This window comes from Pangasianodon hypophthalmus, chromosome 26, assembly GCF_027358585.1.
Source record: "Pangasianodon hypophthalmus isolate fPanHyp1 chromosome 26, fPanHyp1.pri, whole genome shotgun sequence".
NCBI lineage: Eukaryota > Metazoa > Chordata > Actinopteri > Siluriformes > Pangasiidae > Pangasianodon > Pangasianodon hypophthalmus.
This window is the reverse complement of record NC_069735.1, coordinates 5,882,915-6,006,313: the sequence shown is the minus strand read 5'-3', so window position 1 is coordinate 6,006,313 and position 123,399 is coordinate 5,882,915. Positions and strand designations below refer to the sequence as shown.

Sequence of the window (123,399 nt, the reverse complement as noted above, 5' to 3'; positions counted from 1 at the left end):
CTTCATTAGAAGGTTAAAGGAGTATTCCAATGTAATCTCTGTCCCCTGCATCTGTAACATGATTGCCACGAAACGTAGACTGGTGTTTGAGCTTCAGATTCTCTGGGTTTTTTTGTTTTTTTTTTACCTGGTTGTATTATCGGCAGATCAGGTTTTCACTAAAAGAAGTTTCATTTCAGAAACTCTTCACCAGCTCCATTTGAGGTTTAAGAGGCCAGATTATGTAGAGAGAGGCAGAAGAGGTGGAAAGAGGGAAAGTAAGAAGCAGGCCTATGGCTGGCTGAGCCAGGGAATGTTATCACCTCTGACCTTGGTGTGTTCTATCACAGAGACCCACCATAACAAAACACAAGGAATAAGAAATACACAAGGCAGACAGAATTCTAGATGGTCAAACCCACCAAAGATAAGTTTGCTACAAGTACAGACTCAAGATGAGCAAGTTATTTATATGTAGTTTTATCCAACTTTCCAACAATGGATCAATACAGTGAAAAGCAGTTCCAGTTACCTAGACTTTCCTGGAAGCTTTATGTTATCCATTTGCTGTGTGATGAGTGCTATCCCTTAAAGAATGAATTATACAAATTTAGAGCTTCATTTATAGATTTTGACTAAATATTTGGTGAAAATATTCTATAGAATTACATGTTGAACATAAAGGTTTATAGACAGAATTCAGCAACTGCCATTAGATTTGCATTATAGTAAGTGAATTTTGAGTAAGTCAGTTTTCTGTTCGTTTCTCAGTACAGGCAAAGGTGTCAAAGTCTCAAAGTTCCTGTCTGGTAATCATAAACACTAAAGATGCAGTAGACAGAAATTAGGTTGAAAAGAACTGGAGTGATATATAATGGTGTGAAATATGTCAACTGGCTATCAACAAGAAATCTAGCCAATGTTTTTTGACAGATAGATCTGGTGGCCAGCTAATTTGTCAAAAATGGCCAGTGAGATCACATGACACGACCCACCTCTGCATCTGTTAGGTTTTAAAGCTCTAGAGGAATGTCTCGTGTTGTGGCGTGTGTGTGTGTGTTTTTGTGTGTGTGCATGTACATCAGTGGGGTGTGTTACTGTATTGCATGTCTGGCCTTGTCTGGTCAGCTGGAGGTGTGTGTGCGAAAGTGAGAGTGTGTGTGCATGCAGGCGAAGTCGGTGGTCAGCACTTCGGTTGAACTGAGACAAAGGCCTTGTTGTGTGACTGTCAGCCTCTCAGCAACTGGTGCATCTGTCGTGTGGGGACAGGTGGCGGGATTTAAATGCCTGTGCAGTTGACAAGCTGCGATTCCACAATTATTTCAATCCATCCCACGTTTCCAACAGTATTGCTTGTTTTCTACAGCATAGAAAAACTCATTACTGTTTGTGTAAAAGTTAATCATTGTTGATATGTTCATATTTTTCTCTTTTGTTTTCTTTCTAATTGTATTGTGCTTTTGGGGTGTAAAGTTACTCTTAGTTTGTCTCAGTTTGAATTTAACACTAACTCTGCAAAAATGAAATCGCATCCCTTTTTCCCACTTTCATTTCACATTTTCATTTGTTCAATTTTACTGCTCAGAGCTCAATGTAGAAATATTGTTAAGGAGATAATCCAGACTGCTGCAGTCGCCACAATTTACACAATTTACAAGCCAAATATCTGCTAATATCACATGGTATAACACTGTCATATGTGGTTATTTGTGTTCAATTCAGGCATAACATGACAATTTCTGCTTGTGAATCGATTGCCTGGCTAACTTCAGAGTCGATGTGATTCCTTTGTAAATTTCCTCCACAGAGAAGGGATTGGCAACATTACATGATGAATCAAATCTTTTGAGGTTGGACTGCCAGCTGTTGTTTTTACTCAAACTTTAGACCACAAGCAAGTGTGTAAAGGGATACTTTGGTCCTGCCCTGAAGAAAAACACACTGCCTGCTGCATGTTGTTGAGCCAATGGAGATGTTTGACCCACAGCCCATGAAGACCAACAGTGTTAATGCCTTCACAATGCCAACACATTCTCAGCATTAATCTTTCTTTCCAAATACCTAACAAATGTTGAGCAATAATTTGAAATGTTCAATTAAAAATATGCAAAATATATAAAATTTCTTCCAGAAAGAAAACGTTCAAGGAAAATAATGGTTAATGGTTCTTCAGATTGCCTTATTGGCAGAAGCCTTATAAGTGCCTCCACAAACCATGTTGCAAAGATTCTTGAAACATGAATGGTTCCTACAAGAACCCTCAAAGATATCTAGCTTCATGAGAACAGATGGACAAGTTAATATGGACAGGTTTTATATTGTATTTCATTTCATCATAGCATAAACAAATGCAAAATCCATTTGGCTAGATTAATGCAGCTGGCAGTGCTTAAATTTGCCTACTTTGCCATTTGTAGTTACATTAGGCCAAATGTGCTTCCATGGCAACTTATCACAATTTTTGAGCCAAAAAGATTAAAAAAAATTTAAAAAAATATCCATCCAAGTAATACCAATTTCTACTCAAAATGCTTTGTTTAGAATGCTGCGTTATGAATGTATAAATCATAAAATTGGAATTTGTAACTACACTTTAACATCTGTGTGAAGCAGTGACCTCTGATGGACATGGACATGCTCAGTTTAGATATGATTAGTGCTAGGTTACTTAATAGGGTTGAAATACCGTGCTTCTTGTAGAATAGAGAGAGAGTAACATCTTTCACAACCTTATCTTTAGCACATGCTTTCAGTTTGGCTTTCACAAACAAAAGGACATTATACGGAGGTTGTGTTATATATGAAACATCCAGTTAAAAGACCTTTCATTCATTCAGCTTTATTAACTGCTGTATCCTGGTTGTGGTGGATCTGAAGCCCATCCCAGGAACACTGGATGCCAGGCAGGAGAATTCACCCCATGTGTGTATGCACATTCACACACTCATTCACTTGGGGCAATTTAGTGTAGCCAAACTGCCTGTATGTTTTTTGACAGTAGGAGAAAACCAGAGGACCAGGAGGAAATCCACATGAACATAGAGAGAACATGCAAAACTGCATACAGAGAGCAACCTGAGCTCAGGATTGAACCCAAGAGCTGTGAGGTGGCAATGCTACTCACTGCTCTACCTTGCCACCGGTTAGGAGGTCAGCAGGTCTAATATGTTAGTCTTTTCATCTTGCATGCATAAAGACCTATAACGATGCTACAAATGGCAAAAAGTATGTGGACACCTGACCATCACACCCATATGGGCTTTTTGAACATCCCATTCCAAATTTAGTCCCACTTCTGCTGTTATAATAAGGAGGGCTTTCCACAAACTAAATTTGTGGATGTGGATGTGGGGATTAGTGCACATACAGCCACAAGACTATTAGTGAAGTCAGGCACTGATGTTGGTGAGGAGGTCTGGGGTGCAGTCGGTGTTCCAGTTCATCACAAAGGTGTTCAGTGGGGTTGAAGTCAGGGCTCTGTTCAGGACACTCAAGTTCTTCCACTCTAACCTTGGAGCTGGCTTTGTGCACAGCGGCATTGTCATGCTGGAACAGGTTTGGGTCTCTTAGTTCCAGTGAAGGGAAATCGTAATTCTACAGCATACAAAGACATTCTATATGATTGTGTGCTTCTAACTTTGTGGCAAATGTTTGGGGAAGAACCACATATGAGTGTGATGGTCAGGTGTCCACAAACCTTTGGCTATATAATGTATAACGTAACATAAGACACACTCTCACACACACACACACTCATTAATAAAGCTGTTCTAAGGGAATCACTGCAAGGCTGAAGTAAGGTTATGCCTGGCGTCTCATGTATAAGAGACAGCAATGTTCTTGAAAATATTTAGAGGGCAGTTTCATGGAAAGTTCAGGATGAAACTGAGTGTCACTCTCCCTCCTGCCCTCACTCCTTCCTTCCTCCACGCCGAGTGGCAACGAGGGATGAGCGCAGACTTGTGGAAAACCAAAAGGGTCAAAAACCCAAAGCAATCCCCTGTACACATCTCACATATCCACACACATTAGGATCAGCCTAGTGTACACGTCATAATCTTACATCTTGGCCTGTTGTGACGGAACATGTGGACCCAGTTAACATGTCATTTATAAACCCAGGTCTCTGCTGTCTCTTAGTGTATTGACCCTTTTGGCTTGTCATACAGAGAGGGGTCTGAGCCTGCCAGAGTGCTGGGACAGGCTAGAGGAGAAAGCACAAGTCGTGCCTCGGATTAAAGGGACCTGTCTGGTGTATACACACACACACACCTGTTTGGAGAAAGGAAAACATTATAAACTCTCGGACAGACTCTGGTTATCCTACAAAGCTTCAAGAGCTCCTGTACTCCTCTGGCAACACACTTTTAAATCAGGATAAAATGAAGATTGCTGTTTTTCTGCCAGTACTTTTACAGCTGTTAATACAGAGTAAGTAGACTGACTTTTCACCCACCTGCTCTTCTTAAGGCTTTGACAATGGAATTAACTTGCAGGCTACTTAGGAAGAGGCTGATTGTGTAGCCTAGTCAGAAAAAAAAAAACATTCATGAAAGGATGCTTTTTCTTCTTTAAAATGCATTTCACATATTCACATGCAATTATATAAATAAGTTAATGTTAATGTTAATGTTTAAAGTTAAATAAAAAAGTAATATGTGAAAATGCATGGTTTCTTTTTTTCTGGAGAGTGTCTGTTTTTAAAGAGGGAGTTTTACATTCAGATATTCAAGGCTGGAAAAAATCATTCAGTAAACAAATAACAAGTAAATCATTCAATAACAAACAAATGCATAACCTTTAATTAGCCTACAGGAAAAGTTGAACTGTTCTGGGATGGGATCAGTTACGTATGTGACAATATCAGACTAACTATTATATGGATTACTGCACACGCAGTATGTGCTAATGCAGTGCTGATTTAAATATACAGACTGATTTTACAATACACAACACTGATTGATCCCCAACAGAACAGATATATATGTGCAGAATGAACAAAAATTTGTTGAACAGTGTGCATTGCTAAACAGGGAATAAATTAATGGCATTGAATTGATAGCCAGTAGCCAATCGTTGTACGGACATTACATTTACCATGTGAAGGATCATTTACACTGACTGTGCTTTTCCAACTGAAAAAAAAAACTCTCAGAAATAACAGGAAACAAAACAGTCCTATTAAACCAGTAAAGGCATCAAATCATTATTGCACTAGAATCACTACTGCAGTACGCGTTGGTAAAAGAGAACAGCACACATCTTTATATCATAGGAAGGAAGAACTAGAAAGCCAATTTGTAGTGCCAGAGGCAGTGTGAGGTATCAGAGTGTAATCAGAAAATAGTAATGGTGTCTGTATATGTGTGTTTTTGTAGAACATATCAGCTAAAGTTGAGTTTTAATTTACAATCCACAGGAAGTGTAACAGTAAAAACACTGAATGTGTTCATATGAGTGCATCTGGTCTGATACCCTGTAGATGTTTAGTCATATCCATGGTTTTATGTGTGGTTATGCAGTTATTAAGCTTAGCAAGTTCAACAGCAAAGTTTATGGTGTAGTTGACAATGCTTGCTTCTGCTTTGTGTCCAACTGTTTTTGTTGCTTCTGGAAATTGTTCGAGTTTCTCTGTTCTGTGAACTTAATATGCAAGTTATGATATAGAACACAAGTACACAAGGGAGTGCTTGTGCTTCTGCTCCTCAGATGATTCAGATGTATGTGACAAAGACAAACTGAGGGTGAACTATTAGCTGCTTGAGTGTGTGTCTGTGTGTGTGTGTGTGTGTGTAAAGGTGGGGCTCTCTGTACCAGAGCCACCCGTCCGAGCCAGCTGTTCCCTCTGACAAGTGCAGAATTACATGCACACAGAGAACCTTTGTTTTCTCTCTCTGTTGGTCTTTCTTACCACTTGCCAAATGACTTACATGAGAACATTTATAACTTGCCATGAAATGATTTCCCTGTGAGTAATGATGAACCAGCAGTAGTATGTATATTTATGGCATCTCTGACCTTAAGATACAGTAGAATACTGTATCAATAGAATACAATAGAATAAATATATTTAACATTTAACATTTAAATTTTGCCACAAAGACACATATATAAAACATTATTTAGGGTTGCATGGTGGTGTGCGGAGTAGTGTTGCCATCTTACAGGTCCATGATTGCTGGTTTGATCCTGATTTCGGGTTGCTCTCTGTGTGGAGTTTCTCTATGTTCTCATGTTTGTGTCCCAGAAAGATGCCAGGAGGTGGATAGGCTACAATAAATTGCCCCTAGATGTGAATGAGTGTGTGAATATGTGTGTGCATCATGCTCTGTGATGGACTGGCATCCCATCCAGAGTGTATTCCCACCTCTTGCCCAGTGGCTTTGGATGAAGCGTGACCCTGACGATAACACAATTATTAAATACGAATGAATGAATATTAATTTATTTAATTAAATAGAATTGTATATTTCCCTTTATATAGTGTTATAGCTTTAACTCTGTCCTTTATTGTAAGTTGATTTGAGCACTTTTTTTTCATGAGCTAGCATCTACTGTATGCTGGCTTTATAAATTTTTTAGTGTGTGTGTATGTGTGTGTGTGTGTGTGTGTGTGTGTGTGTGTGTGTGCTGGCTGTTGCAGGAATGTTAAGAGGAAGTATACACATGTCCCACTTATCCTCACCACCTTCTTATCTCCTTCTTTTGTTAAAGTGTCCGTGTGAATGGCCGCCATCCACCTGATTGCCTCGTACAATAGCTTTCTCTATTTCTTGCTTTCCTCCTCTAAGTATCGTCATATGTTCTGGCCAGGTTGTTACAATAGAGCTCAGAAGGAAAGTGAAATGATAAGATGCCTGCTGCAAGGCCATGTCAGACATAAAGCTGTGTTGATAAAATGCCCGACTTTGCTTCCAGGCTGTTTTGGGAGCTTCTCTTTGGGAAGGGAGTTTAGGCTTAGTGTGGAGTAAACCCGTCCTACCTACTGGTCCAAAATAATGGACAATTGTACAGGACATAAGGTTAATAAAACTGTGTTTTTAACGGAAACCACTCTGTATCTCAGAGGAGCAACTACACTGATACAGAGATAAGTTGGTGCAGTTATCTTATTTACCGTCCTTTGGTCCCTGTAAAGTGTATGTGCTGCTATAGTGGAACACTCACTCAGTAATGAAAGTTATAACACTTTATTGATTCCAAGGGGAAATTATTGTAGCCAATCCACCTACTGGCAAATTGTCCAGCCTGGCTTCATGTCAGGCTCCATCACAGCACCCTGTAGTTGATTATTTTCCAGTAACAGCACATCCTGAAGTGTTTTATTCCTCTTATATCACAGCAATTTGCCAACTCTAACAAGTTTTTATTTTCCTTATTAAAGAACATCAGCTAAACAAGTTAGTTCCTGTTATCACTTACATTGTAACAGCTGTCTCTTCATCTGTTCTAAAGATTTCTCTTCACAGAATCCCTGTGTAGATTGTTTCCATAGAAACACAGTAACATATTAGAACAAGCACATGAACAAGAACAAACATCTAGTTAACATCTGTCTCAAACATAACATCTGGTTTTGACAACAACAAGTGCTCCTCAATTGCCCAACCAATCTGAAGTGATCTTACTTCTTACTGTTGTGGTGAAAAGATCAGGAAAATGGAAGGAGATGGTCAGATTAGGGATGATGCCTAGAACTAACAAGGATTACGTTCACATCATTTAGGTCACTTCCTTCAAGAAATATTTGATGACCTTTAAAGTATTAAGTTCATAAATGTTGAATAAAAATTATTTTAAACAGTGCATCATATATGTTCATCCAAAACATTTCATAGTAATAAATAACATGTATTATTATGCTATTCCGTTTAGTTTAATAAATGTAGTGTATGTAAATAGAGTGATGAATTTGTTGCCTTCCTATTCTTGCCTTATTGAAAAAAAAATTCCTTCCAGCAGTGACACTGACATTTGTGCCTATTTGTCATCACTAATATGGAAGTGATACTGCAACCAGGAGCAGGAAATACCACCTGATACATGAATTTGAAGAGTGACACCGCCACAGAAGGTTAACCAGTGAAGGCTAGAAACAAACGGGGAGTGCTTACAGTTTCCTCACAGGAAGCTGCTATCTTGAAATAGACTGAGCTATGAATCAGAAAACCAGCAATCAGTGATTCTGTTTATCTTTTAATTTTTCCCATTTGATTAGATTTCCGATGTCCCTAAACAAGGCTCTTTTCCTCTAGGGTTAATTAGTTACTGTGACTCAGTGTGACACTAATGCAATGTTTTATAGTATGAGATTACACTCAGCTGCATATCTGCACCTTTTTTTTTTTTTTTTTTTTTTTTACCACATTACCCAGACTCACCTGCACTAGTTTCTTATATTATTATTTACACAAGTATTCAGCAACATATATTTGGTACTATTTTAGAAGCAACATTTTTATTCTCAATTCATTCTTACTCTTATACAGGCATGAGTGGAGAGTGAGCAGTCTGATATGAAGTTTGCGGGACAAAGAAAGACCATGTTCATTAACATGGGAGTGTATTGGACACAGTGCAGTGCTCACGTGGTGCTTCACAATGTGTTTACTGCATCTTTTGTATATTCTTTATACTTCTTTTTTTTTAAAAAAAAATTTTGGGATATAGAACCATGTAAGTCATTTAGAAAATATTACTAGCTGGCGCAACCAAAAATAACTGTGGGCGTGGGTGGGGTTAGTGCTTTAGGAGTGGGATTTAAAACTACAGACCTGTGCTAATAAATTGTGAAAAACAGGATAAACCAAAGTAGTCCTGAAGATTGTATGCCTGCAATTGCCTATAGAATATAGATTTCAATCCTTACCTGTATTTATAACTACCAAAGAGGCCAAAGTGTTGTATCTGGAAGATGAAACATTCATTTCAAGATAATAGTGTATATGAATATACTGTAAATTTGGCAAGCGAATGGTGAATGGTGGCTTGGTGTGATGAATGACCTACGAGCAGAAACAGGATGATGAACAATGGTTGTGATGCATAATCCAATCAGCAGGGAGGAAGGGCTGCACCTGTTTCCTGTTCCTGAAAGGAAGTCAGCTATGGACTCACTTTCAGGACAGCTAACCCGGTCACTGCTTGTTCATCATAGCACCCAGATTTGAATGGCAACTATTTATGTCCAATCTGGATATATTTTTGGTAGCCTCACTTTCTAGACAACAATATTGTATGGATAAGTAGAACACTAGGGGACTTCCATTTGAGGAAGAATTTCATATACAATGCTGTATTATTTCTTGAGAAACGGGGCAAATATGGTGTATTTAATGCTCTTCCCTTGTATATGGTGCTTGCAACCAATCAGTTTGTTTTGTCTCTCCTCAATTCTCATTGAAAAACTAAACATCAAACATAATTCTGAAGTTCATGGCTATATGTTTGGATTTAACTTGGGCACATACCCACAGGCTATACACTCTACTGCAGTAATTTAAGTGTGGTATAATGCAATATTTAAGCATACAATCTCTAAAAATGGATAAATCTAGATTCATTCAGGGTTCTGTAGATTCTTCTCATGGGGGAACCCTTAAAGATTTTTACGTAGAGACATACAGATTGTTTCATTGTCTGATTGGATTCTAAGTAGGGTGCCTTTCAAAAGCTATGAACTATTCAAAACCCCTTGATGAACCTTTTTTCCCCCATGTGTGTATGGTACAAAAAGGATGGTTTTAACTAGGTTTGGGTTTATTTCCAATGCTGATTATTCCAGTTCATGGCAATGTGAATAGTCTGAACACCTAACTTCATCAGTTATACTCAGTTACTCTCAAATAAAAATTTAACTTGTGTGCCAAAAGAAACCAACATGAATTGGGAAAGGAAGAACTGCTATTGATATGTGAATAAAACCTTGTTGATTTTTTTTATATTAGGTGTTCCTGTTGCTCCTGTCACAGTGACCACCTCCAGCCCCATAGTAAAAGTGGAGGAATACTCAGGTGAGTGAAGTTTGGTGAGAAATGAGACACAATGTAAGACACATCTCTTTCCAATCAGTTATTATTATTGATATTATTCTATATTTCTTCTCATATTTGGCATTCTCTTTTTCCATTTTAGAGGCCAAGCTTTCCTGTGAGTTTAAGACAGAGAAAGATCAAAGTCCTCGCATCGAGTGGAAGAAAAAGGATAAGGACACCTCCTTTGTCTACTTTCATGGCAACTTCACAGGTGAGTGGCCTATTTCTATCTAGAAAACAGCCTAATTACTGTTCATTGGCCAGACGCATCCAAATATACCATTAGGGCCAATTACTTGCAGGATAGTTTGAATTAGAGAAAACAATCTGAAAAATAATTTATATGTACATTTAATTTTCCATTATTTTGTTCTTTGTGACATACACTATAAACACCTGAGCATCACACCCATATGTCCATAATAGGCATTATTATGGAGTTGGTCCCCTTCTGCTGCTATCACAACCTCCACTCTTCTGGGAAAGCTTTCCACTAGATTTTGGAATGTGGTTGTGGGGATAGATGGATGGATGGATAAGATGGATGGATGGATGGATGTACCTTATTGATCCCCGAGGGGAAATTCAGCCACAAGAGCATTAGGAAATTCAGGCACTGATGTTAGCCAAGAAAGCCTGAACTGGAGCCTGAATTACAACTATGTGGCGACAGTTTGGGGATGGCCCACATATGGATGTGATGGTCAGATGTCTTTTGGCCATACAGTGTATAAACTTGAAATCATCATAGCTTTTATTTCACAGGACCTTTTGTGGGACGTGCAAAGATTGAAGGAGCAACAATAACATTACAGAAGGTGACACAGAAGGATGCTGGAGAATATCGCTGTGAGATCAGTGCTTCTGGTGACACAATCCAGCTGGGAGAGACCAATATCACTCTAAAAGTGTTGGGTAGGAGACTCCATTGTGTGATTGGTTTACTCTTTATTCACAAGTATATTTGCTTCACCGTTATTCACTAGCGTCTGTGGATTGCAAACTCTTAGAGATTTGTGTTATAATTCATACAAAGTTTGCATGTGGTCCTGTTGATTATTTGCTTTGCTCAATATGCTTTGCTTCCTCTGTCTCAGTACCTCCACACATCCCGACCTGTGAGATCCCGAGCTCTGCGCTGACAGGATCTGTAGTGGAGCTGCGCTGTAGGGACCAGTACAGTATTCCTCCGGCAAGCTACACCTGGTACAAAGACAAGAAGCCTGTCTTTCCACCGCGCCATACCAATGCCTCTTACTCTGTCAACAAGGAGACAGGCATTCTTGTGAGACCAAACATTATGTATACAATATTTAAAACACCAGTGCTTAAACATTACCTTTACAGGTGTTCAGTTAGAAGGATGGGGCAAACACACGCTTTCTCTGAGACATGTGAAGCCAACCTTCACATCTTTTCTAACTACTGCACATGCCAGCATAACACACTTGGAACTACTGCACAGGCTAGCATAACACACTTGGAGGAAAGCACTATCTATCCTGTTCTGCATACATAAGCTCACAGATTGGCTAGTGTATCTTTGATTAATGGAGGAGAGAAAACATGCCATCCTTCCCACCCAGACTTCATGGCCAATTTTGCTTTCTTGACAAAATTGCTTTCTTTCTTAACAATGATAGCACTATATTTACACCACAGATTAGGGAAATGGCATCAATCATCACTGTACCATTATAGTATTTATATAGTATTTATACAGTCAGGTCCAGAAGTATTTGAACAATGACAGAGTTTTTGTGATTTTGCCTTTATACACCACCACAATGGATTTGAAATAAAACAATCAAGATCTGATCGAAGTGTAGACTTTCAGCTTTATTTTAAGAGGTTCCACAAAAATATAGCATTTACCATTTAGGAATTACAGCCATTTTCAACAAAGTACCTCCATTTTCAGGGGCTCAAAGGTAATTGGACAATTGACTGACAAGAAGTTAATTGACCAGGTGCGGTCCATTCCCTCGTTACTTCAAGACAAATGAAGCAGATAAAAAGTCTGGAGTTGATATCAGGTATTGAGTTGGCATATGGCAGCTGTTCGACTGGAGCTACCGATATGAAGTCCAATGAGATCTCAATGCAAGTGAAGGAGGCCATCATTAGGCTGAAAAAACATCATAAATCTATAAGAGAGATAGCAAAAACCTTAGGTCTGGCCAAATCAACAGTTGGGTACATTCCTAAAAAGAAAGAAAGCACTGGTGAGCTCAACAACGTCGAAAGGTCTGGAAGACCATGGAAGACAACTAAAGTGGATCGCAGAATCCTTTCCTTGGTGAAGAAAAACTCCTTCACAACATCAACAGAAGTCAAGAATACTCTAGAGAAGGTAGGCGTATCATTGTCAAAATCTACAATCAAGAGACACCTTCATGAATGTAAATACAGAGGGTTTACAACAAGGTGCAAACCAGTGGTAACATTAAAGAACAGGAAAGCCAGATTAGATGTTGCCAGAAAACATCTAAAAAGCCTCCCATGTTCTGGAATAAGATTCTTTGGACTGATGAAACCAAGATTAACACTGGTGTTTATTGATGATGTGACTGCTGCAGAAGTAGCAAGATGAATTCTGAGGTGTATAGGGCTATACTCTCTGCTCACATTCAGCCAAATGCTACAAAACTGATAGGACGCCGCTTCACAGTGCAGGTGGATAATTACCCTAAACATACTGCGAAAGCAACTCAAGACTTTTTGAAGGCAAGGAAATGGAATATTCTTCAATGGCCAAGTCAGTCGCCTGATCTCAACCCAATAGAGCATGCTTTTCACTTACTGAAGACAAGACTGAAGGCAGAAAGACCTACAAACAAGCAGCAGCTGAAGGTGGCTGCAGTGAAGGCCTGGCAAAGCATCTCCAGGGAGGAAACTCAGAATTTGAGTTTTGAGAACATGGGCTCCAGACATCAGGCAGTCATTGACTGCAAAGAATTTTCATCCAAGTATTAAAATTATGGTTATATTTACAATTATGTCACTTTGTCCAAATACCTTTGAGCCCCTGAAAATGCAGGTACTTTGTTGAAAATGGTAAATGCCATATTTTTGTAGAACCTCTTAAAATAAAGCTGAAAGTCTACACTTCAATCACATCTTGATTGTTTTATTTCAAATCCATTGTGGTGGTGTATAAAGGCAAAATCACAAAAACTCATTGTCCAAATACTTCTGGACCTGACTGTATATAGTATTTATAGTATAGGAACTATAAAGCTCATATAGTAATGTTCCTCTGTGGTCACTCATTTTGCACAAAGGGACAATTCAGTTTTACTGTAAATGCAAGTCCTATACGTAATTAGATTGTGTCCCCTCCTCTTGTCACCTACATCTTAAAACCTGTTAAGAATTCTGAGTCCAGTTAAATCTCTGTTACAAAGTAAGCCTAAACAGACTTAGAGAGCCAGAGTGACAAATTGATTTTGACAGACAGGACTAATCTCACTAAATAAACACTGACATCTCGACTTGACCCTGACATTTCAACACGTGGACATAGACAAGCACCAAAACAGCCCTCAGTACAAATAGGGTGGAATATTCAGTATTTGTTATTAACATATTAATGTCCTCTCTTTTGAACAGACATTTCATACAGTTACCATAGCCGATGCAGGACTGTATCACTGTGAGGCCAACAATGGGGTTGGAAAGTCAAAGAGCTGTGTAGGAAATCACATGACAATTGGTGAGTGCATGCATCTGTGTGTGGAAGACCATCAGACATATCCAAATACATATCCCTTATGTTCCCCCACAAAGTTTTCAGCTTAGTTTACCATGAGTTATTTTTCAATGCTCTCTTTTCTCATCCCACTCTCTCAGATGATCTAAATGTTACAGGGATCATAGCTGGGATTGTAATTTTGTGCCTGATCATAACTTTATGCACTCTTGGGGTCTGTTATGCTCACCGACAAGGCTACTTTAACCGTAAGTTTACAAAAACTGATTTTTACTGCCCATGTATGTTATGTAGGTCATAGGGCTGCAAAATTAATTGACTTAAGTAAGTGATTACAGTTTTTGGCTTCTTCATACTATTAGCTAATTGACTGATGCTCTATGAATTGCCCTATGAATGTGTTTCAAATGTCTATTTAGCTGTTTTTGTATTTAGACTTAAATTTTGTTTAGTTTAAATGAGAGTAGGCGATATGGCAAAGATATTATCACAATATGATATGCAATATAATATATATGTATGATTTATGGTATACATTATGATATTTAATTCTGATGAGGTTTAGCTAACAAAGAGCTAACAGAAAAACTCTAAAAATATAATATAAATATTTTTAAGACAAACCAAAACTAAATATTGAGGTAAATCTCATTTGAAATGAAAATATTTTAACCTGTTTTCTGTTTTTCTTTCATTGTTGTGGCTTAATCTCAATCACAGGACACAGAGGAAGGTAAGAATACTAACTCACTTAATTGACAATCTGTTTTGTGTGTGTGTGTGTGTGTGTGTGTGTTTTACTGTGTACCAAACTAAAGACTTCAGACTTTATCTAACATCTAAAAATGGGTTTTTCAGGAGTTCATTCACGTGTGCAGTTCATTTCTTGCAAAATGAAGTATATTTATTTGCTAGAGCGTGGGGAATATCACGGAAATGTGACTGGCTAAACCTGGCTTAACTGTCCGTTTGAATAATGGCTTGTTAACAGCAGCATGAAGTGTGTTTGGCTTTCCATCTGCGAGGATTGTAGTATAGTATAGTATTTGCATGCAGCTGGTTAATCCCTCTGTTCATTTTTCCTCCCAAAGTCAATTACACACACTCATTGGCTGTAAACATTAGCATGATGCACAGTGTGCTGTTGCCCCCAACTGTTACCTCTGACCTGTTACCCACATGGCCCCTTATTGCAGGTCATTCTGGATCCAACAGTGTCATGGAGTGGCTCACATCAGCAGCCAGAACCTCAACAGATCAGAGGACATGTGAGTTAGACCTAGTGACTGATGAAAGAAATATTAAGAAATAGGAGCACTATAACAGCTGAAATGCCTGATTTGCGCCAAAGATAAAAGAGGATCATTAACAAGTACAGCATAATAAACCTGAATAAAAAAGCTCCATTTTGTCGACAAGCCAAAAACAAGCCATGGGGTTAGACTTTCATAGAAACACTGGCCAAGGACGGACAGCTAAGAAAATGAGACCAATGGAAACATCTAAGCCGCTAAAAACACCCAGGTTAATGTCTAGATCTACAGTGTTTTATATTTAGGACAATAGTGTTTTATTTATAAGCACAAAAGGGTTTGTTCTGGACGAATTTGCCAATTTCAGCATCTTGCCAATTTAGATACAATTAAAATACTGTTCACAGATTTATTGTTTTTAATTTAAGTGGTGTATTTTTTTCCCCATAGCCCCCATGCTGGTTATGGACCTCCTTCACAAAATGTGAGTATTAAGTGCTCCGAGCTATATTTTTACATTAAACGATGAAGGCACATGTTTAAAGGTTCAAAGCTGTCCAAACCTAAATGTATAAGTATTGCAAAATGTAAAATATTTTAACAGAAATTAGATGCCAGAACTTTATTTTTTCCTCTCACTTGCAAATTCATAACTATTAGCATGGAAATTTGTGTGTAGAGTCACGTTTGTTAATTATGTTAGGGTTGGGCTTAGAGTTCATGTCTTTTCTTACAACTTTATTTGCTTAAAATAAAACAATATCCAGCTAGCCTTGTTTGTTGGCATTTATACAGTTATTATGAGATGGTCATTTTTCATTAAACAGGGCTGCTGGCAGTTATCTGGTTACATATGTAACTCGTGCTGTGACTCTACATAGAAATTTAAAGGATTCTACAATTAGAGTAGTTTTAGTTTAGCTTTTAACTGAGTAAAAGTTTAAAATACCACCCATATTTTCACTTGAGTATAATTTTCCTGCACATTTTTTTCCCGCATATTTACAGATTACATCACTTGCATTATTTGTTAGTTGGCAATACTTTAAATTGTACTTTTGAACTTTCACAGGTTCAAGACTTCAAACACACACAGTCATTTATGCTGTAAGAAGCTTTAAACCTTCCTCAAATCGAAAACCCCCATGCAGCATTTACAGACCCTGGAACTGGACACTGGTGCTTAACTCTGTTACTGTGGATGTGAACGGGACAAAAAAACAGCCTTTTTTTCTTTCATGAACGACTGTTATGGGATATCTGTCCTCTAAAAGGACTTGGTGTATTAGTGCTGTGTGAAAATCACTGAAATGTATTAGACCACTGCCCTGCTGTGTTCTTTGTCCACTTCAGCCCTCTAGTGGATATAGTATGCACACAAACACGATCACAGCTGAAATGTGCGACACTTTGGAGTTTTTTTAAAGAGAGTGAGCCTCCCTAAAACATATTATAAAGCTCACGATAGTGCAGAATTTATGACTTGACGTTCCCTGTGCCTTGCTAAAGGAGCACCACTAGGATGCTAGATTCACTGGTTAGCAGTTTAACTTGCATGAAGAAACAACTTGGGCACTAGCCAAGAATTGAGCTTTCTAGAATGCATCCCATGAGTGAAACAATCTTTTATTGTATGTAATTAAGACTGTATTTGTATTTGGAACTGTGCCTTTTCATTTTAACTGTACAGTAACTGTTTTGGTTGAAATGCATGAATGATTTGCTGTATATTTTATCAGCATTAAAAGCTTTTTTTTTAATGAAAGTGTTAATGATGCTCCTTGTTATAGTATTAACAGTCTTTGCACAATAATATAATCATTTTTCTAATACAAAATTTCATCAGCTCTGCATATAAAGCGTTTCTGAAGCTACAGGAAGTCAACCTAGTCGATATTTAAAACAGCAAATGCTAAAACAGAACTTTTTTTTTTTTTTCATGGGGCCCTGAAGTTCAGAGAGGGAAGATGAGTTTCTTTTCCCCATTAAACTTCCTCACTACTCTCCTGTAGTAACAACCAGCAATGCGAACAGGTGTCATTAACGTCATGTCCATTTAAGGAATCCAGAAGTGGCTCATTCCTGGAAATTCCTGAAGTTGAGTTCTTTCCCACCTAATCTCTGTTCATTTCACAGTATGAAAAATTTGGAAATGCCAATCAGCCTACCACGCATGGTCTAGGGGAGGAAACCGGATTCCTGGAGGAAACCCCTGAAGCACAGGGAAAATACGCAAGCGCTGCACACACAGGCTGGAGGCAGGATTTGAGCCTCCAAACCCGGAGGTGTGAGGCCATCATAGGGAAATGTTGAAATTCTTGTTTGTGGTTATCAGACACATGCTACTGAAGCAGTAGATAGAGATGAGTTTTTTTCAATTTATTTAAAAAAACAAAACAAAACAAAAAAAAACTGGTGTAATCCTTTAATTTAATTGACTTAAATTAAGTCAGTGACAAAAACTGTTTAAAAATGAATCCTTTCGAGTCTATGACTTTAGAAGCTGTATAGGTTAAACCTGTATCACATCTCAAAAGGCTGAGTGCTATAGTACTGTACTGTAGTTATTTCACATATCATAATCTTATTTTTGATGAGGGCGTCTGACATTTTTTATCCAGTAGGAGAAGGACTTTATTATGATGGGTGGATAAAAAATTAAGAACATTCTACCCATTTTTCAACCAAGGGCTTTATTAAATAATTATTTTCATCACTCAGAATGACAGACATAAGCAGTTTTGAGCAGAGGGATGCTCACTTGGCCACCTCCTCCAGCTTGGGCTCTGTTGAATTAAAAAAACAGAACAAGGGTTTAGTGGACCGACATCACACAAGTAGACGCAAAATATAATTATTCATGGTGACATTATTAAACTACTGTGTTAAATCATAAGAGGTAAAATGAAATCAAGAGCCTACAATCCTGGTTTACAGAGTCAGCTAGAAATCCTTCTGGCTAAGCACACACAATTCAGGTGAAGATTAGAACATCTCAGAATGACCTCAGAGAGACTGTTTACTAATCATGATGTGAATAACTTCCTTTGCTTTACTTGACAGAAACATACTGAAGAGTAAAAATTTGATTTATTCATTCAAATAATTTCTTACTTTAAAGGCTAACTACATTAGGGTGTTTATAAAAAGCTATTAATGAATGAGAATTTTTACATTTGACTATACTATATTCATAACACACATAACATGTTATTTACCCACTGAAAGAAGCTACAGATGTGTGTTTTGGTCATTTTACAGCTCAAATACTCTACAGACAAAATGGGTGAATTCATTAATTCCCCAAACAATGACTTTATAAAGGCCAGTGTGATTCAGCCCTTAAAGGAAGCAAGTCATTTAGCTTGTTCTGTATAACGCAGCCTGTGTGGCTATAACTAGAGCAACTTTAATAAATGCTTTTTAAATCTGACACATGGGCACTGGCTTCACCCACACTAAGTTTGTTTTGTCTGGCTTAGAATCTGATGGATGGAGTGCTGTGTCTGTCCATCTCCCAAGGCAAACTATTGAGCACAAGACACAGTAGTTTAACTAGTTTGCAGTAATGGCAGTGAATGACCTAAATATTGAGAACCTTTTCTGTGGGAGAATCACAGTAGCACTCGGTTGGGTATATAGTGCACTAGATAGATTCTACAACCTAGTAGTGAACATATATAAGGGATATTTCTTAACTGCTAAACTTACAGATCATATATTTTTCATGGATCACATTTAGGACTGTTGGTTTGTTTTTATAAATATATTTATATTTATTTTTAATTTGTCCAAAGATATATATATATATATATATATATATATATATATATATATATATATATATATAAATATATTCCAAAGCCACCAGAAAAAACAACTGAGAGGAGAAGAAACTTTGGCAGACAGTAACTACACTACTGAGAAAAGAAAAAAAAAAAAAAAAAAAAAGAAATGTTTATGTTTTATTGAAGATCTTCACCCATATGTCCATACACTGTACTCTTGACACTCTCTTGCAAGAAGATATTTAGCACAAGTACTCTGTTACAGAATAGGTTATTTCTGTCAATGAGGGATCAGGGATTTGTTTCTGTAATCTGTTGTATCATGCTGTACTATCTGCTGGACATATGTTATAACTGTAATAATTTTCCACCAGATGCTGCAGCACAGTTCAATGTCACTATTTTCACTGCCGATTGAGCCATGCTGTACTTAAATATCAGGTGCGACTAAAATACTGCAGATCATCAAATGATCACACAGTTGCACAGACTGCAGTTTAGTGTCTCTGCCTGGAATTGCTATAGGAGTATTACTGCACCACCACGCTGCAGATCCAAAACTGACCTGTGAATTTGAATTCGGGGAATTTAGTCAGGTCACCTCCTCCATATAACCTTTGCAGTTTGTTAATCTCTTCTGTCATGTTCTTCTGGTAGCTGGGGCCAGCATCAACCACTCCGGCTGCGCTCCTATACAAGAAAGGAAAAGACAGATTTATCTCAAGGTCATGACTTGAAAATGACAAAAGAGCAGTGGCTCTCAACAACCTGGTCACTGATACTCACTTGCTCTTGACGTTGTACTCGCGGATTTTGTCCAGAAAGAGTTTCTGTACAGGGTCCAGATCTTTAGCCCTGTTAAAAAGGACAGCAGAGATGCCGATGTTCCTGCGCAGAGTCACACTCACAGCCGAGCGGAAGACTGAGGAGAGCTGAAAGAGCCGACGGAGTGCCATGCTGTCTCTGTACAAGAAAATCAAACACTTTAGTTATCGTGTAAATACTTGGACACATTTATTCTCAAGCAGCCTGTTCTTCCACCTGACAAGCTAGATTACTACAACTGCATCTGACCAGCTCGCTTTGAAACTCCAACAAAGTTTCATTCCACCCCTAAATCATATTTTAACACTCCCACAGATTAATGCTTCCTTCACATGCTACCCTGATTCTCCAAATTTCTCACTTTACAACTGTGGAACAAATGAACCTGATCTACTTTACTTATTTTCCTTACACAATGTTGTAAAAACCAAACAAACAAAAAACATAAAGCAATCAACTCTTAAGGCAGTATCTATAACATGTTGATTACTAAGCGCAGGTTTATATATATATATATATATATATATATATATATATATATATATATATATATATATATATACGTAAGCGCCACTATAATTGTCCTTTCCTGCGCCATGATGAAAGAGTAAAGGTTAGTAACAAAACGCAAACTCAGGGAACTAAACTGTTCTCAATTAACGTAATGACGTTTTTTTTTTACACAGGAAAACTCGGATTTACATTAAACCCAATCGCGCATGAACGCAGCATTAACACGCCACTGAAATGACTTTAGCTGTCACTCACTGTGATATGTGCTAATGTTAGTTAGCTAACTAGCTAGTCTCTTGCTATAACCCATTTTAACGGCACGCCAAATCTAAAAAATATATGCATTCATCCTAGTTAGAAACTTATAAACAAATATCTGCTTTCAAGAATAAGCGTAGGCACAAACTGACTACAGTTTAGCGCAAAGAAACCCGTTTATAATGAAGAACATCACAGTCACCTTGCAAGTTGCTTCCGTTCACAGGCAATGGCCGCCTCACCGACGCAGAGTATTGTGGGTATTTTTCTTCTTCTCCTTCTGCTTGGTATTTTTTCCCTACCCGTATTTAATAAATCTCACTTACGGTTAAGAGACGACTCTCTGATTCGTAAACTCCCTGTAAGGAAGAATGTACGTCCAATCATAACGAAGGAGGCGGGACTTTTCGAGCTGAATTCAGAGCAAGAGGCGGGGTTTGTTCCAAAATGAGTAGAAAATGTAAAGGAAGGGAAGGAGGGAGGCTCACTGGCGCCATCTACTGACAGCTACTCGACATGGACACGGAATTAGTCAAATGATGCCAGTGCGCACAGTTAGCTTTACTTTTTCTTTCTTTCTTTCTTTCTAATTAATTAATTTGAGCAGTTTCACTTATATGCATGTACAATAAGGTATTGTACATCAATTTAGTTTGAGATAAACAAAATCGAACTGAGTAGTAATGAGATAAAAATTACAACAAAAAATACACCCTCCCCAAAGAAGCCCTAAATAATATATAAAAACATCATCATATGAAGAAAACAAGTTAAATGTCAGTGCTTGTTAATTTATTTATGAATTCATTTATGAATTAAAAAAATAAAATGGTTAGAATTAATGTTATTAATTAGAAATTCTCCCTGTCACAGGTTAAGGAGAAGTTTACCTAGCTTTGGCAGTTTTATTCACAACTTCATTTATAGACCCTATGTGAGTGAAGAATTTTAGCTGATGGTAATTTTATAGTTAAATGGTAATTTATTGTATATTTTATTGTATTTATTGTATATATTACAGGTGTCTACTGTTTTGAGTTTGTCAGTGTTATTAGTCTTCTGTGTAAACTATGTAATATAACACCTCAAGCTACATCACTATTTAGCAAACTTAATGTAGCCAGCTAGCTAGCTATGTTATCTATACATGCATAATAATAATAATAATAATAATAATAATAATAATAATAATTGTAAGTTCTTATACATGTTATACATATTCCAGTGCTATGCACATCGCAGATATGTAGGCTTATTGGTTCATCCTTTAATTCTTTTCACAGATAAACTGTCAATCTGGTTGTCTTTACAAAGTTGCACAACCTGCTGTAAATAGTTTCACTGCTCCTTTTGCCCTGTGAAATTGTTCAAGCCAAGCAATCAGGTAAGGGTTCTGAAACGTTGCAATTAATCTTAAAAAGCTTTGGGTGCTTTGTCTGGCTTGGTTTTTAAATCACCTTCACTAAATACTATGATTATTGGTAAGTATAATCATATTATTGTAAAAATAATTTTCTGCTGGTGAAGATTGTCCAATAACAAAGTGGTGTGCAAGAAGCAATCTTTTCATTACTCTGGATTCCCTGCTCTGTACAACTGTTTAAAACTAACTGTTATCCAAGTCACTTGTTCAACACTTGAACCTGTACAAGGGAGGCTTCAGAATGGCTGGTAGGTTCTCTTACAGCATCTGGTCCATCCCCAACCCCATCTCATCCCTGAGTCCTATCCCCAACCCCATCTCATCCCTGAGTCCTATCCACAACCCCATCTCATCCCTGAGTCCTATCCCCAACCCCATCTCATCCCTGAGTCCTATCCCCAACCCCATCTCATCCCTGAGTCCTATCCCCAACCCCATCTCATCCCTGAGTCCTGTCCCCAACCCCATCTCATCCCTGAGTCCTGTCCCCAACCCCATCTCATCCCTGAGTCCTAGCCACAACCCCATTTCATCCACAACCCAACTGTAGAACCCTGGCATGTATGAATGGGGCTCCAAACAAACCAAATGGAAGGGTGACAAATTGGTGTAACCGAAGCAGAGTGTAAAAGACCATTTTCACACACATAAGTAGCCTGTTGGTAATAAGGCACAGGTGAGAATCTTCACACGTTACTTGCCGGTTCCCCAACCCCATCTCATCCCTGAATCTTATCCCTAACCCCATCTCATCCCTGAGTACTATCCATAACCCATCTCATCCCCGAATCCTATCCCCAATTAATTTAGAACATTCAGGTGGTTACTTAAACCAGTCTAGTCACTGTGACAGCTTCAAAACCTTTATTTGATCATTTCATCATATGTATATCTAATAGTATTTCTAAAAGTAGCTTTAATTTCTTATAGATGGAGGCAATCATAGAGAGGACTTTTGCTGTCCTACAGTGTGACAGGGCTTATTAAATATGTCATTTGTGTTGGAGGTCATGACTCCAGAGGTAAGAATATTCATCAAGTATTTAAAATGTTTTTTTAATTATTGATATTTTAACATCTATCCATCTCATTATATATTCTTTTTTAAGATCACTGTCCTACTTCTGAGGAAGCTGGAGGGCTTCAATAGATACTCATTTTTCTTGTAATCTAAAGATAACCAAAGTTGTTTTTTTGAGATCAGAACTTATTTTTCTTGTAATCTCAAGATAACAAAAGTTGTTTTTTCTGGATCACAACCTATTTTTCTTGTGATGTCAAGATAACAAAAGTTGTTTTCTGGAGATAACAAAAATTGTTTTCTCTGAGGAGTCTAAGTTTTGTGCCAGATTATAGTGCCCCATTCCTACAGCCATATCTCTCATACTACTTCATACTTCATCCTTCTCTTCCTCCTCTTTTTTATCCTGCTCTCCACCATCTCATCCTTCTGCATTATTGAAGCAAGCAGCCATTTGAGAAGCTGCTGCCTAATTCATTTCGGTTACTTTTACATCTTTAGGATTTTCTGTCAGCCCTCACTAGTGGATGGCTTATTACAAGTTTAGCAGTTTTTACTGCAGTAATTTTGTAGTGAATTGTGAAAATCAATCAAAATTTGATTGAAGTGTACACTTGCAACTTTAATTCAAGGGGTTTAACAAAAATATTGCCTTAACCATTTAGGAATTAGAACCATTTTTTTACATAGTTCCTCCATTTTCACCCAAAATAATTGGACAATTGACTGTTAAGCAGTTTCATGGCCAGGTGTGGCTGGGCTCCTCATTATTTCATGACAAATTAAGAAGATAAAAGGTCTGGAGTTGATTCCAAGTGTTGAATTTGCATTTTGTAGCTATTCATTGGCAGTCCATGCGGTCCAGAGAGATGTCGATTCAAGTGAAGGAGGCCATCATTAGGCTGGAAAAAACAAAACAAAACAGACCTATCAGAGAGATAGCAGAAACTTTAGGAGTGGCCAAATCAACAATTTGGTACATTCTTAAAAAGAAAGAATGCACTGGTGAGCTCAGCAACACCAAAAGGCCTGGAAGACCACGGAAGACAACTAAAGTGGATGATCGCAGAATTCTTTCCTTGGTGAAGTAACATCCTTCGCAAACATCTATCCAAGTCAAGAATACTCTGGAGAAGGTAGGCGTATCATTGTCAAAGTCTACAATCAAGAGACACCTACATGAATGTAAATACAGAGGGTTTACCTCAAGAAGCAAATGACTGGTAACATTCAAGAACAGAAAGGCCAGGATTAGACTTTGCTAGAAAACATCTAAAAAAAGCCTGGGACAAGATTCTTTGGACAGATGAAACCAAGATTAACCTATACCAGAATGATAGGAAGAGAAGAATATGGAGAAGGAAAAGAAGGTCTCATGATCCAAAGCATACCACATCATCTGTCAAACATGGTGGAGGAAGTGTTATGGAATGGATATGTATGATTGCCAGTGGAACTGGGTCACTGGTGTTTATTGATGATGCGACTGATGATAGAAGTATGAAAGGATGAATGGAAGGATGAATTCTGAAATATATGGAGATATACTTTCTGCTCAGATTTAGTCAAATGCTGCAAAAACCGATAGGATGGCGCTTCACAGTACAGATGGATAATGACCCAAAACATACCACAAAAGCAACCCAAAAGCTTCTTAAGGCAAAAAAATGAATATTCTTAAATGGCAGACCCAGTTGAGCATGCATTTCACTTACTGAAGACAAAACTTACTTCACTTACTGAAGGCAGAAAGGCCCACAAACAAGCAGCAACTGCAGGTGGGAATCAGGAGGAAAATCAGCATTTGTTGATGTCCATGGGTTCCAGACTATAGACATTCATTGACTGCAAAGGATTTGCATCCAAGTATTAAAAATAATCCTAATATTTATGATTGTTAGTTTGTCCAATTACTTTTGAGCCTGTGAAAATGGAGGGACTCTGTAAAAAACTGCTGTAATTCCTAAATGTTTAATGCAATATATTTGTTACTACTTGAATTAAAGCTGAAAGTCTACACTTCAATCACGTCTTGATTCATCTTTATTTCAGATCCATTTTGGTGGTATAGGGAGGCAAAATTATGAAAATTGTGTCTCACTGTCCAAATACTTATGGACCCGACGGTATATGCATAAAAATGCATGTGCAATCTTGTTTAAAGCCTCTTCAGTGCCGGGGTGTGTGCATACTCCCTTATCCTGCACAGACTGTTCAGTTTATCAGCATGAAATGTGACTGTTGCCATGCCAGCCTTCTTGACAGAAGACAAAGCCCACTCAAATAGCCACACGTCACCCATATTCAAATATCCATATACACCTGGCTGGGAATCTGGTGGCAGCTACAGCAACTATTCCACCTTTCAGCTGAATCAGAAAGACTTTTGTCAGGAGTCATGACAAGAGCACGTACTCACACTCTGAAGTGTGAAATGCGCAAGCAATGTTGAAGTGCGCAAGCAAGCTAAGGACATGGGCAGATGTACACTCTCTGTCTCTAAGAGCTGTCTGCCTGTCAGGCTGATGTATTCAGATAGTGGTTGCAATATCTAGCAACAGTCCTATGTTCCAGTATTTCATAAAAACTAAGTTGAAACTCCTACAGTAGGTCAAAAAAGGTCATGCTGTAGCAGATTCCATCTGTCTTATCAAAGGCATTGGCATTGCAGCATATTAATAAACCTATCATTCTATCTTCTTTTGCAGATGAGAATGCACGCAGGCCAGCACTATGATCATTGAGAGCTTTCAAGTGCTATCTTGGAATACAGATTAATATAATTATCTGAACACACACTCCACCTTGGTAAGTACTAGTAGATAAAAAAAAAAAAAAATTAGAAATTGCAACTACAAGGTGAACAACTTGTTTTAAGACAATAACACAACAGTAAAGCAATTCCAAAATCTCCAATTCCAAAAATTTTATTAATCAATTTAGACAAATAATGAACACACATCATAGGCAATATCATAGGCTATTTATAACATGACTTAATATTATCCCAGTTAAGTCCATTTCAGTTCCAGGTTGTAACACTACAAAATGTGCTAGACACTGTAAGTATCAAGGAATTCTATTTATTAACTTATGTGCAGCACTGTCATATTTACTGAACTGCTGAATCATTTTCAGTGTGTATGTTGTCTTTCAGCTCCCTTTGACACACACACAGAGAGAGAGAGAGAGAGAGAGAGAGAGACAGAGAGAGGGAGAGAATGAACACCACAAATAGGCATCAAATGTGCCATACTCATTCCTCCACACTCCCACTGCAGACTCCCGCTAAAGACCTAACATAGCACGATAGTTAAAAGACAGATTTCCTTTTTGAAACTGATTCAAACCCACGCCTGCCTTCAAAGTGTTCTGTTTATGTAAAATAAAATATTGAATTTTGCAACCTGAAATTGACTAATTGAATATGAGCTGAAATAACAACCTGAAGTTTTTCAATATTTGAAAACTGAATCATTAAATCTGAATTTGTGAACAATGAAAAAAAAAAAATTTGAATATACTTGATTTTTTGAAAACCTGAATTTTAAAATGTGAATTTGTGAAAACTGAAAAAAAAAAAGAATTGATCTGAATTTCAAGGAGGTTAATTCAAAATAAATAAATACAGATGTTTGGTTTTCAACCTAACATATTTCAATATTATGAAATTAACTGTTTAATTTTTTTAATTATTCAGCATTCTTTATATTAATATTTTTATATTAAACATTTTTTTTTTAAAATTCAAATCTTTTTCAGTTTTTTCTTCCATACAGGCTCACATTTAATTGGACAGTTGAAAACTGGAAACACATCACTCGGTCCGATTTCTGCAGTGACATGCAGAAAACAGAGGTTAAAAGATTTCGCTTTGTCATTATGGATTATTGTGTGCTGAATATTGTCCAAAAATTCAGTTTAATCCATTATAAATTAAATCTATAACACAATAAATTGTGCAAAATCTGAAGTGGTCTGAATATTTGACAAACCTGGTGATCATACCATAGTGCACACACTTACACACATAGCTATTTATTTTGGAATACATAATTTTGTTAAAAAAAAAAAGAAAAAAAAAAAAAGAATTTGTATTTCTATCCTGATATTTATTCGAATAAGAATAATTTGCTTCCCACCAGGGAAAGAAATTGCTGCTGTTATTTTTTTTTTTTCATTTTTTGTAGGTGTTCATTATGTAAAGGTCAGTGCAGTTTCAGTGGTTTTCTGAAACCAAATTTAGTTCTGCCCTTTTGAGTTTAGATTTTTCGTTTGGAAAGAAAGTGTCATACTAAACTTTTTGAAAAACAAGTTAAAATGTTATGTCTGGTCCTTAAACTACCAAACAGGGATCTCATTGAGGTGGCCAGACACAGCAACATTGTGTTTGAAAATGCACAAAATGATGTTACACCACATAGAAAATCTTGTATGTACATTCAAAACTTTATTTATGGAATACAGTGTATAAAGCATAGTGTTTCCAGTCAAAGCAAATGTTCCATACACTTACACAGAGGAAGAAACAGTCACACAGAAAGAAAATGAATCCTGCTTTCTGTATCTACAATGCAGTGTCACTGCATCCCTAATGCCTTCCTAAGCCTCAGTCAGAAAACTGCAACCACAATCACGTTATCTATTTAACCAACGATATCAGAGTTATATACATCTTTTTTTGTGATTACCCGGATAGCTCAAACGGATACAGAAAAAAAATCCCCAGAAAACATGACACTCACGAGAACAGTGAGTTTCAGTTGAACACATTCTGTTTGTTTAAAGACACTCACCACAGCAGTGCAGACGTTTTAATGCATGCTAGATGGGTAGAGTAGTTTGTGTCACATTCATCAGAAGAGCTGAGTGAGGGGTTTCAGACTGAGACGATTACTTCCAGTCCAAAGACCCATCACTTGAAAAAACAAATCTGCTCACTTTAATCCATAACCTGAAAATATTGCAGATATGATCTTAGCAAGTAGCCACTGCTCCAAGATCACTTTTTACATGAATTAACCTACTTGCCTTTTTAAATCAGGGAAATAAATGGTGTGGATATAAATGCACTGCTTTCCATTTCTACCAGTGTTCTTTTACTCTGGTTGCCAGATCTGCCCAATATCCTTCTGTGCAGCGATTCATACCCTAGTGAAAATAACTGGCTTGCATGGATCCAATCTAGCAACCTTTAATAAACTGCATCATAAAAAAACGACTAAAGCATAGCACAAGACAAGGACAGGAAAGAGATTGGACTGTCTATCCAAGAGACATAAAATAATTTCTTCTCATTTTTCTCATTTCCTTTCATCCTCCATGTCTTTCACTTGTTTCAGTGTAATCACACCCACTTCTGCACTGCAGCAGCCAAGTAAGAGATGAGACATGAGAGAAAAAAAGAAGCCTCTTTGGTTGCGAATGTGTTACAGGAAACTAGAGGCTGAAGGAAAGAAGGTTTTGTACTTCACGTGGGGTTGTACAAAAACACAAACTTCACTGGAGAGAACATACAAACACATACAGTGAATCCCTACCTCCCAAACCCTAAATACCCTAGATCCTGAAACCCCATTACAAAACACATCCAACCATGTGAATCCAAACGGAAACTGAAATTAAATAGCGTGGAAACAGAGAGAGAGAGAGAGAGAGGGAGAGAGAATAGATCTCCGAAATGCATAGGATGAAAACACATTAAGCTAGAAATATACACACTGATTTTTCCAGCCCCCAGTAGCTGGAGGAACTCAAAGTAAAAAATAAAGATAAACGATAAAGAAAATCACGGTTCTTGTAAATCATGTCTGTATAAAATCAAAGCAGAAAGCCAATTGGACTACTTCTGTTGCTCATTAGTGAAACTGAAGTCATGTTCATGAGAAGATAGTAAATGTTGAAACCCTGCTAAAATGACGATCTCTACGTGAGAAAGGACCCATTCAGACAACAGAGTTTTTCTTCATTTTTTTATCATGCACTAAATAGGTACAGCTATTTTTCTGCATTACGACAATACATTAGACGCAACGAAAGAAAAACTTCTCTTTATCCATGATTTTTCTTTTTTTCTTGAAAAAAATCTTAAAATTAAGTGTTCATTCAAGAGTACATTAGGGTTATCACTATAATCTTATCGTCATGATTTTAATCCTTTTTTTAATCCACCACAGCACAGCTGTCATCAAAGCACACAATGGGATAAGGACAGGAAGTGAAGAAGAAGGGAAAAAAAAACAAAAACAGGAATAGTGTCTTTAACAATAATCAGTTATATCCCAGTGTTCAGCAGTTAAAGTAGTGTGGGAATGGACAGTGTGGGGGACACACGCGCAAAATCCGTAAACTCAGATCTGAGATCAGGCAAGTTTCATTCTAATCAAGAAAAAATCCCAACACCTGGCCCTGAATCGGTGCTTAAGGGCGTCTTCACTACATGTATAAATTAAGAGGTTTGACCAGTTTATATGCATCTTTTTGACAAGTGACCAATCACAAGTGACTGTGCTTATGGCACCACGAGATATGTACTACGGGGAGTGAGTCCTTCCCTACACTGTCCAGAGTGGGGTAAAAAGGAAGGGGTTAGGGGTTAGGGGACTACAGCCTAGCACATAGATCATTAGTTCATCTGCTCAAAGAACTTATAGGTTGGATTCTCGTAGCCGTTCTGCTGCATCTTAGAAAGATGGCGCTCTTCTGGAGTGATGGCGGCATCCACCTGTAAGAAAAAAAGAAAAAAACGTGTTAAATAACAGTTCAAAGATGCAGCTGTGTGCATCTCTCATGGTCTGGGTGAAAAGGAAAAGCATGATACATGCACTATATACAAATATCCAACTGAATGTTTACACATCGTCCAAATCAACTCCAGAAATGTGAGAAAGGCCTGTGAGGTCACTTATTTCCTCAAGAACTAAGCAGGATGTAATGATATATGTTTAATAAGATCCATCACATACGTAAGGGGTAAAAGTGTTTTTTTTAATTAAGGACTGATTATTTTCCTATAACAGCATATCAAAGTGTTTTATTTTATCTTATACCACAGCAGTTTTCCGACACAGAATTTATTTGTTGCATGTCATACATTTAATCAGTTTATGGTTTCATGTGGAAAATCCTCAAAAAAGTACTTTATCGCAGTTATAAATGGCAACTCCCTCACCAACCTTTAAAAAAAAACAAAAAAAACAAACAAACAAACAAAAAAAACAAAAAAAACAAACAAACAAACAAAAAAAAAACAACCCTCGAAGTTAATGAGACAAAAACACAGTTCTGAAGATTTTCCTGTGTTGGACAGCTTTAATTTACAGTCTGACCTCTAGCTATTACAAAGCACTGATACTGGAGACTCCTTTTTAAGATACTAAATAAACGTCTCCTCACATAAAATGTAATCATATCAGTGATTACGGTTTTCAATCTGTTTATTTGGAGCATCCCTGTGCAAGTCATTACTATAAAAATTAAAACAATATGCAGTACTGGAGGACTTATGCAATGCTTGTGTGAAAACCCATGAGATGTCATACAAAGTTTTATGAAGTATATTACTTTGTCTTTCTTGCCACTGCAGGTTGACTGTTTTAGACTGTTGTGTCTGTAATCTTTTTAAATCTTATCTTGGAAGTTATTCTTTTATCTTTACATTCATGAAGTACTGAGAAATCTTAAAGTGTCCACCTTCCGTCTTGTGTTTTGGGAGGTGTATTTATTATGGAATTAAAATGTTTTTTCTACAGATCCTTCCCAAATTCCATTCATTCAGTTTCACACAGCAGTTAACATGTCAGAAGAACATATGAAAGGAAAAACAACACACAGATGTGAGGGCACAGGCACTGACCTCAATCACACCGTGGTGGATGGATGTGTACTGCTTCTTTCGCAGCATTACCAGGGTGATGACAATGACAGTCGCTATGACGACACCTCCTACCATCAGGCCAATAATAGCACCCTTGTTAGAGCTGACGTCTTCAGCGAAGAAAACCTAACGAGTAGGAGAGAACGGAGAAAGGAAAATGTTAAAAAAGAGGGTGGAAGTGACATTCCACCATCCACTGCTAGAGAGAATTCTGTTACTAGGGAGAATGCTCAAGAGAAGACACAGCAGCTGCCATCTCAGTGGGTCTGCGTTGCCATGCCAACTTGACCTGGTGGCATGGTAACAAGGATGAAGCTGCCCCTCTTATGGCACTAGTTTACATCCGATCACAGGAGAGCACAGGGCTGGTGTCCAGAAATGGTGATGTCAAGTGTGTGTACGTGTATTAAAGTGAGGGAATGGATGCAAAGAGGGTAACTGTACAAGTGTGAGCGTGTCAGTAGGCATGTGCGTTACACATACGTTTATACCTGTACCACGGAAGTTTGTAACTTCAGGAGCCCTTTGCTGTCTATGAATTGCAATTGCACGACCCCACCCTCTATGTAAGGAAATGGCCTTGTAAGATAAAGTGGATACTAAGCATCTCTGTTCGATTAGGGGTGATCTGGTGAATGGAAAAATAGATGCCTAAAACAAAACAACAAACCAAAATCCACTGCATGGCAATATTGTGAATCACCATTTTTCTATTCTTCAAGATACTGTATATGAATATTATGGGTCTATAAAAGAAATCTCCAAATTTACATTAACCTCTTATCTAGTTATCAGAATTATGAAGGTGCTTTTGGTCAGAAAGTTACAAATGTTGCCTGTAAATTTGTCCAATGACTTAAGACTTTTCTCCCTGATCTACCTTCTAAACCGGAACGTTCACAGATAACGCACAAAATGCCATCTACCCGACATTCTCCGCATGAATGGGATGCCTGGCTAGTGGCTGAATTTGGAAATGCCAATCATAACTGTATTATTGTGTGATACCACTGTTATTAAATCAAAGATTTTGGGATGTTCTTATTGTGAACATGTATACGTACCAGTTTCTGGTGGTGCACTTCATAAGCAGCGTTGTGCCTCTCCTCTGCCTCCATCCTCAGCTCAGGAACATCCTCAGGCTTCAGACCAGATACTGAAACCAAACAGAGCAAAGGAGAATGAAGGGTGTGTGAGAATTATAGGTGCAATTTTAACAATTTTATGTAAGATTAAATGTTGCACTTTAAAATTTCCACTTTAGAATTTCCTTTCAAATGAACTATAAAAACTTTAAGGAACCCAAAAGTGTATCATAATACTGTAGTAATGCTCACAGTAATATGCCTTTACATCATGTAAAGGTGTAGTTTGTCATTTTTTTTTTAAGGTGAAGGCTAGACACTAGAATTTATAATCAGATTACCAAATTACAAGCTCCTTTAATTTAAAATGAACATTTTCACTAGCCTATTGTATTAGATGCATTGTAGTAAATGTACCTGGGCGAGTAGGAAGCCCTCTGTCAGAGAAGGGACGTACATCAACAGGCTCAACTGCGGAGAGATGAAAGAGTTCATTGTGAGGGTAGATGGTCTATTAGTTATGGTGTGTTGTAAGTTCTCATGAATATAGAGTGTAAAAATAATACCTTTGTATTTCTGGAATGTAATACTAAATACACATCTCGATGAACATTAATTAACATTTAATTATTGCTTTTTCCCTTCTGTTCCTCTTTATATATATATTTTTGTATTATATTTAAATAAACAAACAAATGAAAAGTTTTTCTTTATGTGATTGCTGTTTTGCTGCTATACTGGAGAAGATTAAATTTATATATATACACACACACACACACACACACACACACACACACACACACACACACACACACACACACACACACACACACACACACACAAACACACACACATTCACTGTCTAATTTATTAGGAACACCTGTACATTCATGCAGTTATCTAACTAGCCAATCATGTGGCTGTGGATCACACTTTTCACCATTCTGATGTTTAATGTGAACATTAACTGAAGCTCTTGACCGGTATCCGCATGATTTTATGCCTTGTGCTGCTGCCACATGATTGGCTGTTTAGATATCTGCATGAATGTGCAGGTGTACAGGTGTTCCTAATAAAGTGGACAGAGAGTGTATATTTTGTATTGTAAAAAACATAAATCTCTATTACACTGCAGGTACAGTGTCAGCTGAGTGTGCTGTGCATGTGCTCTACATGTGCAAATGTTCACTCACATTCACTCACTGGCTTTTCAGTTTAGACATAAACACATCTAGGCTTCTTAAATAGAATCTTTAAAAGTTATGCCCTTGATGTTACATTAAGTTAGCTCCCTAAATATAACTATGGGAACATCATATTTTCCCATATATATGACCATATGAGTGTGTTTGTGTGTACCATGGTTCTGTGTGTTGGGCTGGTTGAAGCTTTCAGGATGAATGAAGCCCAGGTGCTCAGAGTCCTCAGAGGGCAGTAGGTCGAGCGGGGCGGTGCTGTCGGGCATCAGTGCGTCATTGCCGTAGCTCACTCTCACGTCGCTCTGCAGTGATGCTAACTGTGCTGACATCTCCTGCTGCTCACGCTGTAACAGTTCTGAGATAGAGTGAACCACAAAAAAAAAAAAAAAAAAAAAAAAAAAAAAAAAAAAAGAGAGAGATTAACAGCCTGAAACACTACGTTTACATGAAAAAAATCTTCAAATTAATTAATTCTGGCATGAAGGTGCAGTGGGTAGCCTTCATGGCTCTTATAGATTTTAGTCAGGCAGAACAGACATTAATAATGACATAGCCTAGATTTATATATTAAGGTCGAGAGCATATTACACTTGACTTGTGCTACAGGGTATTATCTATTGCTTTTTTAGAGTAACCTTGTAATAGGCAGTTGAGAGTCTCACAGTCTTCCAGTGTAGCACAGGAGTGTCCAATCTTATCCACAAATGGGTGCAGGTTTTCATTCCAATCAAGCAGGAGCCACACCTGATTCCACCTGTTTAATCAGTTGCTGTTGGCTTTCAGTAGACTCAGGTGTGGCTCCTGCTTGGTCGGAATGAAAACCTGCACCCACACAATGACCAGCCCTTTCCGGATAAGACTGGACACCCCTGGTCTAGCAGCTCATTTTTAGTGGTTTTAGAGTAACTTTGTTCAACTTTGTTTCGATACATCAGGTGTGTTTCCTGTGTGTGAGACAAAAACAGTAGCACTAACCAGGGCTGCCTACAGTTTCTGCATGGGAAACAAGGCCACCGTGGTACGCACATTTCCACTCCACTCCATAATCCCCGTTTCCATCCCCAATATTTGCAATATACATACTGTGTCTTACAACCGAAATGGTTCTGTACATCATAAACACACTACCTGCACTTTATTAGATTTAATTCTGATTATTTGCTATAGAACAAGATCTTGCCATGGAATATTTTTAAACTAGCCCAATCTGCCATCTCCAACTGTTCTGTCCACTCCTCCTTCCCCAAGCATGGGGCAGTTTGATTCCTGTCCCAATGGGCCTCTTTCAGCACTAGTTCCCATTTTTGAACTCTAAATGGGGTAATGAGCACTCCACCACGATTGTGCAACATCTAGAAAGGTGAACAAATCAGTGGCTTATATCTGTCAAACAGTAGATAAACAGAATTTAAGATTATGGAGTTGAGAACGAGAACTTTACGAACATTAACACTTGTTGATTGGCCCCTGCCTCATGAATGAGCCACCACGGTGAAAAGGGTTGCTTTTAGTGGATCTTGTCAGAGTGTAACAAGCAGTTAGCCAAGTCTTAAAATAAGAGTCTTGGTGAAATGTATTTCAAATGTCCATATTAAAGGCAAAGCAAGGAATATTTGTCTCCATCAACATTCAGCTTTGAAATATTCATTAGATGCCCATCTTATAAGCCATCAGTCAGACTGTTAACAAGATTTAAAGATCTTAAGCGGATGAAAAGCCACATAAACAACGGGAACCGAACCAATTTAGGGCATGAGAAAAATTTCAGAAAAGAAGCTGGTTTAAAAAGGAGCAAAGGATAAAATGTGGGAAAGCATAGTGAAAACACCCAAAAGGAAAGAAAAGCAAGAACAAAATTGAGGACAAGATAAGAGGTGAAGTAACATGAAGATCAGGGCCTGCTGCTCTAATTAAAAAGGGGCTTAAAGACTCACAGACTTGCTGATGCTTGTGACTACACTAGAGTGGATGCAGTGGAGAAGACAGACGTGGTGATGGGCAAAGAGAGCGAGTAAAAGAGAGAGAAATAGACTGTGACTGAATCAGGGACTCACAGATGGTCAAATGACGCACAAGGCACAAATAAACACCGTACACACACAGGAGGGCAAAAAGACACGTGGAGGACATGAACACACACAAGATGATGGAATATTACTACTACAGCACTGATGAATTCTAAAATCTGATTGGTTAGAAGGTGTTGATTAATTTTCTATAACAGCACAGCTCTGTCAACTGTGTCTTCTGTAAAACGGTTTATATTAATGAGCTTGTCATTTTTATAGTAACAGCTCATACACAGAAATTTGTATTACAAATGTTCCATATAATTTAAGGTTAAAGAAAAATAAACAAATGTAATACTGGATAATCATTGGTATGGTCAAGCTGCCTGTAAGGAAAGGTTTCAGCTCTTTGTAACTGTCAGTAAGTTTTCCATGACGGAGGACTTTGAGATTTCCTGTTTCTCAGTAACACGACAGACTGCATTCTTTCTTTGTCTTATTAACTTCAAGAGAGAGAAAAATGAGAAGCTGGTGATAGAATGATTTTATACAAAAAAGGAACTATTTTAAATGAAAAAAAAAAATTAAGCATTGGCAAGTCACTTTGTAATAAAGGAAAATGAGGACTAAAACAATTTGGAGCATGCTGTCACTGGAAAAAAATCCACCTTGGGGCAGTAACAGGAACTATTGTGGGCCACTTCGTGCGGGCCACATCACATCACCCCGTGCTAGATTATTTTACTATAATGGCACGCTCCATGATTTAAAAAAAAAAAAAAAACACTCACCGACTTGGTCCTGGATATCCTCCAAAACGCCTGGAACTTTGTACAGAAGCGCCAGAGACTGGTTCATCCTCTCCTCAATCACACGCAAGTGGGTCAACACCTGAGAACAAAAAGCCAGAGGTCCTGACGTCTGGAACTTTGATCCCTTTATCCCCTAAAGCGGATTTGAGTCTTACAAAAGACACATTCTTTTGCAGGAACAAATCCATTCATACGAACCATGTTGGATATTTTCCCCTCAGTATTGGATTTCGCCTTTGAAAATCAAGCCAGACTCAGTCTGTTATGAACTACTATTAACTACTAGGTGAACTGCACACATGCTTCATAGTCACCCATGAGCTGACTGAAGAATGAAGACAAATGTTCTTTTTTATATTTTTGACAAAGACAGCAACATTTCTGTTAAAAAAAGCTGTTAACCATTTCCAGTTTAATGGTTCACTGCACCACAGTAAGAACAATAAACTAGTACTAAGAAGGCAAAGCAAACCTAGTTATTCCTAAACCGCAATCCACTAATTGACATTTGAGATGTTGTTCACATCACTGTAGCAACCACAGCAAAGCAAACTTAACGAGCATCAAAGACTATTTTTCCAACCCGCTTTCTGGATGTCTGGATATTTGTCTGCATTTTCCTCAGGCTGGCATCTCAATTTTTATCAGTCGCAGTGGTGTAAAGTTAAGCAAACAGGTCGTTATTTGATACTCATAGAAGACACTTGTCAATATGCTTTATATAAAATGTAAGAGCAGTTTTCTGAGCTTAACTACAAATATCACAAGCAACTTTATTAAGGAATCTCATCGGACATTGTAGGCTTACAGGACACAATAAGGAAAGTGGAACTAGACGTCCAATTATAAAAGTTAATTTTTTTTTAAGCATGTCAACATTATCCTCCATTATCTTGTTATTAATGTTCAAACCTTGACAACACAACTTTTAGTGATAATATTATGTGCATTAGAATCACAGTAAAACATATTAATGAGGTACATACATAATGGGTACATAATAGTAATGGGTGCATTTCTATCTATAGCCAAGAATAAATTCTATGAAGCCAATTTTTGTGTCTTATACTGAGAATGAGGTCTGGTTGTGTACCTGAGGTCGAATCTGAGCGGCCTTCTTGGGGTCCACGACGCGCACATGCTCAAAGTGTTTCAGGGTGTGTTGCCTGTCCTTCTGCTCAGCACGCACATACTTCTTCAACAGACTGAACACATGACGTGGCTAAAGAGAGAATGAGAGAGAGAACAAGAAGTCATTCTTCTTGGTGGAAAATGTCAACCAAATGGCCAGCCATTACTCGTCAACCTGTCACTGCCTTAGGGATTAGCACTGAGAGCTGAATGGGGTAAGGGGAGCCATATGGCAAGTGTTATTGCTATTAATATGGATTAATATGTTAATGTGAACTTCCTGCATGTTGATGTGTGTTGATATGTTTGATCTTCTGAAAGGAATATGTTAGATACAGAACTATTTAGGATCGGTTAGCGTGCCCTTGAACATGTCAGTTTAAAACCTTTATATAATCCATGTAGAACAATAAATTAATTCAGCTGTGTTTCAGTGCTCAAGAAACTAACAAAAGGTCTATAAATGTCTCTTCACATTTACCTTCATTATCTATAAATGAGTGGGTATCTATAAATATATATGAATACGCAATTTCAAAATGTCCTTGATGTCCACCTGCCATCTCAGATAATTAGCCAGATAGATAACTGGTAGCAGTCTAGCTAACATTTGTCACAGGATAACATGAATCGGATTTCAGTATCTGAATTAACATTGCGTTTTCATATTTTTGTGTTTTATTGGCAGACCAACAGCAGCCAAAACTGTCAAAATGTACAATAACAATCTAAACTAACCAAAGAGAAGCTTTTATTTTTAATGTTCAGGGGAACTTTAAATGAGCTAGTCTGGACTTGGGCACAGAAATATTTATTGCCCTACATAAGAGGCAGCACTAGATTGAGTAAAACAGAATGCTGATGTAACTGGGTTTTACTATAATATCAGCAAATGCAGTATTGAACACTCAGATTAAAACACTTCTTTATGAATGTTTGCTTGTACCATTTCCGTAGTAGTAATACAGTCCCATTTCAACATGCTACGTGTACTATTATCACTATCTGAATACAGGGTCCCAGATGCAAGAGGTTGAGATTCATCTAATTCAATTTCTGCTCGATGCTTCTGTGTCAAATTTTAACTACAACAGGCTAGAAAATGAAAAATGAAAATTGGTTTCAGAGCAAGGCTGGAGGGAGGAGGAGAGACAGCGAATGTGTGTAAAGGAAGAGAGGTGTCAGAAAAGCGCTGGAGCAGAAAGACAGTAAATGGATGGAGGGAGAAAAGAACAGTGTCATATGGAGGGCACAGATGGTGAGAGGGTTATTACTGGGAGCTGGAAGTATGTGAAAGTGTGTGCATTTAATTTTGTGCATGTGATCTGCTTGTTTGTGCATTATTTATTTTGCATTTGTTTAGTCCTTATTGTATCTCTAGGCACACTAGGGACTAAGAGGCACATGCTATATGTTGCCAAAGTGAAATGTGAGACATATTCAAACACGCTGGGTGTGTCAGTGCGTGTGTGTGTACCCGTGGCTGGTCTGCCTGCAGGGCGCTCAGAAAATTCTCGAGTGCAAGGCGTCGGCGGTCATTGAGAAGGGCCTCCACGCGAGCCATATGAGTTTCCACTAGCTGCTGCCTCTCGCTGGCCGCCTCCTTCTCCAAAGCCTCCACCTTCTCCTGGAAGTGCTGTTTAGAAAGAAGTGAGAAGAATGGGGAGAATACAGGAGAAGGAGAGGAGAACAGTGGGAGGAAAGAAAAGGAGAGGAGATGTTTAGATATAAGGAGAGATTAAAAAAGGGGTCAAGAAACAAGATGAGAAGAGAGAGAAAAAGAAGGGTTTGGAAGCGGTGGAGAGAAGAGAGCCAAAACTTAAATGTGATCCAATTTTTAATACTCCAGAGGCAACATTTCCATTATACATGGTCCAGGTTGCCTTTAGTGGAAATTTCCATGTGATGAAAGCTCAGATGGGTGGAACTCACCTGGATGACTGCTTTCTTGTCAGCACGTGGCAGACTCTTAGACTGACGCTCAGCCTCCTCCCACTCTCTCATCACCTACACAACACAATGTAAATTTTAGTGCCTGTATTTGTTTTTCGATGGTTTTCACCATAGCATGTTCATCCAGACAGCTTCATGGAAAAGAGGACTTAAAGGGGCATTTGACACAGCATCTCATCCTTCTGATCCACTTTTCTGACCACCTCTGCACACTCATTCACACCCAGGGGCAATTTAGGGTCACCAACCGACCCACAGGCATGTTTGTAGGAGGTGGGACACCCCCATGGACATGGGGAGAACATGTGAAACTCCACACAGACAGGCCCTGGAGCTGTGAGGCAGCAACGCTATGCTGTTCCACCCATCTTTATTATCTTCACACATTTATATTTGCAATTAATTTTTCCCTTTAACATGTTTAATCTGTTGCTCAACAACTGCCAAGAGAAAATCCCTGTATGAGAAAACTTACTAAGAAAATCACTTCTGATGCAGAATAACAGTGTATAAACATTAAGAGATCAAGAAATAGAACTGATGCCAATAACATGGACGCGTTCGACGTCAAGTGGTAGAATCCCTTCTGAAATATTACCCTTAAATATTACCCTTAAAATATACTTCAAGCAAGAAGGAAGCAAATGAAGAAGAACTATTTCATACATTTGACCTTGCTGTGACCTTGACCCTGTTTGGACTAATTTCAAAATCTGATCAGTTCAACTGAATTTTCTACAATGATTATTCCATATAAATCCTATAAACATTCAACTAAACGTTAAAGAGAATCTCGGACAGACGCAAGGCTGGACAACCCGAAAACATGCCTCCACTTTCCCGTTATTTGTAAAACAACCATTATCTACCTGTCTGTCTGCTGTCTCTGTCTTTCTCTAGCTCTCTGACTCATTCTCTCTCTTCCTTTCTTGCCCTAGAGTATAAATTGAGCAGTCCTCTTGTAAGATATGGCATTACACATGATACTTTTTTCCACATGAAATACGTCCAGGTGTAAATACAAACTGCATATGCAACCAGTTTTTATCTTTACTGTATGCACACACGCGCACAAGCCAAGCTCACTCGCACGCGTCTGTAGTCATAAATTCATTCCCAAACGCATTAATCATGACTTAATCTTGGATCTAGGCATCTTTGCTGCAGGCTAGCACTTGTCAGTAATAGAGCTTCTCAGCAGTAAATATTTTATATATGAACAAATGAAATGATCTTGAATGAAATAAAATGTTATTAAAGTCTAAAGCAATCACTATTATCTTTCTCTCTGACCTGGGACATCCTCTCACGATGTTTGGCTTCCAGGCTCTCCTTGGCCTTCTGAAAGTGTGCGTGCTCGTTCTCATCTGCTGGCGTCTCCAGGTAGCGGTCTACTGCGTCCGGAGAGCTTGGAGAAGTGGTGGGCACTACAGATGGACAGAGAGAGGGAAGAAGTGGAAGAAATGGAGAGATGGCAGATAGTAGGGAAAAAAAGAAATGAACAATAAGATGATTAGCTAAAAGTAGACTAGAAGAGAGCTTGTTGCCATCAGCAACAACATATCACACGTCCAGCTGTAATCGTATTAGTCATTGAAAGGGACAGGTTAAAAAGAGGAAACAGGAAAATTAGTCTGAAAACAGCCCGAAAGTAATGAGAGATCCACCGCTTTGAAAAGCGAAACAGTAACGCGAAAAGCAAAAAAGCTGAAGTGACAACACTTTAATCACTTTTTTTTTTAAAAAAAGATAAATTATTAAATATTACAGCACTGAAGTCATCAACTATATCAGCAAGCTCAAATGTTTGCACCCACGTTGATATCCTTATGTATCCTGTTAATTTATATAAATGTGCCTCATTAACATGTCTAATGACTTACAATAATGAATACATATTTACTTTATTACGTCTTATTATGGCCTGAGAAGAATCCGATTCAAAGCATCAAGCAGTTTGTTGTGAGCTGTCACTTATCACTTAAAACAGCAAATAGTAACCTTTCACACAACAGGAGGAGGATATAAAAAGATACACAAACTTGCATTAACCTTAACTTATATTGGTGGCTTAATCATTTCAAAGTAAGGGCATGCAAAGGGTTTGCACTCAACCCCTGAGGAGGAGGAGATTATAAAGATAAAAGATACTTTCTCTCTTTAAATATTTTTGTCTTGGACACATGGCTGAGAAACCATTCATGGATTTTTCAGCCTGACAGGTTATATGTGGGAGAATAGCTCCCGACCTGGTAAAGGATACAGCTTGCTTGGGCACAAAAGTGAGCTGGATTACAGTTTTCACATAAACATACATAACTTTCCATCTTTAAAAAATATGTGTGTATATACACTCACTGAGCACTTTATTAGGAACACCTGTACAGATACTCATTCATGCAATTATCTAATCAGCCATTTGTGTGGCAGCAGTGCAATGCATAAAATCATGCAGATACGGGCCAGCAGACTAAGGTAATGTTCACAGCAACCATCAGAATGGGGTAAAAATGTGATCTCAGTGATTTTGACCGTGGCAATGATTGTTGGTGCCAGACGGGCTGGTTTGAGTATTTCTGTAACTGCTGATCTCCTGGGATTTTCATGCACAACAGTCTCTAGAGTTTACTCAGAACGGTGCAATTAAAAAAAAACATCCAGTGAGCAGCTGTTCTGTGGATGGAAACGCCTTGTTGATGAGAGAGGTCAGTGGAGAATGGCCAGACTTGTTTGAGCTAACAAAGGCTTCAGTAACTCAGATAACCACTCTGTACAACTGTGGTGAGCAGAAAAGCATATCAGGATGCGCAGCACGCCATACCTTGAGGCAAATGGGCTACAACAGCAGAAGACTACGTCAGCTTCCACTTCTGTCAGCCAAGAACAGAAAGCTGTGGCTGCAGTGGGCACAAGCTCACCAAAATGTTCAAAGTTCCTCAGTGGCCTTCCCAGTCACCAGATCTGAATCCAATAAAACACCTATGAGACGTGGTAGAACGGGAGATTCGCAACATGAAAGTGCACCTGAAAAATCTGCAGGAATCGCGTGATACAAAATCATAACAATATGGACCAGACTCTCACAGGAATGTTTCCAACATCTTGTGGAATCCATCATGGAATCCATTTTAAGAGCAAAGAGAGGCCCTACCCAGTATTAGTATAGTGTTCCTAATAAAGTGCTCGGTGTGTGTATTATCCACTGTAAATTTACTTGTTAGTAATTAACTGCATAATTTACTAAGTACTTCTGTGCCATGCACATATATTTCACTGGAATCTACATCACACAACTGAAAAATATCAAGTTTATTACTTTATACTGCTAAAGACAGAGTGAACAGCGGCAGCGGCACTACATGCTGATGTGCGACATGTTAATGGCAAAACCGGTGGCTCTGTTATGCTGTGGAAGTCATTTATTTACTTTTTCCTGGCATGATTTAGGTTCACTTAGAGGCACAAGTCACTGCAAAACAATACAAAGTTCTTCTGACTGATCACGTTTATCCTAGGATGAAACATTTCTATCATGACGGGTGTGGTCTCTCTGATCTCACGGGAGCTCACTGAATCATTCGTTGAGGAGGAAAATCAGCATCATAATACCAACTGAGGATATATCTTCTGGAAGAACGGTGTTCATCCCTAAAGTACGGTTCCAGAGAGGTGTAGAATCTACCCCAAGCAGCACTGAAGCTGTTCTGGTGGCCCAAAACCTTACTACACACTGCATTTTCCTTTAATTTGTCACCTGTCTGTAGGTTATAACATAATGCTACTCAAGTACCTACACAGTGCACTATATGATTAATAAAATTACTTTCGACATTCAGTCACGGAAAAAAAGGGACTGAAAACAGTAGTATATATCACAAAATATATGCATATTTTGTTTGTTGTTTATTTAATACAAAAAATATAACGTATAAAAATAAAGTATGAAATCAATTACATTTATTCAGATCCTTTTCACGATATCAGGTCAGACAGTTATATTAGGCACCTCAAATTAGACAATGGGATCTTAATCATTTGAATTTTTTTGCTCTTCAAACTGCAAATATTATGAAAATATAAACAGTATCCAAATTGGAATTTTACTTTCAGCCTGAACACATACAGGTCCAAGGCTTCTTGTTTTTGCATTAAAATACTGTATTAGGCATTTATAAAAACATTTGAAAAATAGAAATTATAACTCAAGCCTATGCACTGATCCCTGGAGAATTTCAGAAGTCTTTTCTAAACAGGATTTGGGGATTAAACCATATGGTGTAAACCATACAGTTTAAAGCTCACCTACTCCTGATCAATCCTCAATAACAGCTTCTGTGAATTTAACGTTCAGGTGGGCAATGAGTAACTGCTCAAAATTGCAATTGCAGAAACCAAACGTGCAAATACACACACTCACCAGCGAGCTTCAGCCCGTGTTAGACAGAGATCGGGCCAAGCATCTTTGTCATCGATTACACAAGCTGTGACTGAATGAGTGTGAAATATACAGTGATCGAAGTGCTAGTGTGTCATCTCAGATCCTTCGGGTGCACACAGTGGGAGGCCGGTATTGCGTGTGTGTGAGAAAGCAAGAAGGACATGGTGGTTGACATATGGTGCGTGGATGCCGACTCAGCGTGTGTGTGTGTGTGTGTGTGTGTGTTCAAGGAGCAATTCAAACTCCACACCACGGAAACAGTAAATACTACGAAGAAGACACACAGAAAGTTAGCAGAAGTGTGTGAGCGCGCAGTGCGAGGAGGATTAGCAAGGCGGACAGTGCGGTTACAGAGAGAGCTTGTGTGTCCATACACACTCGTGACTTACACACACCACTGCAGACAGATAGGCAGTATTCCTCCGACTCAAAGTTATTACGGTTGCCTCCGCAGCCCCCATAGATGAAGGGAGCGCAGCGACCCTCTTCCTTCACAAAATACCAGCGGGGCAACATGGCCCTGCATGGCCCAGTCTCTGCGTTCGCCCAACACACTTCTGAGAGAGCACACACACAACCAGTGGCTATCAATGTTTCATAGGATTCAACACTTTCGTTCCATTCTCATCCATTTTGATAAGTGTATGCAGACGTATACGCCACACACATGTGCTGACATGCATTGCATTTCTTACCTCGGACCACTTCTTCGACGGACTCAGTCGTGGTGGTTGTAGTGGTAGTCATGGCGATGCTAGTGCTCTGCTCGTTGTCATTGCGTTCATCAATCATCTCGTCATCTTCCTCCACCTCCTCCTCTTCCTCCTCCTCTTCTCCATCACCATCCTGGTCATTATCTAGACTCTCCTCTTCATCTTCAATGACTTCATCATCCTCAGCCACTGCAGGCTCCACCTCTACCTGCTGTGCTGGCTCCACCTCCCGAGTCATGCTACAAGTTGTATTGAAATTGTATTTATTTTAATATATTGAAAAGCGAAATATTTTTTAATGGGAAAGAAGTGTGTCTGAATGTACTGATGCACATTTCTGTATAATTGTGCATATTTGGACATAGAAAACAGAAACGGATCAGCAGTCAAATGTGAGTAAATCTGAGGCCAGGTTCTATGTGATTTATATTTGCAACAGATGCAAGAACATGGATATACAAAATGTCCTAGTGAGATTGAGCTACCTGCCTACAGTGTGTGTGAGGATGCATTTTTAATCACCATGGGAGCAAAAGGTCTACTGACAGAACAGAACAAACTAAATGTCGCCATAATGACAAGAAACAATGAATTATGCTACTGTAGGGATTTGGCCAGTCCACATTGAAAAAGAATTTTTATTTAAACAGAAATCTTTATTGAGCTGCAATAACACAGTGTGTGTGGGTCGAGTGTGTGGAAGCACCTGTTATCAGAATAGTCTGTCTCGGCTCCTCCCCACCAGACATCTGAATCGTCCTCCTCTGCATCTGCGTCATCCTTCTCCTGCTCCGTTTCCACTGGGCAGCACACAAACTCCACGCCACGGAAACGGTCGATGGCACATGGTAACAACATCCCATAATCGTGCAGGTTCATGGTATGATCGCTGCAAGACTAGAGAGAGGATGAAAAATGATAGAGAATAGTGGGTGCGACAGATTCAATAGCATTTAATTCGCTTTGAGATAATTTTAATTCATTCAAATGTTTACTACGGGAAGTGCAAATGCAGGCCTGCAGCAGCAAGAAGCTTGGATTTTATCTACCAAGGTTATGAGAATGATCACTGATTATTCATGGCACTGATCTAATAAGCGTAATTGGCTGATATTGTTTATTAGAGATGTTCAATAACGCTTACTGGGATAATTCACTGGAAATCCATTTAGAACAAGAGATGTGTGTCAGCGAGCTCTAATCTGTGTGAATGTGCATACAGCAAACAGGAAACTGAATTTCTGCCTCTGCTGACAGCATATTAAATGGGGCAGTCTGGGGAAAACCCAGAATTGTAATGAACTGGCATCTGATCTGGGGTGAATTCTGCCACATTGTGCCCAGTGTTACCGGGATAGGCGCCGGATCCAAGGTGACACTGACCAGGATAAAGGTCTTACAGAATGAATGAAAATGTAGTTCTGAAAAACTACAGTTTTTCCAAACCTGAAATACAGTTTCTCTTTTGGATGTATCGCAACCAAATGTAAAGTTTACAGCATTTTAAACTGTAGCTACCCCCAAAAGTGAAACTTTTCTGGTATCTGACTGCAAACTGAGCTGCCCATTTTGCTATGACATGTAGATATCCAACTACCTGATCAAAATGTGACATTGACTGCAAGAGGAAATCACACTGAGCAAGCAAAGTTTTAGGCTTCCTTAGACACATTGACTGTTTTTACCACTGCATTTGTTAAACTGGTTTCTTACACAACATGATCTTTGCCACACATTACATTTAATAAACCATCCACAACCTAGCAGAGAAGACAGCATAAAGTACTTAGAAGTAACACAGGGAAGTGACTTTTTAACAATTTGACAACTGTAAGCTAGCTATGATAAAACCAGCTATGTGTTAAGCCCTAAGCAAGTTCTTTAGCTCAGGGTCGGTTTGTGGGAGGTTATAGTTCACTCTCTATACAAGCAGTTCTGGGTTGGGAATATTGTGCCTGAGCTAATGCTAACTGCTAGGCCAATGTTAAAGTTAATCTGATAAAGGCAACTGCAGCCAAATTGACATGATCAAAATTCTATGATTGTTTTAGAAATAATGTTAAATTCTATACACATTACAATTTATATATTACAAAAATAATATGAATGATGAATGCTCAAAATAAACATCAGCATGCAGCTTGTTTGCAATGTATAAATTTAGAGAAATGGAATACATTCAGTGAATGTGAATGTCCTTACACCACATTTTCAAATTGATGTCAAAATGATTTAATGATTTAGTCTGCTACTTAGAACTGCTACTTAGAACTGCTACTTCCTTAAAATGAACTTGTACGCAGGACACTGTACCCCTAGCAAATATTAGCAAGATACTTTGTTTTTTCTATTACAGTTTTTATAACATTAAGGCTTTGAAAAGCTGCTGGTACGGGACATCCAGACCCTTCTGTATACTTGATGTGCTAAGCTCAACATGACGGTTCTATGTAGCTCAAATGAACTGGACAGTCCGTTTGTATGTTGAGTCCACTCACCTCTTTGGCCACAGTGTGCCAGTGCAGGTGACTCTCGCACATGTCCATCCGCTCCTGGTGCAGGAACTTGCACTTATCAGGAACCAGCAAAGCGTCACTCACAAATTCACCCACTGCACATCGAAACACAAGCACAAACAATAAACCCAAATACATACACACGCGCTACGCACACATGTTCTGTCCACTCCGTACCAGCGAATGTCTCACAGACACAAGAAATGACTTTTGATTTAACACCAGTACAACTGACTGTAGATTATTATCTACCACTTGCTAGCAATAAAAAGAATTATGGAAACAGACAAACAAAACTCTTTCTATGACTTGGATACTCCTGAGGGCGTGTGCGCACGGGTTTACAGTACAAAGCACAAATTTGTTGAATAGATTTATAAATATCACCATTTAGTTTTGTCTTTAGAACCAGTTATTATATTTAATAGTCATTAAATGTAATTGTAAGTTTGATTTATGAAACAGCAGAACAAATGCAAACACATGGACATATACACATGCACAGGGACACACAGACACATGGATACACAGAGACACGCTGAGACAGAGACACACGGACACGAGTACACACCGAGGCAGCGGTAAGGCACGACGACGTGCACGTGACTGCGGCACTGCTTCCGACCCTTCTTGCACCAGTTCTGGATGCTGACAGGCTGATTGGCTTCCACCACGTTTGTGATCTGCAGATCTGGGTAGACCTGAGGGAACAACATACCTTCAGAATCTTGGGGGCCAGGAAAATCACAACACAGACAGGAAATCACACAAAGTTCACTGCACATTTCATATGGTGAACATATTTCAACACTAATTACACCATCACTAATTACTCCATCACTCTACTCTGTCTAATATGTTTGACAATGTGTCTGGGTATCTTGTTTCCTTTAATCCAACATACCTGACTCATCAGCTATTTATCAAGCTTTATAAGCCGACTCAGGTGTGTCACCCAGTAATTGCATTGAAAACCACATCCCCACCCATCCTTATATCCTTTTTTTTTCCCCCTTAGGCTTTTGGATCACCACCCATTTCCACATTGTCATTTTTTAGTCCTTTGTAGCTTCCTTTATCTATGTTTTATTCCTGTCTCAATCTGTCTGTATGCTTTGGCTCTTACCTCTTGGCAGTACTGAAGGATGCCCTCCTTGGTGTTCACGCAGCTCTTGGTGCCTGAAGGGTCCGGCTCCCACTTGCCACTCTGGATGTTCATGTGCATATTGAGCTTCTCGCAAAACATGGCTACTTGTGGCTCGGCCAGTAAGCCTGGTCCTTCTTCTGATGGAACCTGAAACAAATTTTGACCAACATTAGAACATTTGTTCACAACACAACTAGGAAACGTAGAAACCCTAGGAGTTGCGTTTTTTACCGACAGTTTAGACTGGGTTATCCACCTATTTTGAAATAGGTTTCTTTTATTTGTACAGTTATGTTGCCATGAAACATATCACATATAGATATTATTTAATCTGACCCTCCCTAATTGCCATCAAAATTATCCATGTGTGTGGCCTTAGAATAATGTCCTACCTCATGTCCACACATGTCAATAGCTGGATTCATAGGTGAGTGGAAAGGAAAACAGTGGGAGTGTTCTGCATTACTCAGAGCACACCCAACTATCTGATAATGCTAAATTGCGTAACAGTGAGGAAAACTGGGACAAGCCGGATGAACATCACTGTTTACTCATGCTCCTGCACTCTACCCACCCATCTTATCACACAATCACATAGAATGCCAAACTGTTTTCCCTTCCTTCCTTAATCATCTGTAAAGGATGAACACAACACACTCAGAACATAGCAGTCGCCATTTGTGTTCGCTGGCCTAGATCCAGAATACACTGCGTTTTGTATGCAGCAATCCAGGCCTGCCCTGTGGCACTCAATTTGCCATCACCAAATCCCTGAGATGCATAAAGTCCTGCCAACAAACCCAGCTCCGTGGAAACAGGGTTGAAATGTGCTCTTGGCTCAATCAAACAGCAGTAAGGTTTGCTTAGAAGCTGACACAGACCACCTCTTGCAGGTTGTTTCCACCTGACATAATGTTCTCAATGTTCCGCTTCTATGCGAAACCTAGTGCTAATTCAATGAAATGTAATTCAGCCCAAGTGTAGGAAGCAAACCATAATATAATTCATGATATTACCTCTGGTACACGGAGGACAGCGCTGGAGTGCTGCAGAAATACGATGCACTCTGGATAGCTCATCCAAAAAAACACAAAACTGAAAGAAAAGAATCGATAACGCTACCTACAGTTCACATATTACTCCTGTTTTAAACTAGGCATGTGCACGCGTATCTGAATATCCAGTGTGAGGCTATTTATATACTGAAATCACTATTCAGGTAAATGTTATGTCCTAGTCCACATAAAGCCAGTGAGAAAAAGAAAAGACACGTCTAGCAGTATTTTGATGCAGGACGCAATACTCTTGTGGTGTACAATTTAGAGGTGCACACCGGCATTAAAAAAAGGCAATAGATATGATGCTTACCGGACAAAAGAGAGATACATTTCCAATAGTGGCATTGCACCTGCTTTGTGTTCTTCATGCTTGGTTGATTTCTGTGATTTCTATGTGCACTTGGAAAAGGTTTGCTTACATTTTCCCTTGCATTATTTAAGGGTAAAGAGTATTACCAGGTCATTCTCCAATCCCCCACCCCCCACCCTCTCTAGCAAAGAATTTTTTCCTTTTAGGTCTGTTTAATTCCGTGCAATTTATGTAAATGAGCAGCCATTTCTAACATTCAGTAAACCTCTCTAGTAAAGGGAAGGCTGGAAGGAAGACCAAGCCCCTCACTAAACCATGGCGCCGAGACAAGACGCTACGATATCGACATATACAATACAAGTACCTTCTTACAGATGGTGTACATATCATTAGAATTTCATTAGAATATGTTCACTAGCACTACAGGGGCTGCTCGGGTCTCTGTACATCAGCTGGATGGATTAGAAAAACACTGATGTGATTATAAAAGGAAGGAAAAGCCTGCCTTCAATAGGATTAATTCCTGTACCAGCTCTGTGCAAGCTGCTACCAGACTACAGAGGGCAGGACTGAGACAAACACACAGCTTTCTGTAAAACAGCTCAAGACTTTTCACCATCAAAGGTAGTTTTTAAAGGGCAACCACAGGTTACAAACCTAAACTCACATGGTCCTCACTGGGTCTAGCATTTCCATTTAGCTTAAATGTGCAACTCCTATGAGAGAATGTCTTTGTGAATGTGAATGTGACCAGAGTGAAAAGGAAGAACGCTGCTCAAAGACGGCATTGTAATGTAGAAGAAACAATGACGTAAGGGAAGGTGAAGATGGGAAGAGGGGAGTAAGGTAATGTTTTGTGCTACTTAATCATTTTAGAAGACTGAATGTGCTGGCAAGAGAACAACAGTTCTTTTGTTAAAAGTCTATGTTAGGAAAAGAGTGGACTTTGAGGACCATGTGATACAGTTTATAAACACACACACAGACACACACACAGAGCTACTTATTAGGATTTGGAAGCTGAAGTCCTTCAAGGTCATCCAAGACTACAGAGCTGGAAATCCTTTAGAGTTCACACACACAGACACACAGGCAGCATCAGGGATCCTGTAGGACCAAACAAATAAGGTTGCAGGAGCTGCTGTATCCTGCTCAGGGTCGCTGCGATTTAAATAAATTGTGTGTTTATATTTTGGGAAATACGATATGACAGACAGGTACAAACAAAATCACCAGGGGAACAGACGGGTGGAAATGAGCGGGAGTTGGTGGGATCGTTATTTTTAAGAACAGTCTGGCGCACACCTCTAAACACACCACTCCCAATTCCAGTATTTCAAACTAATGTACCAAGATACAACACCACAAGTGCCACTATAGACTTGCACCAATCAATAGTTTGAACCCAAAGAGACATTACTAGCACCTTTATGTGCTAATCTATAACTAATTACACTTGGTAAAGGTTCAGGAACAGTGCAAGTCGATACCTTGCACTTCGCACTGAGAAGCTGTACTTGAGGAAAGTAAATCTATACTTTAATCTCCAGTGAAGTGACTAAAGGATCGTCCAGTGAAGTGGAAATGATTCAAGTTAAGCTGCATTCTGCTGAAAATGCCTGGCTCCAAACTGTTGTGAATATGGTGAACGATTAACACATTTTTGTTTCTGATTCAGTTTTTATGAATTTTTATGGGTTCAGTGTTTAACCTGTAGGATTTAAAAGAAGCACAGTAGCTAGTTCTCCAAACCTCTGGAAAGATACCATTTCAGGGTATGGTTTCCTGACTCGATGAGCTAGTGCTCACATGAAAATGTGCTTAGCAGTTCTAGTATAAGACCGGCCTTACGAACTTTTATCACATTTCCAACTCATACTATAATTTAAATGACATTACATTTTTATATTATTTTAAATTTCCATTTGAATGACAGTTTTACTCTTTTATTAAAATCATATTTTTTTTCTTTCATATTTATTTCTGTTTTAGTCTTTTTTACTTCTATGAACAAGCTGAAAGGGTAAGTATTTTGTCTGATTTCTGAATGGGTGTGATGCAGGCTGGCAAGGCCCGACGTGTATTAGAATTGTTGTAGAGTTGCTGTATGTTAACACTTTAACTGCAATTTTATTCTAGCGGTTCTCAGGGGTTGGAATTTGAGCTTGAGAGTTGCTAGCAACCTTTGGCTCATAATCTAGTAGATATGATCATCTCTATATTAATGTTCATATTCAATATTCATTTGACCTGATTTATCAGGTTTCTCCTGTTTGTGTGTGTGTGTAATAGTCAGCCTTGCTGTTGTTGCTAACGCTATGCCTTTCTCAGTCTTTCCAGACCAATGCCTGATAAGCATTGCAGCGATTGCTATAAAGGGTAAACATTGAAGGTAATGAGTTTAACCTTAATTGTAGACCTAGATGCTATGTTATTATTCGAAACAAAGAGTATACCTTTGTATGAAATAGCCTTGCATTCAAAATATTCCCACATATCATACATACAGCATGTACTTACTTTCTGCCAGCCACCTTTTCTATTGATGTACTAAATCAAGCACAAGCCACACATAATAACACTGTCATGCAGCCAATCCTGTTTCTTACTGTGCTTCTCTACATTTCTCTATAAAGGAGGTGCGCCAAAAAAAAAAAAAAAATTATGGCTAACTTCTATCTACATTTGGTCCAGAACTACTACCAAAAGTTAAAACTCACTATATTTTAAGCACAAACTACAGTAAAAATGTATCTGTTCACTTATATTTCATTTAATATTCTATGTATTTTTACTTCAATGCATGAAAATGCTTTTGTACAACTCCAAGTTTTAGTTTTCAATAATGTACGCAACCTGACTCACACTCCATGCCATTTTTTTCCATTAACAAACAAGAAGAGGAGAAACAGTGCTGAGCTGGACAGAATGAGAGTAGACACGGGTAGCCACTGCTTCCTGTCTCCAAGATTCATTCTCAACCATCTGCTTACTTTCCTGCTAATTCCCTTTTCCCCTCTGGTTTATCACTGTGGAGGCAATCAGGCAGTTCTTGGTAGGCAAAGCTCTTGAGGTAATCAGATAAGGACTACAGGCCCAGGCCTGCCCAGTGATAGAGGGCTCTGAGAGCACAGGACTATGATGCTGGCACTGACACTTCTATCAGGAAAAATGGATGAAATTACAAAGATTTGCTCATTTATCCGTGCTGGAGGTTAAAAGGTGGTTGGCTTTTGACCAGTAACTGTGATGTGAGTGAACCAATAAACTGCAACGAAGTACAAGGCCTGAAAAAAATGTCCCCGTACAAATGAAGTGTAATTGTGATTCCATAAAAGGTTAACAATTGCGTATCTGAATAAACGAACACTGTGACAAGGTGCTTTGTCCAGAGACAAATGCTATTCTCATTACTACAAATTTGAGTTTTACAAATTGTTTTTAGATGTTGAGTCCACTTCAGAAGCTTCTCACACATTAATTTGATTTTCTGCCTCAATTGTTTGGATAAATTTCTTCTTTTATGACAATGATGAAAAATATATTTGAAAAAAAGAGCTTGAAATCATGGGTAATCAGGTTTAAGGTAATAATTAATAAGCCTAAAACTTCCTTGTTCAGAGTACAAAAACAAGACCATGAAGAGTCAATGCCTTCTAGTTAAATTTTTTCTAGTTTTAACCACAGCACATACCGAACTTACCTTCCAAGCATTCTGTGTATTCTAACAAGTCAAGGCATACTATGAAATAGGTAGAGGTTATTTTACCTGCGGCCCACAATGAAACACCACTCTTGACTTAGAATTCCTACTCAGGAGTAAGGAAGGTCTCCTCAGCTCCTAGTTCAGCACATGATGTCACATCAACACGGCTTCTCTCAGCATCAACAGTAAACAAAGCAGAATTTCTTTACTTTTACATATATACAAGTATTTGTTCTCTCTCAATCAACAAACAGACATATTGTACTGTTAAATATACACTATATGGTCAAAAGTTTGTGGACACCTGACCATCACAGCCATATGTGGTTCTTTCCCAAACTGCTGTCACAGAGTTGGAAGCACACAGTTGTCTAGAATGTCTTTGTATACTGTAGCATTACAATTTCCTTTCACTGGAACTACAGGGCCTAAACCCTGTTCCAGCATGACCATGCCCCTGTGCACAAAGCGAGGTCCATGAAGAGATGGTTTGCCAAGATTGGTGAAGAAGAACTTGAGTGTCCTGCACAGAGCCCTGACCTCAACCCCACTGAACACCTTTGGAATGAATTGGAACACTGACTGCAACCCAGGCCTCCCCAGAGCCACTCTCCGAAATCCAGTGGAAAGCCAACCTAGTGGCGGAGGATGTTAAAAAGAGCATATACCGTATGAGTGTGATGGTTAGGTGTCCACAAACCTTTGGCCATATAGTATATAACACTAACTACACAGTTCACTACCTGTACTTCTGAGGTAAGTCAAACACAGTATCAGTCCCTAAACACTGGCTCCATAGGAAAGCAACTCCAACCATCAACTTCTTTTAACGACAGATAGTAGAGATACCCACTACATTGAATAAATGGAGAAAATTAAACATCAGTTCAAAAACATGTATGATGCATTACTTAATGATGAAGCATTTGTCTCCACCCCACAAAACAGATTCACTATTTAGAAGCTGCTTGCATTAAAAGGACCGCTGCGTCCAGCTCACTACTAGAAGTGCAACTAATACATTTGCAGTGATCAGCGCTTTCTGTGATTGGCAAGAGGGACACGGGAGACATGCTGTCCGACCTCCCACGGGTTTGCGCCTGCCATTTGTTTATAAGTCACACCTAGCCAATTACAGTGGAGTACGGTGCTTCGGGTTTCAGAGTGCGACTTTTCCGTACTGCTGCATTCTGACTCATCTGTAATGCCTTTCCCGCACACAAAAGGCATTTGTACCTCATTCAGAAGGAAGTATAAGTCACTGGTATTTTGCAACAATTTGCAACATTTTGCAACAACTGACAAATAATGCATACAATAAAATCAACTGTTTCCTTTCTTTATTGAATGTATTTGATGTATTTTAACCCATTAAAAATATCGCCCACCTTGTAGCCATGGCCTCGGACACTGCTGAGACTACTGATCCACATTTTATTTTTACTGATCCACAGAGAATTTTATGGACCACTGTCTCACACATTGGTGACTGTTAGGGAGAGGGACACTTCCTCATCCACAAACATGATGAATATCCCTACTCCCTCCCCCATCTCCTGTGCTCATACATTTTATCACATTTGCAGGCTAAAGCCTTAGTGTGTAATCCCCTGCTACAGCTTCACAGTTAAACATGACCCGAGTCTTTGAACTTGAAAGCTGGTGGATTTACAGAATTAATCTGAGAGAATGGAAGATTGGACACTGAGAGTAAAGGAATACTAGTCGCAGTCCTTTCATTTTTCTGCAAGAAGACTTTTGGGTTTTATACAAGTATAGAAAATAAACTGTTAAAAAAGATAAAGAAACAGCAAGTAATGAATATCTCAGCTAGAAAAAAAAACAAATGGTGAACACAGACAGAGGGTTGGGTCTGTCTGAGGTAGATAATAAAAACACACTTGCAGTTCTGATAAGCCTTCTTTGTGTGTATGTATGTGTGTGTGCGCTAAATAATATCCGCTGCTGGTTGCCGCGACCGGATCCCCAGGGTGGGTGTGCAGTGCCGTGATTACAGGGTGATCGGTCTCTCGTTTCCTTTTCGTCCCACCTGCCAACATTCCACTCTGCGCTTCACCATTCCACCAACACACACCATGTGAACCAACATGACAAAGACAGTAAAGCTGTGAGCTGCCACAGACACTGCCTGTTGCCCCACCAACCCCCAACTAAATGTCATGTCAGTCCTGCACAATCAATCCATTGTCCCGCCCCTCACAGTCCCTTTTGGAAGAGGGGGTTTTGATGGCGTTTTATTGTGTTCTAGTGGTTGCCCATTTGCACTGATCTAAAGTCAGTTTAGCATTTTCTCTCTATAAGGTCTAAAAATCTGGGGTATTCCAGCTAGCCTTAAATCTGGATCAGGTGCAGTACTGTGCAAAAATCTTTGGAAATTCTGTAAAGCAAAGATACCCTTAAAAATGACTAAATGGAAAAAAAAAATAAATAAAAAAATAAATAAATCAAGTCACAGTTTGCCTTTGCATTTAAAGCTATAGAAATTCTCTTAGGTACACTGTTGTGCACTGTTATAAGAATATGGTGGCTGGTAAGTTGTTCCAGGCTTCTTGAAGAACTTGCAGTTCTTCTTTCTCTGAAGGTAAAACCCCAGAAATCCTGGAAGATGTATTTTTTTCCTCTTCTACAGACACAGTTATGCAGTAGGCTTAAAATAGCCATTCAAGGTAAAACATGGTTTTAAAATGGTGGGTGCAAAAAATGTGTGTTAATGTTTAAAAACTGAGAAAGGGAGACACAAGAGCAGAACCGTATCCTGTGATGTGTTAGCTACACTGTTATACAGGGAGGAAAAGGCCCGTTTGAAATTGCACTGGATTGCAGAATCTAGACAGTTGGAGTTTGTCTGGGATAATGCTTGAATCTGGCCTTCTGTTTATGAACATTTATTAGAGTAACTGCTCAGTTTGTACCAGCTCCAGCCACTATAACAAAGTTGCTCCCAGGTGCATTTTTATCATTGTGCTGTATGGTGCCTGGTACATTTTATCCCACATAATTTATTTTATCTTACTACACTATGCACATAATGAACAGATGTGCTGAACTAAAGATTACACAAAAATACAAACAGTGTGAAAAAATCCATGTTCATTTCTAACAAGCCGAGGACGGATAAGAGAAGATGGATCCTAGTACTGCAAGGCGAGATGTGGCACAGCAACAGTGACTATTTCCCAGAAATGCTACAGTGCCCGCTGTGTGACCGCCACGGTCACTGTGGTGAAACATAAGTCAGGCTATTTAGCGTTTCAGTACAGAGAGGTGGATGAAGGGAGACTCATTTACTTTGTCACTTAACTGCAAATGCTTTGAGCTGATTTTGAATTGTATGCTTTTAACCTGGAGCACTGCCATAACATACTAGCTTTTTTTTCCCCCAGCTATGGGAACACAGCACACATTGCATTGGCTAATTCTGCCAAGACTCTTATGAAATAGCTAAAGCATTTTCATCTTCTTGTTGTGTAGTGAAAAACATTGTGATAGCAACTACTCAAGTTAACTCAGTTATTTCCTGTAGCTGTAGCACTCTTGCTACTCTTTTATTCCAACCAAGCAGGAGCCACCCCTGATTCCACCATTTTAATCAGATGCTCTTGGCCTTCTGTTGACCATCAGGTGTGCCTGCTGTTCTGTTAGAATGAAAACCTGCAGTCACACCAACCAAATGTGGACAATAACGCATTTGACTAAAGCTTCTAACTCAGAATTTCTGACATCTGGCTAGTAAAACCAAAGAAAACAGACTCTCAACTCAGAATTCCTACTAGGAAAGTCGGGAAGATCTCCTAAACCCCTAGTTCAGCATATGATGTCATTTCAACATGGCTGCTCACACCATCAACAGTAAATAAAATATAATTTTACCACTTTAAATGAGTTCATAGTAGTATTTACTTTATAATCGATCAACACAGACATATTAGTTGGTTAAATCCAACACTGACCACACAGTTTGCTGTTTTGAGAATGCAAATACATCATAAGCTCATGATCACTAATGTTTCCCAGCTAGCTTGTTGCTAACAAATCACATCCTTTGATGAATGTGTCCATGTCTTTTCCTTACTTTGTAGCGTGAACATGTTGAGCTTGAAAATTACGTAATTCTGAGATCAGACTTCCTACTTCCGAGTTAAGTTGACGCAGCAGTAGATTGGACACCCCTGTGCTAGAATAATCCCAGCACGTAACACACACATGCACAAAGCAGAGAATGACTAACATCTTTTATCTTTGCACCACTGAGGGGTCAAACAAACAGAGGAACTTCCCTAGGCACAAAACAGGAAAGAGAAGCAGGAATAGCTTTGCAGGGGTAGCAAGTGGCCTCCACTCCACCCTTTCACAAGTGGTCTAAAATTAGGCACGCTTACAAGCTGGTGCTCTGAAATCATATAGAAAAAACATATCTTAAATCATACAGAATTACCGAAACTTAAAGTGACACATAGTTATAGCTTTATGGGAAAAACATCAACACAGAAAATTATATATTTATGTATATATATAAAACTTTATATCAATCTAGAATTAGATTTTGCACTGTCATATTCCCAAGGTGATGCATTGCAATAATCCTTACCAAACAATCCAAACAGGTTTGAGCAACTGAAATACCACACTTGGTTAATGTATCTGGCAAAGAGTGGAAAAAAACAGCAGCAGGAACATGAAAAGGCACATGAATATCATGCCGCACTCTCCATCACATCACTTCTACCCGAGGGAGCACTAATTATAGAGGTGGGCACCGAGGGATGGCCTGGGTGCTACAACAACCAGGCAATGCAGAGAAGGGAGGAGTCCGCACACAACCAAGGCTATTTACGACACAGAACCAAAACAGTGTAAATATGTAGGTTGTATGTTTGTGTATATCTATATTTATCTTGTCTATATATTCGGAAAGCCGGCCTACACTTACAGATATATAGTTACCATAAACCTATGATCAGAGCACAAGAAAACATCACCTCTTTTCATAGCATCCATTAAAGGCTTCATTGGTTATCTTGTAAAGAAGTAAAGGAATAAAGGCATAAACCTGATTTCATTCACATGAAATAGCCTATATGCGATGTAAAAAAAATCTGGAAAGCAATATGTTAATATGAGCTCTGATATCCAATGAGGTGTAACACTCAACATGTATTGCTACTACCTGTAGTCAGGTCATGGTGCCAAGGTTACTCCATCTGTGGCTTCCATGTGGAATAAGGCCCACTGGGGGCTTTTGAGCTCTGCACTAATCACACTTCCTGTTCACAGCTCACTGTGAAGGTCAAAGGTCATCTAACCCCAGAAGAAACATCTGTCACAATATGTCTGCACAGCTGATTGCACTTGGTTGCAGCACCGTTGCCAAGGCAGCAGGACCACAGGAGGACCTGCATTAGCCCTGGATCTTATTATCTACCCAATGAAACATCCAGCTGGAGGCTCCCAGGTTTTTCTCCAGGGCATCTAAATAGAGCCACACCTGCACCCGGCTACAGATCTAGCACTGATACAGACTAGGCATGTGCTGATGAAGGTTTAGCCTACATCATATAACTAACATTTTATCACAAAAATATAAATTTTTGTATCTTAATAACTGATCAGCATATAGTCAAGTCAAGTGGCTTTATTGTCATTTCAACCACATACACCTAGTTAGCACACGGTGAAATAAAACAACGTTCCTCCAGGACCATGGTGCTACATAAAAACAACACAGAACTACAAGAGACTACATATTTTTACATAAAGTGCACGTGCAGACATGTGTAGACAACACAACATTACTACATGTCTGCACATGCATTTTATGTAAAAATATGTAAAAACAGGACAATAGACACAGTAAGATACAGATAAAACAGTAAGATATAGATAAAAACAACTTAACTCTTTAAATGGGGTTAGATCTTACTAACTTACATACATACATATTTACTTGTATGTAATGAACAGTGAACCGAATTGATAACAAATATTTCAGACATTCAAATTTCACCAAGATGATGGACCCAACAAGATAGCCAATATCTTGGAAAAGCACAAAAGCTACTAGACAGTTTCCTCCAAATGTACGACAGAGCTAGGAAAAGGTGTACAGGATAATAATTATGGCATTGAATTAAACAATATATTAAATGATTATTGGTGCATTAGTGCAGACAGGATGAATCCTGGCCAGCTGGTCATAGCTATTATGCAGGAGGCCATGGCTCTGTTCTTCCCTCCAGACACAACATCCCTCACCTGCTGACAAGCCGTGCTGTAGCCAAACAAAGCTGCCTATTCAACACTGAGCTTTTTCAGTGACCAGCTTTGAATGCTTTCCATTCCACTGTAGGTAATGTGACCTTTTCAGAGCTACAGCACTGAATAACGCCGATGAACAGCAGTACACCAGAAGGGTAATTGAAAAGAAAACACATGAAGGGGAGCCAGATCAGACAGAACAAAGCCACGATTTGTTATCAAAAGCAAATGTAGGAATGACCATTTTTATGATGCATTCTAATGGTTGGCAACAAAAGTGTGCATCTGATGGTATACAAATTTTTCTATGATAAGGAATTGAAAACAATGACAATCAACAAGACAAGACTAAAGTAGTGAATTAAAGCCAGTAATTCAATAGTTGAAATATTATGATTTATGATTATGAAATATTTTTTTCATGATTTCTATAACCACACGTAACGATATTGCACCTTAGCAACAAAGGCATGCAGTCTGATTATAGCAAGCAGTCTGAATATCATTCTTATTATTATATAATAAATATTTCATAAATAAGAAACAATTACGTATCCCCAGGCCATATAAAAAATGGTAATGATGATGAGCTATCTAACAAGAAATGTACATCTAATTAACTATGGTTGTTCTATGAATGATTTTATAACAAAAGTGATTTAAGGGGAAGATCAATCAATCTAGCTAGCTGACCTTCAACACAACTCCCACTTTATTCATTATTGATATTGACTACGGCTTAGTGCTTTTAACGGTCTGATGTTATTGGGATATTACCCAACAGTCAGCATTAGGGATAAATTAGGCTAACATAGCCTACACCCCATATACCTACACATTGCCCCTATTACCCATGTACTGACGCCTAAGCTTGTTACTTGATTACAAGCACAATTAAATCACTACATTGTGTGCCTGACAAAGAGAAATGCAAAGATGCCCATTTCCATGAACAAAATACACACTTATCTATTTTCAAGGTCATGGAAACGTACATTTAATAAAAGCTGCGGATTCATTGATCGTGTACTCCGACTGTTTGCTCTGGTCCATTCTGTACAGGGTACATGGTTGGCAACATTGAGAAGAGCTCCATGAAAAGCCTGTTGTTTCACTCACCCTGATGGTGTTTGGATCTGTTGATGGTGTAGTGAGTCTACAATACAGCCAAGTGAATGTGAGTATCTACAGAAAAATATGGTTAAATTTGAGGCCAAAGACATGACCGAGCTTCTTGAGTCTTGGGGCCTTGTGTGTTAACAATACTAACAATATTAACAATACTATGTAACTGTCTGTGGCTTGTTACAGTCGAGAATTAGGCCTTGTGAAAGACCTTACACCTTGGGCGTAAATACTATTGTTCTCTTTCTCGGGGACTGACTGAATTCAAAGGCACAGCAGCTACTGCAGTTTGCTAAGAGCCGCCATCTTTGCTTCTGTATACTACATCCAACTATCCCAGTGCACGGTAAGCTGAGGGGGGTAACATGTTCCTCAGGAAATAGTCCTTATTCACAACATACAAGGACATGGCAAGCAGAAGAGTCAGTATTCCTTCTGAATTCCCTCACAGACCACAGAAACAGCAGTTTTCCACCTCACCCACTAACAGCACTGCTATTTATAAATGAAACCAGGGCGACTACTGCGCAATTGTTCAGACAGCAGCCTGAACGAGCAGCAACCCTAAAATAAACCCGGTTTCTGAAGGAAACACTGAGACAGATCATGCTGGAGGCTAGGACATTATTTCTACAACACGTTTCAGAGCAGCTCAGCTTGCTATGTATCATTATTTTCTGGAAAACCATTGTCCTAAGTGAAGTGTGGCTGTTTAATGTCAGCTTCCTCGACATTATTTTAATCATACAGTCATCTTCAGTTCACTGATTTAATTTCTCAAGGCTAAGCCCAGCTTCGATGTAATCAATAAAGCCCAGTCTGGGAAAAAGACCAAAAATACAGATTGAGTTTTATTGGCAGGAACGCCATCGGCTTGTTAGCTAGTAACCAATAATCTTCTTCTTTTCAGCACAGAAATATCTCAGAAATATCACCGCAATTTCCAAACATAATTTCCTGCAACACAGTTTATCATTTATTGCGCTTTTTCTTTGCAGTAATCTTTGTATTTCAGTAATCCCAGTGATTTACTGATGGCATCGAGGATACAGTTTAAAGACCATCCGTGTTGAAATAACACCCAGCGTTGTCACTGAGTTAACTAACCGCCCTACGTTGTGTTTTTGGGTTTAAGCTAGTAGTTGTTAATTTAAGACTATTATGGCTGTATACACTGTAACACACGACGCACCCATTTACAACAACACAGCCTTATTGGTATCGCGTGCTTACCTCCACCGCGAGAGCCGAGCTCGCGACCATCAGTAACAAGAAAAGCCGACGATCCCACATTCTCCTAAAGATCTTCCCGACGATTCTGAGACTCAGCGACCGTTTTCGCTTTAACTGTCAGTCAGCAGACGTGAGAGAGGTTTATCCGTGCTCTCAGCGGAAGCGTGTATAACAGCGAGACTGCACACAGCGTCACCTGACCGACCAAGGGGTAGGACTGGGAGTCGATCCCATAAAGAGTCGAATCTCCGATTCCGAACAGTAAGAATAGATATTCGGCACTAAAGCCCATGAGTCGATTCAGCGCCAGTGAACTCGATTCGGCTTAAATTCGCACACAGAGGAGGAGACTACCTCTCTCCACATCATCAACAGATAAAAAAAAAGAAGAAGAAAAAAAAAGCAGTCTTAGGCTAATAGTTTAGGCTATGAAAAATCTGACTTAAAATAGACCTATTGGAAACTGTGCTGAAAACTATAGATCTTAAGAAGTGGACATAAAAGTAAGAAAAATATTTAGTCTCCATTATCCAAATAAGTTGATTTATCTAGCTCTCAAAATGGAATTGTTAATTTATTTGGCGTTTGACAATGATTCTTAAATCACTGTAGAATTAGACTGTAACATTAGTACCAGTTTATTCAGACATGGGTCTAAAAGTTCATTGAGTTCATCGTCAGAGACACGCAGCCTGAATATACTGTGCAGAATCGACTCTGTGAGTCGGCTCCAGCGAGTCAGTTGATTCCGCAACCACTGGAATCCGAATCTGAATCAATTTTGGAATCGACTCCAAAATTTCTGGAATTTAACAGCCTGCCAAGAGAAAGCCTGTGTGTATGTGTGTGTGCGTGTGTGTGTGTGTGTGTGTGTGAGAGAGAGAGAATGTGTGTGTGATGGTTGGGGGGTGTTTTATGGGCCCTCGTTCCTCATAGGTGAGATTGACTTCACTCACCTCAATCTCTTTCAAAATCAATAGCCTACACGGAGATCATTCATGCTCCATAACTCACGCAGATCTCTCTCATTTTTTAGACAGAAGCTTCCTTGAACTGCTGGCACCCAGTTTTCCAGCCACTAATCGTGTTTGATTTAACGATTTTATGCCATAAAATGCATTTTACGCGGTGCAGCGACATGTCTCTGCAATGTGCGGTGAAGTCTTTGCTGGTATCTGCTGCCACTGTGTGGTGATCCATCAGAGAGCAGAGAGCACCAAAGATCTGGTCCAGTAAGCATGTTTTCTCTGGGGATTTTTGCTTTCGCTGCAAGAGAACAATTGATATGACAAGGTTATGTTCTCCTGGCTGGTAAATCCAGGTCTTTCTGGAACTAAATCCACTTATAAATCCACTTCAATTGCTTTTCATAGACCCAGATCTAATAGAGGCCCTTGCCAAATTGGATAGTTTCAGCTTTTTTAATCTTAGTTAAAAAGCTTGGTGGGCATTTTACAAAAAGTTGTAACTTCAAACTCAATCTTAGAAGTTCATTTGCTAGAGAGAGAGAAGCAGCCACTTTACTGCCAGGCATTGAAATGTGTGCATTTAAAAGTGTGAATGGATGTTTAATTAGCCACAGTACTGCAAATTCTCCCTTATATTGATTGTTAGACTGATGTTATATTTACAATCATTTAAAACATTAAATAAATAATTTTTATAAAAATACACATAATTTGTGTCAGTTATTTGCACCTCTGTTGGTATTTTGTGTGCCCCCTCTTTGCCAAGAAAACAACAGATTATGCTGGATGAGCTGGGAAAACATAGAAAGATATTCATACAAAATACTTCATCTCCCTACATGTTTTCACAGGATGGCCATTGAAAAAAAAATAATAAAAAAATAAATAAAAAGTCTATTCATTGGCCAATGAACATATGTATGCATTTGTGTCTACTTGTCATGCAAAAATATAGCCATGACCCAGTGTTAGCTTTCAGGGGTGATGCATATAAACCTGCTCAGAATAAAATTTTGTCTAAATACCCAAATTGTTTGGGACCTGATCATTTGCAGCATGAACTTACAGAACCTAGCTGTAACTGCAGTATAATGCCATAAGAAACACATGGAGCACACCTTGCTGGTTATGGAAATACTGCTGGAAGTTATGGAAGTACTGATGCATTCCTGTGTGGCTGCAGCGAGGAGTGAAATAAGCAGCAGTTATGGCTGCAGAGCCTGCTGGGAAGAAAGAAAGCTTCTTCTCTGCAGCTGCAGAAAGAGAAGACTGCTGATTAGTCTCATAGAAGAGAAGTGAATACTTTTACTGAATCAGAAAAATTAGAGAAGGCAATGGGCATGGCTGCTAGTGCAACAGAGCGATGAAATGCAGAGCTCAGGAAAAATTAGTAGCCAATTCATTTGCAAACTAAACATATAAACATGAGCTTTTGACTATTCTAATCTTTCACTATTTCCACAAAGTTGGATTGCAGAAATCACAATATTAGGTGGACTGAGTTAAGCAGGATACAGTGCAGGCCACACTGGTGCTGCAACACAACCTAAAACAATTAAAAACAGTTTGTGTCAGAATGGCATGATTCATCCAAGGGTGCTGAGTCATCCCAGTATTGAACCTGAAATACATAGTCACACTGGTAACCCCCACAAAGACAATGATCCATCCACAAAGGCATATCAGATGAAGAGTTTAAACATGAATGAGAATGCATGAAAAATACATTCTTTTCATGCAGTTTTAAAGGGTGTTTATTCTTTTTTCTTTAAATAATTTTACCTCACATGAAAGATTATATTTCTCTCATATGTTCAGTGTAAGATAAACAACAAAAAACTTTTTATTACCATGGGTGCCAATATTCCTGAAATCATTGTATGTTTATATGGCCCAATGAGTTTATCAAAAAGCGAATCTGTTTTCTATTCTCTTTATGAACACACCACTCAATTATTTACATTTTTCACATTTTGTTAATTTGGCTGATGCTTTCATCCAAAGAGACTTACATCTGAGACAAGATACAGCTGAGCAGATGAGGGTATCAGTAGCCCAAAACCTTAACCCCTGAGCCACCACGTCCCAGCAATCATTGTATTATATGGAATTTTATGGGCTTATACTCCTTTGACATCAGTATCATCTGGTTTCTATTCACACATGAAAGCACAAAGTCCTACAGGTGAACAATATGGATCATCATGAAATAGATACAACTTTTCAAGTCACAATCCCAAAATGGAGCATAGCTTTATCCATGACATTGCTTCTACATTTTGTGTCAAAGACTAATCCAAGTGTCCATAGACCACCAGCACATTCATTCAAATGTACACACAAACCATTAAAAAAAGCCAAAGTATACAAACACTGGGAATGATCCACATCCCCATTAATATAAATCATATTAGCAAAGTCAGGTCATTGGAACGCACAGAATGCAGACACGATATCCCCGAGTTATTTTTCTTCCTCACAATGTGCCAGATGCAACTTTTCATATTTTGTAACATTGTGGTTCTTTCCAATGCAGCTCTATATATCATAAGTAGCCTTTTCCAACCCACTTCTCAAGTGTGAGCATGAGGAAAGTTTATTTTTGATTGTAGCCGGGGTAAGGTGGGGGTGGGGAGTAGTTCGCTGTTCTGGGAGGCATTGGGGTATATGGAGGAGGCTGAAGATCTGGGGGATACATCTCATAGTCAAAGCTGTAGGGAGGTGGTGGCCCTGTGTGTGAAAGACAGCAAAAAATTAATAGGACAACATAAATGCCAGATAAACAGAAAAAAATAACAGGAAAAAACATCCATTTAAAGCAATATCAGTTCATCTTTAACAGCAGTGTTCCCTTGTGGAATAAGTAATTCAGTCCTGTAAAGAGTGTGATGAAGTGTGATGTTTTGATACCTGGATAGCCCTGAGTCACTGTGTTGATGTATGATGTGTTAAAGACGCCCACTCTCGCTCCACGGCCATTCTTCAAGCACATGCAAATGCACAAAAATATGGCTGCCACAGCTCCCATCAGAAAGACTACTCCAAACACGATGCCTGAAATAGCTGTGCCCCTAGAATTGTTAACAAAGGAGAAGAGGCATGTCACCACTGCATAATAAACAAACAAACATACAGTGAACAGAATTTAGAACATCTAGAACATTTAGAACAGATGACAGTGCTTTTTTTTTTCTCTTAGATTAGATGATATCATGGAAATGGGACATACAGACTTACAGGCATGGGAAAAAGAAAGTACGCCCTCCTTCAATTCTATGTTTTTATTTATCAGGGCCTAAATAACACTTGTTTGGTCTTCACTACCTTCTATGAAAAACAGATAACCTCAGGTGACAACAAAAAACACACCAGATTTCCATATGTAGTCAATTTCTCATTCAGAACAACATTCAGAAACCGGGTGGGAAAAAATAAATACACCCTTCCTACTTTCACAGTCATTAAGAGAATAATTAGCAGCCTGGTGTTACTAATGAAATGCACAAGCTTAATCAATAATCAAGAAGTGTGATCACCTCTATAAAAGCAGAACTTCTGGCAGTTTGGTGTTCTAGAGCACTCAGGTGTGTTTCTACATCATGCCAAGAAGAAAGGAGCCATGACCTCAGAGAAGCAATTATTGCTGGTCATCAGTCTGGGAAGGGTTATAAGACCATCTCATAATAATGTGGAATTCACCATTCTAGAGTGAGAAGTTTTGTTTACAAATGGAGAGCCTTCAAGACAGTTGCCAATCGTCCCAGGGATGAACCAAGAAGGCAAGAACCAAAACATAGAGTATCACCACAAACACCTTCAACCAAGTGTCAAGCATGGTGGTGGAGGGGTGATGATTTAGGCTTGTTTTGCAGCCACAGGACCTGGGAAACTTGCAGTCAGTGAGACAATGTTGAACTTCACTTTATACCAGAATATTCTCGAGACAAATGTGAGGCCATCTGTCCAGCAGCTTAAGCTGGGCCAAAACTGGGTTATGCAACTGGACAATGATCCCAAGCACACCAGCAAACTGACATCTGAATGGCTAAAGAAGAAAAATCAAGGTGTTGGAATGGCCAAGTCCAGACCTCAACCCCACTGAGATGCTGTGGTGGGAACATAAAAGAGCTGTGCATAAATGAATGTCATACATCAATACACTGAAACAATGTTATAAAGAAGAGGGGGCCAAAATTTCTCCAGAACGATGTAAGAGACTATTTTTCCTAAAGGTGGTGCTCCATGTCACTAAATTATAGTGTGTACTTATTTCTTTTTCCTCGCTGGTTTCTGAATGCTGAAAACCATACTGACTTCTTACATTCTCATTTTAAGTTTCAAAGTATTTGTTAAATATTTTGAATGGCACTTGAATGCCCAGTTGCTACACCAATCAATTGTGTTTTTGCTTATTTAATTTTTTAAAGACATCTAATCAAATTCACGTCAGTGTCAAACGAATCTGCCTACAACTGTGCTAATTGCTCTTAGCAGGTCTCTTCAAGGTACAAGCAAGACATGCATTAAAACTCTTCTCTCCCCTGACAACAGCTGAGTCACAGGCAGTGTTCAAAGACTAAAGACCTTCACCAAGCACTTGAATTACCACTTTGTTAATCTATTTATTTAAAAAAACATCCTTGGATTTTCTTTTCATACTGAACTAACCTCCCCATCAGGGTTTTTCCTTTTTCCTCTGATGGAACTCTGAAATTCATGTAAATATTCATAATGTCAATAATACAATTTGTAATGATTGTAAAATTGTTGTATTATTAGAAATGAATGTGAAATAGAAGCATTATATATACAGTGATCAGCCATAACATTAAAACCACTGAGAGGTGAAGTGAATAAAATTAATTATCTTGTTACAATGGCACCTGTCATGGGGTGGGATATATTAGGCAGCAAGCGAACAGTCAGTTCACAAAGTTGATGTGTTGGAAGCTGGAAAAATGGGCAAATGTAAGGATCTGAGTGACTTTGAAAAGGGCTAAATTGGGTCCGAGCATCTCCAAAATGGCAGGTCTCGTGGGGTGTTCCCAGTATGCAGTGGTTAGTACCTACCAAAAGTGGTCCAAGGAAGGACAACTAGTGAACTGGCGACAGGGTCATGGGCGTCCAAGACTCACTGATGCACGTGGGGAGTGAAGGCAAGCCCGCCTTGTCCGATCCCACAGAAGAGCTACTGTAGCAAAAACTGCTGAAAAAGTTAATGCCGGCTATGATAGAAAGGTGTCAGAACACACAGTGCATCGCAGCTTGCTGCGTATGGGGATGTGTTGCAGCAGACTGGACAGAGTGCCCATGCTGACCTCTGTCCACTGCCAAAAGTGCCTACAATGGGCACAAGAGAATCACAACTGGACCATGGAGCAATGGAAGAAGGTGGCCTGGTCTGATGAATCACGTTTTCTTTTACACCATGTGGACAGCTGGGTGCGTGTGCATTGCTTACCTGGGGAAGAGATGGTACCAGGATGCACTATGGGAAGAAGGCAAGCCAGCAGAGGCAGTGTGATCCTGATGGCAGATTGGGTGACACATACCACTTACCAAAACATTGTTGCAGACCAGGTACACCCCTTCACGGCAACGGTATTTCCTAATGGCAGTGACCTCTTTCAGGAGGATAATGCTCCCTGCCACACTGCAAAAATTGTTTAGGAATGGTTTGAGGAACATGACATCTCAATCTGATCGAGCATCTGTGGGATGTGCTGGATAAACAAGTCCGATCCATGGGGACCCCATCTCGCAACTTATAGGACTTGAAGGATCTGCTGCTAAAGTCTTGATACCACAGCACACCTTCAGAGGTCTTGTGGTGTCCAAGCCTCGATGAGTCAGAGCTGTTTTGGGGGGACCTACACAATATTAGGCAGGTAGTTTTAATGTTATGGCTGTTTGGTGTGCGTGTGCATACTGTACTGTGTATATAAAACCACATGTAGAATATAACTGAATAAATATAATAAAAATAAAATGTTCTCATTTATATTTTGCTTTTGTAAGTTCACTGGAGTGTTTAGGAAATCTTAACAGCTCATCCATAAATTCCTGTTTCAATGGAGCATAAATAAGAGTTGATATAGAGGCCAAATTCATAAACATGGGAAATATTAGAGAATACACAAAAGAAATGAGACAAAAGTCTGCTGAGCTTCATAAATAAAGTAAATGGCTACAGAAAATAGCTACACACCTGAAAATACACATATTCACTGTTCATGATCATGGCTAGGGATTTGCAGAACAAAATATTTGGATGGCACATCAGAGGAAAGCATTTTCTTTCATCTAACCACAAATGTAAGTGTCTGGAGTTTGCAAGAGTTTGTAATGGAACCCTTCACTGGAACCAGGTTCTATGGTCAGATAAGACAAAAATAGAGCTTTGTTGCAACAAACAATCAAGGTGGGTTTAGAGTAAAGAGAAGGATAGTTATACAGGAAAGAACCTAATCCCCACTGTTAAATATCTGTGATGTTGTGGAGCTGTTTTTCCTCCAAAAGACCTTGTTAGGAGACATGGCATCATGGACTCCATGAAATACCAGGACATTTCAAAGGAAAATCTGTCTGCCTCTAAGCTACAACTGACTCATGGATTGATTGCAGTGAGGTTGCACAAAGTACTAAACGCAAGGGTGCCAATAAGAGCGACACACAGTTTTGTTTAAAAATGCATTTTATGAGATTTTTTAAAAAATAAATTTGCTTCAAATAATGGTTTCATTTCTTTCACACAGTCAGATCCATAAGTATTTGGACAGTGATGCAGTTTTCATAGTTTTGCCTCTGTACACCACCACAGTCGATTGGTGATGAAATGAAGCAGTCAAGACGTGTCTGAAGTGTAGACTTTCAGCTTTAATTCAAGAGGTTTAACAAAAAATATTGCATTAACCGTTTAGGAATTACAGGCATTTTCTTTACATAGTCCCTCCATTTTCACAGGCTCAAAAATAATTGGACAAACTAACATTATCATAAATGTTAGGATTATTTTTAATACTTGGATGCAAATCCTTTGCAGTCAATGACTGCGTGAAGTCTGGAACCCATGGACACCACCAAATGCTTCCTCCACTGAGATGCTTTGCCAGGCCTTTACTGCAGCCACCTTCAGTTGCTGCTTGTTTGTGGGTCTTTCTGCCTTTACTTTTGTCTTCAGTAAGTGAAAAGCATGCTCTATTGGGTTGAGGTCATCAGACATTTAAGAACATTCCATTTCTAAGCTCTTGCCAAATGCAAATTCAACACTTGGAATCAACTCCAGACCTTTTATCTCCTTAATTTTTCATGAAATAAGTAGGAAACAGGCCACACCTGGCCATGAAAATGCTTATCAGTCAATTGTTCAATTACTTTTGAGCCTGTGAAAAATGGCAGTACTTTGTAAAAATGTCTGTAATTCCTAAACGGTTAATGCAATATTTTTGTTAAACTCCTTGAATTAAAGCTGAAAGTCTACACTTCAATCACATATTGATTGCTTCATTTCAAATCCATTGTGGTGGTGTTCAGAGCCAAAATTACAAAAATTGTGTCACTGTCCAAATATTTATGGACCTGTCTCTATATTCAGAGTGAGATTAAGCTAATTAACCAAAAAGATTTTGTGCTGATATTTAATAAAATGGCTCATTCCATGAACATGCAGTAACCAACCTAATATTACAGCTGATTCCTAGCTAGTCCAGGCAAACAAGCCATTATACCCATTATTGCTAAAAACAATAATTAATTTAAAAAAAAAAAAAAACATTTATGCTGCCTTTGCATTTCTTTTTTCTCAACCATCAGTGCATTATTCTATGGGAAACATCCTGCCCACCTTTAAAAAGCACGGACATCTTTTTCACTGCCACAGTGAAGCACTTCCAAAGTTGAAAAAGTTTAACTTTTTTGAAAAGCACAGAGTGACTCAGAAGCAAGTTAAACTAATCATTACTGTAAAGGAAACCTTATTATTGATAATAATAAATCTAATCTAGATAGCAAGCTAGGCTATTTTGTTAGCCAATACTAGATGGACTAGTAAACTCTGGTCCAGAGTTTTTCCAGAGGTTTTCTGGGAGAAAAAAATAAAATAAAAAAATGCCCAAGTGTGAAAGCACCCTTAGTCTAAAGGAAGCAGCTTGCCTGAGCTTTGGCTTGGGAGACAGGAAATTAAGATTTAGACTAGACTTAGATAAGTTGTACATTGCCATAGTTGAAGTGGAACCGGTCTGTGACATCGGAGATTAATGAATGTCCCGAAATGAACTAAATTGGTTATCTCCAGTTACACTGCAACATTAACATACTGACCTTGAAATACCTTTGACTGAACATCGCATTAGGATTTTTTTTTCAACTGGCACTGTCCTACTTGCTGTTTTTCCCCCTCAAATGATCAGGAGATAAAAAGTGTGAGCATTCCATCCGCCTTGCAGTCACTTTCCTTAGGATTATAGTACATGTGCCAGTGGTTGAGGAAAAAACATCCACTGTGAAAGCAGCTTTACCAAGTGTGCCAATAATTCTGGAGCTGATTGTATGGGTTGTCAGTTTCAGTTAGTGAAATATTGTCTTGTAACCTGACAAACGTAATGAAACATCAGCGACTTTTATCTGGGTTGTTCTACTCCCAAGTCAATCAGGGCTTTTGTAAAGTCAGACACAGCCACCCAAGATGAAATTTATTTGCTGCTTGAAAGGGATGAATCCTTCATTATTGTGTACAAGAGGCCTAGTCAACACTGTTCTGTCACAGGAATGATGGAGCACTTTTCAAAAAAGGTAGAGATGAGGACAGGATAGAAAAAAAAACATGCTTAACACACCTGACCAAACATGTCTAATGTGGTGCACAGAGAACTTCTGCCCATATACTGTAACACTCACTGGCCTGGAATTAAGTGTACGGAGATCCACAGACTTTGTGAAAGAGCTTTCAGTGTATGATCTGCCTTTCTGACTCTAATCATTTCATTGATTATTCATACACCCTTACATAAATACTGTTAATGCCACTGCACTGTAGTTATTAGAGAAAATACAAACCCTTCAAGGATAGTGAAGGGTTCCTGTTCTACTTGTTACCCTTTCTGCTATGAAAACATTCTGTTGTATGGTTCATGCATAGAACATTTAATGGTTCTCCCTGCTATAAAAAAGTTAAAGATATTCTGAAAGTCTTTTGAAGCACCATGTACATACTTGGCTACAGAGCAAAAGAGAAATCCTTATAGACAGTTTGTTGTAGTAAAGAGCTAGTCAGGAATTTTTATTGTCTCAGAGCACTGAACATCAATGAGGTTTCAGATACATGAGCAAGACAATTAAAAAAACAGCTGCTAGTAAAGGTCAAAGTTCAACCTAATGGCAACAGCAGGACAGAGTGAAAATGGCAGGGGAGACGGGTGTCTCTGGTTATGCGCATTTCACAGGGTACTTACGAGAGTACATCCCCCACGTAGGCGTAGTATGAGCAGCAGAAAGGAGGCACTCCATCGCAGCAGTACTCAACACAGCCACTGCACTGAGCCTCTCCATGGCCTGTAATTGCATATAAACACAAAGATAAATACCAGTATGCCCACAAATAACCATAACCTAGGCAACCAAAAGGAAATCCTTTAATCCACAGAAATAAACTCAGCATTGTGGGTACAGTGCATTTTTTTCTTATTTGCGATCAAAAATGTGCCCACATGGTCATGACTGAAATTTCTGTCAATGAGGGAACATTTTGTAACAAAGATTAAAGGTTAAAGTAATAAACACTGCAGTCACTTTCAGTAAAGACAAAAAGACTTTACTTGAAGTAACAGTTAGTACAAAGTTACAGAAATAAAAAGCAAAATACTGTAGTTTGAAGCTGATTTCTTAATTCTTGAAATCCAATGACCAAGTCAGTTTGCATTTTACTCCACGTTAAGTGAACTGTTAAATAACTGACGACTGGACAGCAGTTGTACAGATTGCGTTAAATATGTCGAGGTATTTACATAATTTATGTATTTACATTACAAGAATCTACAGTTTTCTTGCCTGTTACAGATGTTCAGCTTCGGTTCTGAGTTGCACTGAAGGAGCCAGCAATATTCTAAACACAACCCTGCTATACTTATTCACCCCCCCTCTCCCCTCTCCTGCTGAGCTTGCATGTGCTGTGCACTAACTAGTCTGGTCCTGCAGCCATTGTGCTCCTTGCTTTAATCTCTCCTTCCTTTTTTCATACTTAGACGGAGTTGCTGCTTTAAATACTGTTTTGCTAATCAGAGCTTTGTTTTTTTTTCTTGGAGCAGATAACTTAGGCTGTTCATTTACACTTGTTATGGTGTAATGGTGGTGTCTTTTGGTATAATCCAATTAATGACACTTCTGGCATTAAATGTGCTGGATGGTTGTTATATTAACACTTACAAGGTCTTTTGCCAGATGCACAGTTTGGTAAGACTGGACTAACAATGAGCACCCATATGGTTTGCATTCATTTCAATGAGTTGATAGCTCACTTAGGCTTGGCTTGGCATTTCCAACCATGTACATGGAGACATGCCACCCGGCAAAGTTTTAACACACTTGGCTCTAAGATTCTGAGTGAAGGTTCATAATTAGCTGGATCAGCACTGTTAGATTAGGAATAGAAAAAGATCTCCTGGAGCTTTTCTGGAGATCTCTAGGATTTTGCTGAAATTAACATAGGTGCTTAAAACATTGCTAACGTCTTGGCCCCAACATGGTCTCACACAGTCTTAAATTTGGAGTATTTCCCAAATTGTATGAAATATAAAGCTTACAATGGTGAAAGTTAGGATGGAATAGCATTTGCACTGTCTTTCGACTTGATTGATATGAGATCAGACAAATTAGGTGTGTTTACAAATTTCTCTTGAGATCATGTGTCTCCACCCATATAAACAAACACGTTTGCTGACATGTCTAAACGCTGTTGACTAAATAATCAGAAGTGATGCCACAGGCGTAATGATCCCCTAAAAAGAAAACTGCAAACCCTCCACTGAGCCTTGTGGAGATGGCGCCAGTTTACATGTGGAACCCCCCCTTCAGTTTAACGTGTGTGGTTGATATGTGTGCGTGCGTGTGGTTGATATGTGTGTGTGGTTGATGATGTGTGTGCACCACCGTGTGTGGTCCCCAGGAGGTCCTGCTCATTCCTCCGGGTCCTGTCGGCCAACAGGATCAGGACAAAAGGGCCTATAGAGCTTCAGGCACCTTTTTAAATGTTACCACCCAGAGTAACCCCCCACCCCTGTGATTGTGTAGTGTGAATAGGGGTTTAGCAATGTGCTGGCATTACAGACTTCTAATGGATGCTTCATTGAGCTATTAACGATGGAAGAGTTTGCAATCTCAATCAGGGTATCAAGTTTAGGATTACAGCACCAGAAGTTATTCTTCTCAGTAAGCTGTATGACAGATTAAACAACATACATCAGTATATAATGTAGAAATCCTGCAAAAACATGTCTGCATGTATCAGATTGTGGAGCAGCAATGATCACAATGCTTTTGCTGTTTGTTGGAAAAGTTTTCGAAGGACACACTTTAAAGAACACACTCTTAAAGATTCCCCTGACTGCTGTGTATATGCAGCCACACTGCAGAATCAGTCTCTGAATGAAATGAGGCTTACCGGCAAAAAGGCACAGGAGCAGCGACTCCCTTAAGAGTTTCCATCCCGCCTGTGAACTCGTCCTGGGGCTTTCCATCCTTTTATAGCTTTTCCCCCAGTCGGATGGGGAATTGCAGCACACTTATCCCAACACCGCACATAAAACAGCAAGACGAGTCAGTGTTTACTAAACATGTCTGTACAGAAATCTAAGTTCAGGTGTACAGAAAGAGACAACACGATCCGAGCTTGATGGTCACTGAATGAGTAATAAATGAAGATCGGATCCAGAAGGCTTTTAAACCGAGGCCCACGTGTTCCTGCTCCACTAAAAGTGTCCCATGACTTCTTCCTCTTTGTTTTCTTGCCTCCTTCCTTTTTTTTTTTTTTTTTTTTTGCAGGGCTCTCAGCTCCCTCCCCTCCCCTCCCCTGCCCTGCCCTGCCCTCCCCCTGTGGCTGAAATGACTCTTTCCTCGTGGAGAAAGTCAGGCAGGATGTTCCTGTGAGAGAGCGGCCAGGTCACGGATTCCCGACAAAACACCATGTGCGCCTCTGAAGTCACGACGCACAGCTCCACCATCAAAGAAAACACAAATAAATGCGCAATTACGCCTGTTGAGGGAACACTGAATAACCTCACGATCATTCCGGGAACATGATACATTCACGTCGTGTTTACAGCACAGATGACCAAGTCACTCTTGTGTCTCATAAGTCTAGGCTCTATTCACAATTATCTCGTCATTCACTGAAGACACAAGAAACAAATGGTTTATAATCTACTTCTTGATAACTAGCTTTGTCTACTGCTTAGGATGAATTAAGATATAATGGGAGTATTTGAATTTCACTTTGTCTAAGCTTTCTTGCTTTTAATAATAAAAATTAAAGCTGCAAACAGCATTTTCGGGGGCCAAGCACCCAGACTCGGGGAGCCGCACATCCACAGACGCGCTACAATTGTTGCATAAGCAATCACAGGAAAGCAGAGCCATAACTATAGACAAAGGGATTCAAGAATGATTTGCAGTTTTACACATTTGCAAATCCTTTATGGGAGAACAGTTTTGAATATCAGAGTTCCTTTGATAACTTTTGTTTAGACAGGCCTCAAGATGATGTGAGGCAAATTTGGTGAAGATTGGACAAAACAAAAATGGCACTTAGATGTAAGCATTTTCGGCATGTTATTATAACTTTTGACCAATAAGTGGCGCTGTCATGAAATTTGTTGCATAGCCTCAGGGCATGGTCCTGAAGATGCCTACCAAGATTTGTGTCAGTGTGCAAGGTCGTTGCTGAGGTACAGCCTCAGTTCCTGCTTGGTGGCTTCGCCGTCAGATTTGTTGGCACATTACGGGCAAACTGTTTGGTATATCAATATTCTTTTTTTAACTGTTGTCCAGGTTGGTCTGAAGATGTTACAGGAGAACAGTTTTGAATATCAAAATTCCTTTGATAACTTTTGTTCAGACAGGTGTCAAGATGATGTGAACCAAATTTGGTGAAGATTGGACAAAATTTGGAGGAGGAGTAGCAGCAAAAATAGCAGTTAGATGTAAGCATTTTAAGCATGTTATTGTAACTTTGATATTGTAAAGTTGCGCTGTCATGAAATTTGTTGCATAGACTTAGGGCATGAAGCTCCATACCATGTTTTGTGTCAGTGCACAAAGTCGTTGCTGAGACACAGCCTCACTTCCTGATTGGCAGCTTTGCTGTCAGATTCGTTGTCCCATTATGGGCAAACCATTTGGAATATTCAAAATATTATTGATACAGTTTGTGAGGCTTTCTCGGACGATGACGTATGACAAATTTGGTGTTGATTGGAAATATTTGTAGGAGGAGTAGCGAAAAAAAACAGTTTTTGACAAAATCCAAGATGGTCAACTTGAAGTACACTTAAATTTCAGATGTTGGTGTGTGTTCACTTCAGCATACCCCAGGGAATTATGCAAAAAGGAACTGTGAATTTAGGACAAACTCTTCAAATGGCATAAGGGAAAAAAAGAAAGTTGTTACAGTTTTGGCCACAAAACTTCTTGGGTACATTCACGGCATGGTTCTGAAGATACTTATCAAGTATCACATTGATGCATTGCCGAGATACACATTCACATCCTGTTTTTGCATTTTCCAGCATGTTACAGCAGAACGGTTTTTGAATATCAAAATTCCTTTGATAAATTTTGTTCAGACAGGTGTCAAGATGATGTGTGCCAAATTTGGTGAAGATTGCACAAAATGTGGAGGAAGAGTAGCAAAAATGGCAGTTAGATGTAAGCATTTTAAGCATATTATTTCCAGTAGGAAATTTGTTGCATAGACTCAGATGCCTACCAAGTTGTGTGTCAGGGCACAAAATTGTTGCTGAGATACAGCTTCCCTTCCTGTTTGTCACCTTCGCTGTCAGATTCATTGGCCCATTATGGGCAAACCATTTGGCATATTCAAGATTTTATCGATAAAGTTTGTGAGGCTCTCTCTGATGATGACGTATGCCAAATTTGGTGATGTTTAGATAAAATTCGTAGGAGGAGTGGTGAAAAAACCTTTGGCTGGCTTTTAAATTTTGGACACACGATTCAAAAGTTATGACCATAAAGGTACTTCCAAATTAGGCCCAAATTTGACCCGATGGCGGCACTAGAGCTTTGTCAGCACTTGGCCCAAATTTGGTCAGCTCCCTAATATTCTTTAGACCCTCCCCATTCAGTGTGCCAAATTTCACAACTTTTTACTGGACAGTTCTATGGGCTGCCATAGACACCCTAGCCAGAAGAAGAAGAAAAGGTAGAATAACACTAGGGTGCCTACGCACCTTTGGTGCTTGGCCCCCTAAAAAAAGCCACCACAAGTTTATATACACCGATAAGCCATGACATTAAAACCAACTGCCTAATATTGTGTAAATCCCCTTTGTGCCACCAAAACAGCTCTGACCTGTTGAGGCATGGACTCCACAAGACCTCTGAAGGTGTGCTGTGGTATCTGGCAACAAGATGTTAGCAGCAGATCCTTTAAGTCCTGTAAGTTGAGGTGTGTCCTCCATGGATCAGACTTGTTTGTCCAGCACATCCCACAGATGCTCAATTGGATTGAGATCTGGGGATTTGGGAAGTCAATACCTTGAACTCTTTGTCATGTTCCTCAAATCATTCATGTACAATTTTTTGCATTGTGGCAGGGTGCATTATCCTGCTGAAAAAGGCCACTGCCATAATTAAACACCATTGCCATGAAGGGGTGTACTTGGTCTGCAACAATGTTTAGGTAGGTGGTATGTATCCACAAAGTAATATCCACATGAATGCCAGGACCAAAGGTTTCCCAGCAGAACATTGCCCAGAGCATCACACTCCCTGTTTTGGAGATGCTCTGACCCAGTCATTTAGCCACAGTTACAGCTTTAAAAGTTACCTATTTGTAGCATGCTTATTCATGGCACCGCTTAATCAAATTTCAGTAACAGGATTTGAAAGAAAAAAAAAAATCTCCAAATTCATTCATTCATCTTCAGTAACTGGTTTATTCTGGATCTGGAGCCAATCCTGGGAATACTGGGTGCAAGGCCAAAAAACACTGACATCAATCTCTAATTGTTTTTTCCCCGTACAGTATACTAACTGAGAGTCTCTCTCTCTCTACTCCCCCACCCAACAGGTTACTTTTAAGACTTTTAAGACAGTCTTAGCCTGATCTATGCTGTCCTAAATTGCCTACACTTGCCACTTTATTATGTACACTGAATATAGAACACCTATAATGTCCTATAGTCACTCAGTGATCATTTTATTAGGTATGTCCACTAAATATGTGCATTTTATAAGTATAGCTACAATTACTAACAGCCCCCCTCAACCCTGTTTGTCAATGAAAAGAGACCGCAATAACCAGGTACTCTTTCACTGGTGGACATCAGCATTGCTCTGTTACGTTCATCTCACATTTACAGGGTTACCCTTGTAATTGAAAATGGCCAATTACAGTCAGATCTGGATTGCAGCCACTGTGTCTCACTATTTATTTCAGTTATATCAACCATGTAATTTTGCTTATAAAGTGTCTGGGAAAATTACACCAGCATTGTAGTGCGGGAAAAAAAAAGATCAGACTGTAACCACTAACTCACTACACTGACATGTGTCGTATTGCCCCCTTGTGGACACAATGTGCCAAATAACGTGTCAAATACAAACAGGATAGAGATACGAACTCTAGGCCGTGTTATACTATGTCTAAGTCAAATTCACATTAGGCCATTAATACCACACAGTGCTTCATATTTATGAGTATTTTTAGAATTTCTGCAACCTAGAATGTGTAGCATATTGTGGTTAAACCCAAAAGTGATGCAGTCAGCTGCCAGAGAAAGCCTTTAAGGAGAAATGCTTTAGCCTTAAAACAGGAACATGACTTCAATTTAAATAGCAGCACAACTAGCTTAAAGTCGCTAGTATCGTGTCAGCCACTTAGGATTTAAAAAGTTTTAAAAAGTTTTTTTTAAATGTATTAATTTGTTAATAACAAATAAATTAGCCAAGTATCAAGCTTAACTGTTGTTAGTTGTCGGTTTCCATTTGCCCTTTTACAATACATTGTATATTAGCTAAGTATATTAGCTAAGTCCTCTTGTTGTTTACAAACTGTGTACTATCTGCTGCTTTTGCATGCAGTTTATAGCTATTAATATGAAATGTATACAGTAAGTTTGAAAAAAATTCAGACCCCTTCACTTTTTGCACATCTTATTGTATTATAGATTTAATTTAAAATTTAAATGTACTTTTTGGTCATTAATCTACATACATTAATCCACAATGACAAAGCAAAAGCATGTTTTAAAATCTTTTTGCAAATTTATTACAAATAAAAAAACCCTGAAATATCTGATTTAGCTAAGTATTCATTGGGTAAGGCACTCCAAATTTGCACTCAGGCATGTCCTGTTTACTTGACTATCTTGAGATGTCTCTAAAAATCGACTGGGCAAATTCATTTGACTGGACATGATTTAGAAAGTTTTGGCAATTCACAGTGTATATCAGACAAAAAACTAAGCCAGAAAGTCCATTAACCTCTCCAGAAAGTCAGAAAGTCTGAAGACCTCTGTGATCAAATTGTGGCAAGACACAGATCTCAGCATGGGTATAAAACAATTTCTAAAGAGTTGGATGTTCTCAGGAGCACAGTGAGCACCATTATTGTGAAATGGATTAATTTTGGGACCACCAAGACTGAAAACTCAGCCAAACTCTGTAACTGGGCTAGAAGGGCCTTGGTCAGGGAGGTAGCCAAGCATCCACTGGTTGCTTTAACAGAGTTTCAGACATCCTCTGCAGAGATGTGAGAACCTGCTGGAATGACAACCCTCTCAGAAATACTCCATCAATCCTGTCTTTATGGTAGAGTGGTTAGATGGAAGCCACTCCTGGGTAAAAGGAATTTGCCAGATCATTAAAGGACTCTGAGAGCATGAGAAAAAGGTTCTCTGGTCTAATCAGACAAAACTTTATATCTTTTGGCTAAAGTCTACAAGTCCTACATCTTATGAAAACCAGCTGCTGCTCATCAACTGGCCAATAACATCTCTACAATGAAGCATGGTGTTGAGGGAAAATAAATGCAACCAAATACAGAGAACTCCTATAGAAAACTTGCTCCAGTGTGTCCACAACCTCAGAATGGGTCAAAGGTTCAAATTTCTGCAAGACAATGACCCAAAGCATACAGCCAAAACAATGCTGGAGTGGCTTTGGGATAAGTCTCTGAATGTCCTTGAGTGGCCCAGCCACTTGATCTCTGGAGAGACCTGAAGAGAGCAGGTCACAAATGTTCCCCATCCAATCTGATTGAGCTTGAGAGGATCTGCCAGGAATAATGGGAGAAATTGCCATAGCAATAACAAAACCTTATAATAGCAAATAGGAAATATAGCAAAAACCTTAGGTGTGGCCAAATCAACAGTTGGATACATTCTTAAAAAGAAAGAAAACACTGGTGAGCTCAACAACATCGAAAGGCCTGGAAGACCACGGAAGACAACTAAAGTGGATGATCGCAGAATCCTTTCCTTCACAACATCAACAGAAGTCAAGAATACTCAAGGATATCATTGTCAAAATCTACAATCGAGAGACGCCTTCATGAAAATACAGAGGTTTTACGACAAGGTGCAAACCACTGGTAACATTCAAGAACAGGAAAGCCAGATTAGACTTTGCCAGAAAACATCTAAAAAAGCCTCCCATGTTCTGGAATAAGATTCTTTGGACTGATGAAACCAAGATTAACTTGTACCAGAATGATGGGAAGAGAAAAGTATGGCGAAAGAAAGGAACAGCTCATGATCCGAAGTATAACACATCATGTGTCAAACATGGTGGAGGCAGTGTTATGGCTTGGGCATGTATGACTGCCAATGGAATGGGCTCACTGGTGTTTATTGATGATGTGACTGCTGACAGAAGTAGCAAGATGAATTCTGAGGTGTATAGGGCTATACTCTCTGCTCACATTCAGCCAAATGCTACAAAACTGATAGGACGCCGCTTCACAGTGCAGGTGGATAATGACCCTAAACATACTGCGAAAGCAACTCAAGACTTTTTGAAGGCAAAGAAATGGAATAGTCTTCAATGGCCAAGTCACTCGCCTGATCTCAACCCAATAGAGCATGCTTTTGACCTACTGAAGACAAGAGTGAAGGCAGAAAGACCTACAAACAAGCAGCAGCTGAAGGTGGCTGCAGTGAAGGCCTGGCAAAGCATCTCCAGGGAGGAAACTCAGAATTTGAGTTTTGAGAACATGGGCTTCAGACGTCAGGCAGTCATTGACTGCAAAGGATTTTCATCCAAGTATTAAAATTATGGTTATATTTACAATTATGTCACTTTGTCCAAATACCTTTGAGCCCCTGAAAATGGAGGTACTTTGTTGAAAATGGCTGTAATGGTAAATGCCATATTTTTGTGGAACCTCTTCAAATAAAGCTGAAAGTCTACACTTCAATCACATCTTGATTGTTTTATTTCAAATCCATTGTAGTGGTGTATAAAGGCAAAATCACAAAAACTCTGTCACTGTCCAAATACTTCCGGACCTGATTGTATATATATATATATATATATATATATATATATATATATGTTACAATTTATGTAATATACTGTATGTGTTTTATAGAGATTATCAGGGTGTGGTTAATGAGGAGCATTGTATGCACGGTATTTGACTCCTGTAAGCGTAGACCACAGCACAGTGTGTATTGAAACATTGACTGTGTTAGGGTTAGCTGTAATTACTGCCAAAGCTGCCTCTACAAGATACTGAATAAAGGGTCTGAATACTTATCTAAGTGAGAATTTCTAAAAATCTTCCTGTCACTTTGTCATCATTGGTTATTGTGTGTATATTAATGGCAAAAAAGACAAAATTTTAAAAACTCTTTCCGAGTCTGAATACTTTCCGGTGGGCAACATGGTAGTGGCTAAAAAGTGAAGCTAAAAATGTCCCAGACAACCTCTGGCTGCAGTAGCCTACAAATGTTAAACCACATCCATATTAATGAACTAGTGAGTAACAAACTAACACTCTAAGTTACACCTCCATTACTTTTTTCAGTAGCTCCCTCAACATCACTCACTATATATATATATATATATATATATATATATATATATATATATATATGTATGCATGTATATATATTTACAATATATGTAATATACTGTATGTATTTTATACAGATTATCTATAGCTTATGCTTATTTATATTATGGTTAATGAGCACTGTATTTGACTCCTGTAAGCACAGACCACAGCACAGTGTACATTGAGACATTGTCTGTGTTGATAATTTTGAGTGTTGATATATACTGGCCACTTTAATAGGAACACCTGTACCCCTGTTCATTCATGCAATTATCCAATCATATAACAGCAGTGCAATGCATAAAATTGTGCAGGTCAAGAGATTTGGTTAGTGTTCATCAGAATGGGGAAGAAATGTGATCTCAGTAACTGTGAATGTAGCATGGTTATTGGTGCCAGATGGGCTGGTTTAAGTATTTCAGAAACTGCTGATCTCCTGGGATTTTAACACACAACCGTCTCTAGAGTTTACATAGAATGGTGTGAAAAACAACAACAACAATTTTTGTATTTATTATTTACAACATACTGTATGCTCTACATGTTCGCTCTATGCATTTTCTCAACCACTGTGTCATGTTTTTTTTCCAATTTTGCTCAACATATTCCCATTGGTTCCTGACTTTTTGGACACCCTATAGATGAATAATCAACCCCATACTGGTGTGATGTGGCATATGTGAAGCTTTATGATAGCATGCCCCTGTGTTTTATTCCTCTTATAATATGTGATTTTCTAGCATTTCAACAGTTCTTTGCTCACCAGCCTCTGTGTTTCTTTCTTGAAGTTAATAATACAAAAAACGCAGCTTGTCAAGAACTCAGGAAGCACAAAGTCCTCTGTCCTAAAGACTCTCCTGTGAAGGAAAATGTACTGACTGTTACAAAGTGCTGACACTTGAGACTCCTTCCATAAATGTTAAACAAACATCTCCTCATAGAAAGCTTCATATCAACAATTATACACTTTTCTTTATTAAACAACGGCATTTAAAAAAATCATTTATTATTTAAATTAGTTTTTTCTATAGAAACAATAATGTTAGAACAAGAGCATTAAAATAAAACCATGATTTCTGTTACTGTTACCACCCTGAAGTAGATTATTTTCCTATACCAGAATGTACTGTTATGCCACAGTCATTTGCCGATGACAACAATTTTGTATTTTTTAAAGAATGACACATCATTTTTATCTGTTTATAGTTTAATATATAGTATATAATATACACAGTATATATAGATACAGTTCTGTTTATGTTATCAATGTTGTGGAATGTCCACAAAAGTTGCTTCCTGTTATTAATTTGGATAAAAGCATCAGCTGAATAAATATAATAAATGTAATAAATGAAAATGTGTCATTAGTCATATTTGTTGTGCCGTGTATGACAAAATTACTTATATTCTCAAGCCTTTAGAGATCTATAGAGCAAAGACTGTCCCTATTATTCCAAACCCCATTTAAACCCATAATAACACACACACAAATGATTTTGATTCACAAGTCAATGTGATACTTTATTCATAAACCTAAGACCATATATAATACTGTATAAATACTCCAATATAATCTACATCCTTCTGTTATTTCAATAATAATAACAAATAAAAATACAATAATAATAATAAAAAAGCCACAAGATTATATTTAACAGGCTGTACAAAAATAAATAATGTTTGGAGATTCTGTACAAAAAGATGACACCTTCTCGGAAGGCACGAGAGACTTACTTATGAAGTAGTAGCAGGAGAGAAGTCCCTCACCCTCCATATATGCCTTCTAACATGCGCACACACACACACACACACACAAAATCACTCCGATACAGAAACCATGTTCTTTGGCATTTCTCCACTCTATCGTTGTTAGTTAGTGATAGGGTATGCTTTGAAAACTTGCAAATACATCAACCTGTATACTAACTGTGTAGCTATAGTTATAAATACATACATAAAACCTGCTGTGTATTATAGCAGCTTGTGTGTCTTGGTGATCTGAGATGTTGAATGGGGTTCAACAAGGGTTTAGTACAGTCTCGCTTACTGAATCACTGCTTCTTTCTGTCCCAGCCAAATACTAATAGCTTCCATATATATTCATATCTAATTACCTTTTGTTTATTCTATGGATGCTCTCATATATTTTTCTCTCATATAGCAACTATCTGTCCAGTCCAGCTCAGACAGACAGTACAAATACATACACTAGAGTTTTTCATAGTCATTCACTCTAAAAACACACTCACACTTAATGACCTATATGCATGTCATTAGCACCTAAAGCAGCCGAGGTGTCCTTATAGTTTTTTTTTTATACTCTTCCTCTATCCCAGCTTTTCAGACAGGTACACAGTATGCCAGCTTTGTGTCCTGCACCCAGTGTTGGAGGAGTGGGAGCTGTAGTGCTGGTTCAAGGTTAATTGCAGTCACTGTCATAGGGGGCTCTTTGGATCCCAAACCTGCATTGCTCTGCTTCAGACAATGAAGAGCAGAATTTACAGTCAGAGTTTGCCTCTAGACCTAGCCAGTCTTAACAGGCACTCTGGATGCATATGTCCAGCAAGGGTCGTGGCCGATCTTTTGCGTGACAGCTGTCATGGGGCATAACATGGCCGTCGTGATCCACACAGTGCAGTTGACGCTTCTGGAAGCCTCGGCCACAGGTTTTAGAACAGGCTGACCACTCACCCACCACCCAGGATGGGCAGGCATGTGTAGTACAGGGACGAGAGGAGGAAGGACGCAGCTCTTCGGGACAATCTTGTGATGGTCGACCCTGGGCGTCCAGACAGAGGACGTCCCTCTTCTGTGTACCTTCACCACAGGTCTGTGAGCAGGGTCCCCATTCACGTAGTGTCCACTCTGCACCTCTGATGGCATTGATGGAATGTCTGTTTGTGGAAGCAGGACGCGGGGCAAAGTAGCTGTACTTGACACGGGGCCGAGGGGAGTCACCTACAGACAGTACCTGGATAGTCAGTGGCTCTGAAAGAGGAGCAAAGCTGCGGAGGCGCTCAAGGGAAGCTGAGGAACCGCTGTAGCGTAGAAGTGCCCCTTTAAGAAAAATGTCAGTCTCCAAAGTTGTAAGCTTGTAGTCACCATTTAATAGGTAGGTGCCATCTTGCCGGCGAACAGCCAGGTAGCTGTTGTCATGTCGACGGCCTCCAGTGGATCGCTGCTTGACATCGAGGTGGGTGGCACCTGCAGGGATTGTCACAACATCCTGATAGCCAGGTCTGAAAGCAGAAAACATACAGGTCATCTTCGGAGCTTGAGGTTTGGTAAGTAAACAAGGAAACTTATTTATAATTGTTTGCTTACCTTGCATACTCCAAGGATCCAGACACTTTCTTGCAAGTGGATCCGTCCCCTCCACAAACACCACATTTATCAAACTGTTTATTTGAGCCAATCACACGGTCACATCCAGCCTTGACGCACTGACCTTGAACACAAACAGAGGTGGAGTCGGGGGTGCAGGGAGTTCCATCCTCCACCTGAGTGCAGCAGAGAGTCAAGAATTATGTCTTGTTTCTGACCTTAATTTACAATCATGAATTATTTTTATATACATAATAATTGCATAATTGTGATTATCTACTAAGCATTCACACATACCTTTGGCTTGAGGATAAAGAAGTAGCCTGTTCCCTTTGCTCTGCAAACCAGCTTACAGCGGTCCTTGGGTGATACGCCAGCATACTTTGGTACCCATTCAATACCCTCGCCTGAGCCAAATGTCACATGGGAGGAAATGTCGTTGTGGGCCAGACACTGCTCTTCACGGAAAGTTAAACCTGGACAGAGGATCAAAAGATAATGTAAGCTACAGACTAGATACACAAACCATGATCAGTCATGTCACATTTTTGAATTATGACTCTTACCATTGCTGTCAGGGCAGTCTTCTGTATTGCAAGATCGGTACTGAACTCTTTTACCCTCACAGTATTTGCCTCCGTTCTTGGGCATAGGGTTGTCACATTCCCTAAAAGAGTACTGCACACCACCACCACAGGTACGTGAACACTCTCCCCAAGGTCCCCAAGTTCCCCATCCACCACTGACTGGGATCTGTGAACACCAGAGGGAGAAACTGTTAGACATCTAACTGTCATCTTGTTTCTAATGCAAACACTGCACCAAATGGTGCTTACCTGATAACTGGCTGCTTCGCTACTGCTCAAACACTGGCCTGCCATACAGTAGCTGTCATGCCCACATGGCGTTCCATCAGCCCATGGAAAATTCTTGGTTTGGCACACCAGAAGACCATTTACAGAAGTGACAGTGCACCAGAGAGCTGCACAGGTGGTGCTCAGGTCAGGGCAATGCTGTGACTCCTCGCCAAATGTGAGACGGCACTGATGGTCAGCATCGTACACTGAACCTGGCAGGGCTTGTGGTAATTGCTGAGGCTTCTGTGGCTTGTCGAGCAGACAGTGACCATGGCCATTATCCAGGAAGGTTGTGATCATCAGTGCACTGCATGGAGACCAGGGCTGCAACTGGTCCAGGTTGGAAAGAGTAGACGCCATCATGTGGGAGCCCCAACTGTCACCATTGATGTTGGCACACTGCTTCACATCATCATGGGGCATGTTGAAAACATGACCTACAGGACAGAGAAATCAGCTATATAAGATTTTGAATGTTTTATAGAATAATTTTGTACCTTTCTGTCGTGATTGTTTCATAGGCAGGAGACATTAAGAAGACATCTTACCCAGCTCATGAGAAACAGTGAAAGCTGACTGCAGTCCATCATCCTCAATGATGGAGCAACTTCGTTCAGGATCACACACTGTGCCAACATCAGCCATTCCTAATGTGTCACAAGAGTGAGCACCACATAGGTCCTAAAGAAGGGAGATTGAGAAATAAGAAAACAAGCCATTTTAGCATCTAATTTCAGAATTTCATTTATTACTTTATTGGTAATTTATTGGTTTGTTTCTTTCTTTATTAATTAATTTTTTTAAACTGTACACTGGATTCTTACTTGTCTAGTGAACAGGATGGCGGTGTCATAATGTTCTGGGTGACGGTCACTGGGAGGGTTGTGCTGTTTTTGCCACTGGCAGAAGTTCCTCAACGTGAGGGCAGCATTAGGGGAGACGTCTGGTCCCTGTTCTTCGTCATATATCACCATAAGTTTTACCACAGATAGTGTGATAGAGTTATGAATAGTTGGGTGGCGGTAAAGGCGAGAAGCTACTGCCATTATGGTTAGCAGGTAAGGCTTCAGTCCAGCTCCGTGGAACTCTGCCATTGACTGATCTGCCACAATCATGATTTCCATATATCGTGGGGTAGACACAAAACGACGGGCCCGGTGATGTGCTGAAACAAGGACAGGATATGGATATTTGTCATTGAAAAGACGCTACTTGTTTGACTGATAAATGACAATTTATCAGTTTATCAATTTTTCCCAGAGGCTTCAATTTCCTAAAGATAAATAGTAGTTTATTCTACTATTCTACTATAAATTGGACCATGTGTCTATGAAGCAAGAGAAGCAGACTGCATAGTGCCTGTTATTATGGCTCACTTTCAACTAAACCTACGTAATAAGTGACACTGACGTCTTTAACAGAAATTGACGCCATCCGCAGTCGTCCCGGGGGAAATGTCTGCGGAGGCTGACCTGCGCAACATGCGCTATCAGGACGCGAGTTTCCACGTTTCACCAGCCCAGACCCTCCCGCCTTCTTCCACTCCCTCCTACGCAATCACTGAGCACTACCCACCCTCCCATTTTCTCTCCCTCTTCTAGTTAGCCCTACCCTCACTTGCAGCATGCTGGCTTCGTTCCCTTAACCGCCTAACTACTAGTATTTTAATGCACCCTGTACAGGCTATAAGGTGACGCTCTGAAGAAAACCAGTAATGATGCGTCAATGGCAGCCTAAATGCCTAACTTCATACAATTCATTAGTTAGAAGTAAGCTATTTATTCACACGATATAGAGTATTAAATGTTAATGGGAACAATATTTGAAGTTTGAAAGATGTTAAACCATACCTTGGGAGTCAGCTGGAGTTGAGGGGAGCTCTTTATCTGATTTCGTCTCATGGTGCTCAGGGACTTTCTCCTCGTCCTCTCTGACACCGCACTTGGAGCCACCGACCTCGCCATGGAACCGCCTATTTCTCCGGCGAATGATGTGCATGTCCCCGCTTGAAAACGTGCTTTCGCCAGTGGCATTCGCGGGCTGAATGAAATACTCTTCACCACCATAGCTGAAGCCACCCCTCAGTCCATGGCAGACGTTCAGAGCGACCGCAGAGTTCTTCTCTCCGTTCACAGTTCCCGTGTAAAAGCAGCGCGCCTCCCCCGAGCTGTCAAACCCCCGCTGGCCCTCCGGTTTCCCCACCACATGGAATACAAACCCAGGCGCCAGGAAAGTCTGATCCGGCTCCAGCTCCAGCACCATCTGCTTCCCAAAGACGTCCAACCGATAGAAAAGCTTCTCTGATTCTTTCTCCTGAGCCTCTGAACTTAGAGGCGACTCCTTTTTGCTCGTGTAGGAGTTGAGCTGAACTGGTAGCAGTGTAGTTTCCTCCCATGCGCTCTGCGCCGCGGTAGCGCACAGAGCAGCAAATAAACTCAGCGCAACACGCACAAAAAACATCATAATCCTTCAAGAAAGACGATCAGGCTTTTATTTGTTGTTGCTGTTCTTCAAAAACTGACAAAGTCCAGGTGCGTGGATCACGTAAACTGAATTTCACAGAAACTTCTAACCTATTAAAGCTAAGATCTAAATAATAAAAAAAAATCCAGTGCAAACTCTATATGAGTACCAATGTAAAAATAAATATAGCAAATGTTGCGCCCGGTGAGTTTTTTTTTTTTTTTTTGAACTAAATTGCAGATTAGTTCCTATGCAGCCTTTCAGAGGAAAGCTTCTTCTCTCCCGGACGTAATCAGCTGTCTGGCCTGGGACAGTGTCCTCCCCTGTCTCTCCTTTTCTCTTAGGCTCGTGCAGATCCCGGCTGGCTATATATGCTCCCAACAGGACCACCCCTTTCCTGGAGCCCTTTTGATCTGGCGGCTACGAAATCTCGTGCGCAACCAAACGCAGCAGAGACCTGGCGCTCGGCCACAATAATTAATCACAGTAGAGTAGGACCATGCTGGCCTAGAACACTCTCCCGCTTCCCACACACACTCCCAATCCCCCCCGCCCCCCCCTTTTTTGCGTATTAAGTCTCTGGGATCTGATCATTTATTCCATATTTCTATTTTATACTATATCTTTTTAAACATCAGGCTACCACTTGTAAGATATAAGATATAAAATAAGATTTTTGTATAGGACAGTAAATGGGAAATTAAGTTAAACAGGCATTGGCAGGGCAGTGCAGGCAGACAGCTGAGCCAGGTCTCTGTTCCCTCACTGCGTGCACACTGGCCGGGTGGAACACAGGGGTCGGCACTTTAGACGGCGAGAGCACAGCTTCCAAGCTGTTAAGGTGGAGTCGTTTTGCTGAACTCTGCTAATGAGCCCCTCTTTCTTCGCTTCCTCCTCCTCCTTCTTCTCCTCCTCCGTGCTGAACTGCTGAAACCACCTTTCCCAAATCACTTCAGCGACTTTAAGTACAATTTAGCCGTGATAAACTGTCTCATCTCTTCTTCATTAGGAAACAGACGCCATAATAGAGCTAATTGAATTAAGTAAATAAATGGGGTCTGTTTGGGGACCGTGAAGTGACGGCACTGGATGGTGAAAACAGTGGAACAGTCAAGAACAAAATGTCTTAAAGGGAGTACATTTAGATAGCGATCAAAAGTGTCGAAATGTGCTCAGTGCGGTTGAGTGCAGGAACACACCGTGCCTTAGACCTCTCAGGGAAGCCCACCTCACTCATCTCTTCCAGCTGATGATAGTTATATGAGAGAACGTTATTAACCTGCCATACCAAAGCCATAAACACAATGACACTGTGTACTCATAAGCTTCAGGCAAGAAAGCTGTTTCCTTGCTCATGTGGAAGAAAGAGTTTCTAATACGTGTGTGTGTGTGTGTGTGTGTGAAAGCAAATCGACCTCTTAACAGCTCTCCCTGGATTGCTCAACAGCTTTGACAATGTCTGGTCCACCTTAAATGCAGCAGGTCCGTGGAGTTAGTTTGCTGTTATATACAACTTGCCCACCAGATGGCACTCAGTGATCCTGCAATACTGTGTCCTATCAGGGACGTGGCATTGGTGCCCTTGTATGAAACAAACATTATATAGAGACTAGATATTAACTTAACAGCAATGCACACATTTTAAAATATTTCATTAAAAAGAAGTGTTGTACATTTAAAATGTAAAACTGTTCCTATATATAAAATACCATTATTATACCCTTTTATCTTTAGTATTTTGCTTTCTCTTTAAACCCCCTTCAAGGGTCCTGGGACATTTAAGGGCTCTTAGTTTCCTAAAAGGGCTCTGTGAGGAACCGTTTCTGATATATGGCATTAGGCTACTGTTCAGAAGATCACGAGTTTAAATTCCAGCATCATCACGCTGCCACTGCTGGGCCACTGAGCAGGCCCTAAACCCTTAAGTGCTCAGCTGTATCCTGTCTCAACTGTAAGTCGCTTTGGATAAAAGCATCAGCCAAATGAGGTAAATATAACATTTATTTATTTATATGTAAACACTGACTTGTTGGACTACATTTAATGGTTCCACCTAGAGGGACAACTAAAGAACCCTTAAGAGTTGGAGATTTAACCTTTATTTCTAAGAATGTATGTATGTTTGTGTATAATAAGTTAGCAACGAGTGGAAAATTCCAGGTTAGAACTTGTACACAGTCCTGAGTCCCAATAAAGGTCAGCCAATGCTCCCATTTTAGATTGTTTAGGTAATTTATAAGAAATGGCATATTTAATTATTTTTTTGTAAATTAGCCAATTTTGATGACTGCAATGGGGCCACAAGCACAGCTACTCAGCATCAGATATCCACAAGATGGCACTACCACTTCACATATGTTTCTGTGGTGTTTCACTGTGTTCACTCTTCATTATGGAGCGTTTGGCACAACACCATGCACAATTTGTGTGCTTAAATTTGTGTAGGAAGAAATAATGTTGGCAATGCATTTAGAGTCGATGAATACACCTATTCTGTGAACAGGAAAAAGTTTATTCCTGTACAGTGTTTATACAACACATATGAGAAGAACCGACAGCAGTTTTACACAAATGCTTTCTAACCTTGAAAGTAGGTAGAGCTGAATGTAGAACTTGTTGTGGAACTGTCATTAATGTGCAATGCCTTTTAATTAACCTAGCCAAAGTAATGACTAATAGGTCCTCAGTTTAAGTCAGTACTTACATTCACAATTACATCAAATCATTTGCCAGAAGTTCAGGGTTAAGGGCCTTGCTCAACATCCCAACAGTGGTTCTCTTCAATCCCAACATTAATTCACATTATAATGAACTTTGTGACTTTAAAACAACAGTTTCAAGTGCCCTCTTTTCCCAGCTGGCCCTACCCACAACATAGCCAGGTCTGTAACCGTCTGCAGACTGAGGATTGGATGTTTGCATACATTACATTAGTTATATCCATATATTAAAAGATGCACCAGCAGCGAGGTGTGAGATGGTCTCCTCTTATATGTGTCCCTCCTGATACAGTTTTCAACATTAGCTTTGCACATTACAGTTTTTGCACTATTTCTGTCAAGCAGATACGGCTATCCTTTCTGTTTAAATGATGGCTGTGTGTCAACTGGTGTATGATTCCATTGAATGGTGTGATTAGAGTACTACTAATTTTCAGATGATACAGAAAAACACCACAACACTACTTAAATTCAAAGCAAAAACCATAGATATTTTAGGGCATTTTAGATTAAATTAGTTCTGGGTCAGGACAATGACGCAAGGTACTGTCAAAGTAATTTGCCCTTTTCATTCAGTACAAAACATGTTTGTGTTCGATCTGAGGTGATACGACCCTACAAACTCAAGCTCGAGTTTATTTCTGAGTTGAGATTCCTGAGTTGCCTTTTAATGAAAAGGGACATAAATTATCTCTGGCTGGGGTCAGAGCTTATTTCTATGCTGGAATAATGAACACAAAGGCCTGAAGTGAAGAAACTATCCAGAGCCACAGTTTTCTTTGAAAGTATCTTTGTCCTCAAATTCACATAAACTAAAAGTTGTTGATGCATATTTTTCCATTTATTATAAAAAGGTCATTTTACAACAGTTATACAGTAAATAACTGATAGACCTACCGTGCCATCCAGAAGTATTTGGTACCCTTCATAAAATGAACACAAATGACTGCAGAAAATAAACACTACACACAATAATACAAATTTTCCACTAAGTCAACAGGTGAAACTTTTTGTCTTTGTTTTAACAAAAATAATTCTCATTAAAACTATTTTTGATATTTTGAATGTTGATTATGGTGCTAAATGGCGGTTATTAACTTAACCAGATGTCATTAGAACTACAATTGGCACAGATGAGCGCAAAATCAAAATTGTTTGTCATGCACACGATCAGCAACAAAAAGAAACAAAAGGGACTGCATACAGGGAAAATCACCTGGTACCCCACTGTAAAATATGGAGGTGGATCAGTGATGCTTTGGGGCCGTTTTGTGGCTGGTGGTTCAGGGGCTCTTTGATGACATCATGAATTCTTCTGAGTACCAAGATATTTCAAGCCAAAATTTGGATGCCAGAAGGTACAGACTTGGCCATAGGGAGCAACAAGATGATGAGCTAAACATATACCCAAATCAACCCAGAAATGGATAAAGAAACAAAAAAAAAATCAAATTTTTGCATCTCTGTGTCTGAATTTCTTCCTACTGAAAATTGAAGAGAAGACCACAAACATAAATATAAATGATTGGAAATTAAATGTTCTTAAATGGCCGAATCAGTCACCTGACCTCAACCCAACTGAGCTGCTTTTCACTTATTGAAGACAAATCCGAAGGCAGAATGACCCACAAACAAGCAGCAACTGAAGATGGCTGCAGTAAAGACCTGGCAAATCATCTCAAGGGAGGAAACTCAGCATTTGGTGATGTCCATGGGGTCCAGACTTCAGGTAGTCATTGACTGCAAAGGATTTACCTCCAAGTAATAAAAATAATCCTAATATTTATGATTATGTTAGTTTGTCCCATTACTTTTGAGCCTGTGAAAATGGAGGAACTCTGTAAAAAATGGCTGTAATTCCTAAACGGTTAATGCAATATTTTTGTTAAACCCCTTGAATTAAAGCTGAAAGTCTACGCTTAAGTCACATCTTGACTGCTTCATTTCAAATCCACTGTGGTGGTGTACAGAGGCAAAATTACCAAAACTGTGTCACTGTCCCAATATTTATGGACCTGACTATATATATATATATATATATATATATATATATATATATATATATATGTGTGTGTGTGTGTGTGTGTGTGTGTGTGTGTATAATTGTATATAGAAGTTAAGTTCTAAGTTCTTTTTCATGAAGAGTGTGTGGGCAGTGTATAATCTAAACACTATGAGGCATGGGAAGCTTATGAACAGTCATGATGCTGAGAATAGAAGAAAAGCAGTAGAATAAAACGCCATAGAACTGAATTTACTCTTTATTGTACTTCAGTTGTCTCAGCTGGCGTAAACTGTGTGAAATATGGATGTAATTATACAATAGTTACAAATTCCAGCTGGCTGAGTTCAACAGGGGCGTCTACATCCAGAGCAGTTTTTTTTTGTTGAATGGAGTGGAATAAAACTGACTGATGTTGACCAGCAAAGTAAGAAAATACTGAAGTTATGAGATTCTGTCATATCACATCGATTTGATAGAAGAAAATAACTGTTAACATTTTGTAAATGACAATTTGTAATTGACAAAATTTGTCTTTTTAAAAAATATACTCTCTATTGCGTTCTTACATTGGTTGTGCAACATCACACAAATGTGATTCTATATAGTATATGATTGTGCAAGGTAAAAGGAATTTTAGAAAGCCGAGAAAGAACAAATTAAATATATAGATTTTATATACATATTATGAAGATGACTTGAAAACAAACAAAAACATTCTTAAAAAGGAAATAGTCTGCTTAGTCATATATTCATATTCCTTGTCAAATACAAAAAAATAACAATAAATAAATTCATCAAGTTTTTTACATACCAGTTACACACATAATAAATTATGATTTCAGTGCTGTGTTTTTGTCATTCAGCAAAGACATTTTCCCATGGCAATGATCTGACAGTACTGCATACATAAAAAAACAGAGCTAAAATCTCAGGGCCTCAGAGTTTGAAGTCAATTGAAGTTTCAGCTTGAGTGAACAAGTGTCTGGCATGACCTGAATTTTAAACAATTTCAAAACAATTCCACTTTGTGTTCTTAATATGAATGCAATTGAAAGCATAGCAAACAATAATGTGAAATATATGTTACACATTAACAATTTGCAATTATCTTTTTAAGTATTCCCCACTTAACTGTGCTATTGTCAGACAAACTCAACTAGATTATACATTAACAACATGACGACATTTAATTTTCTGTAAATTAATTTGAATAACTTAATATTCAAGGCTAAAGGAATACAAAGGCACCATCAGGTTTAAAACCCTAATCTCTCAGTTACAAGGCAAGCATGTCATCACTGTAAAAGCTGTTGCTAACACTCAGTTTCACTTAAAAATGACCAAGCAAATTGTTAGCTTAGTTTAAAGTATTGTCTACTCTTTTTTGAATTAGTAATATTTTAACTTTGTAGGATTAAAATTGTGTGTATTGGTTAGCTAGTTGCACCAAGTTGAAGACTATGACTTGGTGTCAGTCTAATATGCTTTAAAGATAATTGCCTAATATTCAGTATACGTGTATTTGTATCAGCCAGTATGAAGAGAATAGAATGCTAATGTTAATATTAATCAATTAATACATTTGTCTCCATGATTGGTTTCATGAACACCTAATGAATAGATATTACAGTAGGAATGATTTTGTTCTGGTTTTTTCTGTAGGCTGCCTAAATACAGACGGGTGACAAAGTAATGGAAAATGGTGGCTCTGTTATGCAGCTGCATTTGCTGGCAAGGTTTGTGTCCACTGCAAATCAATACAAAGTTCTTCTGATTTATCACCTTTATCCTATGATGAAACATTTCTATCCTATTGAGAGCAGTCTCTTCCCAGGGCATGTCCTCCTCATCCACAGGGCATATTTTTTGAGTATGAAAATATGGCCTTCACAGTCACCACAACTTGACTCAACTGCACACCCATAAGAGAATTTGGACCAATGCGTTAAACAGCGCTCTCCCCCATCATCATTAAAACACTAACTGAAGGAATAACATTTGGGAAAACTGTGTTCATTTGTAGAATCAATGCCATGGTGCACAGAAGCTGTTCAGGTGGTTTGTGGTGGCCCAGCACCTTAATTTGTTGTTTTTGCCTTTGTCACCTGTGTGTATTTAGTTGACGCAACTATCATCTGCCTGTAGTTGAATTGTGCATTCAAAAATGTGTCCAGATTAAAAAGAACAGTATTTTCAAGTTGGTTGAACTGACTATTTGAAATAAACGTAATAAACTTCATTTTTATGCTAAGTTTACATTTTGATATTAAGCTTTATTTACTATTTGTCAGGATAATCTTTAGAGTGTATTTTTGTGTCTTGTATGTGCTTTGTTAACACAGATCACGTGTCTAAGAAATGGTGTAAGAAATGGTTTTGCCTCTTTAGTATGAATGCATGCTATTTTTAACATCATACACGTCCACCATTATTGCTTTAAAAGTTTATGCATGTTCTAATGGAAAATGTGTTAAATTAACACTTGTTCAGGAAACGTATAATTTTGTTTTCAGTCCATTCCTTTTTCAGCAGGAATCCAGGGCACATTTTAAAAAAACATTGGCAGCCATTAACCAAAGAATTAGCACTAAGACATAGATGAGCTCACATTGTCATAAATGTGACAGAGTGCTCTTATAGTTTTTCAAATATGGTGGTACGTACATTAATCAAGTGAGAATGTACTGGAACATGGTGTACATCCAGAAACCTTTGGGCATGTTTCCAAAAGTTTCCAGTCAGTCCATAGCCAGAGTAGTCTTTAGTACAGTCCAATCATGCATAAATAGCTCAGACTCCATTAACTTGCATTTCTTTATGATGAACTCAGGATTAATTTCTACTGACTTCTCTGGGTTGCAGTTTAAATTTGATGTAGTTAATGAGCTGAAATGCACTGAACCCCATAGAGGGATGGCTGGACAAAAGGATTGTGGTTGGCATAAGATGAGTGGCTACATAATGTTGACTCTTCAGTGATTCCAGGCAGCAGATGAAGTGACTGCATTAGAGGCCAGGGCAGGAACTCCTTGTCCAGGGTCATAATGCTAGAAAAATTCAGTTTCACAATGACGAAGTTCAGGCATGAAAAAGCATTTGAAACTGTTCTGCTGTATAAGACACTATGTGCTCCAGTTTGTCTGTCTGTCTCTTTTCGAGACCTTTCACTGCAGACCCGTAAGAAGAAGCATGCATCCATGTGCACAAGTTTTCCCAATTACATTTCCATCAGGAGTTCTCAGCACTTTTTAATCAGACAGTGTTTAAAGGCTGAGGGTCTGTCCCCTAGAGGACATCCCTTAGCTAGTTTTCCCTGTGGGTCCTTGCACTGGACTGTACGACTTTGCCAGCCTGTGTCACAAGTCCTGGAACAGGTCATCCATGAACCTGTCACCCATCGTGGCCCAGGTAGGGTTGCTGACGGAGGTTCTGTTGTGGGCACAACCTTTGTGGTCATGGTTAAGACCTCATCAGAGGACAATGCTGCAGGTGTGGCAGAAAACACCAAGGTTGTCCGAGGTGGAAGCGGTGTTTTGCGAGGCACAAAGAAGCTGTAACGTATGTCTAGAGGCTTCTTTGGGTCAGTTGCTAGTACCTGCACTACAAGGCTCTCTCGGAGAGCCCCAGGCCCTGTGGTGTGAAGACCCTCATCATGTTGGCTCCAGCCACTGTAATTAAGCATGGTGCCATTCAGAGGGATTATTGTCTCTGAGGTGGAGATCATGAACTTGCCATTGAGAAGGTACTCGCCACTGGGCCGACGCAGGGCTAGGTAGGCAGAAAGCTGAGCCTGACCTTTTGTCTTGTACTGACGGACCTTCATGTGAGTTGAGCCCTCTGGGATCTTCACAACGTCCGTATAGCCCTTACTGCACATAGGAGGAGAGGAAGAGAGAAGATGGAAAGATATAAGATAAATACAAAACTGAGACATTTAATGGAGACATATATAAAATATGCTTGTAAATGACATAAAAGTCCCATAAATACTCTGACCACATCTGCTCACTCCTGTTTGACTCAGGTGGTCCATTCCAGATATAAACTGATATTGTAAGCAATTAAAACACAGTTGCTCTTTTGAAGGGACATAAGAAACAGACCAACTCATTTAATTAGCAACATTTGGGCTACTTGCTTTTAGGTCATATAGGAATTTGGGAAAATTAGGACAGGCATGGAAACAGAAAAATAGGAATTCCAATGGTGGTTAATCTTGTAGTGTGTAAGGCACCAAAAAGAGGGTAGGTTGTGGTCTCGTCTTTCTGGAAAAACACAAAATTGGAGCTGCTAATCATTAGGTTTGGGTCACACATGATATTGATCTCTCTTTGTCCTGCAGCTTTCATTTCTGACTGTCAGCTCCCACTTGCATAAGAGAATGTCTCATGCTTGCAACTCTTTTAGATTTCTTGCCAATATGCTTTAAATCCAGTGCTAATATCAGATTAAAGAGTCTAACTGCTAACTTTACTGTCAACTCTACTGAGAGGTCTTTTAGCAATGCAGCGCCAGTGATTCAATTTTCTACCATGTTATTTAGGTGACTTACAACAGAAAGTCAAACATTCTTTAGATGTTTATTCAAAATGAAGTACATTTGAAATCTTGAAAACATCAAGCATTTTTAAAATGTTTTCAAGCAATTGAACAAAGCCTGTAACTATGTGCTCTAAATAAAATCAGATGTAGCAAGTTCCTAGTTAGTATTTCTAGCATCTGACCATGGATTGTTCCATTGTCTGGTGTAAGAAAAGTCTTATAAACAAACAACAAAAAAGAGGCTGAACTGAACCGCATTAAAAATAGTTTACCATTAATGATGTGCTTCTGTCTGTGCACTGCTATGTTCGTGTGATGTCATATTTCAGCCGGTGAAGTCAGGATTGTTGATTTTTGCCTAACCTTGCCTGAACAGCTGGAACTCCGAAATAGAGTGCCATTCCATTACACTTTTCCAAGTAGGAGGTTAGGTATTTTGACTTTCCGTCTGGAAAGTCATCTGGAATACTCTCAAGTGTGTGCAGTTTGAGACTTAACAGTCTCTGCTTATTATTCAATTATTTATCTTAAAACACATTTTTTGGTATGTACTATGAATTATTCAGTATTTCCAGTTAATCTTATAGGATAGCTTATGTAGTTAAACAAGTGAGAAATATATGTCTGGACTGCACTGTGGAGGGGTTAAAAATTAGGCTATCCTTATATAGAAATACTAGCAACAGAAAATATCTCTTTACATCTACATTTAGCTTAATTCTTTGCCACAAAGAACACAGAGTGTTTTCCTACCTCTTCTTGGTGAAGTTGCCAGCCACTCTTATGCAGCCTGTGCCGTCACCACCGCAGATGCCACATTTGTCATAATGCAGCTTGGATCCTATTATTCCATCACAGCCAGTGCGCACACACTTCCCTTTCACACACACTGAGCTGCTGTAGGGCCTACACTCCGTCCCATCTATCACCTAAGAAAAAACATGTTTGTATGAATACCAAAACCCTGAACTGATCCTTTTGCCATTGGTGTTATCTTGATTCTTTTTAACTACTCTCTTCAACAGAAAAGTTTGATGAGCATTCTATTTTAATATTTAAAAATTGTATTTTATTTTAGTTTATAGCTGGTATGAGTATTTCAGAATCTGCTGATCACCTTGGCTACAGTTGACATAGGCTACAGTAGAGGCTACAGTTGGCATAGGTTCACTGAAACTGAACAGTTGATGATTGGAAAAAGACCAGGAGATGTTTTTCCAATCTTCAACTGTCCAGATTAGGTGAGCCTGTGCCCACTGTAGCCTCAGATTCCTGTTCCTGTCAATGTGGTCTTCTGCTGTTGTAGCTTTTCTGCTCACCATGATTATAAAGAGCGATTATTTGAGTTACCACAGCATTTCTGTCAGCTCAGACCATTCTGATTATAGTTGATAACGAAAATGTCTAATATCAACTGTAAGACAAATCTGGGCTTATTGTCATTTACAGTCTTACAGTAACTTTTGTGTAGTGTATATTTTATATACAGTATATTTCATATTAAATTGTGTTGAACTTACCCTTTGTGAGAACACTACATAGTAGCCTGTGCCTTTGGCCCTACAGGTTAACTTGCACATGTCCTTTGGCAGCACGCCAGCATACTTGGGCACCCACTCGACAAAGGTCTTCACTCCTTTAGGGTCTGTCTGAGGCCCATTCCTTGCCTCACACTGTTCCTGTCTAAAATTCTTATCTAATTTAAAGCAAAAAGCCACAGTAGAGAGTGAGTGTCTATATACAAGGATAGGAATATATGTGAGTTTGACCAGACTTTGACTTTTTTAACAAAAACTGCAGCTTTTATTTAAAAAAAAAAGCTAAAAGAGCCAAAAGGTTTCATTTTGGTTACTGAGGTTAAGGTTAGGGATAGATTTAGGTGTTTAATATTAATGCAGCTAATTTATGTGTAAATAACTGCATTAATAAATATGTCAATGGAAGTTCCTCACAAGACTAGTAAAACGAACATGTGTGTATAATTGGGTGGTAGAGCTATGTATATACTTGTATTTAAACTGCATATGGCAACACTTAGATGATGTCTCATTGCATGTATTCATGAACCATCTTGGAGAAATGTGCTTCAGCGTATGTGTGTACTGTATATATGTGTGTGTGTAAGTGTTGGCTCTCACTTCGCATGGGGCATGGAGTGACGTTACAGGACCTGTAGATGGCTCTCTTTCCTGTGCAGTAGCGTCCATTGTTGCGAGGAGGGGGGTTGTTGCACAGACGCTGTGTGAACTGCACTCCGCCTCCGCATGTCCGAGAGCACGCACCCCACGGCCCCCAGGAACTCCAGCTACCGTGGTTAGAGGCCTAAGAGGAGATAAAATCAGAAGGAAAGTGAGTTATTAAGAGTTATTAAGAGTATGTGGGCAAGTGTAGCAGAAAGTTAGGACTTAAGAGGTTAAGTTCTTTGTTAGTGACCATAAGGATGGCAGTTAAAATCCCAGGACGAGAGTGCAAATACAAGTGGGGAGAGCCCAAATAGTCCTCTTCATGTGGTGCCCATAAATCACACATGAAATCCTGATCTTGAATGCAATTTATAACAAATTGGTTCAAGATACTGCAACAAGAATTCATTAAGTCCTTGAAAGTCATCTGAAACTTTGGAGAACCTATTGGGTTATTGACAATGACTGGGAAAAGCAAAACTGAATTGTACTATGACATTAAATTTTTGTTTGCTGCCATTATGGAGAATATAAAATAAAAAAACAAAACAGCTAACCAATGCTTCAAGGCATCTGTATCTGTAGGGCTTGAGAGACACTAAAGTACATTTTTCTTGAAATTGCTTAATGTCAAAAGAATTCAGCTACAGAAATAAGTAAGTTAAGAGTCTCAGAGAGATGTTTCATGCAAGAATGTGTGCACACCCATTCTCATTACTAATAAACATGCATGAAGCCAACAACAGTGCAAAAAGTGTCTTAACTGAGTTATGGCACACTACAAACACTGGACACTGTGAAGAAGCAATGCACATTGAAGACAAATTTACCAGAGGAAAAGAGGGGAAGTATGTATGTGTGAGCCCTAATGGAACACACCAGACCCACATTTTCCTGATTCCTTAGTACAAACAAATAGACATGAGGAAATACTCTCAAAGGGGACATTCTTCTTTTAAAGAAAATGAGTCTCTGTGACACTTAATAACCTACAAGACAAAAATACCCAAGCAGCCTGGAGAAGGGCAGACAGTGCATAAAATTCCTCAAGTCCTGCAGGATTAATCTGCTTGATATTATCCCGGCTACCTTAGGCTAGAAAAATGCCTCATGACCACATCACTACAAATTTATGCACAATAACCAAAGGACATAAAGTATGGGTAGTCATTTGGTACTCGTAACTTATTCAACAAACTTCTTTGACCCCATTCAGTTTCTCTTATTTTATGTCAGTGGAAGATTCTTCTCTTATCTCTGTCTTCCATCATAGCAACAAACTACTGCATCAGAGATATGCCCTCTCTTGCCAAGTCAAAAACATTTGGCACTTCCCACTTCAACCTTCTTCTCATGTTCCTGCTTCTCATATTTTCATGTTGAGAAGGCCCACACACCTTCATGGCTCATTTGACCTGCTTTTCTGCTAACACTTTTCCTAAAGACATCTCCAGTTCATCTGTCTTTCAGCTTTTTGTCACTAGTTCCACCCCATCTTTCCTCACTTTGAATTCCTCTCAGTCTTTGACCATGCAATGTCTCGTTTAGGGTGTACTTTGTTTCAGCAAGCCTGCTTCACTTTCCCTCTGACATTCTGTCTGTCTTTTTCTCACATTCCAGCCCAAGTTCATGCTGGGAAACCTCTCTATCCACCCAGTGCCTCCTGGAGAGCTGTTCCACATTATTTTAACACATCTAACCATATATTTTCCTCTAGTGCTCTTCCACTCTGTGATCACAATATATCATGCTTAGCCTGTCAACACAGAATTCCTAAAACACCCATATGCCTTAAATAAACTCTGCTGAATTTAAACACTGGTAATTTTATAGTATTAAAAACTGTCTTCCCCAGTGTACCATACTCTTCCCCCAAACCCACCGAATAATGCCTCTTGCGTGTCTTGTCCACACACTTCCCATGCAGGCATATCCTGCCCTTGCCACACTGTGTGCCCTCTGCCGCTGGCAGTTTCTTGGTTAGACACACCATCTGGCCCTTCCTGATTACAGCGCACCACAGACGAGCACACACGTCCATGCCTGGGCACACCGTGTACTCGGGCCCGAAGGCTAGCTGGCACTGCCGCACTGCGTCATAGCTCTGACCAGGAAGTTCCTCAGGACCGAGCAAAGGATTATGTGGCATATCCAGCAAACACTCCGCTGCAGTGGAAGAGAGAAGGATTGAGCAGTCAGCAAAATCATGCGCTAGTTTAAAGTGCTTAAATTATGTTTTTTACGTCAGATCACACAGAACACTATAAACTTTGGTTTATCTCTGACGTTGCATTTAGGAGAACTAATGTGTCCACGGAAAGTTTTGTGGTTGTGGAACCCATTTAAAAAAATCCACATTTTAATGAAAACATGGCTTTATGTTAATATGTTTTTACTTTATATGTCTATCAATAGAACCGTGATGAAGAGTCACACCATTTCCATCATCAAAGAAGTCAGTGATGGTGGCCGAGGTGCAGCGGCTCCAGGGTTTGGAGGCGTCAATGGAGGTCAGGATAGATGACATGAGTCTCTTGTCTTCTGTGGAGCCAAACCTCTCCTCACAGAACTTTGAATCATCATGAGACAAGCCTAAAAGGTGCCCTGAAAACATTCATACACATTAGATTGTTAGAGAGTGACTTGTGAGTAATTTGTGGGTTAGAGCACTGATCCCAAACTTGGAATGTAGGATAAAGTTAAATACAATAAACACTTAATTAACAAGTCCTCAGAGTCAACACAGTTGAATATTTGTAGTCAGAGACCTATTTATTTGAGGTCTAGAGATACGTTATGTATTCAGAATTATGAAGCGTTATCATGTCATAATTTGGATTCGGATAAAACATCATCTTTCCCAGTCCATGAATTTGCTATGAAAACAGAGCAAACACACAAACAGATTTTAACTGCTGTGTGTTCTTTCCCTCTTCAGTTCTAATCACATCTACAACAAGGTTCTGTAGTTCAACTGAACAGTTTAATCTTGTTTCTAATTTGACCTAATTAAATTCATCATCAAGACCTGTGTTTGCTGAATCTTGAGTTTTAAAGCAGGGAAAATATTATTATAGTGTGATGTGCTGTTTCTGAAAACGCATACAGAAATGCTTTATGGTGTTTGGTTCATACCAATTTCATGTGCGACAGTGAAAGCAGCATGCAGGCCATCATCTTCTATCACAGCGCAGCTCCTCTCTGGAGAACACACTGTGCCCACATCGGCCATGCCCAGTGTATCACACGAGTGATGTCCGCACAGGTCCTAAAGAGAGCACACGCGTGCATGACTCAAGTTTAGCTGAGAACTTCACTGGGCCTTTTACTGTCAAACACATTCTAATGAACACACACAAACATATACACACTGCAATTGTACACACATAACTCTTTTAATGAAAAGGCTCTGGGCTGCAATAATAGCAAGAGGAAACTATTGTAAATTGCACCAACTGGTTTGCTTCAGTGATAAGAGGTGGTGGTGGCTGAACAGTTAAGGCTCTGGGTTACTGATCAGAAGCACTGCCAAGCTGCCACTGTTGGGCCCTTGAGCAAGGCCCTTAACTACGTCTGCAACAGCGATGCTGTATCATGGCTGACCCTGCTCTCTGACCCCAGCTTCCTAGCAAGCTGGGATATGCAAAAATATTACTGTATTTCATTGGCTCTGTACTTGTACTCTGCACAATGACAATAAGGTTGAATCTAATTTAAGATGGTGGTTAAGCTGGTGCCTATCCATGCCCACTGATAATTTTGTGTCTTGCTCACTACTTCTTTTTCACAATGATCTATCCACCATGTGTTTTGTTCTGGTAGCTGATTGATCTAGCTTCTCTTCCTATGTCACATGCAATTACACCTTCAGGGCTGATTATTGTTCAGCAAGGCAGAGATCAATAAGGTGATCAACTCACCACGCGCTCCGATTCACATCTCAATATGAATACACACATACAAACGTACATGGCTGCCAATAGGATTTTATAGTGCCTCTTGAACTTTATATATCTAGACAAAATAACCCAAAATATTGAAGTGGGGAAGCTTCAATATAGTTTGAAAAAATATTTACCAAAAAAAAAAAAAAAACACAAAAAACCCATAAATATAGTGATTACATAAGCAGTCACCCCTATATATATATATATATAGTGCAGAGTGTAGAGAAGTTTTTTCCTCCTTAGGCAGTTATTACTCCTGTAGCAACAACTAGCAATGCAAACAGAAATGTTATTAATGTTATGTCTTGCCACATGAAAGGAGAACCCTTCATTCTTATGGTACAAAGGTGTTTATTGGTTTGCTTGGTGTATAGTTGATTGCCTCTCTTGCAGGAGAAACTGCTATGGTGATGCACAAAGAATGATGAGTCCAAAAAACTCCTTTAAGGCCACTGATTTAAGTGGATTTGTTGAATCCAGTATGGATGGCTATAATATAATATAACATAATATAGTATAATATAATATAATACAATATAATATAATATAAAGAAGAGGGCTATAATTTCTATTAGAGAGATCATTTCATTTATAAAGTGAATTTTATTTATCTAAACAGTCATCATTTTTTGCATAACTACATTGCAGTTACTCCCTGGAACTATCTGTACTTTAGGTGACCCTGCTCACTGCTCCATGGGCCCAGTGGAAGATAACGCATTTGAATGCAGAGAATTTTCCGTGAATAATCCTATGAAAACCTCAGGGGTGGGCCCTGTGTTTTTTGCAAACATACATCAATCTCTACAAGATCTATATGATATAAATGCATCATGGAGATGAAATACCACATACCCCTATTCTGTAATAACAGACTAATTATGCCCAGAAACTCGCTGAGCCTCTTCGAGTGCATATTTACCCATTTACTCATGCTAAAAGGAGACAAACCACACTTTGTTCCAGCATTTGACACACAAGTTTATGTAAACACATACACACAAACAAGTCACTTCCCCCCACACCCAAACCACATTAGAGAAAGGTGCTCTTAAATGCAAGTTCTCTGAAGACCAAGTACGTTTACTAGACCATCTGAGTCTAAAAATCCTGAGGTTTCAGTGATTACATCAGTGGACTGCAGGTGTGTTGTGTATTTTGTAGAGGCCAGTGTGAGGACAGTGTTGACTGCCCTAAAGGCTAGGTCTGGGTGGAGCATTGCATGTGGTTGTGTATTACATTCTGTATGATCTCTGAGATGGCATGTCCCTGCACTACTATAGTTAAGCATGCATAACTGTGAAGTGGCTATACAATAATAGTACAAAAATATACAAAAATATAGATATGTATGAAAAGTTTCACTTTTAACTATGCCACATTATTTGATCTTAATATTGTTATTCCTGATATGTGATTGAAAGGACTAATCTTTATGCTATTCCACATTTTCTTTTCCTCCCTCCTCATGGGCTCCCTCATCCAATATCTATCTAACCCTTTTCTGTTTTTTTTCCTGACACACCCTCTCTCAAATATCCGTTTTATTTTTTTAATTCTTTATCCCCTGCAACTGACCCCTTTACTGCCGTTTTGTTGATTTTGAACATGGATCTTTCACAGACCCATGAGAGAAGGGCACAGACAGACATAAACAGAGCTGGAGACAGAGAGAGACATGGCACAAGATGGAGACGAAAATACGGGAGAAAGAGGCAAATACACAGACAGTGATTTGAGGAATTCCCTTGGCTACACGCCAAGGGAAAAGGGAGGCCAAAAGGAAATGAAAATTTCTGAAATATTCAGGGAAAACAATATTGGCAGCGACAACAGAGAGGAACATATGTGAGGCGACAATCAAAACAGAAGCTGTGGATTGTGGTCCAGTGATTGGACAGTCTGGCCAATCAAACATTAAGCCATGACAGTGATGGCCTGTCAGTTACAGAAGCATAGTGGCGCAAGAGAGAAATGCCAATCAAAGTAGGATTCAAGACAAAAATGGATGATGGATAGGAATTATAGTGACGACAACAGTTTACAGTTGAGTTTGGAATATCTGATGTCTCTCTCTATCTCACAAATGCACTACCACAACTTACGGCACCATTGCACACTCGGTTAGCCCTCACACTTGGCATTCATTCAGAGCAAACATGTTGAGGAGAGCCAGGAAGAGTGGTATTTAGGTGGAGAGAACTCTGGATATTTGATGCTAGGTGTGACCACACCGCAAGATTCTGTCAGCTGTTTCTGATTTGTTGTTCTTCTAAGGATGGGTGAAAACAGCTCCGCTTCCTCTTTGCTTAGTTCCACACTCAGCTGTCTTGCTCCTTACAAGCATGTATTTGATGTTTTTGTCCCATTTGTAGGAGATGAGTAATGATGATGATCTCTCAACCTCTAATGATGAGGTTCTCTCATCTTCATTATCATCATTAAAAAAACTGCAGACCAGCAGCTGGGGCTTCGTACTGTACGTTCCCAATGAACATGGTTACTGTGTATATATTCAATGATGAATAAAGTTATCTTCAGATGAATAAACAAAAAGGCTCCCTCCCATAATGTCAACAAAAATTTATGAGCAATTCCAGATCCATGGTGGTCAAAGACAAACTTCTTGACATATTGAGTTTCTCAAAAGTTCCCGGAACGAATCCAGCAGTGTTGCTTCCTGACTCTGGCACACAGCCCAAAGCTTTTTGCCATGCCGCCAGCATCATGGTTCAACATAGTCCATCCCAAATTTGTTTGAGGTTTTCAGCATGCTGTCAACTTCCAGTACAGGGAGAGAAATATAGGATGTGTGAAATACCAGACCCTGCTACAAACATTAGCGAAGAAACTCACAGGAAAATATGCCTCCCATTTTGTTAGTGTTATACATCTACACAAACAACTAAGACTTACAATGAGAAAAATCACTGTACAATGAGAAAAATCTTTTCTTCTGACTGCTGGTCACACTCCATGACTCTCGATGCCACTGTGAAAATCATATCACAAAGGTGTTCACTGGACGATACTTCACGACACTGTGTGCACTCTGTAATACTATCCAAAGTAAAATGATGATGCCACTAGTCACCTCAGTGTGACAGTGTTGAAAAACAGGCAGTGCTCAGTTAGCACAGTTTTATGTGCTGAAACTTCAGAAGGAAAGAAATGGTCCAAAGCATGAAGACACAGAAGACACCATTGCCACTTTTCAGTTACTGCTGCTTCCATTACCTGGGTGTTTTTATGATCTTTTTTTTCTCTCTAAATACTAGCTTGCTGTTGGATTTAATCTTGGGAAACAAGCCAGTCACTGTCTGTGTGCAGCGTACAGCACATAAATATGGTTAGTGAGCAACCACACAATGCTGACGACAGCAAAAACTTAACTGGCGGTTCTAACTAGGCTTCTGATACATACAGCAGATTGTGACACTGTCCACACTGCACAATAGGCTTGTGAGATATTGATTTTTTCCCTGTTCACGATTTACCTTGCAATAAACTGTTCATCATCCAGAACTGACAGCCTAAACTGATAGTACTCTTCTTAAACAATTTCAGGTTTAAGAAGAGTATGGGAGGACATAATAATATAAATTTTGTAGACAGAAACTGCTTGCCAGCAGTGGCAATCACAAAAACTCTGCTGGCTGGTGTATTTTTAGGTGATTCTGCAGTAACGCATAGTACACTTTTCATATAATTATTTTGTCAACTCGGACACACTTTTTCAATTCCATCCACACATTTTCTATGTTGAACACCTGCAGACTTCACTCTAACTTTTTCATGCTGGTCTTGGAGTAGGGGCGTATTCCTTGCACGGCAGCCTTTCAGGTCAATGGTGGATGTACATATTTTGGTATCTGAGGCCTCCAACTCCTTCACCAGTACGTTTATTGTTGTTTTGGGATTCAGTTTAACCTTTCAGTCCAAAGTTCGGTCATCCCAGGGAGTTAATTTTTGCCTCCTTTCTGAATGACACAGTGTCTGTGTGGGCTTAGGATTTTCATATTTGCATACAATAGTTTGTATACATGTTTGTGGTACCTTCAGGAAATTGCTCCTAAGAAGGCCCTTTTTTTTGAGAATTTTTTTTTCTGAGTTTCTGGCTGATTTGCGGATTATTTTATATAAAGGGATAAAATCTTAAATACAACCACAGGTGCACTCCCAATTAACCAATCAGAAGATTCTAAATGTTATTACCTCAATTTCTGTAATCTTCCATATTGTTTATAGGGAAAGTCAACTTGGTGTATGTAAACATTTGACCTTATGGGAATTCTGATATAGTGAATTAAAGCTGAAATAAATCTGTCTGTAATCGATTGTTTAAAAATCGCCTCTGTAAACAAAGTAGTAAAGTAGAAAAGTATGGTAACATGAAATGTAAGTAGTTGCGAAAAACTTACTTTGAATCTCTTTTGCCTAGGTGTATGTAAATGTGTGGTCTCAAATGTAGATATGTAATTGAGGATAACTAGCCAGTGGGTGGGAATTAGCAAATGACTAAACTGGAAGAAAATGGGGTTTAAAAAACCCTATTAGTACGCACACTTGATAAATGAGACCCCAGTACATTTTCAGTTTCTCCTTGACACCAGGCTTGAAACTGAAACTGAATCAAATGGCATTCAAGTTGACTCAGAGACTACTTTGTTGAGGACACAACTGAATACCAAATCTTTTCTGGCACACAGTCCCTCAGAAGCTGCTCTTTGCATCCCATTCTTGTCCAGTCCCCTCCACAGGCTGACAGTCGAGGCATTGTCCTCTCTCTCTCCTGCAGTGTCAGAATGCTCGTCGATTCGTCTCCTGCATGACATAATATCTCATAATGCCTCTCAATGTGCCTCTTGTTCTGGCCTCCTCTGTCATCCTTGCATGCTTGAGCTCACACAGGAGCTGAAAGAGGGGCAAAGGGATTCTGAGAAATGTGTGTTGGTGTGGGGAGGAGGCTTGTTTTGTTGTTCTGCCTACTCTTTGAGCACCAAAACATGACTCAAAAAAGCCAGTGCCTAATTCGCTTGAAATTCTCCTTACTAAAATTAATGATGTAGTGCGGACAGTTAGAAAATGGAATGCATTTTGTGAAGTGCACACTGGTAAGATCTGTACCATGTCCACACTGGATTCTTTAGGAGGGTTTGTTCTGCTCTTCACTATGCACTGCGTTGAGCTTTGAGATATAATGGCTTTACATTTATTAATTTAGCAGATGCTTCAATCTAACATGTCTTACAACTGAGCTGAGTAGCTGAGAAAGAGCCAAATACTGCCAGTGGGATGGGCCAGGATTTGAACTCTCAACCTTCTGCTCAGTAGCCCAGAGACTTAACTATCTCACAGCTTAAGTGGCTCTTACTCTACCAAGTGAGCCAGCCAGGCTTTATACGTTTGGGTAATTACAGTCACTGCATATGTACTTGGACATTGTGCAACTTGAGGAAGTGAAGCATGATAACTCTGTGAGTCCATTTCACACACTCAACACTGTGGGTTGGTACCTCCTCCCCTTGGGTTTTTGCATGCTCTTTTTTGCCTGCTGTTCCCTGTTGTCATGGCAGAGACAACCACAATAACCACACCCACAGACGCTGCTCCACCAGGTGTGTAAGCACCACTCAGCCAGAGAAATGCACTGGCACCGATTTGCTCTACACCAGTCCAGCACTCTGTGGCACTGCCAAGAGAAAGCAGGCTGTCAGTGGAATATGGCATTAGTGAGCCCTGCCAAGGGGAAGCAACATCAACCTAGTGCCAAATGAAAGCACCTCAGAGCTGATTCCATTGAGAATCCCAATGCCAAGAGAATCATAACTAAGTGTGGGATCTGTTCCCTACTGAACAGGACCTCACATGATTCACATATGCTGAGAGTTTGGTTAGGCAAAGGACATAGCACTTGCAAGGAGGGATGAAAGCAAGCTTACCACATGAGAGGGGGTGATAGAGGCACAAAACATTGTACTTTGCTGTGGGTTTGATTTGGGGGGGTGGGGGGTGGGAGGGGTCTTGTGTTTAGACAAGGGAGGTCTCTGAGAGCTCAAAATCCATAAGGAAAGTAGAAGGCATGAGAGCTATTTGAAGTTAAGAAATATTTCCACATAAAACAATTATTTGAATGCTGACTAGTGTACATTTTTTAACTCACACACACTGTACACCTGCCAGGGGTGCTAAGATATGGACACCAAATATTTTGAAAATGGGACTGGGTACTAAGCTTTCCTAAGCACATGATTTATACACCTTTTCCTCAAAGCAGCTTATGAAGTAAAATCTAGTCATTTTCCTGGTATAATCCCCCCTCAAATTAGTATATTCTCTGTGAACTACATGGTTTTGGTGATAACGAATGTCTGGATTGGCATGACTCTTTCAAGTGTGTGTGTGTGTGTGTGTGTGTGTGTCTGTGTCTGTGTAATTCTACGTGTGATGAGAGATGCTTGTGTCTTGTATGAGGTTGTATGTAGGCCTTAGAAATCATTCACACAGACCCAAAGTACGCTTTTTATATATGGTCTGTTCCATATATCAAGAGTTACACAGGCTATATAATTACAAATTATGTTTTGTCTGCCTCATTTGCAGAGCTGTGGAGAGAGCTAAGGGTCTGTGAATCACCGGTACACAATGAAAAAGGGCTCATAAGAACAAGAACAGCACACAAAAGACATTTTTGCAGAGTTTTGAAATGATGAAATGCCTTGTTGTTTCTTATGAATGTTATTTGTTGTTCATCCATCACGGAATAATCAAGCATTCTATGGTAGTTTGTTTGAAATGAAATTGAGTATGTTTCAACTTTGGAAAGCAAAAAACCTTAGACATCAAGTATTTCCTGGATCTGTACAAACATGACTGAATCAAAACATTTGCACGTGGAACTCTGAACATTCTGTGTCTGTACTCCCCCAACACACACACACACACACACACACACACTCTTACTTTTCGAAGGGTGACTGATTCTATCCATGGTCACAGATGTCTTTTTCTTTTTACCTGCCTGGTGAAGAGAATGGCCGCGTCGTGATGGTGCTGATGGTCATCGTCCAGGGGGTTCTGCTGGTTCTGCCACTTGCAGAAGCTCTTGAGCGTTGCAGCAGCGTTCTTGGACACATCGAGACCTTTCTCGTTCTCTGCCAACACCGTGACCTTCACCACGGAGAGGCGGATAGGGTTCTCGATACTGGCGTGGCCGTACAGCCGCGATGCGATAGACGCCAGTGTCAGCAGGTAGTGCTGTAAATCGTTGCCGTACTTCTTAGCCATGGACGCGTCTGCCACCAGCAGCAGCTCCACGTGCCGCGCGCGTGACACCGATCTTTTGCGGCGCATCTTTGCATTTTGCGATTGCGCGAAATCAACCCAAAACCTCCTACCGTGCACCTCGTAATCGTCACGCCTTAACACCCCGTCCGCTTTACCTGTCCTTCGGCGCTTCCACGCTCTTCCATCGCGCCTTCTCCGTTCACGCGTTCCGCAGCTTTCGTGTTCCGTCACGGCCTCGAAGCTGAAGCTCTCCCAGGTGTAATAGTGCAGCGTGCGCTCTGCGTCGTTCTCGTGCTCTTTGGCGTGCGCGATGGGTTTGATTTTGTAGCGGTCATGGTTCACGGCGAAAAATCCATTTAGTCCTCCCCTGCACATGTTGAACACCGCCAACGATTCCGGATTGGAGTCCACAGTTCCCCGATATAAGCAGCCGCGAGGCAGCATTCCCGCTCCCCGTAGCGTCGCACTGTACGGAGAGCTAAAGTGAGGCGACAGCACCGATTCGTCCCGCTCCAGGTCAAGCTGAAACCGCTGATCGTCCAAATAGAGGAGGTAGCCCACTCTCCCGCCTCCGTGGTAGAGCCGGTCGATGGCGCGCACGAAGCCGCCGGTCTTCCGTACAGGTGCGAAGCCCGACCCATTGACAGGTGGCGAGAGACTCGCGGAGTCCGGAAGAGCATCGGCCATGCGCGGCAACGAGAAGCACAGCAAAACAATCTTCAGCGACGCGACGCCGCCGGGGAAAGAGCAAAGTGCGACAGTCATTGTCTCTCAGAAAGAGAGGATCACAGCTCACATCCACACACTAACACGCATAAACAGGCTTAACTTGACTTAGGGATGGAATTTAGCAAAATGTAAACAACCGCTCCGTGATGTGGATGCGCATCTTCTTCATGCATCCGCACAAAAGTAGGAAGAGGCGGAAAAAGAGCAGGGCATAGAAAAGCTGAAGGCAAAACAGAGCCGGGACGAAGAGTGCGCGAGAAGTGAAGCTAAACATGAACAACCGTAAAGTTTTCCTCTTTAAAAGCGCGCGCGCGCACGCACGCGCGCACACAGAGAGAGAGAGAGAGAGAGAGAGAGAGAGAGAGAGAGAGACAAAGTCCTGCCCCCTTAGCGCTGAACTCTTCAGTACACCTCCTTCCTCACAGCACTCGTTTTGGCATCGTCCAAAATACCCACGCTACCCTACTAAACAGTATGTAAATACCGTGTCTAGTATGTCTGGTTCGACATATCATTTAGTGCGCCTGTAAGCAGTTTTGCACGCAGCCGCTCTCTCTCGACTCGCGCTCTAGTGTCTCCTGGAATCAAAGTCAAGTGCTAACTGTCTGGACCAAGTCTGTCTGGCGCCGAGACACAAACAGCAGGAGGTTAATGTTCACGCAGAGGCAAATAATTGGTGCTAGAAGACCTGAAAAAGTTAGGCTGAAAAGTTGCTCATGTCCACTGTCGTGTTTAGCAAAAACAAAATGCTGATTTGGCTTAACACATTGTTTTTTGTTTGCGTTCAGCTGAAAAGAAGTGCATACAAATTCAGAAAAAGAATACCAAATAGGCCTACTCCAGAGGACCAGCTGCCAGATTGCTCCTTCCCAATTCTGGCTTTAATAATAAACTTGAAAAATAACCAACTTGAACTATAATTTTGCCAAATTATAGCTAGTATACAAAGTCATTTTTACAGCTCAGTTTGATTAAAGATTGTACTTTGGTTAGGTGTGAAAAGCCACATGTAGCCTTCTGATGGGGCATTTTGTACTCGGGTATGAGGCTGTGAATACAGTATCACAAACGTTTGTGAACAATATAACCCAAAAAGCACACAGCAGAAGAAAAACTTGGAGTATTCAGTTGGACACAAATGAGAATGGGAAGAATGAATTCAACACACTGTTTTGAATCAACACATCAACACACAGAGTTAATACCCCCCCCCACACACACACACACACACACACACTCACACACACATATTTAGTGCTTTGTGATGGACATGTAAGAGGGGCTGAATGCTTGTTTACAGTACCTCAAGCTACCATCATCGCAAGCCTTTTGTACCAGAGCCAAGTGGTGCAGTCCACTCTTCATAAGTGCCTCCCTTTATCAAAGTGGAAGTGCCCACTTCAGCTCAGTACTCTACAATTATTACAGTGAATCAGCTGACAGTGAACAATGGCCCTATCCTGTTGTTCTTGTTATTGATAGACTCTGTTATAGGGCATCTCCACTGTCTCTTTCTCTCCTTCACAGTGAAGACCTTTTGGCCTTAAGTGTCCATATACCTTTATATCCTGTGGTGAGGGAAATCGATGAAGAGAAACAGAATGACAAAGACTAACTTTGTCCGGGTGATATCTGTCAGCTGACCTCTGTTAAGTGATGATTGCCAATGCGATCCTTTAATTTGTCTTTAGGTATTAGCAATTCATAACTGTGCAGTAACAGCAAGCAGCAAAAATGATTATGCTGAAACCAGAGGAACTGATCTGTTTACTGCCCTTGATGTGTTTCCAGTTTGTGTGAGATTTTTAGGTGTGGAGAAAGGGTATGCCTTCAAAAAGAGATGAAAGATAGTTGGAACCATACACAGAAGCTGGAATTCTACAGCTTGTGTGTGTCACACTGTTAATGCAGTTTGATAACAAACATGAGTGAAAGAAGCTATCTAAAAAGCTGGAGCAAAGCACATGGCATGTGGACAAAGACATGTGCATACACATACACACTCATGCCATGCACTGGCACACACTGGCCAAGTGCCCAAAATATATACACACACACACACACACACACAGGAACACACACTTTACATGGCAGATAAACTCTGATATGGTCCAATACCGAACACCAGTAAAATTAGAGAACTACATATAATCCAGATCCTATGAGAGAAAGGCACCAGGGAGCCATATGGACATTGTCCAGCCTCTCTCTCTCTCCCTCTCTCTTTCTCTCTCTCTCTCTCACACAGTATTATGGCTCATTCTAAATATAGCGCACTATAGTGCATTATAAAAAAAACGTGCATATGGACATGCACGCTAGGACATGTGCCAAAAGAGCACACATGCTGTATACACGGACACTTAGTGTGAGTACATCCAATAGCACTAACCAAAAGTGGAGCAAATTACATAACTGGAGAGTTGATCCGCAAAGCTAATGCTCACCAAGTACATCCTTACAGCTGCATGACCATCACACACACACACATGCACACACACATACACACGCACACGCAGTTAAAAAGCTAAGGAATATTAGTGTCAACAAATAATTTTTTGTGTGTACATGTTTGACTTTCACCTTTTTAGTGATATATTGTCTTCCACCATTCTATTTCTGTCTCTCACACTCAGCTTCATACAATGTTTTTAAACCTGCATGAATGTATTTTATTTGTCATCTTTTGCTATACTTTATGGCCAAAAGTAAGTGGACACCTGACCATTACACCCTATAAACTATATGGCCAAAAGTATGTGGACACCTTATCAACACATCCATATATGGGGCTTCCCCACACTGTTGTTTTAAAGCACAGAAATGTCTAGAATGTTTTGTATGCTGTAGATTTAAGATTTCCCTTCACTGGAATTAAGGGGCCTAAACTTGTTCCAACATGACAATGCCCCTGTTCACAAAGCAAGCTCCATGAAGACATGGTTTACCAAATATAGTGTGGAAGAACTTGTGTGGTATGATGCTCAGGTTTCCACAAACTTTTGGCTATATAGTGTGTGTTACATGATACTGGTGAGATAGGGTAAACTTTAGGGCACATGCTCAATAAGGACTCATTTTGTGGGGGGGCAGTAGCAGTGATATTTGGCAGGAGGCCTAAAATCTAATATCTATCAATAACAGCAACAGAGAAACTATTAGGGTTGAGCAATGCATTATAGAAAAAGATCTCAACAATGGCATAATTATGAATTATGTGGGTCTGACTATTACACTCACCAGCACACACACACACACACACACACACACACACCCTCAAAAATACTTAAAGAGAGATAGCCAGCTGCTCTCATGATGTCTGTCACAAGGTCTGTAGTGCTCTAAGTGCATGTTGTGTTTTCTCGAAATACCATACAAGATAAACTGGACTAGTCACCCAGGACTACACTTCTCAACTCACACAAACTTTGTCAAGTTTGACTTTGTCAAGTCAAATCATGCACACCTGTCTCCAGTTACACCCATCACTATATAAAGGACTCACGAACACACACTCAGTGTGAAGTAATGCTTATTGTGCCACTAGCTGAACTTACCAAGCCATGTATTCTGTGTTTTGATATTCTGATTGATTACTATGAGTCATCAAACAATGGCAGGATAACTGTAGACTAAAGCTCCCACAGGGTTTAAGGAAATTATTTCAACATGCCAATGAGATATGAACTAACAAGACATAGAAACTGCCAAACCTGATTGAAGGAGCAGCAACTGTAAATATTTAGAAGTCTTCAGAGCAAGCTGGAAGATGTAACAACCAGCTGAGTTAATGCTTTTGCAGATTATATGGCCACCTAGATAGACTAAAAGCTGTCTCTCTTTGTCTAAAGCACTGGAAGGAAGGACAGAAGTAGTGGGTGAAAGACAATGGTAGAAGGATGATGAATGAGACATATCCATTGTACAGAGGGATGCAGCATGAGATGAACAACCACACAGATCATGAGAGAGGGCAAATAAGAGGCAATACAACTCCAAACCCAAATGACCCCAGGATGAGGAGACAATCCACTTTTGCAGACATGAAGCAGCGTGGGCTTAGAATAGGCTATGATATTTGTAAATGTATGTGAAAACTTGGCATGGGATGTGGAATGGAAAGATGAAAATATATATGTAGTTAGGTAGGAGGTGAAGATTTAGGTGTGGTCTTTTTCCCAAACTTCAGTTAGACATTAGATTGATGGCATCCAGATGTTAAACTGACACTGATAATGAGTAATATACAAATTCTTTACACACGAGAGGTGAATTGTGGGCCTTGGTCAGAGACCATGTCCTCAGGTAAACCGCATAAGTGAAATGCATGATGAAATGGTGCCTCCACTGTGTCCAAAATGTTGGATAATTCTGGGAGGGGAAGGAGTCTGCGTGCCTTGGAAAAATATATTAGAAGAATAATAATCTCTAGCGGACTGGTCACTAAGTCAGCAAGTGTTAAGGGGTTTTAGATGTGAGATCCTGTGATGTAGTTCCTGTTTTCGAATCGTTTGCCGGGAGTTTCTTGCCTGCGTCGGCATTTAAACAATACTGTTTCTTTCTTTTTTATCAATAATTTTGCGCTATCATTTTCATCTGCCGAATTTTTCACATTTCTTTCTGCCATATTTTCATTTTTTCGAAGAACGCTTTTTTTTTTTTTTTGTCAAGACAGCGAGCGGAGGCCATCCACACCGGATCCACGCCATCTAAAATAATATCAACTAATCTTCGACTAAGGTACGTTAAAAACATTCAGCTTGTTCCGTGTGTTGAGTGCAGGATGTTTAATAATTCTTCCTCCATCATTAGTAATAGCTTTATTTGTGCTAAGTGTATATTAGTTAGCTCTCTGACAGAGAAGATTGCAGCATTAGAGGTGTGCATCTCAGACTCTAGAGAGGGTTACTGAGAGTGAGAGCAGTGTAGTTTCTGTAGGGGAAAGTCTGGATGGCTTAGGCGGAGATAGCAAACCCCCAGCTCCGGCATTAGAGCCCTCACAGTGGGGCGAATGGGTGACAACTTTGTGGCATAATTGCAAAGCCAAAGCTAACGCTAAGGCTCGCTCACGGGAGCACCACTCCTCTCTGCTTCACGTGTCTAACAGGTTTGCTGTCCTCAGTGAAGCACCCGCTGAGAAAACTGAAAGCGCTCTGGTTATAGGAGACTCTATCTTAAGGCACCTGAAATTACCTAGGCCTTTAGGGGCACCAGCCGCACTAGTTAGGTGTAAACCGGGAGCCAGGGTGCCAGACATAGCAGGTAATCTTAGGGTCTTAGACAAGCACAGATTCTCAAAGATAGTTATTCATATAGGAGCTAATGATATATGCCTTTGTCACTCAGAAGTTACTCAGAGTAACTTTGTAGAGGTGTATAAATTAGTAAAGGTGATGTCCGATGCAGTAATATGCTCTGGCCCCATCCCAATGTGGTGTCGTGATGCAGCTTACAGCAGGTTATGGTTGCTGAGCTGCTGGATGTCCAGGTGGTGCTCCGAAAACAATGAGAGTTTTATAGATAATGGAGTAGTTTTGAGGGCAAGGCTGGCCTGTTAGGGTGGGACGGTATCCGTCCAACTCGGGAAGGTGCTGCTCTCATTTCTTGCAGTATAGCTCATAGTCTCAGAACAGGCCTAGTTAACTGGTGACAATCCAGAGCCAAGGCCAGGGAGCAGATAAGCAGGCTAAACTGACCGTCTGCTTGCTGCAGAGTCGTCACTCAGAGTTGTCACTCAGGTTCCAACATATTGAGACTGTCTGTTCCCCGAGCCAAAAAATTTTTTAGAAATACTCAGAAAGTTTGTTTTAGTAACCTAATTAACATAAAATTAAATCACGCTGAATGCACAGCCAGCACATTTGAAGCTAGGACTATTAAATATTAGGTCTCTCACTTCTAAAGTGCTTATTGTTAATGAAACTATTACTGATCAGGAGTATAATGTACAGTGTTTAACAGAAACGTAGATTAAACCAAATGAGAATGTAGTATTAAATGAAGCTGTACACCTGGATACAGTTATATACATCAGCCCCATCTAACTGGCAGAGGAGGAGGTGTCGCAGTTATTTATAATAATAGTGACAAAAACCTAGTCATAAATTCATCGTGTTTGAACTTCTTTATACCAACATACGTAGCCACAAAAAAAATAGGTCTACTCAGAAGATTCCACTAATTATTGTTTACAGATCCCCAGGGCCATATTCTGAATTTGCGGATTTCATCTCTAACCTGGTTGTTTCTTTGAACAAAGTATTAGCTGTTGGAGTCTTTAATATTCATTTTGATAACCCAGAAGACTTGACCAGGCAGCTGAATGCTTAGAATCAACGCTCCATTACATGCTAGATAAGGTAGCTCCACTTAAAATAAAAATAACTATGAAAAAGCTAGCACCCTGGTATAACGATCACACATGCACCTTAAAACAGACCACTCGAAAATTAGAACGTAAATGGCATCAAACTAAATTGGTAGTATTTCACACAGCATGGAACATCCTTCTGAGCTATAGAAAATCTCTTAGCACTGCTAGATCAATGTATCTCTCCACACTAATTGAAGATAACAAAAATAATCCTAGATTCTTATTTAATACTGTAGCAAAATTGACTAGGAATAAGACCAGAAACATGCACACAATCATTGTATAGCAGTGATGACTTCATTAATTTTTTTCAATGGCAAAAAATTCAGAATTTAAAACCAGACAATTTTATAACTAGCCCTGCAGATAATATTATAATGATATCAGATCAATGATTAGAATGTTTTAATCCCCCTCGAGAGATAATTTCACTAATTTCCTCTTGAAAATCATCAACCTGTATACTAGATCCACTACGTACATGTTGAAAGCATGCGGTCCGGACAACATCCATGGATGTGTGCTAAAAGTCTGTGCTAACCAACTAGCACCAGTCTTTACCACCATGTTTAACCTCTCCCTCAGCCAGAGTGTTGTCCCCACTTGTTTCAAGTCCTCCACCATCATTCCTGTCCCCAAAACTGCCCGTCCTGCCTCCCTGAATGACTACCGTCTTGTAGCACTCACTTCTATAGTGATGACGTGCTTTGAAAAGCTGGTTAGAAACTACATCTGCTCCGTCCTCCCCAGCTGCCTAGACCTATTACAGTTTGCATACCGGTCCAACAGGTCCACAGATGACGCCATCAACTACACCCTGCACACTGCCCTCTCTCGCCTGGACCAGAAGAAAGGAAACTTTGTGCGAATGCTGTTTGTGGATTACATTATCTGCCTTTAACACCATCGTCCCCTTACAGCTCTGCAAAAAGCTCCAGGATCTGGGACTGAACTCCTCCATCTGCCACTGGATCCTGGACTTCCTGACCGGAAGCCCCCAGATGGTCAGGATGGGAAACCACACCTTCTCTACTCTCACCCTCAGCGCTGGAGCTCCTCAGGGCTGCTTCCTCAGCCCCCTGCTGTACTCCCTCTACACCAGTGACTGCACGGCCACACACAGCTCCAACAGGCTGGTGAAGTTTGCCTACGACACAGTGGTTGTAGGCCTCATCACCAACAATGACGAGAAGGCCTGCTTAGAGGAAGTGAATATCCTCTCCACATGGTGTCAGAATAACAATCTCTCCCTGAATGTCACCAAGACTAAGGAGATGACTATTGCCTACGGGAAGAAGCAGGTGAGGAACTACAGCCCCCTATTGATCAATGAGGCCACAGTTGAGAGGGTGAGCAGCTTCAGATACCTTGGGGTCCATCTCACAGAAGACCTGTCATGGACTACACACACATACAGCTTGGCGGCAAGAGCGCACCAGCATCTCTACCATCTCAGACGTCTGGCCAGGTTCAGGGTCTCTCACAGGGTGCTGAAGGCTTTCTACACTGGGGCTGTGGAGAATCTTCTCAGAGGTAGCATCACCATCTGGTTGGAGGCACCACGGCCAAGGACCCGAATGTACTGTCCAGAGCGGTGAGGGCAGCAGAGAAGACCATCTGGACTTCTCTCCCCTGCATCACATACATCTACAACCAGTGATGCAAGACCAGGGCCAGGAGGATCGTAAAAGACTCACCACCCTGGAAACAGTCTCTTCTCAGTGCTCCCATCAGGGAAGCGCTACCAGATCCTGAGGACCAACACAGAGAGACTCAAGAGGAATTTCTACCCTCAGGCAATCCGGCTACTGAATGAGGACACTTGAGAAGTCTGCATATTAACTACCCCACACACAGACACACATACACAAACGGTTGCACTATGGACAAACAAAAACTCTTGCATCTTTTGCACACTACGTCCTCAAAAAGCTGCTAAGATTCCTCTTTCAAGCTGCTAACCATATTTTTACATATAACATCTATATGTCTAATAGATTCTATTCTATTTTATTTTTTTATTTTATTCATTATATTCTGCTTTTATTATATTCTGCTTTTATTATATTCTGTTTTATTATGTATCACAGTTGCACTGTGGGATGAGGCACTAAGGAAAAACATTTCACTATATTAATACATCACATGTATGTAATGTATGTGACAAAAAAGAACCTTGAACCTTGAACCTCAAACAGATAATTCCAGAAGTAATCAAACTTCTTCTAAAAATAATCAGTTCTTCCCTTAGCACTGGCTATGTACCTAAATTTTTTAAACTAGCGGTTATCAAACCCCTGATTAAAAAACCTGACATCAACCCCTGTCAACTGTCCAACCATAGGCCAATATCAAACCACCCCTTTATCTCCAAGATTCTAGAAAAGGTTGTAGCACAGCAGTTATGCTCATACCTCCATAGGAATAACATTCATGAAATGTATCAGTCAGGATTTAGGCCTCATCATAGCACAGAGACAGCGCTGGTTAAAGTGGTAAATGACCTACTACTGGCCTCTGATCAGGGTTGCATCTCCTTGCTTGCGTTGCTTGACCTTAGTGCAGCTTTCTGATCATCCTATTCTCCTAGAAAAGATAGACAATAGAAAATGTTGTAGACGTTAAGGGAATGGCCCTCTCCTGGCTTAGGCCTTATTTGACTGATCGTTATCAGGTCGTAGATGTAAATGACTTCTCTACGCATACTAAGGTAAAGTTTGGTGTTCCACGAGGCTCTGTTTTAGGCCCCCTGCTCTTTTCTTTATATATGCTACCTCTGGGCAAAATTATTCGTAAACATGGTATTAGCTTCCACTGTTATGTTGATGACACACAGTTGTATGTTTCAGCAAAGCCAGATGACAGACACCAGCTTATTAAAGTTGAGGGATGTGTAAAGGACATTAGACACTGGATGCTTATTAACTTTCTTTTATTTAATTCTGACAAGACAGAAGTACTTGTACTAGGACCACATGCAGCTAGAAGTAAGCTTTCTTACTACATAATAACTCTGGATGGCCTTTCTGTTTCATCATGTGCAGCAGTAAAAAACCTTGGTGTAATCATTGACTCCAGTCTTTCATTTGAAGCTCATGTAGATATTACTAGGATAGCTTTCTTTCATTTCAGAAATATTGCTAAGATAAGAAATATAATGTTACTACACGATGCAGAAAATTTAGTTCATGCATTTGTTATCTCTAGGTTGGATTATTGTAATGCCTTACTGTCTGGATTTTCCAGTAGATGAATAAACAAGCTCCAGTTAGTCCAGAATGCAGCAGCGAGTGTCCTTACTAGAACGAGAAGATACGACCACCTCTTCCATTTACATTTACATTTACATTTATGGCATTTGGCAGACGCCCTTATCCAGAGCGACTTACAATAGTGCTTTGAAGTCTATCAAAAATACATTCTGATATTGGCTTGGTAGGTCACAAAGTAGGAATACCATCAGTCCAAAACTCTGTTGGGGAGGTTTTTTTTTTTTTTTTTTTTTTTTTTTGTTTTTTGTTTTTTGTTTTTTGTTTTTGTGAAAGTGCTAATTTAAGTATTTTATGAAGAGGTAAGTCTTTAGCCGTCGTTTGAAGACTGCCAGTGACTCAGCTGTTCGGACATCTAGGGGAAGTTCATTCCACCACCTTGGTGCCAGAACAGAGAAGAGTCTCGATGCATGCCTTCCCTATATTATCCATACTGCATTGGCTCCCAATCAAATTTCGTATTGATTATAAAATACTACTATTGACCTATAAAGCACTGAATGGTCTCATGTCGCAGTACCTGAGCGAACTTTTGGTCTTTTATGATCCACCACGCCTACTTCAATTAAAAGGTGCAGGCTATTTGTTGGTACCTCAAATAGTGAACGCTACAGCAGGGGATAGAGCTTTCTCTTAGAAAGCCCCACAGTTACAGAACAGCCTTCTAATTAGCGTTTGCGGTTCAGACACTCAGTGTTTAAGTCTAGGCTGAAAACATATTTGTTTAGTCACGCCTTTTGTGAATAGTTTTTTCTTAGGTGAAAGAGCAGATCTGGAGGGTTCACAGGCATAGTGTGTTGTGGTGAACTGGGATATTTGGCTGCCGTCGCCCTCCACTCTCACGAGTTCACTCAGGTTTGTTGATGGTGGAGTGGCTGGCCGCTTTATGTCCAAGGGTGCCCTCATGTCTGTGTTACCTTCTGGCTCTCCCTTTTAGTTATGCTGTCACAGATAGTCTTGCCAGAGTCCCTCCTTGCACTCTGCACATAAAGTACATTGTCCTTAACCAATACGGGACAAAAGCTTACCTAACAATCTCTCTGTCTCTCTCCCTCTCTCTCTCTGTTGAACTACACATGCTGCTGCTGAGATACCAGTGATCCTGACTCTTTCTGTTCTCTGGACCTGCCTGATACATCCTGATGCCTTACTTGGAGTTTTCATCTGTTGAGACTGCTTGCTGCTGCTTGGGTGTCCCCACATGGACGGCCTGAAGATCATTGGGATTGCTGGAGATAGTGCCACTTGGGGGCTGTGGAGATGGCTTGGGGATCTCATATGCGGAGTTGTATTGTGATGGCTTGGGGCTGCGGTTGGACAGTGGATAGGTTCAACAAACTGGACTTCATATGAGAACTACGATGACTTTACTGGTTGCACAACTGCGTGAGTACAAAGCTGCTCATTGAGTACAAAGCTGCTCGTGGCAACCACAGCCCCAAAGCCACCACAGCAATTGCAGTCCCAAGCCAGTGATTTTATTAATTAATTTCAGAAGTAAATTATTAATTTTTATAACTAAATTATAACTAAGGTTTAAAATAAAAACAGCTCTATGCTAATGCTAAATAATGGTTGGTAAAAACAATTTTTTTCCTAGTAAATGGCAATACCTTAATAATTTCAGGTTGAAATAATGTACAATTCTAGTTTCTTACATTCCAGAGTGTGTTCTTCCTGTGTGTTTATTTCCTTGCCAAATTCAATTCAGTTAAATTTATATAGCATGATTTATATAGCAATGTTAACAATGGACAGAAATCTAGATGTAGGTTTAAATCCGTAATGAGCAAGCTAAAGGCGTGAGTGGCAAGGAAATACTCCCTAGGATGATGTGAGGAAGAAACCTTGAGTGGCAGCAAACTCAAAAGGGAAGCCATCCTCTTCTGGGTCTCCTTTGTGGCGGTGAGTGATTCTCAAGTGAAGAAAGCTCCAGGCCGAGGATGGGCAAGGCAGGTCTGGAGGGAACAGGGAGTCAGAATCTGGCACTGGCATTCCATCTGGCAGCAGGATTAACATACATTATGTAGACAGAGAGAGAGAGAGAGAGA

General features: G+C 39.7%; 6 protein-coding genes and 1 long non-coding RNA gene across 8 annotated transcripts; 2 read left to right on the top strand and 5 right to left on the bottom strand.

The window, feature by feature from the left end:
- The first annotated feature begins 4,162 nt into the window (after window positions 1-4,162).
- jam2a (junctional adhesion molecule 2a) lies at window positions 4,163-16,743 on the top strand. The gene is made up of 11 exons (XM_026931653.3): window positions 4,163-4,410; window positions 9,927-9,992; window positions 10,114-10,224; window positions 10,779-10,928; window positions 11,111-11,298; window positions 13,626-13,728; window positions 13,866-13,973; window positions 14,446-14,458; window positions 14,922-14,993; window positions 15,429-15,462; window positions 16,051-16,743. The coding sequence occupies exons 1-11, from the start codon at window positions 4,362-4,364 to the stop codon at window positions 16,087-16,089; spliced, it is 933 nt and encodes a 310-aa protein (XP_026787454.1). The 5' UTR covers window positions 4,163-4,361; the 3' UTR covers window positions 16,090-16,743.
- Window positions 16,744-17,654: 911 nt separating this feature from the next.
- Window positions 17,655-20,702, bottom strand: atp5pf (ATP synthase peripheral stalk subunit F6). The gene is made up of 4 exons (XM_026931707.3): window positions 20,565-20,702; window positions 19,553-19,729; window positions 19,332-19,456; window positions 17,655-17,764 (listed from the first exon to the last, which is right to left on the bottom strand). Exons 2-4 carry the CDS (start codon window positions 19,720-19,722, stop codon window positions 17,736-17,738), a joined length of 324 nt encoding a protein of 107 aa, XP_026787508.3. The 5' UTR covers window positions 19,723-19,729; window positions 20,565-20,702; the 3' UTR covers window positions 17,655-17,735.
- A 187-nt stretch (window positions 20,703-20,889) lies between these two features.
- Window positions 20,890-26,363, top strand: LOC117596178 (uncharacterized). Its single transcript, XR_004577356.2, has 6 exons — window positions 20,890-21,138; window positions 21,236-21,296; window positions 21,646-21,746; window positions 22,716-22,807; window positions 25,515-25,614; window positions 25,964-26,363. It is a non-coding gene; the product is annotated as an uncharacterized LOC117596178 (long non-coding RNA).
- Window positions 26,364-27,234: 871 nt separating this feature from the next.
- appa (amyloid beta (A4) precursor protein a) lies at window positions 27,235-61,610 on the bottom strand. 2 transcript variants are annotated; one of them, XM_026931625.3, is made up of 17 exons: window positions 61,394-61,609; window positions 47,665-47,832; window positions 47,110-47,239; window positions 46,521-46,633; window positions 44,729-44,919; window positions 44,005-44,261; window positions 43,699-43,866; window positions 40,165-40,298; window positions 38,851-38,925; window positions 38,396-38,554; window positions 36,881-37,009; window positions 35,767-35,866; window positions 33,127-33,321; window positions 32,185-32,238; window positions 31,747-31,838; window positions 30,662-30,808; window positions 27,235-29,530 (listed from the first exon to the last, which is right to left on the bottom strand). In XM_026931625.3, exons 1-17 carry the CDS (start codon window positions 61,451-61,453, stop codon window positions 29,432-29,434), a joined length of 2,271 nt encoding a protein of 756 aa, XP_026787426.1. In that variant the 5' UTR covers window positions 61,454-61,609; the 3' UTR covers window positions 27,235-29,431. The 2 variants fall into 2 exon arrangements, with proteins under 2 accessions (XP_026787426.1, XP_026787427.1); XM_026931626.3 differs by lacking the exon at window positions 43,699-43,866 and having other exon boundaries at window positions 61,394-61,610.
- Window positions 61,611-64,050: 2,440 nt separating this feature from the next.
- Window positions 64,051-74,369, bottom strand: cyyr1 (cysteine/tyrosine-rich 1). Its single transcript, XM_026932100.3, has 4 exons — window positions 74,015-74,369; window positions 71,811-71,910; window positions 65,272-65,432; window positions 64,051-65,091 (listed from the first exon to the last, which is right to left on the bottom strand). The coding sequence occupies exons 1-4, from the start codon at window positions 74,088-74,090 to the stop codon at window positions 64,958-64,960; spliced, it is 471 nt and encodes a 156-aa protein (XP_026787901.1). The 5' UTR covers window positions 74,091-74,369; the 3' UTR covers window positions 64,051-64,957.
- A 9,530-nt stretch (window positions 74,370-83,899) lies between these two features.
- Window positions 83,900-88,645, bottom strand: adamts1 (ADAM metallopeptidase with thrombospondin type 1 motif, 1). Its single transcript, XM_026931944.3, has 8 exons — window positions 87,681-88,645; window positions 86,655-86,995; window positions 86,379-86,511; window positions 85,810-86,267; window positions 85,540-85,726; window positions 85,271-85,449; window positions 84,974-85,149; window positions 83,900-84,888 (listed from the first exon to the last, which is right to left on the bottom strand). Exons 1-8 carry the CDS (start codon window positions 88,291-88,293, stop codon window positions 84,183-84,185), a joined length of 2,793 nt encoding a protein of 930 aa, XP_026787745.2. The 5' UTR covers window positions 88,294-88,645; the 3' UTR covers window positions 83,900-84,182.
- Window positions 88,646-93,261: 4,616 nt separating this feature from the next.
- LOC113537511 (A disintegrin and metalloproteinase with thrombospondin motifs 5) lies at window positions 93,262-112,034 on the bottom strand. The gene is made up of 8 exons (XM_026932024.3): window positions 110,708-112,034; window positions 102,879-103,011; window positions 102,180-102,347; window positions 101,626-101,909; window positions 99,699-99,882; window positions 99,081-99,256; window positions 98,314-98,489; window positions 93,262-96,887 (listed from the first exon to the last, which is right to left on the bottom strand). Exons 1-8 carry the CDS (start codon window positions 111,740-111,742, stop codon window positions 96,257-96,259), a joined length of 2,787 nt encoding a protein of 928 aa, XP_026787825.3. The 5' UTR covers window positions 111,743-112,034; the 3' UTR covers window positions 93,262-96,256.
- Between the last annotated feature and the right edge of the window lie 11,365 nt (window positions 112,035-123,399).

What these genes read in the sequence shown, in the direction of transcription:
- jam2a (XM_026931653.3), top strand. Translation starts at nt 4,362, where the DNA reads ATGAAGATTGCTGTTTTTCTGCCAGTACTTTTACAGCTGTTAATACAG. An exon ending in TTTACAGCTGTTAATACAGA is followed by an intron (nt 4,411 to 9,926) that starts GTAAGTAGACTG and finishes TTTTTATATTAG; the next exon opens with GTGTTCCTGTTGCTCCTGTC. An exon ending in TATCACTCTAAAAGTGTTGG is followed by an intron (nt 10,929 to 11,110) that starts GTAGGAGACTCC and finishes CCTCTGTCTCAG; the next exon opens with TACCTCCACACATCCCGACC.
- atp5pf (XM_026931707.3), bottom strand. Translation starts at nt 19,722, where the DNA reads ATGGCACTCCGTCGGCTCTTTCAGCTCTCCTCAGTCTTCCGCTCGGCT. An exon ending in GAGTACAACGTCAAGAGCAA is followed by an intron (nt 19,457 to 19,552) that starts GTGAGTATCAGT and finishes TTTCTTGTATAG; the next exon opens with GAGCGCAGCCGGAGTGGTTG. An exon ending in CCCCGAATTCAAATTCACAG is followed by an intron (nt 17,765 to 19,331) that starts GTCAGTTTTGGA and finishes TTAATTCAACAG; the next exon opens with AGCCCAAGCTGGAGGAGGTG.
- appa (XM_026931625.3), bottom strand. Translation starts at nt 61,453, where the DNA reads ATGTGGGATCGTCGGCTTTTCTTGTTACTGATGGTCGCGAGCTCGGCT. An exon ending in GCTCGGCTCTCGCGGTGGAG is followed by an intron (nt 47,833 to 61,393) that starts GTAAGCACGCGA and finishes AATTTGTTTCAG; the next exon opens with GTTCCATCAGAAGAAGGACC. An exon ending in GGATATCCAGGACCAAGTCG is followed by an intron (nt 33,322 to 35,766) that starts GTGAGTGTTTTT and finishes ACTCTATCTCAG; the next exon opens with AACTGTTACAGCGTGAGCAG.
- cyyr1 (XM_026932100.3), bottom strand. Translation starts at nt 74,090, where the DNA reads ATGGAAAGCCCCAGGACGAGTTCACAGGCGGGATGGAAACTCTTAAGG. An exon ending in TACGTGGGGGATGTACTCTC is followed by an intron (nt 65,433 to 71,810) that starts GTAAGTACCCTG and finishes TAACAATTCTAG; the next exon opens with GGGCACAGCTATTTCAGGCA. An exon ending in AGTGACTCAGGGCTATCCAG is followed by an intron (nt 65,092 to 65,271) that starts GTATCAAAACAT and finishes TTTCACACACAG; the next exon opens with GGCCACCACCTCCCTACAGC.
- adamts1 (XM_026931944.3), bottom strand. Translation starts at nt 88,293, where the DNA reads ATGATGTTTTTTGTGCGTGTTGCGCTGAGTTTATTTGCTGCTCTGTGC. An exon ending in CCATCCTGTTCACTAGACAA is followed by an intron (nt 86,512 to 86,654) that starts GTAAGAATCCAG and finishes TCCCTTCTTTAG; the next exon opens with GACCTATGTGGTGCTCACTC. An exon ending in TCTTTATCCTCAAGCCAAAG is followed by an intron (nt 85,150 to 85,270) that starts GTATGTGTGAAT and finishes TGCTGCACTCAG; the next exon opens with GTGGAGGATGGAACTCCCTG.
- LOC113537511 (XM_026932024.3), bottom strand. Translation starts at nt 111,742, where the DNA reads ATGACTGTCGCACTTTGCTCTTTCCCCGGCGGCGTCGCGTCGCTGAAG. An exon ending in CACTGTCGCACATGAAATTG is followed by an intron (nt 102,348 to 102,878) that starts GTATGAACCAAA and finishes GAATGTTTTCAG; the next exon opens with GGCACCTTTTAGGCTTGTCT. An exon ending in GGCAACTTCACCAAGAAGAG is followed by an intron (nt 96,888 to 98,313) that starts GTAGGAAAACAC and finishes TCCTATGTGCAG; the next exon opens with TAAGGGCTATACGGACGTTG.